General features: G+C 43.7%; 7 protein-coding genes across 13 annotated transcripts; 2 read left to right on the forward strand and 5 right to left on the reverse strand.

Moving 5' to 3' along the window:
* Nucleotides 1-6,967: 6,967 nt before the first annotated feature.
* On the reverse strand, nucleotides 6,968-15,544 carry LOC127595458 (OX-2 membrane glycoprotein-like). Of its 2 annotated transcripts, none has more exons than XM_052056979.1 (5): nucleotides 15,102-15,544; nucleotides 14,946-15,035; nucleotides 10,705-10,743; nucleotides 10,285-10,626; nucleotides 6,968-8,454 (listed from the first exon to the last, which is right to left on the reverse strand). In XM_052056979.1, exons 1-5 carry the CDS (start codon nucleotides 15,139-15,141, stop codon nucleotides 8,339-8,341), a joined length of 627 nt encoding a protein of 208 aa, XP_051912939.1. In that variant the 5' UTR covers nucleotides 15,142-15,544; the 3' UTR covers nucleotides 6,968-8,338. The 2 variants fall into 2 exon arrangements, with proteins under 2 accessions (XP_051912939.1, XP_051912938.1); XM_052056978.1 differs by having other exon boundaries at nucleotides 10,705-10,956; nucleotides 15,102-15,510.
* A 145-nt stretch (nucleotides 15,545-15,689) lies between these two features.
* gemin8 (gem (nuclear organelle) associated protein 8) lies at nucleotides 15,690-19,937 on the forward strand. Of its 2 annotated transcripts, XM_052056993.1 has the most exons (5): nucleotides 15,690-15,855; nucleotides 15,985-16,039; nucleotides 17,315-17,389; nucleotides 18,432-18,741; nucleotides 19,496-19,937. In XM_052056993.1, exons 2-5 carry the CDS (start codon nucleotides 16,037-16,039, stop codon nucleotides 19,753-19,755), a joined length of 648 nt encoding a protein of 215 aa, XP_051912953.1. In that variant the 5' UTR covers nucleotides 15,690-15,855; nucleotides 15,985-16,036; the 3' UTR covers nucleotides 19,756-19,937. The 2 variants fall into 2 exon arrangements, with proteins under 2 accessions (XP_051912953.1, XP_051912954.1); XM_052056994.1 differs by lacking the exon at nucleotides 17,315-17,389 and having other exon boundaries at nucleotides 15,691-15,855.
* Nucleotides 19,938-29,862: 9,925 nt separating this feature from the next.
* Nucleotides 29,863-47,466, forward strand: LOC127595453 (neuronal membrane glycoprotein M6-b-like). Of its 2 annotated transcripts, XM_052056972.1 has the most exons (8): nucleotides 29,863-30,082; nucleotides 34,142-34,189; nucleotides 42,947-43,133; nucleotides 43,217-43,376; nucleotides 44,199-44,367; nucleotides 44,868-44,941; nucleotides 45,026-45,091; nucleotides 47,015-47,466. In XM_052056972.1, the coding sequence occupies exons 1-8, from the start codon at nucleotides 30,013-30,015 to the stop codon at nucleotides 47,165-47,167; spliced, it is 927 nt and encodes a 308-aa protein (XP_051912932.1). In that variant the 5' UTR covers nucleotides 29,863-30,012; the 3' UTR covers nucleotides 47,168-47,466. The 2 variants fall into 2 exon arrangements, with proteins under 2 accessions (XP_051912932.1, XP_051912933.1); XM_052056973.1 differs by lacking the exon at nucleotides 34,142-34,189 and having other exon boundaries at nucleotides 29,870-30,082.
* Nucleotides 47,467-54,043: 6,577 nt separating this feature from the next.
* LOC127595467 (ras-related protein Rab-9A-like) lies at nucleotides 54,044-57,484 on the reverse strand. The gene is made up of 2 exons (XM_052056995.1): nucleotides 57,170-57,484; nucleotides 54,044-55,162 (listed from the first exon to the last, which is right to left on the reverse strand). Exon 2 carries the CDS (start codon nucleotides 55,151-55,153, stop codon nucleotides 54,512-54,514), a length of 642 nt encoding a protein of 213 aa, XP_051912955.1. The 5' UTR covers nucleotides 55,154-55,162; nucleotides 57,170-57,484; the 3' UTR covers nucleotides 54,044-54,511.
* An 882-nt stretch (nucleotides 57,485-58,366) lies between these two features.
* LOC127596275 (transcription elongation factor A protein 1) lies at nucleotides 58,367-67,723 on the reverse strand. The gene is made up of 5 exons (XM_052058562.1): nucleotides 67,547-67,723; nucleotides 67,111-67,330; nucleotides 65,163-65,294; nucleotides 59,920-60,137; nucleotides 58,367-59,776 (listed from the first exon to the last, which is right to left on the reverse strand). The coding sequence occupies exons 1-5, from the start codon at nucleotides 67,721-67,723 to the stop codon at nucleotides 59,156-59,158; spliced, it is 1,368 nt and encodes a 455-aa protein (XP_051914522.1). The 3' UTR covers nucleotides 58,367-59,155.
* A 20,452-nt stretch (nucleotides 67,724-88,175) lies between these two features.
* Nucleotides 88,176-100,141, reverse strand: LOC127595479 (thymosin beta-12). 3 transcript variants are annotated; one of them, XM_052057015.1, is made up of 3 exons: nucleotides 100,138-100,141; nucleotides 89,117-89,226; nucleotides 88,176-89,007 (listed from the first exon to the last, which is right to left on the reverse strand). In XM_052057015.1, the coding sequence occupies exons 2-3, from the start codon at nucleotides 89,214-89,216 to the stop codon at nucleotides 88,973-88,975; spliced, it is 135 nt and encodes a 44-aa protein (XP_051912975.1). In that variant the 5' UTR covers nucleotides 89,217-89,226; nucleotides 100,138-100,141; the 3' UTR covers nucleotides 88,176-88,972. The 3 variants fall into 3 exon arrangements, with proteins under 3 accessions (XP_051912975.1, XP_051912973.1, XP_051912974.1); XM_052057013.1 differs by lacking the exon at nucleotides 100,138-100,141 and adding an exon at nucleotides 90,158-90,319; XM_052057014.1 differs by lacking the exon at nucleotides 100,138-100,141 and adding an exon at nucleotides 90,158-90,242 and having other exon boundaries at nucleotides 89,117-89,253.
* LOC127595452 (ribose-phosphate pyrophosphokinase 2) lies at nucleotides 91,669-101,034 on the reverse strand. 2 transcript variants are annotated; one of them, XM_052056971.1, is made up of 8 exons: nucleotides 100,738-101,034; nucleotides 96,767-96,950; nucleotides 96,050-96,148; nucleotides 95,696-95,820; nucleotides 93,775-93,948; nucleotides 93,544-93,703; nucleotides 92,209-92,315; nucleotides 91,669-92,163 (listed from the first exon to the last, which is right to left on the reverse strand). In XM_052056971.1, exons 1-7 carry the CDS (start codon nucleotides 100,857-100,859, stop codon nucleotides 92,223-92,225), a joined length of 957 nt encoding a protein of 318 aa, XP_051912931.1. In that variant the 5' UTR covers nucleotides 100,860-101,034; the 3' UTR covers nucleotides 91,669-92,163; nucleotides 92,209-92,222. The 2 variants fall into 2 exon arrangements, with proteins under 2 accessions (XP_051912931.1, XP_051912930.1); XM_052056970.1 differs by having other exon boundaries at nucleotides 91,669-92,315.
* Between the last annotated feature and the right edge of the window lie 1,351 nt (nucleotides 101,035-102,385).

The following is a 102,385-nucleotide window of genomic DNA, read 5'->3' on the forward strand; positions in this document are numbered from 1 at the left end:
AAGTCAAGGGCCCAGATCTGACCTGCCACATTATTTTATGTGGCCCGTGAAAGCAAATCAAACATGGCAACATCCATGATGATTGCTAAAATATATACCAACATTTAAAATTCTCATATGTAATAAATAAAAGAGACACTGTAAGCATTTTGTTGTGATTTTTCATTTGCAATTTCCCTTGCTGTTTGCAAGAACTTTTTGTTACCCTCATTCTTATCATGGTAATTTTGTTACCAGCGTTTTATGTTGTACTTTATTGGTCGTGTGACCTTATTTTGTAACTAAAGCATTTTTATACTACAATTTCTTTTGGTATACGTTTGAGGGATCCGCTCCTATTCCGGATTAGTCAGGCACCCAAATCGGCTGAAAGTAGACGTCTCATACGCAGCGAAGTTATTTGGCAGGCCTCTTGCAGATATGAGCGGCAATTCAGCTGAATCTGCCACCGAAAGTGGTGTCAGTGAAGTTCTTAATCGCGTCTGGAACGCTCTTAACGTTGCAAGACGAGAATTGTCGGTGCAGATGGACGACAATAATCTATTGCGAGCCACAAGAAGCACTTTTCGGAGACGAAGAAGCGCACGCCCGACGGCAGGTAGGCTAACTTTGACAAATCTTATTGGCTCTATAAATGTTGCTATTGCATGAGTTTCAATCAATGTTATGAATAATACGATAAAAATGAAATAGTTTGGGCCATATGCCTTTTATTTGTTTGTTTATTGAAAATAAAACATACACAGTAATAATTTGACAGAAAATAAGGTAGATAAAAAAGTAAAAAGAAAGAAATCAGTCTTCATTCAACACAGTTATTATGTTCAAGGGAGTAGGATGAAGTAAAAAAATTATCTGGTCCTACCCCGTTATGTGTTTAAATCTACTAAATCATTTTTATATCAATCAGAAAAGAAAAAGTAAGAAGAAGTCTCCATGAAGGCTCATACCTTACCCTTAACCGTGATATTTTTACAACTTTTTGTTTGTATTGGTATTTCCAATTAACTTAATGTTATCGTCATGGATAAAACGGTGGGTAAGGGTATAAGTGACCTCAAACGTAGGAACAGTACATACCCTTGTGCTTTTATTGTAAAAATTATGCTCATATGTTTGATATTTCTTTTTTTCTGGGAGATGGGTATTTATTTTGCAGGGATCCCAAGTCATGATCTGCAAGGGACAAACTCCTCCAAGTGTTATGCACAACTTTCATGGAGTCTCGCAGAGTTTAATAATTACATCTGTCAAAGCTTCCCATCAGTTAGCCTAAATGTTTTTGGATTTCATCTCGCAGTTCACTTGTCATTTGTCACATCTAACAGCAATTCCGATGCAAGTTCTCAGTCTTTGCCCTTCAATGCCATAGATTTGTCCTCATCGATGAACAATGATGGAAGCTCAGCAAGCAGAGGCTTGGACTCTTGTCAAGTAAGTATTTGTCCACAATGTTGTAGTTTATATTTAATAATTCAGACTGGAGGCAATTGTGAGCTAAATGGTTACAATTTGAGATTAAAAGGCACCCTCTCGGTGTTCACGTCAAAAAAGACAGCTGGATGTAAGTCTAACTCTTTCCAACAGGAGCCAAGTTTAGAGTCAAGTTTGGATTCTGCACAGCGGCTCAAAGCAGGGACCCCAGAGGTATATCCCCACATGGAGATTATAGATAAACTGTCATATGTTCTGAAAATATGACTGCAGACATGTTCATGTTTTCAAATTATAACATGCACCATTTGTACTTTTGAAGGTATTTTACAGAGTGACACGCTTGGAATCAATGAACAGGTATTTTGTAGGTTTAGAAACATGTACCATATGTGACACGGAATTCTATTCAATTTCTGTTCTGTCCTCAGCATTGTGCTGTGCCCTGTATATTGACAGATAGTTCAACAGCCCTTTCTTATTAACACTCTGGAGAAAGTTTTGTCCGTTATGAAGGTTTGAACATAAGAAGCTTTTTCTCCAGCAAAACTCTATGGAAAATACAGAAAGCAAATAAATGATTTGTCACTTTTACTCTACGGACACCAATGTGAATGAATAAGAAATTAAGGAGATCCACGTGCATGAATTAAATCACAATACATCTGTAGATAAATCAAAATGCAGTACATCTATGATGCAAATGGTTTGAGAGTCTGGAGTTCCAGTATGTAATTATGATTTGGGTAATCTGATTTTTAGGACTCGTGTGGATGACTTTTTTATTGATGATTCTGAAGAAGAGAGGTCAGATGATGACCTCATGGCAGTTGCTTATGAAAATGACAGTCCTCCATCAGTAAGTTAGAGCTCTTATAAACATAACATAGGCCAAAATGTTTTTGTTTTTTTTCCAGGAGTTGTTTATGACACTGCATTTTAAATATTCATAAGTGGAAATAATGTGTTGCCTCTCTCTGCCATTGTTTTGCCATTCAATTCTAATATACTGTTCTTTTAATATACATTAGGAAGAAGTGGATCTTGCCACTATTTTGAGGAATTTTCATGAGGATCACATTTCTGGCAATCTGGTATCCACCATCTGTATCAGAAGGAGTAAGCTTCTGGAGAGTGCCATTAAAGCAATCTCCATAGTGACTTTCTGTTGGATGCAGTCACCACACAGAGTTTGTAGGAGAAGATGCAGATGATATGGGGGGACCACAGCGGGAGTTTTTCAGGTATGAATGCCGGTTTTAATTTTCCATTTTCAACACAGGGGTGCTGGAGCTTATCCCTGCTGTCTTCAGGCGCAATGCGCACAGCACCCTAAACTGGTTGCCAGCCAGTTGACTGCTCCAAATTGTAAGCAGGTGCGAATGGTTGTTCGTCTTAGTGTAGCTTGCGATTGGTTGACGACCAGTTCAGGGTGTACATCGCCTACCGCACAAAGACAGCTAGGATGAGCTCCAGCACGCCTGCAAAGCAATTCATAAGATGAATGAATGGCTGAAAGAAACCCTTTTCTTTTAACTTTTATCCTAGACTCCTGATGATAGAGGTACAGACCTCCCTCGGAATTTTTGAAGGAAAGGCTGGCCAGGTCTTTCTTACTTATGACCAAACGGCTCTAGACCAGCAAAAATATTTGAAAGGTGGCAACCTTATCGCTTGGTCAATTGCTCATGGTGGTCCATGCATTAAGGCCCTGGATCCTTGCCTCTTCCAGTTGATGTGCGGCCAGGAGCCAACACTGGAGCAGTTTGACTGGCATGTGCTGCCTGACCCAGATGTGCAAAGCAAAGTCAAAAGGGTACATCATGATTGTCATTTAAAGATGTATTTGTAAAGAGTCAAACTGCTACCAGTTTATTTCTATGAAAAGAAAGTTCAGTCTGTGACTCGGCTGCATTGTTCCCACTCCTGTCTCTAAGATTCAACAGTGCAAGACAAATGAGGACCTGATAGCACTCCAACGTGACTTGGGGGACTGGATTTCCGAGTGCGGCATCCCAGGAATATTTAGTGCCAAAGTTGAAGACATGCCAAAAATCTATGCGTATGTTGTCAAGCATTACATCTATCTCAGGTAAAAACATGCAAAGGAAAGAAACATTTCAACTTTTAACTGCTACGAAATAGTGTCACTGAGGTTATGTAAATATGTAGATTTCAATCAGACCCTGCCTTGACTAACGTATATTTTGAAATGTTAGTTTTGAATCAACAACAAATCGTGATGGACAAATGAATCTTCATGAAGTAATTATTTTTTTGACTCCTCTATATGGCACTCACGATCTAAATGTAGCCCCAGATTGGTTTGTGTGCGCCTATTAGGTAGTTCCGCACTCAAACCAATCAGGAACTACATAAAGATGCAGTGTAAATATGTTAAATTTCCACTGCACTAGTGTTTATCTTCAAATCAAGAGTGCCATCTAGAAGAGTAAAAAATTATCACGAATGCTTACTTTTTCCAACATTTCCGGTTTTGCAGAATCAGCAATACTAGTGTTTCTAATTCTCAGGACCAAAATAATGTTGCTCTTACAAATGACAGAGGTCCGAGCTGAATATCAGTTAGAAATGTGTTTCTCATTGCTGAAACAAGAGACAGATGAAATTAAATCATGAAAAGGTGTGCGTATAGGCAGGGTATATGTTGCCCATTTGGAATCCATTTCAGCTCTGTTATCTGGGACGGAGATTCCCCCACCCCTGTTTTTCCCCCCCTTTTCCTTGTCTGAATGGGTGGTTTCAAACCCTTTGAGACTGCTGTGATTATGGGCTATACTGTTTTAACCAACTTCACTCGACTCACATTATCATCATGTCTCTGCCAATCTGCATTTTAAAAAAGGTTTGTTTTTTCTACCATGTTGTTACCTTATTTTCCAAACTGTATGATGGTAAAGGGATTTAAAAAATATTGCATCAGAAAAAAAATGCAATTCCATCTATTTAGCCTAATCATGGTGCAATTGAGTTCCTTTATTTCTATGGGAGAATGTGGTTTGATATCCGTTTTAAATCATTCTTTTTAATGTGAGGAAAATGGTTTTAAAAATCATTTTTTCACTTTTTTAAACGTAAAAACTGAACTACCAAGTATGATGTCCTGGGATTACATCTCTCAGCGTCAGGGGCCACATTCGCAGAGGAATTACTAGGATGTGCAGTGTCTTCTCAAAACATCTCTCAGTACTAGCGTGTAATGTTGTTGTATGTAACTAACCTTGTGTGCTGGTTGTTCCTCCGATCCAGAGCAGAAGAGTTAGAAGCAGGGAAAGTCCAAACATGTCTATTTGCAGGAAGCTCACCAACTCCAAAATGTTTTCCACCGCACCAGATGATATTCATCGCATTACAGCCATCAGAGTGCAGCTCTCACTCATTCACTTCAACATAAGAGCCGGCCCATAAGGTATCAGGCACTCGGAGCAGTTCCCTTTCCTCGCACCAGCACAATTGCCTGTCAACAAAGGGCTGGAATAAACAAAGTAATGTAAAAGTCGCTTATTTTGATTTTTTTCTAAAGCTTTCTGAATGAAAAACACTGAATGAATCAACACTATTTGAATTTATTTTATTGGTGGTTGCACTTTATTGCTCTTGCACGACACATCTAGCATATTTTTATGTCTCTTTGAAGCAAAATGACATTTTAAAACAAATGCAGAGTACACTTGGAATTACTTTTATTATGACACTTACCTTTTGCCTTGCAAATCCGGGAGAGAAAACAGGTCTTTCAAGTGCTTGTAACAAGAATGCTTGTCGACACAGGCTTGAAATTCATCCGTATTGCAAGAATTAAACTATCGATCAAATTTTCCGCTCCATTTATACGTCCTATGCTTTTCTTTTGGCCACGCAAACAAGTCTTTACTTGAATGTGAACTGCACCCAGGCATTTCGCCGAATAACTCAGTAAAAATGGCAAAGAGCAGTTAACGGAGCAATCAAGTTAACGGAGCAACCAACAATGCAGTAAATGGCGGGCTGGCACTCGGCATTCTGTAAATGACGTCACTGGCATGGAGATTGCCGAACAAGAGCATTTTCGTTGTTATGGGTTTAACTATGAATATGGGTGGGTTATGTAAAAAAACAAAAAAACAACAACGATGAATCTGGGTGGGTTACGTAAACAAAAAAAAAACTACCGAAATTATGCTTGAAATAGTTTTACCTCGAAGCATTACTCTAAAGATGATTGGCCAAATTCACTCACTCTTGACCTTCATTGAAAAATCCTTTAGTCTCATCTGCGAGGCGTTTTGGAACAATTAGATTTGAGTATGGACATCCTGCATATCTTGCAAATTCGATAAAAGGCCATCAAAGATGAAGAAAATAAAACTCTACAACTGGCATACATGGCAGGCTGGCAATGGAATCCCACCAGATCAGCACACACCGAATGTAGAGTAGGTATACAAACGATCAACATTATTAGAACATTTTGTATAGCCTCCAAAAATCTAATTTTGGTTGGGCTGAGCTCTCTGTCACACCGTTTCCTACCAGAGTAAATGTAAACTCTCCAAAGGTGGACAAAAAATACATGAATAGCAATGACTGGGTAAATACTGTTGGTGAACATTTGTTGGTAGCACGAGTTTTTCTTAAAAAGCTGTGGATAAACCCTCAGACACAGAAATTGAGACATAAAGTGCTAATAAAACTCACCCAGGGTCAAAATGCTGATATTAGTGAATCTCGGTAACGTGTGCCTTGCATCATTGCTGATCTGAATGTGGAGTCGGAAACGCCATGACTGCTTCCATGGAGTCGCGAGTAAAGCGTGATGAAGGATACCCAAAGCGTCCTACAGCGCTTGATTCAAACGAGGAAAAGTGCGAGCCCTCGTGGCCATTTTCTGTTCTTGCAGTCAAGTCCGGCTGGTTCTTTCACTTATTCCAGGGGTGCCCATTAGGTAGATCCTGATCTACAGGTAGATCTAAGACAGGTCCCAAGTAGATCAGAGGAGTGTCGAGGAGAAAAAGAACAAACAACCATTTGTGTGTCTTTGTACATGTTAGTAATATATTTTTTGTGTTAATATACACTGCACACTAATCAGTCTCATTTTCACTAAAAAAATATTTAAAAAATAAAATAAAGCAGGTAAATCTTAAATGTGTGTGTGTGTGTGTGTGTGTGTGTGTGTGTGTGTGTGTGTGTGTGTGTGTGTGTGTGTGTGTGTGTGTGTGTGCGCGCGTGCCGGTAAGGGTAGATCCCGTGAGGTTAGTTGATCAAAAAGTAGATCTTCGATCCAAAAAGTTTGGGCACCCCTGACTTATTCAAACACAATACAATACAATACAATACATGCTGATTTATATAGCGCTTTCACAACAGCGGCAGCTGTAACAAAGCGTTTAACAAAACAGTTAACATATAGTAAAATAATAAACACAACACTTAACATAAAACACGGACAGTCATGCAGTTCTAACCACTTTTCCATCACACGCTTTGTTGTTTGAAGCAGTTTGAGATGAAAGAGGAGAGATTCAAAGAGTCGGATCCATCAACACGTTTTATCTTGACTCAAAGAATTGTCAACATGTTTTAGTTGAACAAGTTACAGAAAAAAATAGGATCACAGCCAAAGAAGGCATTGCATTGAATTTGCAGGGGGGGAAAAACACACCATTAACAGCATAAAATCAGTGCGAAGGTGAAGAGGAACTGTTAATATAAATAATCATATCATAACAACAATGTTCAGTGTACACAAAATTATTTACAGAGGTTCAAAAGTGAAAATAAGCAAAATCTGTTATTATAAACATAAATTATAAACATTCGATCTGTCCGCAAATAACCTGCATGTGCTCTCCGACTTCTGTAAAGTGCAACTACAAAGCCCCACTAGAGGGCACAAAAAGGACACTTTCGAGCTTATAACTCCTGACGGAGATCATAACGCCTCAAGTACCTCCCCTTCCATCTCATAGAGTAATGAAAAAAACTCAAAAGCCTGAAGATTTCTATTTCCTTCCGGCCAAAGAAAAACAACACGCGGGAATTCCTTCAAAAATCAAACATGAATCTGTGGAAAAAGGAAAATAAGGTCGGCAGGTTGAAATTAGGTGCTAAGTTGGGGCACTTCTGCCAATCGCCTTCAATACGTATAGTATGTCCCGTTGTCGCTGCATGTTGCCAGGGGTCATGGTTGAGATGACAAACTAAACAGTTCGTCTGAAAATATTGTGCCTGAGAGGAAGAGGAAACAAAACCAGGAACTTTACCAATACGAGTTAGTCAGGATGTTCTCTTTTTTAATTACACTGAAAAGCCCCTGAAAATATGAAATCTCTTCCAAATGTGACTAAACACAAAGATGTGTTGTCAACAACCCTTACAAATCAAGTTCTTCTCTTTGCTCAAGAATGCTGTGGGCACGCCCCATTCGCTTGTCGTCTGTCAAACAAATAGCGCTACATGTAGCATCTTTACTTTGCTTAAAAATCTCTGTGTTTGCGCTGTCAAAATATATGTGATTATAGCCTATGGTTGCTGGAACATATCTGACAGAGTCATCACAGGGCCTTTCGACGCTTGACAACAAGGCATGCTAAAGCTGCCACACCACAGTACTATTCGAAGGCAAGATGCTGTTTCGGGATATAATTACCGGTATAGCTAGCTAGCTCACAGCAGGTTGCAACTGCGCCCGGTAACTGCTGATACATCAATTAGTACCATTTGCAGAGAAATCTGTTTGTTTTCCCTTGAATGTAATACTGTACTTAGCTACTCACAGGTCAAACGTCAGAGTGAAGACAGAAACGCAATAGTGGTGAAAGATCTTAGTATTAATCACGTTTCAGCTAAACAACGTCATATTACAATATTCACATACTATTTCTGAGAGAACTGCTATAACTCACCTTTTCAGTGCTTTTACAATGATGATTACCGGTACTAGGGCCATTCCAAAAGCAGCAGCAACAGCAACCACAATGACCAAAAGAGACTGTCCGGGTTTTGACACTCCTCCACCTGGTTTAAAAATATAAACAAACAAAAAAAAAACCACACACTTCAAGCGGTGTTCATATTAGCGTTGACCACAGCACATTCTATTGCAAGACATGAAGACTAAGTACATAGACCGAAGATGAAGAAAAAGGAATATTAAGCTGTTGAAAAAAAATAGTAAGTATCATAACATTTGTATCATAACATACATTTTATACTATTCAGATGTAAATACCTGGGTGGGGGGAAAAAAACTTCTTATTCATCTTCTGACGTCAAATGATTTCAGTTTCAGTTGACAAGAAAAAAAATATTGGCTCCCCTCTTCTCATATTTCGTTATTGAGTGCATATACTGCCTTTTGATGTTGGGCCTATTACGTGTAGACCAGGAGTCAGACAAGCAAGATTAAAATTATTTCACTTTAACCCGGAGGCCTGACAGTAGATGAGTTCAAGTGTATCACGTGAGGTCAATACTCAAACTTCAATCCACTGACTTATCATGTTTGATAATGACTATTTGTCAACAGCTGAGCAATGTGAAAGTGAAACTGGCTCAGAGTTGCACTTTCATTATGATCCCAATTACTGGCATTGGATCATTACAGGTATGCGTGATGATGGAGTAAATAGTTTCAGGAATTGAAATCCACTGACTGATAAGTAGAAACGGATAGATTAGATATGCACTAAATGCCAGCCTTACATCATGAAAATACAACAATCACACAACCTGTGCACATCGGCTGTAATTTTGAACTACAGTGAAAGCAATATGGTACATGATCGGTGCCCATCATTAAAAAAGTAAATATATTACTGATAGCGACAAGTAGAGTAATGCGGAAGTTACGCTCAAAACATTCATTGAGAGAGGAAAGGTTAGCACAGTCCTACTAATGGTGATGGATTGTTTCGTATTTGCCTCCGTGTTGTCACTGCCTAGCATTGATGTAATGTACAGTAATTTGCAGTGGTTAGGGTGCAATTTGGGTGTCGGCGCATGTCAATGGTTTCATGTCACCAGCAATGTGTAAACATAATGACGGGTGTCACTTTTGTGTCATTAGAAATAATTGTCAAGTGGAACCTGGCTTTTCGTGATGAAACCACTCCAGGAAGTCGTACCAAAACCGAACGAGAGGCATTATTTCCCCATAGAAAATAATGTAAATCCAACTAAACCATTCCAGACACCCATCCATCCATCCGTCCCTCTATTTTCGAATATGCTTATCCCCATGAAGTTTGCGGGCATGCTGGAGTTCAATGCAACAACAATTCAATGCAAAAACAACTCCCCTGGTCTGTTTGGCAACATCGGCATAACACATTCTAGAACATAATTTCATGCTACTAAGTTTGAAGGCCATACTTTTTTGCAGGATGTGTTACGCCAATGTTGCCCACACGTTTCCGAGCATATCAGTTGTTAAAAAGATGTAAAATACATGCACCGTGGAATATGTTTTGCGGTCAGTGGAACCCTGTTTACGCAACTTACAAAATGCTTCAGACGAACATACGGGATGATCCTCACTCCAGGAAAAGGCAATCTGACTCTATTCGCAAGCATGTGTGTGGTATGGTGCATTGATTCCACAAAATGAATGGCTCAGTCACACGTTTTCATATGAAATGATAGTGGGCGTACAAAAACTGGAACAAAATGTAAACAAAAAAGTTGTTGAAACCAGAATCTTACGAAAACTAGGATGGACGAAAACTGAGGTTCCACTGAAATGTAAATCATCAGTCTTTATCTTTTTTTTTTTTTAACGGATAGAGGCATTCATTGGATGCGGGCACTTGAACATTTAGGTTATCCAAGCCTTAACAAAGTGCATACCAGTCTCTCTGTCTTCCACCATCTTCTCCTGGCCAGCATCCCAGGAAAAGGTGACCCTTTTCATCCTTTCGCCCCGACTGCCGCTCTGCACCACACATTCTGCATGTCCGTCCCAACTCTCGGTCAAGTGCAACGTGACATTCTGACTCCTGGTGAAGGTGCCGTCGCGGTTGGCTACTGTGGTGGGCGTCATCTGGTGCAAAACGGTGGAATTTGGCGAGAAGCGCCAGCGGATGGTTGGTGCTGGTTTCCCGGTGGCGGAGCAGCTGAACACAACTGTTGCTGTTCCATCCGCAAGCTCGATTTCAGGATTGTATACCTTAGCTTTCAACTCAGATATTCCTACAAAATTGGGCGAGTCACACTGGTCAAACAATGAATTTCACATGTGAAGTAATCTTCTCAGACGATTAGTTTTACCTTGCACGGTGAGGCATTTCTGCTTTCTTTTGGAGTCTCCTGGGTACACATTGAAGATGCAAATGTAACAACACTCATCCGCCCATGTGACGTTCTTTAGGATGAGGGACACTGAGCTGAGGGATGTCTCATTGAGAATCACCTTTCCCTGGTACAGCTCATTGATGTGCTGGCCAGACAGCTCACTGTAGGACCCGAGATTCTCAACGGGATTATCCCGTAGACGCTTCTGCCACGTGATCTGGTGAACATCTGAGGCGAGGCCAATAAGAGTTTAGGGGAACGCCTCGCAGATCAAACACATGAGCTGACTGAAGCTGTGTCGAAAGTAAAAAAGAGTGTGGCAAAAAACATTTTCAACAATAACATGACTGAATGATGTGGCGAATGCTGAGCTGGGTTTGGTCTCCTCGCCCATTTTCATTGCTCCTAGGCTTGGGCAGGCTGTGCAATTGATTGTTGTGGTGCATCTTATTTCGGTTGTCCCCTTTGAGTGATTGCCCAAATTTCTCTGTGGCTAAACCCATGACTACACATTTTTGAAATACTGGATAGACCGGACCTTGTATCGGTCTGTCGTGGTGAAGAAGGAGCTGAGCCAAAGGGCGAAGCTCTCAATTTACCGGTCGATCTACGTTCCAACCCTCATCTATGGTCACGAGCTATGGGTCGTGACCGAAAGAACGAGATCCCGGATACAAGCGGCCGAAATGAGTGTGTCCGGGCTCTCCCTTAGAGATAAGGTGAGAAGCTCGGTCATCCGGGAGGGGCTCAGAGTCGAGCCGCTTCTCCTCCACATCGGGAGGAGCCAGATGAGGTGGCTTGGGCTACTGATTAGGATGCCTCCTGAACCCCTCCCTGGTGAGGTGTTCTGGGCATGTCCCACAGGGAGGAGGCCCCGAGGAAGACCCAGGACACGCTGGAGAGACTATGTCACCCAGCGGGCCTGGGAACGCCTCGGGATCTCCTGGGGAGAGCTCGAAGAAGTAGCTATGGAGAGGGAAGTCTGGGCGTCCCCGCTAAAGCTGTTGCCCCCGCGACCCGGCCCCGGATATGCGGTAGAAGATAGATGGATGGATGGATGGATGGATGGATGGATGGTTCAAAGCATATGTTTATCAATGCTAATCAGCAAAAGTTTTTTAAAAAGCCTATATGAATAGTTTAAAGCAGGGGTGCCCAAACTTTTTGGATCGAAGATCTACTTTTCGATCAACTAACCTCCCGGGATCTACCCTTACCGGTGCGCGCACGCGCAGCCCCCCCCCCCACACACACACACGCGCGCGCGCACGCCATGATGAGAAACAGCCTGAAACGGAGGCATGCGACGCCCTTTTGCAGCCTGTTAACCATCGTAGCTCACACGTACCGTTTTAAAGTGCTTCCCTGGGCCCTCCGAGATTCCTATTCTTTGCTCGTGCCCTCGGTGAATTGTACACGAAGCAAACTCTGAATGAGAATCTTGACGATAAAAGATAGAGCGCAACAGCTCTGATCACAAGCTGCAATTGCAAACTGCTGAGCGCCAACAACTTCCGTTGACGTAATTACACGCCACCGTAAATGTAAGATTTACCGGCTTTATTTTATTTAACAAAAAAAAAAGATTTCGTGAAAATGAGACTGATAAGATGTTTAGGGTGCAGTGTATATTAACACAAAAAATATATTACTAACATGTACAAAGACACACAAATGGTTGGTTTTTTTTCTTCTCGACACTCCTCGGATCTACTTGGGACCTGTCTTAGATCTACCTGTAGATCAGGATCTACCTAATGGGCACCCGTGGTTTAAAGCATAAATATAGCACAAATTGTGTTCCCCAAACGTTTTAATATAATTTCAAATCGATGTTACAACATTAAAAACAAAATTACAGATTAATAGATGTTTTGATTTCGGGACCCCCCCCCCCCCCCCCCGCCACAAGAATGTGTTTACATGCAGCGAAGATTTTTCCTAACTTCCACTAAAAAGGCAGGCAAAACTTGGCTCCTCCCCAAAAATTCAAAGCTTATATCACTCAGTCAAACTGCATTACTTCAACATAAGGGGTGTTCACACAGCACACATTTGCTCCGGCGCTGCACCGATGTAGTTTGTTGTGATATATTTTGCACCGCAGCAAATTGTGTGGAGCGTTTACATGTACAAAGCCGCCGAGCGTGTCAGCACCGGCACAGCGCCGGTGCAGCCCCACTTGCGTTCACACGGCAGTTTCTGCAGCGGAGCAAAACGACAGAAAACAAATGAGCTGTCGTGTTGGTCCTTTTTAAAACGTATACACAACTCAAGCGACTACTGGACGGGCACGTCCTTCTCCTTCTCGGTCTCCGTGCCTTCTGCTCGAGAGTGACCGCCCCCGAAAACGTAAATCAACATGACTTCAATAACACTCAGAAAAGTAAACACATAATGGCGCCAAACAGAAAATCAAGAGAGGAAATCACAAAATAAATTATATAGGGGCCGGGGGATTGTAAACACACAACAAAGGAACAGACTACCGTATTTTCACGACTATAAGGCGCCATTAAAAGTCTTAAATTTTCTCCAAAATGGACAGGACGCCTTATGGTGCGGAGCGTCCTTTATATGCGCTGAGTTCCAAAATCTGACTGACAGCCGACACGCAGTTTATATAGAGAAAAGGCGGAAGTGACTGTGGCCAGGAATGCGGAAAAGAAGTCGGCCAATCAGGGAAGGGTGGGCGTGTATATATACATATATGGAGAGGGAGAGAGAGAGCGAGGGGGAGAGAGAGGACAGGCAAGCTAGTCCGCCAATGGTGATGGGTGGGCGTGTAAGTGGACGCCTCAAGCCAGTACCAACACTTGTATAGAGTGTGGCAATGTGCATTGTTGCAAAACAACTCCGGTTTTGGTTTCTAAGAACCCCTGAAAATAAATTCGACAAAAAGACACGCCTACGAAGCTCAGTTCAAAATTAAAGCCACCGGTTATGCTTTTGGCATGCGTGCCCATCTCACAGCAGCGGTGAAAAAAACAAGTCAAGCAAATGAACTCTGAGCTTGCCGTTATTCCCGGAGGGTTGACTGAAGAACTCCAACCGCTGGACATTGGCATCAACCGGGCGTTCAAAGTAAAGTTGCAAACGGTATGGGAACAATGGATGATCGGTGGCAAACACAACTTTACAAAGAGTGAGAGGCAGCACTTGGCGAGTTACGCCACAATACGCAACAACGAGAGGGAACGCGGCGTTTTTGATGGATTACGGTACTTGCACAATTGTTCAATTCTTTCTACACACAGACGCGCTGCCACCATGTTTCGCTCTGTTCTTTACTTTCAAATGTGGGAAAGCTTCACACGAGAGAAATGTTGACTTTGCTGTTGCTACTCCTTCTTTCCACTCGGCAATGCGTAGCAACTCACACTAGCATGTGCTGCATTCAATGACAACTGAGATGTGCAGTCCTCTGCTTCTGATACAGAGGATGAGGACTTTGATGGATTTCTGGGTGATGATTGATCGATAAACGTGAGAACATTGTACGATGGCTAAATAAAATACACCCGAACTCAGTTCTGCTTTCGTTGCCTTTTTAAAAACGTGTTTTTATCTTATCTATATGTCTTGGCATGCTACCGTATGCTGCAAGCTAACGTGTTAGAGTGCGCGCATGCATGCCGTATGTTTAAGCTGGCGTATGTTTTACCACTGTAAAACTGCGGCCATTAGTACGATGCGTCCTGTGTATGTGTAAAATACAGAAATGTCACCCATTAATGAGACTGTGGCCATTAGTACGATGCGTCGAATAGTCGTGAAAATACGGTACACTAACAACTCAGAGACAGTCCAGTCTCGTACAAAAGGAAAGATGTTACCAGCCAAGTCTTGTGTCGTTATTAAACAAACACATGACGGAAGTCCGACAGAGCACGAAAGCAACGCATTTTCGCCGTACGTACGCTTCACAAGCATTTGCTCTGGAGCAAATTTAACCCAGTTGCGTTACAAAATTTACATCAGTGCTGCTTCCCAAACGAGCATTTGCTCCGGAGCAAATTTTTAAACCACCTCCCTGAGGTGGATCAAATTTGGTCCGGTGTAAGCCTTTTTCTGGGGCTACGCCGGGGCAAATTTGCACGTGTGAATGCTCTACTGGAGCAGCCCCGGCTAGCACCGGACCAAATCTTGCCGTTTGAACACCCCTATACTTCCTTGACAACAATCCAGCTGTGTTTAGGGACTCGTTTGTAACATACCCTTCTGGTTCTGAAGCTCACACTTGTAGTATGCATCTTTGCCATACTCCACTGTTGTGTCCCCCAAACTGGTTATATGCGGACTGGAAACTGGAAAACAAAGCAACGCCGGTGTTAGTTGCAGTAAAACTGCCCTTGTGCACAAAGCCAACTCACCTTTCAGAAGCAAGTACGTGAGAAACAACTGCCGCCACATCTTTCTACAGAGAAGGGTGCGACCGTTTCGGTTCCGTTTCGTTTTGTAGTTAATTACTCAAAGCGAAAGCAAAAGTAAATCTAATGCCCTGCTTACTGGCAGTAATTTAGTACATCACACAGAATACACACACGGCCAATGCATGACAGTGCCATGTTACTGTTTAATTCCCGCACATTTAACGAGCCAAAGCATGACCCAGATAATTGGTCAAAACGTACCTCTCAGCTCTCAAATGCTTCTGTTCCGCTCTCACCTGTCCATTATTTAACTTCCATCGAAATGAACCATGTTTGGAATACCGTATCTTGTGTTACAAACATAGACGACAACAAACTAACGCATTGCAGACTTCCTCTCTGAAGTAATAAATACTGGATACGGCTTTTTAAGTGTAACGACTATTCAGATTTGCTCTGCGTGTTCAACTCGTACCAGATGGTCCCGTTGAAAGCATTGGACATGATAGACCACCGTAATTCAAAGCGTTTCGAACGTTTCCATAATGTTGATGTTCACTTAACAACCACTAAATGGCGCTTATGAGCCATCGGAGGCTTAGCAAAGGCTGCTGGGAAATGTTGTCATACGGAGAGTCAAAAGTCGAACTCAAAACAGATTGTGAAATCGGAAATCTTCAGCAAAACGTACCATCTGCATTTTGTATGATCCAAGACATCAGGCGAAAGTCGGCGTGTTATTTGGAGTTCAAAAGTATGTGCGTCTTTGTTTGGAAATGCTAGTGTCCGTTGCTAACAAATCGCCTGGTCGTCTTTCTGGTACTGTACCGGCAAGCATGCTAACCTGCTCTTGGCGGCTTGTGCTTGTTCATATTATTTTCAGATTCTCCATCTGCTGACTTGCAGTGGATGTTATCAGACACTGAAGAGCGCACATGGTAAGTGGCTTCGCGAACCAGAGGCTTCTCGAAAGGGTTATAACCGTCGATTCGGAAGTTTATGAACAAATACATGGTTACCGTCTCAAATTTGACTACTCCCCAAAGAGCTAAATAACCAAAATGCCAAACTTTTGCTTGCGGTGAAACACAATGAGAGGCAAGCATAACAAGCCGGATAATTACACGTGCAGTGCAAAACTGATCTACAGTGCAAAAATAATCAGTAACACATACTTCATTACAGAACGTTTTTTTCCACAGAGCGAGCGTAAAGCGATCAATTGCATTCATCATGTCGTCTTTGTTGACATTTTTTAGATTTCTTGTATTCAGACAAATGTTGGCTCGTCAACAGAAATTCCCTTTGCTAGCTAACAGTTTTGTCTGACACTGCAGCCTTCATCAAGAGTTGTCAGATTTTACCACACCGCGCACATTATAGAGATGCTGAATATAAAATAGACATTGAAACTTATTATATGATATGATGAATATACGGGGCCATTACCGGTCAGGTCGAATTTATTGATACAGCCATTGATCACCGAAAAGTGAGCACAGTTGACAAATATTAACAACATCCCATATTTGGTTCTGAAAGAGCCACGTTGTGCTAAAAAAAATGTTGGACGCTGCATACTGAAGATAACAAGGACATCGGCTGCTGTTTTTAGGGATGTCACACCAGGAAGTGGTGACAGCTCTAACAAAGGCTGAAGCAGGCATTTTTCTTTTCCCAAAGACAAGAAATCTATTAAACTTATTCAACTGCTCTTTTGATATTAAAGCCTTTCAAAATTAAGTGAGGGTAATTCATGTACACATACTAAGTTGAGTGAATAAAAAACTGAAATTAAAGTTTAATGCATGAAAATCTGCTCATTATATAATTGCAGAATTAGGCTGGCAGAGACTGCAAAAGCACTCACCTTGTAAGAAGAAATGCAGACAAAAAGAAAAATTCGAAGTACTGATTCATTTCCCTCACTTGTACAAGTAAAAAAGTACACACTGAAATGGATTTCAGTACAATAATAAAATTTAATGTTTGCTTGATCTCAGTTGTATTGTAACGCGCAAGGTAGTGTTCGCTTTGTCTTTATGCTTTTAAAATGTGTCCCTTCAGCTAAGCCAAAGTTAAGAACTTATTGACAAAAAATGCTATGTTAAATTGAAAAGTAAATTCTCCTTACCTGTATGTATTTTTTCAAATGAGATGTAAGCACCTTGAATGCCAGAAGGGGATGTTTTTTTTGTTCGTTTGTTTTTTAGGGGGGGACTGGCACAATATGTATCATTCTCGGAGCCATGTTCTTCATCAAGTACAACTTTATTGTCAAATGTGCAGTATGTGCAACATAGATTAAATTTCTTTCCTCTCAGTCAACAATACATCAAAAGAACAGTTAACATAAAAATGACACAATAATACAACACAAGACACAGACAGGCGTGCAATCTTAACCACTTTTCCTGCATACACTTTGTTGTTTGAAGCAGTTATAGATGAAAGAGGAGCAAATCAAAGTGTCCTCTTCACCAGTGGTGGATCAAAGACGTCATGCTGAAAATGTGTACACATCTGCTACAAGCTAAATTTGAAAGCAACAAGAAGCTGTGGCGTCCATTAACGAAAAGAGATTGCCTCTCATCTCTTGTGTCATGTATACCCGCTTCAATTCCAAGCCGGGACTCCCAGTTTCACATACGAATTGTCATTTCGCGCTGACGCTCCTTTCTTCTCATCGTCGACCCCTCAAGCCATGCATCCATCCAGCCACAGACTGTCCAACAGCACCGACGTTTCAGCTGAACAAAGCGGGGCTGTGAAAATGCTGCCCATTACAGGCGCAAAACACACAAGCGCCCCGGGGCTGTCCAGCAATGACAGTCAAATAGCGACGACATTCCTCCCAATCAAAATCAGTGCTGGTACACGCGTCCTACCGAGAAGGCGCAACCACCAAGCACAGATTCTTCTTCTTTGACTAATGTCGTGGCCAGAAATGCTGAAAGCAATCCACATCAGGTCCACACGACGTAACGACAACACCATGTGACAAAACAAAAGACAAAAACACCCAAAAAAAACGCAAGACTCTTGAAGAGCACTCGCCGACGGCTGCCTAGTGCCTACTCTGGCGCCATCTTGGGGGGGGGGGGGGAATGTTGTCTTTGTGTGTGTGTGTGTGACAAAATAAGGAGTGGAAAGTACAGATATCAATTTTCAAATGTAGGGACTACATAAGTGCTGAAGTCAAGTTCAGATACCTGCAAAATCCACTTCAGTTACAAAGTATTTATACGTTGTTACCTCCTGCCTCTCTAGGCTCGCAAATGCTGGTCAACTTGTGCGTGGTGCTGACCTCACATTTCTTCTCCTTGGCAGGAGGACGCAAGTGCTCAAATGTCCTGGTTTTCCAGCCCTGTGTACAGTCGATACTGGCAGCATTACCAGCAGGCAATGGCCTGGCACCAGAGGCACAAGCGAGCCTACCAGAAGGCCTTAGAGGCTGCTTACGGCCCCATCTACCACCGCCAGAGAAAGCGCTACGCAGACTGGCATGCATGGGAAAGTGAAGGAGAAGAAGGGGCGAGTAGCTCGGACACTCAGATCGAATGCGACGTCAGTAACATGGAAATTAGTGAGGAGCTTCGGCAGTATTTTGCCCAGACAGAGAAACATAGAGAGGAATTAAGTAAGTGCATGTGTAATCTGGATAACAATTCACAGATTTGTGTTTACACTGTACAGTGGGACTTCAAGTTACAAATTTCATTGGTGCGTTGAGCTTGTTTGTAACTTGAGACATTCATAAATCAAGGTAATATTTCCTATTGAAATGTATGAGAATGGAATCGATCCTTTCCAGCCGTAAAACGGAGTTCTATTTAAATGACTACTAGATGGCAAACAAACTTAAGTCTTACAACATCAGTAGGCCCAATCAGATTTTTGTGGATTTGGAATAATATGCAGGAAAAATATAGTATCTCAATAATATAAAAATTTTGAGTGGATTTTTCTGGGAGAAAAAAAAAGTATGAAATTAGTTTTCGGGCTTATTTCATGTTAAACAAGTTTGTGCTGTATACTGCAAAAAAAAATACAGGAAGTGGTTATTTTGTAGTTTCCTTAAACTCTTTTGTTGTTGACTTAGGATAGTGGATCTTTAATACATGCATTGAAAAATGTATGTATCAAAAATGAAAAGCACATATTGCACGCCCGTGACCCTCGTAAGGTTGAGCGATTCGGATTATGAATGGATGTATTTATGTACATGAAATCAGATCTTCTTGATTTTAATATAGATTATTGCTTGAGAAGATAACCTTTGAAAAAATAATTGAAGTGGAGAACAAAATGTCTTTCACCAATCGTCGGCAAGTCTGGAACATAACTAGTGCAGCAAACATCGTTTCACCGTATTTATCCTGCTGTTTCCACAGGGAGGCAGCAACAACTAGATGCCGAGCAACAGGACAGCTACATCCCAGCAGATCAGGACCTGCGTGACACCTCACGGCAAGCCAGTGTGGCCCCGCCCTCTGAGCGGCCAGGTGAGAGGCGTGGGGCCGAGATGAAGAAGCTGTATGGTGAGGATGCAGCCAAGATCTTGGCCATGGAGGCGGCGATGCAGCTCACTTTTGACAGAAACTGTGACCTGAAGCAACCCAAGTACTGGCCCGTCATCCCCCTCAAACTTTAGCATTCAGTCTTTGGAGGCTTTTATTTATTTGATATATTAAAAGTGGAACAACTAGAGTTTCTCAAAAATGAAGTTGGGACACTTCCCATTTCAAGGTAAGCAATAATCCATGTTTGAAAACGTTGCAGCTTTTAGTCAAAACTTTGAATTGTGTTTCCAATAAAGTCATGTTTGGATACAAATTTGTGATCGTTCGTTCACTTTGCGACTTTTGTCATGTTATCCTACTGGAGGTCTAACTCAAGTGCCAACTAAAATACATGATAAAGTAACCAAAACAGTCTCTGAATAATTAAGAAAAGCACTGCAGAAATTGGGGTTATTATTAGAAGTGCCCAGAGCAAATGTTATTTTCTTTGGTCCAATTGGCTGTGACATAAGCGATATGGATAATGGATGGATGATATACAGCGTGGAACATACAGTAGTTAAGAGACATTGGCCAGGTATGAATATTTGTCCATTAAAAAAAAAAAAAAAGAGACAAGCACTGTACGGTGGCAATGAGCTCAATTTAACAAATCATCAAAAAAAAAAAGAAAAGCGGCTTCAAGCTGTTTAATGCCACTCTCATTTGAAGTTCCTATGAAACCTAATTTAAAACGATAATTCAAAACAATGTTGTATTAAGAAAAGCCTGCTAGCATAATCCTAACATAGCATAGAAAATGCCACTCAGATGCTAACAGTATCAATTGTCAAGGGTTTCAAATCCTTGAAGCAACGGATATTTGATCGCAAATGTTGGAGTAACACTTGAACAAATACTGTCATGATACGTACTAAAATATATTATTTATCCTCCTTGAAAAATGGCTAATGCGGCATTTACGGAAGAAAAAGTACTATTCTTCTTTTGTGTCTGAAAAACTGTATTACACTGCCTCCCAGTGGCCAAAGTGGGCACACTAAAATGAGCTGCACAATAAATTGAATTGCAGCATTTAATTGTGAAAATGTAATCATTCACATCCTATTTAATTGTTGTTGGTATTCTGTGTTTTTTAAAGCAGAATATCCGAGAATGCTATTTTTCCTTATTTAAAAAAATGCCTTTTGGTGGTGGTGGGGCTGGAATGAATACATGTCTTTTCCAATTGTTTCAGGAGAAAAAGTTGATAAGCAGATTCAAAGAAGCAATAAACTGCAGTTTAAAGTGGTATGTGTGGTTGCAAAATTCATTCATTCATTCATTCATCTTCCGAGCCGCTTGATCCTCACTAGGGTCGCGGGGGGTGCTGGAGCCTATCCCAGCTGTCTTCGGGCAGTAGGCGGAGGACACCCTGAATCGGTTGCCAGTCAATCGCAGGGCACACAGAAACGAACAACCATTCGCACTCACACTCACACCTAGGGACAATTTAGATGTTATATAAAAAACTTTATTAATAATTATGTTTATTTAACACTGATGCACAGCCAATAACCCTTTTAGACTATCTGAACTGTAACAAAATAAAAAATAGCAATTTTACTGACAATTAAAAAAAGGCAGAAAAAGGTGAGCCAGATGGAAACACGCTGATTATGAAAGCATCGTTACAACTACTCGCGCGACATCATTAATAAGATTATTTTTTTTCGCTTTAAATTTGAATCTGTTCTCAAGAATAGTAATACTCCTCTACTTTTAACACAACTGTAGGTGATTTTTTTCCCCAAAATATTTGGCGCCCCCTGGAGGCTATGGCTCTTACCATTTGCCTATATTCCCGATTGGGCAAACCGGCTAGCTGTCCCACTTTCCAAAATTTGTCGTCCAATAGATTACGTTACCTCCACCCACACCCACATCATACAACCGGCGGTCTTCAATTTTATGTTTATTTTCATGCCACATTTTTCAGACCCTTTGGATGTGCACAGAAGGAAAATGGGAAAGTGAAAAAAATGTGAGTCTTAAAAAAAGTAAACGCACTAGAAATCAGATCATTTTCAGACTATACTCTCACTTTGTGTGTGTGTGTGTGTGTGTGTGTGTGCGCGCGCGCTGCATTACACTTTGTCACTTTGCGTTGGCTGTTGGAAGCTTTGCACATTTGTGCACGTTGCACGTAATGCGCCTTGCTTGACTATTGTGCATCTCTGTTAATCAGTTTAAAGGATTAAAGGAAAAGAAACCCCACTCATTCTGCTCGCTTTCACTCACCGTTTCAATAAACCTGTATGTTTACTTTCTTTATAATCACGGTTTGGAAAATATGATGGTCAAATTTTGTTCATCACTGAGCACGCATGCGCACAATTACGCTCTCTTTGTGAACTAGATTGCACAATTTGTCACATACCACTAGCCAGGACTTTAAAGCAATCAAAATTATGAGAGCCACGAGCTCTGAAGAGAAGAATTATTATTTCAATTCCATACAATCGCTGCCTTCCAACTCTTTCAGTGTGACATTGATTCTGTGAATATTTTGACACTTTGGCCCATGCACTCGCCATACAACAAGAAGATGCCGTGTTTGCACGCACCGAAGCCACAGCTCCTTGTGTGAGACTTGATGTTGATTGGATTTCCAGTGAATCTGCTTGCTTGGCTTTGGATTAGACGAGCTGTGTGAGTTTAAAGCACACAGCATAATTTTTATTGTTGCGTGAGGACTTATTTCGCTTCACCCTAGAAAAGCACAAACTCTGTCTTTGTCTGACTTTGATAACATCTGGTTTTAATAATGCAACCAGACTTTTTGCGGCCTTCAAAAGTGAAGGGTGGCCTGGAAGTTAGCCAAGAAGTAGCCAACAGGATTTTTTTTTTTGCAATGGGCCTTCTCCTCCAGGAGGACCTTCAATTTTTTTTTTTGCAGTTCATCATTTGACCTGTTTGTTCAGCTAAATTCTATTTTGACACTATCCCTGTTACCATCCTAACCCTTTCTTGCATTACCCTCATTCTATCCATTCTCATCCCTTTTGACCAACCTTTGTGAATTCACCCTTTGTGCTCTTGGCAGCACGTACCTATACTGCATCCTCTCTTGAGGAATGGCGGTGCCGCACTGAAGCTGTAAAACGTATGCTGAACCCGACAGGCACTGAGCAGGAATAATAAGCGGAAACTGGAATCAAAATGTTGCCTTTTAAAGTCTGTGTAAAGTAAAAATAAATATGTGTTGTAAATTTGACACAAAACCACCCTGCCAAATTTGATTGTTTACAAAACCAATACATGTTCGATCCATAAAAATATATCCGCTTAAAGCCGTCTGTGGCTGGAATATACTGTATTGCACCAGGTCATCGCAAGGTTTTTTCACACAATTGTTCACTACTACATAGTTCTCACTCAGTTTTTAGAAATTGTCTTCAAACGTGTATGACGTGTTAAGAATAGGCTCTTTGAATTTACGTTACTGGGTCTAAATTCTGAGCCAATCGAAGCTGCAAGTGCATTTTGTGGTAAATTTGGAAAGAGTTGTGCTATGTAACCTCAATACTTGCCAGTTGCATAGGTCGCTCATCTTTTATTATTATTATTATTATTATTTGTCTTGCATGCGAGCAAATGTAGGCTCAGCCCGACGGCTACTCTGCCGTGTTGGAATTAGTGGTCGTCGAGAGTACCTGTTGCCATGGCGACTTAGCAAAGCTCTAAACTCTGAGGCGGGCGTCAGATCATGTGCAAGGAGTTGTGGATCGGAGAGCCCACGCAGGCAGGCAAACAGATATGAATGTGGATGACACACTGTTGCCCAGTTTAACACAAAATTCTCAAATCTACGGTGGTATTGGCACAAAAAGGAGTCATGCACTATTTTGCTTAATAAGAGCTACAGTACCGGTATATTAGAGAAGAGTGATTATGTTGAAGGAGGTGCACAGTCGCCTACATCATTCTCAATGGGTGAGTTTGCAGGTTATCTGTATCAACGCACTTTGTGCGTGCCAATGTCATGCACGGACCCCGCTGGCTCTATTTCTGCTTTGACCACTCTGATTTTAACGCAAATGAAGGGAGACGCATCGATTGGCCTGAAGTTGGTTACGTTCCATCTCACAACGGTGTCTGGATTCTCAAAGGACATAAATCTCATTGGCAGTGAAATAGTTAATAAATTGAAACACATGAGCACGTTTGTGTGGGAGGTACAGTAGGTCACATGTGCACAAACCCTGCCTCATATGACATAAGCAACGGTGCAAGCATGTGCGCGCGCTTGTGTGTGTGTGTGTGTGTAGGTGTGTGTGTCATGGATGGATTGTGCGTGGGATGACAGCATAACAACATGTGGAGCAGACTGCAGACCAAATCTGGGCCAGTGGGATTAATGGCTCGTCAGATAAATTGCGAGATGGAGAGATTGGTCCAGCGAAGGGGATGTGTGTGACTGTGTGTATATGAACGTCGGTAAGTGTGAGTAGTTTAAGGTCACCACGCCGACGGAAGTCAGGTATCGTCAATAAAAGAAGAGAGACATTGCAATCGCTATTTTGAATTTGCAGTAATGCAGGCAAGTGCACAAATGATGACAGTGCATGATCGTATCATCATGGACGAGTTTGCTTCAATTTACACGCCAGTCTTCAACTGGTCCTTTACAACAGCACCTTTCCAAATAAACAATGGCATCTTTAGATTGTGTATGTTGGGGATGGATTATCCTAGTCAGGGATGAGAGTGAAACGTCTCCTTGGCGACTAAAAACTGAGTGTGTGAGTGGGAGGGGGCGAAACTGGGTCATCACCAACACGGCAGATTAAAAGCCCTGATCGCGATGTACACACATATACCACTGAACACACACACACACACACACACACACACACACACACACACACACGCACACACACACCCACGCGCATACACACACACACCCAAGCGTACACACGCACACACAGAAGTCCATCCATCCATTTTCTAATCCGCTTATCCTCACAAGGGTCGCGGGCATGCTGGAGCCTATCCCAGCTGTCTTCGGGCAGTAGGCAGGGTACACCCTGAACTTGTCATGTTTTTTTGTTTGTGACCAATAGGTGGCGCTGTAAAGCTCCTCCTGCAGCTGCACACCTGTTGGTCATTGTGTGATTATTGCTATAAAGCAGGGGTGCCCATTAGGTAGATCCTGATCTACCGGTAGATCTAAGACAGGTCCCAAGTAGATCCGAGGAGTGTCGAGAAGAAAAAAAACAAACAACCATTTGTGTGTCTTTGTACATGTTAGTGATATAATTTTTGTGTTAATATACTCTGCACACTAATCATCTTATCAGTCTCATTTTCACTAAAAAAATATTTAAAAAATAAAATAAAGCAGGTAAATCTTAAATTTACGGTGGCGCGTGATTACGTCACCGGAAGTTGTTAGCGCTCAGCAGTTTGCAATTGCAGCTTGTGATCAGAGCTTTTCGTGTACAATTCACAGAGGGCACGAGCAAAGAATAGGAATTTAAGAGGGCCCAGGGAAGCACTTTAAAATGGTACGTGTGAGCTACCATAGTTAACAGGCTGCAAAAGTGCGTCGCATGCCTCAGTTTCAGGCTGTTTCTCATCATGGCGTGTGTGTGTGTGTGTGTGTGTGTGTATGTGTGCGTGTGTGCGCGTGCGCGCGCCGGTAAGGGTAGATCCCAGGAGGTTAGTTGATCGAAAAGTAGATCTTCGATCCAAAAAGTTTGGGCACCCCTGCTATAAAGGGACTCCCTGCATGACCACTCAGTGTCGGGTCATTGTTTGTTTGCTCCTGACGCGTTTCGGTTTCATGTTTGTTTCTAGCTTATGTTTTGTTCATGTCTCGTTCATGTTTCGCTCTTGTTCTCGATCATGTTCTCGCTCATGCTGCGTCACAGTTTTTTTTTTTTTTTTTGCTTCAGTCATGTTTTTGGTTTGTTACTTTGGATTTTTGCTGTCTTCATGTCTGAGTTCTGGATTTAGTTTTTCTCTTTGTTTAAAATACAATTCGTCAGGTGCACACTGGTCCACCCTCTCGCCTGCTTTTTTGGGGTCCACCACCACGAACGTGACAGAACCGGTTGCCAGCCAAATGCAGGGCACACATAGACGCAGTAATTATGCATGTGTGTCATATTTGCGTCAACAACTGAATTCCCATATTGCAAATTTTCACATACAAAACAAACACAAACATCTTGAAGGGTGCACAATGCAGAAAGAAGATCGCAGTGCGCAACCTTTGGGATGAGTGTGTGAAGCTTCCCAGTCAGAAGAGATGCAAAATGGCCTTAATTGTTGTGTCGGGAAGACAATTCAAAAGGTCATTTGGACGCTTGATGTCAACATGCGGCAAGCTGTTCACAGCGGACGGCTCGCTATCACGTTCTCGTCCCACATTCACAGTTCATTGTGCAAAGCTTGACAATGCACCGGTTCCCTTGTCAGTGTCTCCGTGCCCCTCTGGGACGCCAAAACAGAAGAAAGAGCGTTACTGATATTTCTTTAACGCGGCCTCTCTTCATCTCTCCCGTTTTTTAATTTGCTTTCCGTCTCCTGGCGGAATCACGCCCCTCACAACTGACACAGCATCGCTTGGAGAGTCCAACCACTGCAGATCATTGGCAGTGTGGACTGTCTCCATGGCAACAGCAGAGAACATATTCCGGAGCTCAGATGGCCCGATGAGATGAGACCACAGACTGTTGCGGAATCGGCTGCGAGCGACAATTTGAGGGGGTATGGATTCTGGAAACAGGTGTCCTGGTTTCCGTCTGCATCCTTCACGTGAACCCAAAGACAGAGCTGCTCGTTGCTTTGAAAGGTTCTCATTTCTGTGCCACGCTAAATGTGGGCTGACAGCCGACATTCACTTGAAATGGAGAGTTGCAGGGGTGTCCCAAAGTTTGTTCACAAAGATGCAAGTGCAGTCCTTACGTGAACGCTTTCGGAATCCATGTCAAATATTCAAATAGCATTTTTCAATCCTCATACATAATGTACAATGTTCCCCACGATATTGCAGGTTTTTAAGCAACCGTTTTTTTAAGGTTTATGTTGTTGTTGTTGTTGTTTTTTTTAAGAGTTGTGTGCTTTAATTGTAGTACTATGTTGTGACTTAACATGCTGGATATAGCAATGGTGGGAGAAGGCAGAGAATTCCAGTAGTAGTCGTTCCCACAGAGCAGAGACGTATGCCTGTGAGTATTGTATGCTCTCTTTATGTGTTACTGCTCCTTGTCTATTGAAATCGCAGTTATTTGAAAGCTTAAAGTTGCTGTAATATTTACGCTCATTTCTGTTAGTCCATCTACAGCAGGGTTGTCAAACTCATTGTAGTCCTGGGCCACATTATAGTTACCGTATCCCTTGGAGAGCCATTATGGCTGTGAAACCATATAAAGAAGTAAAAAATAATGGTTGATTTAATTACAGTATTGTTGAAATTATTGTAATGAGGAGTTTCGCAACAAGAAAATGCTTACAACATCTCTCTTATTTATTGCATTTGAGAAGTTGAAATGTTGGTACAGATCTTAGCAATCAAAGCTGACATGTTTGATTTGCTTTCACGGGACACAAAAAAAAAATGATGTGGAGGGTCAGATCTGGCCCGGGCACCTTGGGTTTGACACCTGTGATCTCGAGCATTGAACATTATGGGCCCTATTTTCATGCTCTGCACAAGTCGAGCACAAAGTGCAGTTTAACTGCGCACATTGGTGGGGGTTTCTTTCATCTGGTACATTTAGCACAGGTAGAATAGGGTTTTAGCGGGCCTTTGTGCACTGTTGTGGGACGGAACACAACCGAATCCCGGCCAATCGAGACTCCAGGCCTGACTTGTGTGAAAATCAGGGTGATTGAAGCATAAATAGACCCAGTGGGGTCAGTGCATGACATTGGCACACGCCAATTGTGTTGATAACAAATAAAATCACTGCATTGGCTCACCGTGTGCATTAGGATTGAATGTAAAGTACTTTTATTCGTTTTTAAATGTCTTCACGGTCTCGGAGGATCTTATTTATCTGACCTGCTTTTATCCCATCAACCGTTGTGTATCCTGCGGTCCTCTGGCACTGGCCTTTTAATTATTCCCAGGGTGAGGACCAAAACACATGGTGAGGCTGCATTCAGCCATTTTGGTCCCCGGCTATGGCATAGCCTGCCAGAGAAAGTCAGGTCTGCAGAGACTTCTGACGTTTTTAAGAGGAGGTTTAAGGTATATCTTTTTAGCTTGGCTTTTGAATAACGTATTTCTATAATTATTTTCATTTCAGCCTTTTACATTTATTGATCATTTTTTATTTTCAAGAGCCAGTATTTCCTCATCGGGGGCCTCCACGCTGGGAGGTATGGTTCTTGTCCCTCAGCGTGGCTCAGCTCGCTTTGGGTGCTTTTTTTTCCTCGTATATGGTTTCTCTGTGCCTTGTCATGTCTTCCTTAATTTCGGGATGATGAGGGTTTGTGTGCAAGTTTTGTGTGAGTGTGTGTGTGTGTGTGTGTGTGTGTGTGTGTGTGCGTGCGTGTGTGTGTGTGTGTGTGAGCCTAGGCATGCTTGTAGGTATATATACAGTATTTGTGGATGTTGAGCGGAGGGGCGCGGGGTCCTCTTTTTCTGTTATAAATTTGAAATGTTTTAACTGCACAGCTCCTTGAGTTGCATTTTTTATGAATGAAAAGTGAAAATCTAAATAGACTTTGAATGATAAACTTTAAGGTCGCTCCTTGGGAATGACGTAGACTGCTGTGCAATTGCTGTCCAATTGAAGACCGCTTTGCAGCTATGACTGTGCGTCAGCGTGTGAACCCCCCCCCCCGCCAGCACTTCAATATCATCACTCTTTCATAATATACTGCAGTCCTCATTAAGCAAAATTGCGTGACTCCTTTTTGTGCCGATACCACCCTTAATTTGAGCATTTTGTGTTTCTGTAAACTGGTTGACAGAAACCAAAGACAGGAAGAAACGTATCTGATCTTCATCTGAGCGGCCCGTCTGAGGATTGTTGGAAAATAATGCGAGACGAAATTCATCCCTCAAACTCAGGAACTGCCATTGCGTGCATCTGAGTTATCTCACCTTGTTCTATATTTACTGTATTGCATAATGTGGTAATCATAGGAGATTACAAGCAGATATAATTATAATTTACATTGAGGAAATAGAATCCGTTCAGGCCTGCTGATAAAACATATTCTGAGATTGCAATGAGCCCCCCCCCCCTAATAAAAGCGCATAAACATTTGAGCGCTTGCTTACAAGACACTCAGTGCGAGTAGATAAACAGTTCTTTGTTTATGCATGCAGATCCGGTTTCAGGGTCGCTCACACGTCAAACACTCATTGTGAGCAATGACCCTCTTTGACTTGGCCACATGTGGCGCACAGTGGGTGTTGGTTTCAGCCCCATGGCTACATGCACACACTAAATGTCATGTTGTCATGTGAGCCATTGTGGTGTCTGATACTTGTCGGTGTTTTTAGGTACATGATAATTACTGGGGGTTGAGATGGTGGTGGTGGTGGTGGGGGGGGGGGGGGGTCCTCTGGACTGGTTTGCCTGAAACGGGGCCACGTGAGGGACTGAACTAAAGCCTTAAGAGGATTCAGGACAGATGGTGTCCCATTGTTTCAGAATACCTTTATTATTATTGGAAAATGGGGCAAATTATGGAATTACGGACCACCCTCCATATCAGCATTCTTTGAGGTAAACAAAGTTGGTCCTCTTGAGTTAAGGGTTTACCACAGGATGATCTGATTGTTCAATCGTGACATCAGTTCATCACAGTTTAACCAAAGCTCTTCTACGCCCCAATTTAAACTCCGCTGAAAGCACAAGATTTACTTGTCTCACTTCCCTCCCTGATTTTCTGTCTCATCTCACCAGATGGAGAGGGGGCAGCTATGCTCTGCGTGTGTTCGTGTGAGTGAGTGTGCACTTGTGTAGATGGCTGCAAATATTTACAGCTCTTGCACATTTGGCCATCACGTTGTGCAGATACCCCCCCCCCCCCCCCCCCGCAATAACTGCATTGAATGAAAGGTGAAGAAATCTTGAAGAGACTACAATTTGGCACGAGCTATCCACCTAACCTGGCATTTGCACGTGCAAAGTATAGCGAAAGAGCGAGAGGTTGTGCGCAAGCGTTCAGAAGCGCTGGGGGGGAGGGGATAGAGGTAGGGCGGGGGGCTCGGGACAGAGAGAGAGAGAGAGAGAGAGAGAGAGAGAGAGAGAGAGAGAGAGAGAGAGAGAGCGAGCGAGAGACGCGCGAGCATCAAGTCCCCATTCCACGAACCACCAACCATCCTTTTACTCTAAGCCCCCCAGTGCCACTATAGGAGACCCTAAAGCTCCATAATAATGGATGGAACAAAGCCGGCCATGGACTCCAACGCGGAGGAGACTCAAGATGAAGGGCAGGAAAGCAAAGGTAGGCTTCATTTCCTGTTGCCGTTTGCGCCTCGTTCATTTTTATTTTGTATTTTTGGAGCGGTTTGCGCCAACCTTAATTCTGTTTCACCGGCTTGGCTTACCGCTTCAAACAATAGCCGTGCTATTATTCTACCTTCCCAAGGGAAACAAAGCACCACCTAGCCCGTCGTGCAGATTTGGTGTTACTGCGCGCCTTAAATGGAAGACATCCTTCTGACTTACACGGTAGTATTTAGAGCGCTCGACCCGTGCGCGTGCACGGCTCACGTTTTTACCTGAGACCCGCTCATCATCATGTGCGTCGATCGGGAACTCAGTGTTGTGAGGAAAGCATCGTTTTAGGGTTTTTGCTTCTTCGTCTGTCAGCATGGATCTGCCAGCAAGGAAGCTGCAGAAAGGTTCGCGCACTTGACGCAGAGGCACGGTCCGAGGACATCACACACAGGAGCATCACTATTCAGGCTCCACGTAAAAAGCTTCCTAAAAAGGGCGTAAAGCTGAATCACACTGCGTTTGGGTGCGTGTGCGTGTGTGTGTGTGTGTGTGCGTGTGTGCGTATGTGTGCGTGTGTGCGTGTGTGTGTGTGCGTGTGTGTGTGTGTGTGTGTGTGTGTGTGTGTGTGTGTGTGTCAGGAGGGGGTGGGGGGGTGAATTGAATTGAATCTAAATGACGTCAAATTGTTGCTGCTTTTCCCTGTTTGTGTGACTGGCGAACGTGTGTCACAGTGCAGAGTGCTTTTTTATTTTCCATCACACTTTCATGTGCAGATTATGCACAAACACAACGAAATCTTAAAGAGAACTTGGAGAGGTAATCTGACTGTACAAAGTGTAATTAAATTACTTTCAATATGGTGGTATTTGTGTGTTGCGGGTGTGCCTTTCAGGGGCGTGGCCTAGCCTTGGTTGGTTCGTCTACGTGTGAGCATCTGGGTGTTCGTTGAAGCCGACACCAGCTCCTTGGAAGTGTTCTCATTTTGTATTTGTGTGTTTGACTCTTTCTCCTGTCGAATAAATGGCTGAGTTCATCGGCCCCTGCGGCTCTTCCTGCCCACACGTCAGGGCATTAGTTTCTTTTCATTCATTTTTTTTCTGAAGCTAGACCTCAAATTCACGTCTGTTAAGTTGAACCTTGGCCATGTAGTGTAAATAAGTCTGCCCGTCACTACATGTCCCTACGATAGATTCATAGATTGATCGATAAATCCATCCATTCATCCATTTTCCGATCCACTTCATCCTCACAAGGGTCGCGAGGGTGGTGGAGCCTATCCCAGCTGTTTTCGGGCAGTAGGCAGGGGACACCCTGAACCAGTTGCCAGAAAATCGCAATGATGAATAAATAAACACATAATTTTGCATGTCTCATAAGTGAGGGTAAGTGGTTAATTTCTGCACTGTTTGTATGATCTTTTTTGTTCTGTTGCGTTAAAAAGTGGCCTTTCAAATTTGACTGCCAGGCAATAACCACAATTTTTGCTATTTGCATGCCTGAGACACAAGCATGGACTCTTGGCCAGTCACAGTGTCTCTTCCCAGTGATGCTGATGTAAATTGGAGACGCCCCTCTACTCTGATGGTTTAAGAAGCGATTACATCACTCCCTCCAGAGGCGCGCCGCTACACATGCGGCTCTACTGGGAACCCATCGGGCAACATCAGCTGGGCGAGAACATCAGCTGAAGACCCTGCTTCCCTCTCCGAGGATAGTGGAGAACCAGGGTGGCCATGTTCACAATCAGTAGTTAACCCTGCGAATCCTTTAATCGGCAGTTAAGGCGAGTGATCCTCAAGTAGCTCCAGGTGTGATGCTGCACAAGTGAATCTACCGACACTGGTTCACCGAAATAGATTGCAGGGCGGCGTATTTGTGTAATCATTTGTGTGCGCGCCTTTTGACATCTGGAATGTGACCATGAGCTTATCGCATCCGATAAGATGCTGAAGATTTACAGTGAGGGGCCAAACGACGAGAGTGCTCGAATAAGAAGCTTGTGTTGCCGGGTGCCAGCCGCTTTGGCTCAAAAGTTGCATGGCATGGTATTAAGGTATACGGCTCAGGATCAAACCATGGAGGCGCAGATTGTTAACTCTCGGGCTGTCACGTTCTGCTCGAGGGGAAAAAGTCGCTCCGAGCAGAACAATGAATTAAATAAGTTGGATCCCAGGTAAAGCAGACAAGAGAGAGTATTGTCACAAATAAGGTGTCTTTAATGACAGAACGAAAAAACAACAGAAAGAGCCCGACAGGGAAAAACGGTAACGGAAAACGCTGATCAAATAAGGATCAGGAAATTAACAGAAAACGCTCGCGGCTAAAACAAACGCGAGGAGATAATCGCGCAGGTGGTAATAGTAGGAAATGCGAAATAGCGAAAGTCGAAATAAGTGGGCACAAAGTATAGGCCGTAAGGCAAGTATGCAACGAGGCAAATAGCAATAGCGAAAATAGAGTACGAGAGAGTAATGGCTCGGCGTGGAGTTCTCCGGCAGTGAGATGACTGCCGGAGTCTCTAAATAAAGGGGGGTAATCAGCCCGAAATTACGGGCAGGTGTGCCGATGGCGGAGGAGAAAACCCGCCACCTGCTGGCGGACACGCGACGTGACACGGGCCTGACCAATGTGGATTTTACGAGGCCGATACGATTTCGATATTTGACAGAAGATCATCGATATACAGGTGTAATGAATAGAATAACTCTACAGTCAAACAATATAAACTGAACACACTCGCAAGGAGCATGGAGAAGATGTTCACATTGGAAGCAGCGCAGTCAGAACTCCTCATGTCACCTACTACGCCAAGCCCCTTAAAAGCAGACATTCAACACAGGTTACCTATTGATTACACTTCATAAAACCTGTTTATTTTTTCACATGATCTTGTATTATTTTTTTGGAATATTGGTTTTACATTGTACACTACAGAGCTATTTTTCGAAATGAAAAACTTTTAACAAGCGAGCAATATTGTTGTTTTCCCGATGACACATATCACAAATGAAAAACATGGAGAACATTACGTTGGCTACGACGCTGGAAAAAATGGTGTGTTGAATTCACTCAATTTTGTTTTGTCAAGTTGCGTAATCATCTGGATCCAGGTAAATATTATTATTATTTTTTTGACTATACATCTAGTTAAAAAAATTATCTAGACTTCAACAACCTTTTTCCTCAATGTAGATGGGGGTGGATGGAGGGGTACTGACAGATATCTAACCTATCAGGGCAGGCTTCACAGGGGCCGCCCAACACTGAAAAAAGTTTTTGTTGAATATACACAATTTAATTTCATCAAGTGGTTGCATGAAACAAAATCATCTGGATCTAGGAACATTTTTAAGCAGTCTAAACATCTACTTTTTGGTTGCACTGAAACATTTTGTGTCAGTGCAACATACTTGCGGCCCTAAAAGTGTTCCCGTTTTTCCTCCGAGATCCAAGCATAGGTTTCAGCTCACCCAATCATTTTGTTTGGTTGCTTCCTATAAGCATGCTGTTTGAAGATCCTCTGAGGATGGTCCGCTTCCTCTCTCTGACGTTCAGTTTGAAAGCTTTGCGTTTGATGAGATAAAGCAAAAACCTCCTTGAAGCCTCTGTCAAGCTGCACCTTCCTAGTGTGTTACGTAAAGCAGCGCCTCCTCGCTGCCCTCACTTTCGATGCTCAGATGTGGTGGAGATGATGTCATTGTCTGGAGGGGTGCAAAATGCTGCAAAGGGAGGTGAAGAAAGTCTCGGGTTTTTTTTCAACAAAGATTGTGTAAAGAAAAGGATCAGCAATCTGAGAATTCATGCAACCACTGTGACCATCAAGAAAAATATGAGATTAACTTTCTGACTGCCAGAACGGGGAAAAAGGTCCTTGATTGAAAAGGTCAGCTATGGTTTGATGGCCATCTGTCAGATGCTGGGGCTGACATTTGGTTTGTGTTGCTGATAATGATGGAATCCTCTTCAACCCTTCTGCCTCCTCTTCATCCACGAATGATTTGTGGCAAAAATGTTTGTCAGCTCCACGATTGATTTTTGGCATTTGTGTTGTGTCTTTCGTTAGCCTGGAAACCACAAAAATTCCCCATCTACTCTGAAGAAACACTTACAGGTAAAGTGTAAAGAAAAGCCAATTCATCCATTTTTGTTCATATGTTCAAATCAGCAAAGCTAGGGGAATATCTTGGAATGCATAAGAGCCAGAGTTAACAAAAGAGACAAAATACATCTTCCGAACCGCTTGATCCTCATTAGGGTCGCGGGGGTGCTGGAGCCTATCCCAGCTGTCTTCGGGCAGTAGGCGGGGGACACCCTGAATCGGTTGCCAGCCAATCACAGGGCACACAGAGACGAACAACCATCCGCGCTCACACTCACACCTAGGGACAATTTAGAGTGTTCAATCAGCCTGCCCCGCATGTTTTTGGAATGTGGGAGGAAACCAGAGCACCCGGAGAAAATCCGCGCAGGCCCGGGGAGAACATGCAAACTCCACACAGGGAGCCCGGAGCTAGAATCGAACCCGGTACCTCTGCACTGTGAAGCCGACGTACTAACCACTGGACTACCGGGCCGCCCCTTTTCAAAACATATAGCTGTTATTTTTTTTATTCATTTGTTAGACTGATCACAAAACACTGGACAAACCACATGCCTTGATTTTAAGTGTTGCGGCACGAATGCCAGTTTTCAACACCTGTTTTCTGATTTCCGTCATGTGACGGTGCAAGCTGAGCATCAGTATAGAATGCATAGAACATATTGTAAAGACATTTTTTGGCTTGACTTCCCCTTTAACCATTTTTTGTCCCTGCCAAACATCTTAGGATTACTCTTCAAGCTCAAAGTTTCGGGAGGCAAATTCCAGAGTCTGGCTCCTTTGCAGGGGCCTGGAGGGGTCATCCACAGTGGTGGTTTGGTGACCTGTGGTTTGAATCACACAATTCTTGTCTAAAGGTCATTGATTTTGATGAAGGATTTATGTTAGCTGAGAACCAACTCATGGATAAGATGAGGGGAGATCATTTAAGAACAGAAGAAGTGAGCTGGTCCTGATGTTAGCGGGTCAATAAGGCAACAAATGATATTAATTGGGAAAGTTTGCAAGCAAGATTTGGATGTAGACTCACTTCACCAATCCCCCAAGTGTATGATCAAAGTGCGTTGTCATTATAATGTCAGCCAGACTGCATGCCAACATTAATATCAATGACTACTTTTTTCTTTTTTTTTCTTTTCTACCCCCCCCCCCCAGCCCCCCTGCAAATTTCCCCATTGTGGGACAAATAAAGGGTATCTTATCTTATCTCATCTTTTCTTATCTTATCTTACTTAGAGGTTGTCTGGCCGTAAACTAGCAGTACTAGCAATACGAAGATTGAACGAGCCCTGGAAACAAGACAATGCTAGCCACTGTTGCTAAGCTGATAGCATGAGTCATTCTCAATGTTTCTATAACACTCTATAACACATGTTAGTGGTCAGAATTTCATTTTTTTAAAAACATAAAATCAATTCAAAGTCAAAAGGAGGTGGTAGATGTACCCGTCGAGCAGGAATGTTGCTAACTTTGGGTTGCTTAAATATTTTAATAATAAAATATTTAAGCCTAATAAAAGTGACCATACTACAATGTCAAAATCCAAACCATAGATTCATTCATTCATCTTCCGAGCCCCTTGATCCTCACTAGGGTCGCGGGGGGTGCTGGAGCCTATCCCAGCTGTCTTCGGGCAGCAGGCGGGGGACACCCTGAATTGGTTGCCAGCCAATCACAGCCAAACCATAGAATGAAATGCAAAATATTTCTTCTTGACAATGAATTCCAATCGAAGCTGTATGGCCTACATTAAAAATGGCAAGCGTCCAAATCAGTCACAGTGTCTTTATAATTGTAGACTGCACCATAAAGCACGTCCTCCTTTCAGTGCTCGTCCCACACACACGAGCAACCTTCACCTACTGTATCCTCCTCTGAGCCTGGAGCAACATGTGAGGTCATGGAAGCACGTGAAAGCCATCACACAGCGAAGGAGGGGCTCGTGCGTTCCTCATTTGAAGTCATTTGCCCAAAGCATGCTGTCAGCCTCCATCTGGATATGTGTGCGTCTGTGTGTGAGTGTTGTGCTTTCATTTGTTTACGTGCCAATGACCAGGAGTGGTTGAAAAGGGAAAAAGCTCTATTTTTACACTCATGCAGTGCGTGGCACAACATTGTGTTCACATTCACCCTACTCATCTGCCGCGTGGTCGTATTTAGAAGGACATGCTTGCTCAGGACACGAGCTTTGCGGCCATATTTGAGTCTGCCTTCAAATTTGCACATAATGGACAGCAGTAATATTGGGCACAGTTTGGTGCCAGTCTGCAGTGTGATATGAATAGCAGCATGACAGGTTGGCACAGCAGGCCTTGTTCTCAAGTGACGTCAGCCTGCTCTGGCCCTCCTCCCACAGATCACCCACAGATTCTGAATCTCCTCCTCAGTGGTGACCGATGGCGATTAGTATTTGTCATCAATTAGTGATGTCCACGGAAATTCATCTATCTCAGTCAATATTCGGCAATCCTCAAAGAACGAAAGTCAATTTCCCTAATCGCATCACAAGGCGGCCACTGACTTCTTCAACATCGCAGAGAGAGCGGCAAGTTTGTTGCGTAATTGCTGAGCCATTCGCTTGGTTGGCGCAGCACAACTTGTGGCCAGAGGGGCCATTTTGAATTTTGGTGGAAGACTAAAGCTTATATCGTACACTCTGCTCTAGCCTACCCGACGGCATGATTTCTGAACACAGGACGAAAAGACAAAAGACACGAGTGCCGATGCCTCGCGTGCTGCATCCCTGCATCAAGCCATATAAAAAGCTCCTTGAATGTTTCAACGAGCTGACTGACTGTGATTGAGTGAGTGAGTAAGTGACAGATACAGAAAGAGCAAGAAAGAGAATGACGGAGAGAGAGAGAGCGCAACAACAGCGGTTACCAACCTCAGTGCAATACTGTACACAGTCCAACCTCGTTACACGGTACCTCGATGGACATAACGAGTCTGTATGTGACAACGGTAGTTTGTTGTAACCATGTCCAATAAAATGGCTGCCAACTACAATGTATAATACAGTATGACCATTTATAGATGTAAAAACATGAACATGTAAAACAGTATAAACACATCTATTACAAATACGTGTATACAGTAAGAAGAAAAGATGATTTTTATAAGGCATGAAAGAAACAACTCTAGCATTCCTACTTCATCTCTGAAAACATGCAGTCAGCAAGTGAAAAGTGCCTTCTCCGGTTCAGGACGTGCCGCGTCCCGAAGCCGTTTACGATCATCTTTCAATCTGTTGACTTCGAATTCTGCCATGATTTTGTTGCCATTCCAGTGTGTGTCTGTGTGTGTGCGTGTGTGTGTGATTTTCAAACAGGTTTTAGCAATATTGTGCAATAGTGACACACCCTAATAATTTTGGTCACGCTGTGTTATAAAATTTCCATGTTTTCACTTTTATTTCTTCCACAAGAATAGCTTACTCGCATCCTTTCCTCTGGATTCTTTCGTTATCCTTTGTCTGCATCCCGCTCATCATCACAGCAATCTGGGTTCTTATTTAGAATAACTTCTCAAGGCTAACCCTGAGCCGGCCCTCTCCTTGATGCTACCAAGAGCACTGAGGTAAAATACGACGCAGCACACTGACACCGACATAGTCACATATTGTCTCAGCCAGCGAGGCACTCTTAGTGCAGCGTGGGCTACTGGTCATATTTCACGCGGAGGGGGCAGGGCAGGGCGAACAGAGAGGTGGCAGGATGCAGCGAGGTGTAACACAGGACCAATGGTTTGACCTCAGAGTGTCACCTCAATTCACTTCTAATGAATAGTCCATTGATTTCCATTAGGCTCGACCACTCTGGCCTGTCTGTTTCCTATTAGCGGGCTTTTAAAACCACTTGCACGGGCAGACCAGGATAGCGTGAGTGTGTTCAAAAGAAGCCTGGGAGTTGTTGCTGTAAAGCCTTTAGAGACAACGCATCTCAGCAGAACGAAAAAGTTTAGACTTGCTTTCATGTGGTTTGTATTATAGACTCCAAGTGGTCTTGAATTAAGTGGTGATTAGGCTACCTCGAAGAAGGATTATCCCAAAGTGCTCTTTATATTCTGACTGTGGTGTAAGACTCCCAGATAAGATTGGACCTTAAATGAAGGATGGTGTGTCAGTGTGCAACCCCTGCGGTGACCAATGCGTTGACCCCTAATAACCTCCCCCAGGAGCCAGCCTGTTTCTGGCTGAGGGGTTTCAGTTTGGCCAATCCAGCATTTTTCCCTCCACCATCCCATCAGCCCACTTCTTCATTATCATTAATGGGATTTGGATCTATTATGCAACAAACCTCTTCACCCGTTATGCAACGTAGAATCTTCATCATGAGGAGCATACTTTGAAGGGGAGCATCTTAACTCTATGACTTAATCTTGCAGCGAATTACACGTTTTGCTTTTTTTTTCTCCTGAGCAGCTAAAATCATACAGTGAAGCGGGTGCCAGCCAATCACGGGTTTCTGGTGTTAAACCCGCTAGCCGTGTCAATATTAGGTTAGTTTGGTATTTAACACAGCTTCTCCATCTTTTTTTTTTTATCATGTCCTCATGACAATGATACTTGTCAGAAATGTAGTTTATTTGTCACCATGGAGGTGACGATTACTGAATCAGGAGTGATTCTGCAACACGTTTAGATGCACTAGGAGCGAGCCGAAGCTTCTGCGCCAGCTAGCTACTGTGGCGTACATAACACAGAGATTCCTTCGACCTGCGACTAACTGCAGTCGGTGACGTCAGCCCAGCAAAGCTTTTTGGCAACGTCTCATTGGTTCTTCTTCACCGGTTGATTCTCAATTTTGCTATTCAATGTGTTTGATGTGGTGCAAAATGCAAATTTGGCCTCGCAAACTGCGATGTGAAACCACTCATTTCGAGCCTTAAAGGGTAGGAACACAGAGGCTCATTCAGTAAAGACATTTTCCTTGCACTTTTTGTCAATCTTCATTGGGCCAAGGCATGCTTTATATTCATTTTTTTTCATGGCACAACACTAAGATGTCACAGGGTGGCTGCAAAGGTTAATTACTTTGCTAGCCTTGCCTCTTTTGAAAGAGCTGAAGTTGTTCTGCCTGTCACATTATGTCGCTGCCACAGATGGATGGGCAAAACTACATTATTTGTGATAATATTTCAGGACCACTTCAGTGAACGTAGATTAAATATCTCTCAAATGTTCCACGGCGGTGATTGGGAATCACTTATCTGCAACATACAGTCATCCCATATTGTGGTTGAAGAATGTGTTTGAAAGTTACGTTTTAATACATTTAAATGTGTTCATACCATGTGGGAGGAGTATTTTGTCGCTTCAACTAGAAATAAAAAAAATCAATGTTCTCTCTTTTGAAAAAGGGAACAAACAGAAACACTGAAACCTCAAGCATTTACGATGCATTGGCTAGCCGCTTAAAGTCGAAATTCCAACATGCAAGGTTGGGGTAAATTTCTTCTTGACATTTTTCATTATTTTCCCCATGAATAATACATATGGCAAATCGTGTGCACATCCAAATCGGAATTGTTTTGCCAGATAAACTACAACGAATTTCCCTCCCCTCTGTGAAGGCAAAAATCAATTTGCTCTTTTAAAGCCATCAATAATGACCACAGTTCCACGGGAGTGTAAAATGGCGGGTCGATGGAAACCTCTCCAAGGATGGTTTTGGGTTCAAAATAAAATCATGCCTTTGCTGTGGTTTTGCAGGATGTCTGTTTATTTGGTGTGTGCCGCAAACCAATCTCCAAGTGAGATGAACTCAGTCTGTGTGTGTGGATTGTTCATTCTGTGGAAGAGCTGTCATTAGCTGTCTGAGTCAATTGATAGGGGTCTGTGATAAAAGCCGACAGGGGCTTTTTAGCTCGGGCTCGTGTTGAGTGTGAATCTCGTGCCCTCACTGGATGAGGATGATCTGTCATGGATCATCAAGCGAGTGTTTCACTTTGAGGTTTTGCACTTCCGGAGCAGAGAACATCTCATTTCTGCAATAGTGCAGGTACGTATTTTCAAAGGCATCCACCCGTAATATGCGCCGATAAGGTGTGAATGATTTTTGGGGAGACCGATGGCAATTCCGATATTTGGCAGAATAAAATTCCAGCAACTAATTAGTCATCCAATGAATTTGAAATGTAAATAATGAATAAAATAACTTGTTTTTTGGTCACCACCACTACAGATTTTAATTACAGGCAAAACTTAACTTTGCAAAACTGCAATATGAGAATTTTTATCTTGGTCTTAAGTTATGAAGAGTCCAATCAAAAAAAGGTGTGGCGATCACTGGCTTTTACAAAAGAGCTAAAATCAGTCGATTACCGTAATCGGTTGACCCCTGCTCATTAGTGTTTTCCTTGGATACCTCAATTCATCAAACTCTCGAACATGCAAAAAACTAATGATGCATTGAGGATGCCAAATAGAGCAGGTCGCCATGGAAACACAGCACAAAAGACACTGTCTTTTATCCTATTTTTCCTGCCTGACAAACTTCCTGCTTTGCTAAAGAATCTATTTTTAACAATTCGTTATATAAGACTCCCCCCACCTTCCACTGTTGCTCTTGATTCTCTTGACTGTTGATGTTCATACGCGGAGGAAAACCGCGTGATGATTCTGGAGCGTACAGGTCCATCCCAGCATTTCAGAGGGAGAACACTCAAGTGCTGCTTTGTGGCTGCCCTAGAAAAGATCTCTGCTTTACAATCATTTATTTAGCACCAGGACATGACTTATTCATGCCATCTGGTCATAAGAAATGGTGGGGGGGGGGGGGGTATTTTTGGAGATGTTTCTTTCAAGACAAGAGCGAAGAGGTGGCATGGTTGTGCACTGGGGGGCTGTTAACATTAAACATCTGAAAAAAAAAAAAGATTCATCTGTTCGAGCCTCCAGCAATATAGCGCTATATCATATTTTGTTTTATAAACACATAATAAATAACTGAATGAAATAAATAAAGGATGAAAACAGTACCTCATGGTTAATTTATTGTGATTCCTGATGTGCGCAACTTGGCCATCACAGGACAGCATAAAACAGCCATGCAGAATCAAACAATTCAGTTTTAACAAGGATTGAAAGTGATTCTGTAAACTGCACTATTATAAATCATTTTTTAAGAGGATAATTGTTTGTCTATGTGTTGCAGCAAAACACATAGACATGTGTGTTCAATCGTCTGCTGCTAAAAGCATGTTATGTAGCTGGTGTTGGTTAACCTGTCTATGGTGTTTCCCGTGATTTCTTAGCATTAAGCTAACGGTATTGGAACGTTTATACTGTGCAATACCGCAGCAACCCGCAATACTTGAATACTGTAGTCGCACGTGAGCATCTACCTGACGTAGATATCTTTTTGCATTTATAAGGCTCGTACTGCCACAGAACTTAAATACTCTGTTGTGGAAATTGTAGCAACGCGAAGAAAGCGACAATTTCTCACGTTCGCACTCAGACAGAGTGTGTCATTTTCTTTATTAGCACCAACAGCAGCAAAACTCCCCGCGCCAACCGAGACCCGCCGAAAGTCGGTTTCCATAGAAACCAGCAGATAAACATGGCGGTCCTTAAAGGGACTGCAATTATTATTATATTACCAAATCGTGAACTCTCTGACACGCATATGTAACATTGCATTCACACGTTTGCAGTTGGTGGTGAATTATATATATAGAAGTCACTACACAGTCCTTTATTTAAAAACAATTATGCACAATGACAAGACCCCCCTTTTTCCTTCTGATTTTTTTCTTCATTCAAATTACCGGTAGCTTTTTTTTAATGTTATGTTTTGTATAAGTGAAGGAAGAGTAGCAAAGTAAGGCATTCATCGCTGAATGTGATGTTTTTAACATTGTGTTGTTATTAGGGCTGTCAAGCAATTAATCACAGTTTTCCGTTTTTGATTGCGATTAATCGCCCTTTTCTACTACCAAGCTTGCCACACATATGTTTACTTGAGTATAATCTTGGAATTGATGCAAAACCATCGAAGAAAAAGTTCTGCATATTTAGATTTCATTGATCCTTGAATATAGTTCTTCTTCTGTGACAAACAACTGTTAAACAAAATGATGAAAACGGACTCAGCTTTACAGGAATTGTCCTGATAGTGTTCTCATATAGAACAATTCTCAAAATGTCTCAGTTTCCCATTTACAGTTTTTTGGCCTACATTATACCCATGTGTTTGAACACTAAGCAAGTAAACATTTTTCACGAGTAATTTTATGGTTTTATTGTCTGCAGTGCATGATTTACATGATTTATGATCGGCGTTGTTTCCCATAATCCCACGGGGTATTATTCACTTCTGCATTTAGCCTACAAATGCGTTTATTTGGGAGTAGATTCGAACATACTCGCGAGTACGGTCAAACTTATTTGCCTGTCAAAATATCTTTATTCCACATTAGCAGCTCCACACTTCCACATAAATCAGACATGTCCAGCTCCGGGCCTGGAGGGCCACTGTCCTGCCTGTTTTCCAGCTCTCCCGACTGCAGCACATCTGATTCTGATGATCAGCTCATCAGCCAGCTCTGAAGCAGCATTAGAACGATCCTGATGATTTGAATCAGGTGTGTTGCTCCTGGGTGAGCTGCAAAACAGGCAGGACAGCGGCCCTTGAGGACCGACTTTGGACACCCCTGATATAAATCTTAGCAAAACTTAAACAATCATGACGATTTCCACCCATTCAAGCTTATCAAGCTTTTGAAATAGTACCCGTTATAACCCTGCACTGCTGCCTCCTGAAGGATGCTTCGAGTGCTGCATCAAGTGTCTGGGCGGGGTGCCCTACGCTTCCCTGGTGGCCACCATCCTCTGCTTCTCCGGCGTGGCCCTGTTCTGTGGCTGCGGCCACGTAGCGCTCACCGGCACCCTGACCATGCTGGAGAACCACTTCTCTAGGATCACCAGCGACCACGCCAACCTCACCATGGTGTAAGTTCTGGACCTTCATCAGCACTTCGGAAAGTTTAACTGTTGCTCCACTTGAACCCTTTCTCGTGTTTCCATGTGGCCAGAATTCAGATCTTTCAGTACATCATCTATGGCATTGCCTCCTTCTTCTTTGTCTACGCCATCATCCTGCTGGGTGAGGGCTTCTACACCACTAGCGCCATCAAGAAGGAGCTGCAGAGTGACTTCAAGACCACCGTGTGCGGACGCTGTATCACCGCCTTTGTATGTCTCGCTCACATTCACAGTCACACACTCACTCCCAAGTGTGGATAGTTCTACACTTGTGCACACTTGAGCCCTTGGGGATAAAACTGGCACAGTTTGTCCTTTCTAGCCTGATTACACTGATTGCTGCAGATGTCCAAGTTGTGCTCGAACTGTTAGCCTTTAAACAGTGGTGAGCCAACATGGCCAGCAAAGCCTTCACTGTCAATTCTGTCAGAAACACCAACCTACATTTACAACCCAAATTGTAGTCATGTATTATTCCAGAGAGTGGGTTTTCTCCGGGTATTCTGGTTTCCTCCCACGTTACCAAAAATGTGTGGCAGGTTAATGGAACCCTCTAAATCGTCTCGCGGTGTCCCTCACACAGCCGGCTAGCTGGACCACAATAACAGTAGCATTTTCTGCCCTCTGACTGGCTGAGAGCAATCCAAGTTGGACTGGCAAAACGCGTCTTATAGCAATCTACACACATGAATACATTTATTAAGAATCTTTGGTGAATATGATTTATTTGATAAATATTGAATATTGATCCTGAATTGTTCCAGCTGATGTATATGGCACGGTTGTGTGCGATTTTGCATCGTTTTGATGGTTTCTATAATTGGGGCATGATAGTGGTGATATTAAGAGGTAGGATGAAGTCAGATAGTTCCCCACCTGAAGGCCTAGATAGCAAATGGAGCACCTGCCACTGGCCTTTAAGGGGTAAGTTTTTAGTTTTTTTTTTATCCCCCTGCCCCCTCCCCTAACGCACCTCCTCAACTCTGATAACGAGAGTAGTCATGGAGCCTCATTTCTTTTTACTCTTTTCAGTTCATGTTCCTGACCTACATCCTCGCCCTAGCCTTCCTTGCCATCTTTGGCTTCACAGCCATTCCGGTGTTCCTCTTTTTCAACATGTGGAACACCTGTGCCGCCATGAGGTCCCCGGACTCCAATATCACCTCGCCCGACTCCATCTGTGTGGATGTCAGGCAGTATGGTAGGTGGCACCAACGCCATTTAGTGAATATAACATCACCTCTGGTAATTTAATCACAACTGTGAAGCCAGAAATGAATCTAGAAGGAAGAAAATCGTTATTAGGGTATATTCAATCCAGCTTTGTCCTTTATTAAATTTTATTTCATTTTTACTCTACAACATTATTGTCTGTGACACCCAGTTGCCTTTCAATTCTAATAGCTATGCAAAATACATTGAGATTATAGAAATCCTTATTGGATTTGGTTGCAAATCCACTCTGTCTTCATCCCGCTGTGTGTTTGACGGCCCAGTGTACTGTATGTGACCCACATGTAAGGCACAGCTGGCTCGCCTCCCAAGTGGGACACAGATCACATTGGAGTCACAGGCAGCCGCGCTCTTCATTGGCTGCATAACTGGATTGCCATGCACTTGATTTTAATCGGTGTTATAATTTTGGGGATTAGCGAAGAAAAGGAAACCATTTTTGCCTGATTCAAGGTTTTGATTCCACAGGTATCATTCCCTGGAATGCAACACCAGGAAAAGCTTGTGGTGCTACTCTGGGAGATATTTGTAACACCAGTGAGGTGAGATGTTGTTAAGCAGGACATTTCTTCTGGTTTGGATTATTTTTTTTCTTCCACTAACCTGAAATCTGTTTTGGATTGCAGTTCTACCTGTCCTACCACCTCTACATTGTTGCGTTTGCCGGTGCTGGAGCGACTGTCATAGCACTGGTGAGCCCCTCTCGGTCTCTTAATGTGCATGGTGCAATTATCTGTTTCCATAGCAACCCTGCCTCTCTCTCGCTCAGCGCGTAAAGCCGCAGAATTAAATTCTCCCCAGCTGCCCACCCCTGGGCATGTGTGTGCAGAGGGTCACTGTTTCTGTTTTAAGATCGGATGAGGGCCCGTTTGTTTCCCCGTCATTCAAAGTGAGACTTTGTATGTAACATACACAGACCTTCTTTGGGATATAATTGGCCAGTGTTGACCCAGTTTCACAGGCAATCTGTGACTGCGATGCAAATCTCTGCAGCCTCAATTTCAGTTGTTCTCAAACCGGGGTCCGTGAACCATAACTTGGGGGTCCTTGTAAACCTCTTATCAATAAATTTCTACTTTTTTTTCAATAATCAGAGATGCAGGAATGCTTTACGGGAAGTTTTTTTTTTTTTGCACAAATTCCGAATCTGCCCTTGTCGCACATCAGAGTTAGGTTCAGCAACAGGTGATTTTTGTTTCTCTGAAACATCACAGCTATAAATTACATCGCATGGTAAAATCTGTAATCTGCTCGCTTTTTATAAGTTAAACTTGAAAACAAAAAGAAAAAAAAGAAAATATCTCAAAAACCTGATGTGCTAGAAAAAGGGTCGAGATTTTTTAAAATGTGGGTCCAGAATAAAATTAGGGACACATCAAGCCATCTCTGATTAGAAATGGCTGTTGACCAGTTTAAATATTTTGAAAAGTGTAGCCCGAGATATGGGGACACTCTTGTCCCTACACCCCTGCCCGGCGCCTCAGGTCTGTGGACCAGTCTTTGCTAGACGTACCAAGAACTAAACTGAGGCTCAGAGGGGATGGAGCCTTTTCTGTTGCTGGTCCATCTCTCTGGAATGACCTCCCACTGAACATTCGGCAAGCCTCCTCGCTGCCCATCTTTAAAGCCCTCCTCAAAACTCACTTGTATTCTTTGGCGTTTGACTCAGCATGACTTAGATTTGCTCTTGATTTTACTGCTTGGTGCTTTCTACCGCCTTATTACTTATTACTTATTACTGATTCGTCTTACTGTTTATTGTATATGTTAAATTGCTCCATGTACAGCACTTTGTATGCAGCGATGGCTGTTTGAAAGTGCTCTATAAATACTGTTGACTTGACTTGACTTGACTTGATGGTTCCTATGTTGAGTTGCACAGGTGAAGCAAGACCACCCGTGTAAAATATTTGCAGCTCCGAAGCGCATTGGCAATGTGCAGCATGATTGACTTCATGATTGCCTACTCATACACAAAACAAATTGAAAATGAATCTACTCGTGTTGTTTGTTTCACAGCTGGAATCGAAGTCGACAGCCGCTTATTTTTCTTTTACTTTGAAATACTTGTAAATAGTTGTGTAATAGTAATAGAGTGATCAGTCTTCACGTGGTAGTTACGCTCCTCATTTGGGGTTCGGATTATGATTTGGGTTTTTTTTCGGCGGGTGGGTGGTCCAATTTTGGAGACTTGTGATTTCAAAACTAGTAATCCATCAATTAGTCATGTGTCCATATTTAAAATACGATGAGACGATTCAACATTTCTTTTGTTTCACCGTCATAACGGCCTTCTGAGGGAAGCCATAATTACAAAATTGCAAAACTTTGTTGGACATCCCTGCTGTAAGTGGTAACCGGACCCAAAAGGTTTGAGAACCCCATTAATTAATCCTAATTCTGAGCGGAATTCAAATGTGTAGAGCTAAAACCACATCAGATCGATGATCGTTTTATCAAACTTGGTGCTTGGCACAAAAAAATCCTGATTTGGAAAGTCTAATTACTAACAACGTACAGGTAGGTCGCCAAATTCAGCTTTTAAATGTGGAATCGTCCACCGCCTGCAAACACTGCAAAGGGTCCATGCCAAGAGTTTCCTTGTCTTTCCTCAGCTTCACTACCTGATGATTTTGTCAGCCAACTGGGCCTACCTGAAGAATGTCGTCTCCACGCACGACTATCAGGACATCAAGACTAAGGATGACCAAGACCTGGAGGCAGAGGCACGCTCCAAGGAGGGCCAGAACTCGTCCTCCTACTCATAAGCATCAGCGACCCGGCTTCCTCCAGCACGTCCCATTTCTCTCCCCACCCCTCACACCTTAAACCACCACCCCACCCACCGTAGGACCCATCAGGCTCCTTCATGAAAAAAATCAAATAAAATAACAACAGCAACAACAACAAAAAACACCCTAGTTGCAGTCAAAAACCCCACCATCTCCTGAGTCTCTCTGCTCTTCCCTTCCGCCATGTGGGTGGAGTGGGCGCGTTTTCCCACCAGAAGGGAACAGGATTGAGGGTCAGGAGGAAGAGCAAACGCCCACGCCGCCCCCTCCGCCCCCTCCGCCCCAAAAAAAGCTTCTCCATGGGAGAGCTCGTCTGTCAGGCTTGAGCTCACATACAGTCCATGGGTTTTACGAAGCATCTCCTGGTCGTTGGGTTGCGTCTCGTCCGAGTGGCCCGACTGATGTCCTTGCTCGCACCCCCAGCCAGCACATCCTCTCGACGCACGGCCGAAATAAACATTGTTTACCGTCGGCGCCTGCCACGTGGAAGCCAGACGGTAATCAACTTCCTCTATTCTTTTTTTTTTGTTGATGTTTTATATACACATATATATGAATATGAATATATTGTGTGAATGTGTGCGAATGTTGTTGTTTTTTAATACTATTGGAAAACGCCAGGTACTCTTAAGATCTTCTTGTGTTTTTGCCATTCTTTTTTGCTTTTCATTTGACTCTACATTGATGACTCTTTATTGTTGATGTTCGAAATATTGTTATTGTACAAACGAGAAAAAATATAGACTGTCCCCTTTGCAAATCAACCCATTGTAAGGCTGTATTAGCAGACATGAGTCGGCATTTTGGGAAACGCTTACCTGCGCTTCAATGCACTGAGCAAGGATTTTAATGCTCAATCATTCAGACCAAAGCGAACAGCTGTAGTCGCTTAAAAATTGATTTTTGTGGTGTGTTTCATGCTCCAAACCAAAACAATCAATCACTCAAATACAGAGATACTGTAATAATCAACTTAACAATAATGCCTACTTTCAAATGGTCTAAATCGGGGTGCCCAAATGTTTTTGACCGAAGATGTACTTTTCGATTAACCAACCACCCGCGATCGACCCGTTACCGCCGAGCCCTTGCGATGGACTTGAGACCAGTCAGCGAGCTACCGGCCGGTCCCGATTGACGTAATGGGCACCTTTGGTCTAAGTAGTCATTTGCTCAGCTCAAACACTGGGACAAAGTTTGTCTCCAACATGATCTCCAAATTGTGTTCTGACTTAAAAATTAATCATGTAGTTGCATTTGACTTTGTTTGCGACGTTCGATGTATAGCTGAGCTCCCTGCGCTCCAGATGGATCATCTTTGCAAGTAAACGTTTCCCAAAAGGTTGACGGAACCTTGACACCTCAGCTATCAAAATCTTTTCGATTCCAAACTCCAAACTGTCTAACGCGGTGTTTCCCAATCTTTCTTGAGCCAAGGCATATATGTCAGAAATAAAACCTACAGCCCACGACCAAATAAAAGAAATCCTTAAAAAAATAAAATGACTGCACTGGTTAATTAAAGACCAGCCATTTAGCGGAAAAGCAATTCATTATTCTGCCCATCTCTATGTGTTGCTGGTGTCGCTAGATTGAGAAAAAAATGATTTACATTATTTGTAGGACATCCATCCAGCCATCCAGCCATCCATCATCTACCGCTTATCCAGGGCCGGGTCGCGGGGGCAACAGCTTTAGCAGGGAAGCCCAGACTTCCCTCTCCCTAGCTACTTCGTCCAGCTCTCCCCGGGGGATCCCGAGTCGTTCCCAGGCAAGCTGGGTGACATAGTCTCTCCAGCGTGTCCTGGGTCTTCCTCGGGGTCTCCTCCCGGTGGGGCATGACCGGAACACCTCACCGGGGAGGCGCTCAGGAGGCATCCGAATCAGATGCCCAAGCCACCTCATCTTGCTCCTCTCGATATGGAGGAGAAGCGGCTCGACTCTGAGCCCCTCCCGGATGACCGAGCTTCTCACCTTATCTCTAATGGAGAGCCCGGACACCCTGCGGAGAAAACTCATTTCGGCCGCTTGTAACCGGAATCTCGTTCTTTCGGTCACGACCCATAGCTCGTGACCATAGATGAGGGTTGGAACGTAGATCGACCGGTAAATTGAGAGCTTCGCCCTTTGGCTCAGCTCCTTCTTCACCACGACAGACCGATACAACGTCCGCATCACAGCAGATGCTGCACCAATCCGCCTGTCGATCTCCCGCTCCCTTCTGCCCCCACTCGTGAACAAGACCCCAAGATACTTGAACTCCTCCACTTGGGGCAAGATCTCTTCCCCGACCCTGAGGGGGCACTCCACCCTTTTTCGACTGAGGACCATGGTTTCAGATTTGGAGGTGCTGATTTTCATCCCAACCGCTTCACACTCGGCTGCGAAACGCTCCAGTGAGAGTTGGAGAGCCCTGTTTGAAGGAGCCAACAGCACCACATCATCTGCAAAAAGCAGGGATGCAATACTGAGGCCACCAAAACGGACCCCCTCAACGCTTCGGCTGCGCCTAGAGATTCTGTCCATAAAGGTTATGAACAGAATCGGCGACAAAGGGCAGCCTTGGCGGAGTCCTACACCCAGTGGAAACGATTCCGACTTACTGCCGGCAATGCGAACCAAACTCTGACATCGGTGGTATAGTGACCGAACAGCCCGTATCAGGGGGTTCGGTAACACATACCCTCGAAGCACCCCCCACAGAACTCCCTGAGGGACACGGTCAGACGCCTTCTCCAAGTCCACAAAACACATGTAGACTGGTTGGGCGAATTCCCACATACCCTTGAGGACCCTGCTAAGGGTGGAGAGCTGGTCCACTGTTCCACGGCCGGGACGAAAACCACACTGCTCCTCCTCAATCTGAGGCTCGACTTCCTGACGGACCCTCCTCTCCAGCACCCCTGAATAGACCTTACCAGGGAGGCTGAGGAGTGTGATCCCTCTGTAGTTGGAACACACCCTCCGGTCCCCCTTTTTAAAGAGAGGGACTACCACCCCGGTCTGCCAATCCAGAGGCACTCTCCCTGTTGACCACGCGATGTTGCGAGCCTTGAGGAACTCCGGGCGGATCACATCCACCCCTGGGGCCTTGCCACCGAGGAGCTTTTTAACCACATCGGTGACTTCAGCCACAGAGATAGGAGAGCTCACCTCAGAGTCCTCGGGCTCTGCTTCCTCCAAGGAAGACGTGTTGGTGGGGTTGAGGAGGTCTTTGAAGTACTCTGCCCACCGGTTCACAACGTCCCGAGTCGAAGTCAGCAGCGCCCCATCCCCACTGTACACAGTGTTAGTGGTGCACTGCTTCCCCTTCCTGAGACGTCGTATGATGGACCAGAATTTCCTCGAAGCCGTCCGGAAGTCGGCTTCCATGGCCTCACCAAACTCTTCCCATGCTCGGGTTTTTGCCTCGGCGACCACCGAAGCTGCGTTCCGCTTGGGCAGTCGATACCCGTCAGCTGCCTCTGGGGTCCCACAGGCCATAAAGGCTCGATAGGACTCCTTCTTCAACTTGACAGCATCCCTTACTGCTGGTGTCCACCAGCGAGTACGGGGGTTGCCGCCACGACAGGCACTAACCACCTTACGGCCACAACTCAGATTGGCCGCCTCAACAATAGAGGCACGGAACATGGTCCACTCGGGCTCAATGTCCCCCGCCTCCCCCGGAATATGGGAAAAGCTCTGTCGAAGGTGGGAGTTGAAACTCCTTCTGACAGGGGATTCCACCAGACGCTCCCAACAAACCCTCACAATACGTTTGGGTCTGCCAGGACGGACCGGCATCTTCCCCCACCATCGGAGCCTACTCACCACCAGGTGGTGATCAGTTGACAGCTCCGCCCCTCTCTTCACCCGAGTGTCCAGAACACGCGGCCGCAAATCCGATGATACAACTACAAAGTCGATCATCGAACTGCGGCCTAGGGTGTCCTGTTGCCAAGTGCACATATGGACACCCTTATGTTTGAACAAGGTGTTTGTTATGGACAATCCGTGGCGAGCACAGAAGTCCAATAACAAGACGCCACTCGAGTTCTGATCGGGGGGGGCCGTTCCTCCCAATCACGCCCCTCCTGTCATTGCCCACGTGAGCATTGAAGTCCCCCAGCAGAACAAGGGAGTCCCCAGCAGGAGTACTCTCCAGCACACCCTCCAAGGACTCCAAAAAGGGTGGGTATGCTGAGCTGCTGTTTGGTGCATATGCACAAACAACAGTCAGGACCCGTCCACCCACCCGAAGGCGGAGGGAGGCAACCCTCTCGTCTACCGGTGTGAACCCCAATGTACAGGCACTGAGCCGGGGGGCAATGAGTATGCCCAAACCTGCTCTGCGACTCTTACCGTGAGCAACTCCAGAGTGGAAGAGAGTCCAGCCCCTCTCGAGAGAACTGGTACCAGAACCCAGGCTGTGTGTGGAGGCAAGTCCGACTATATCAAGTCGGAAATTCTCTGCCTCACACACCATCTCGGGCTCCTTCCCTGCCAGAGAGGTGACATTCCATGTCCCAAGAGCTAGCTTCTGCAGCCGAGGATCGGACCGCCAGGGTCCCCGCCTTTGGCTGCCGCCCAGCTCACATTGCACCCGACCCCTTTGGCCCCTCTCATGGGTGGTGAGCCCATGGGAAGGGGGACCCACGTTGCCACTTCGGGCTGTGCCCGGCCGGGCCCCATGGGTGTAGGCCCGGCCACCAGGCGCTTGCCAACGAGCCCCACCTCCAGGCCTGGCTCCAGAGTGGGGCCCCGGTGACCCGCGTCCGGGCAAGAGAAACCTTGGTCCATTTATTGTATTCATCATAAGGGTTTATGAGCCGTGCTTTGTCTGGCCCCTCACCTAGAACCTGTTTGCCATCGGTGCCCCTGCCAGGGGCATAAAGCCCCAGACAACTTAGCTCCTAGGATCATTGGGACACGCAAACCCCTCCACCACGGTAAGGTGACGGCTCACGGAGGAAAAGTAATTCATTATTCTGCCCGTCTCTATGTGTTGCTGGTGTCGCTAGATGGAGAAAAAAAATGATTTACATTTTTTGTAGGACATTAGAGTGAAAATGAATAGTTCCCATCGGTTGGGAATCACCGATTTAAAGCACTTACTGAAAGGATACACATTTTACAATGACTTCCTTTTGAGAAAAAGTCCCAGCTGTAAATACTTTTATCAACCCAAAAGATTCAAATCAACTCAACGACAACGCAATCCGTTTTTTTATCCATGATATTTATTATTTTTTTTCCAAACATATACGTTCCCTTAGTGTGTTTACTAGATCCGCGCTTGACATTACAGTTTTAAAACTACATCTTCAATAATTTTGTTGTGTGAGGGATACAGTGCAGCCGTGACACGATGGATTGAGGTTCTTGTGATTCTAAACATTGAAAAAAATGTGAAAGAATTCATCAGTTTTGAGTTTTAGGCAGCTGAGTTTTTCTTCTTATTCTGTATTGATTTTCAATCTTCTTTTTCCTTTTTTTTTTTTTAATGAGCAGCCAAAAGAGTGACTCGTCAGTGCACTGGAGTGGCTTTTTTTCTTCTCTTTATTCTGTCTTTCTTTAAGCCTCTCAGATGAACCACAGACTGTTTTTGGATGTTTACACTCTGAACAAAACAAGTCAGGAATTTTCATACATTGTTTCATAATCATCAACTTTACTGTAAAATTGATGAGCGATGCTTAGTCAACCCTAAAAAGAAATAAGGAAAAATACAAATTGATGAAATGAAGCATGTCAGTATTGTCCACGTGTGCAGCTGTCTATTCTGTATTGGAAAAAAAAGGACTTTATCGCCAGGTGTGCTATGTTTGATAAATATACGTCCTCTGCCGCCAGGTGGATGTAAAGGAAAACTTCAATTTCCAATCAGACAATTCATGTCAGGGTGTTGTTGTTTCATTGTTATTTGCATGAAGGAGACATGACTGTCTTTGCAGTTTTTTTCAGGTGACGTGTAGTCAATTGTATGACAACTTTGGTAGGCGGTGTTTTTCCCGACTTCCTCTGCACCCCTACCCTTTGCCCCTTTTATAAAAAAGAAAAAGAAAAAATATCCATTGTACTTTGATGGCAATGTAGTCTATGTAGGTGTTTCCTTATGCTTTTTATTTTAAGTTGGAAATAGTTTTATGACTGCTATACAGTGATGATTTTTGTAACCTTCTCTAGTAAAACCGGTATTTTTATTATCGTGTCACCGTTGTCTCCTGCCTCTTTCTTGTCTTTAATGTTCTTTCTCATGAATGTGTCACACAAATTTTACATTAAGTCACACCCTTGCATTAAATCGGTTCATGGATTTGATTCACATGAATTCGCATGACTTCTTTCCATATACATCCATACATTATATTGACCTAGTTTTTCTTAATTTTATGACGAAACACATGAATAGTCATACAGTCATCCATACACTGGTGTACACCCTGGACTAGTTCCCTGCCAACTGCAGAGCAAATATGGACAAACAAGCATTTTCAGTAGATAGGAGTAGAACTTAATTCTCAATCAAAACATTCCTGATAACTAAAGTCCAAACACCTTTTTAAATAGGAGCTCCTGTTTTAAATGTTATTAATATCTCTCTCTCTCTGTGTATAGACAGATACAGTGATCCCTCACCATTTCACGGTTCGTTTATCGCAGCTTCAGTGCATCTTCAAACATATTCATATTTTTTTTTCATATACATGGAGTACAGTACTGTATAAGTTGCTCGCTGTTGTTTTGCAGCTTCTCGCGGTCTGTTTGTGGACTTTTTGCTGACTTAAAAATTTTTTGCTTATTTTCATTTATCGCGGGTGGTTTTGGTCCCCATTAACCGCGATAAACGAGGGATTACTGTATAGATATGTCTATCTATCTATCTACCCTTGCCATATTCACGAGCATCAAGCACTGTTTTGATGCACGGTGATTTCATCCAAGAGACCCAATGCTGCTATCTGCTGGACATAGTGTGTGTGTGTGTGTGTGTGTGTGTGTGTGTGTGTGTGTGTGTGTTTTAAATGTCCCAGCTCAATGATCAAAGCAGAGTTGGAGACTTTTCTCTGTCCATTCACTTAAGGTTTCAATTGTAGTTGGTTGCGAAAGACAGGCCGCTGCTGTCGCTGCATGACGATTCATGAGCATTTTTAATAGTGCGAGTACAGACGTACAGTATTGGTGCATCCTTTCTCAAAATCAAATTTTATTCAGGGCCCTATGGAGGAATGGACCGGACCTGACGGTACCAACCTCTATAGTTCATAACTTGCTACAGCTATTATGGATAGGGAGGAGGGAAGAGGAAGGGATAGGATACCCAAAGGCGAGACCACTTCAGCAGCAGCTGGAATCAGAGCCTCTCTTTGTACTCAGGTCCACCGTGTTGTTGTGGATGAGGTGGACGCGGTTGTCCAGCGTGAGGATTCGACGAATTGCCTCTTCAAAGGCAGATGCCACATTAGTAGCATCCTTGGCGCTGGTCTCAAAGTAGGCCAGTCCTCCATTGTCACGGCACCACTGCTGCGCATCCTCCCTCGACACCTGCCGCTTGTCCACATCCAGTTTGTTGCCCAGCACAACAAAGGGGAACATGTTGGGCTCCTTGAGGTCAGCGTAGTAGATGAACTCTTTCTTCCAGTTGCCAAGGTTGAGGAAGCTTTGCGCATCATCCACGCTGAAAGTGAGCAGGCAGCAGTCGGAGCCGCGGTAGAAGGGTGTGCGCAGGCTCCGGAAGCGCTCCTGGCCTGCCGTGTCCCAGATCTGGAGGCTGATACTTTGGCCGTCCACCTCTAGTTTCTTGTTGAGAAACTCCACCCCGATCGTGTGGAAGAGGTTTGAATCAAATTTGTTGGTAACAAAGCGGTTCATGAGGGACGACTTCCCCACACCGCCGTCGCCCAATAAAATGACCTTGAACAGAGATGACTTGGGGTCCATAGCTTGAGTGTGGCCGGTCTTCAGGTGGTCAGCAGGCATTTATAGCCACTGTTGAAGCAAAAGATCACATTATCATATGTTGCCAATGCCGATCGAAACATCCATCCATTCAACCATGCATTTTCTAATCCGCTTGTCCTCAGAAGGGTCACAGGGCGTGCTGGAGCCTATCCCAGCTGTCTCCGGGCAACCCTGAATCAGTTGCCAGCCAATCGCGGGACACAGAGAGACGAACAACCATCCGCGCTCACACTCACACCTAGGGACAATTTAGAGTGTTCAATCAGCCTGCCACGCATGTTTTTGGAACGTGGGAGGAAACCGGAGCACCCGGAGAAAACCCACGCAGGCCTGGGGAGAACAAGCAAACTCCACACAGGGAGGCCGCAGCTGGAATCGAACCTGGTACCTCTGCGCTGTGAAGCCGACGTGCTAACCACTGGAATACCGGTCCCGATCGAAACAGTCACACCAAAAGTAAAATTAAAAAAGACTGTTGGTTTCCTACCCCGCTCGCTGGGTAGCCGTTCATTTGGAGAAAGGTGGGTTATATTCACCCAAGAATCGAGATTAGATTTGGATGAGCTGAAGAGCCAAAGCCGGTTGCCATTTTTGATGCAATTTGGTTATGCTGATGGTTGATGTTTGCAGACTGAGTTGACCCAGAAGTTTGGGTAGAAGATTCATTTTGAACGATTTGTGCTGAGGTTGAAGTAAATTTATTTAACATTACATTCTTAGAAAAGGTGATCACAACACTGACTGTGGACTGGGGCCTCAGGATCCAAATTCTGCTGACGCCCAGCAACAGTTGGTCTGAACCATGGATAAAAATGGGTGGTTTCGTTGAGCTGGGCAATTCATCAAAATGTAATCGCAATTTTGATTTTGGCTTTTCTCAATCTTAAAAATAATATCATAGAAGAAAAACGATTAATGTGCTGAACAGTGGAATGTGCGCATGCATTGTGAAAGTGTGTTGACGTTATGTTATTCTGCCCTCCCTGAGCGTGCTTTAAACCACAGATGGAGTATACTGTAAAACTAAACCGCACAATAAAAAGAATCTCACACACACACATTTAAATACAGGACACATGGCACACACTGATTTTAAACAACACTAAAGCTAATGCGTGGGTTCTCTCTGTGTACTCCGGTTTCCTCCCACATTACAAAAATATGTATGGCAGGCTAATGGAACACTCTAAATTGTCCGTAGGTGCGACTGTGAGTGTGAACGGGTGTTTGTCTATATGTGACCTGCGACTGGCTTGCAACCAGTTTAGGATCTACCCTGCCTAACAGCCCGAAGACAGCTGGGTTGGGTTCCAGCATGACCGCGACCCTCGTGAGGATTAGTAGCTCAGATAATGAGTGGATGGATGTATTTGAGATGCCATCCTATTGCTGAAAGTTAGCAGCCTAGAGCGGCAGACCTTTGAACACCAGACTGCTGCTGTCACATGTGTCCTTGGGGCAAAATGCTGGCATACCCGTGACTTATTTTTTTGCTAAGCTAAAAACAAACACTTCCGTACACAAATATTTTCCCTCTTTTATGAATTTACATAGCGATGGTAACTGTGAAGAAAAAAAATAACGTTATCGTTTTTTGCCACATGTTTTGGCTTGATTTTTTTTTTTGGCTGATCAAATTTAAACACGTTCGCATTGCTTAGGCATATGGTTAAAATTCCAAAGATTAGTTTATTTACATGAAACCAGACTTATTGAACAAACGATTCCAGACGAGTTTGCTTAAGGAGGCCGACTAAGTAGTGACAGGTAAGACAGGTAACCTACCTGACAACTTCAAGTGAAATATGGAGTATTTGTACTATCTTATAGTAGCAGTGACTTTGTACTTGAATCGTTACTTCCCATCACTACGCATCATATTTTTAAAATTTTTATTTTACTTTTTCTTTAAATTTGGTCGCATGCAAATACATCAGCAAATGGGTTTAAATTCCTATTTTGAGAGAAAATGTCGTCATGCTGCGGTTCCACCTCAACGTCGGAAGTGGGACATGTCTGATAATGGACCCCTACCTTCTCCGTTGACTTGCTCCATTCAGCCGACCGGGGAACTTGTGCGGGAGGTCGGCAGCACGACGTTGGGTGCCTGTCTCAACTCTGAGGTCGCTCATATGTGCCCCACATCTGGGTCACGCCTCCACTCGTCATGTGCAAGTTTCCACACTTTGTTTTGCACAGTGGGGGAAAAAATAAGCCCTTTGTATGCATCTCACATGCGCATTGGCTGTGAAGTATCATTAGATTTGCTAACCATGGATACGGCGAGAAATAGAATCATTCATGCATTTCTGATTTTAATGACTTCTTTCCCGGTTAAATGCATTTCTGCTTTAGTACAAAAATGTGTACTATAATAGTAGTCGTTTGTAAACAAATGTATCCAGGTCATATTCAAACTAAGGCAGGGCTAGGCCCCTCGATTAATTTTTGATATAGGCTTCAGCACCCCAGGACGCCCACGACCAGGGCTGGGGGCGAGCGGGGGCCTGGCCCCCTCGAATAAATGTTGTGCCCGCCCCAAAATATTTTTTCTTTCATCTATATTTATTCACTCATGCCCCTCTCCTGTGATCCACATCTTACTGTCTTCATGTCTTGCTCGCCCAGTGGCGGTTCTGGATCAATTTCACTGAAGGGGTTGGGTCCAGGGGTTAAGATGGGGGGGGGGGGGGCACATTCAACCCAGGGCTAAAAAGACAAGATTCGAAATCTTATTTGACTTTTTATTTCTTCAAACTTTGAAATTGTAGTCATAACATTACAGTGATGAGAAAAAACAGTATTAGGAGGGCTAAAATGTCTGCAAGCGTAACAATACGCTGTGTCCATCTGTTGAGAATATTCAAGCCAGAGGATGATATGGTACCAGCCTGCCGGGGGACAATAATTGCAAATACCTGTACACTGAAGCTAGATCTTTTACATGCATATAATTATCAATTTTTTAAAGGGCAATGTCTTATGTATTCATCCTTCCATCCATTTTCCGAACCACTTAATCCTCACTAGGGTCAGAGCATCAGCCTTCTGCTGGCTTGCTGTGAGGGATAGCTGTTTGGAGCGAGTGGAGACCCAACTTCCAATCACCCTTCAGTATCGGGCAGTTTCAGGTTTTTAACAACAGGAAACTGCAAATGGACTTTGTTAAACTTGCTCATCGTGTTGTGTGAAGTGACATACAGTACTTCATTGCTAAAAACATAACAAGAGTTAATCGTTTTCTTGAAAATCTTTATTTGTTCAGTCAACAACAACAAACAAAACCATGATAAAAGGTGCTGGAGCACAATGCCCCCTCTACATTTGTGGCTGCCCGCTAATACATGCCTGTCTAGACCCGCCCTGACCCGCTACCCTCGTGCGGATAAGCTGCTTTGATAATGGATGGATGGATTTCAAAGTCCACAGAGTTAAAAAAAAAAAAAGAAAGAAAGAAAGAGCCTCACAAGGACAACAGAATCCATGAACATGTCACATTGGCAGGACCTCAGGCTGTTTCACTTTGAAAGATTCACATGCTAGGCAATTTCCTCGGAGGGTCATGTGCCTGATAACACGTGATGCTATGGTAATGCCGCCAGCGTTTTATTTTTTTCAAAACATCTTGAAATATTTGTGCACATCAGGCGGCATGGCGCACTCGTGGTTAGGACATCAGCCTCACAGTTCTGAGCTCCCAGGTTTGACTCATGCTGTGTTGTGTGGGACTTTGTGCGGGTTTTCTTTGGGGATGTGGACTTCCCCCGGCACACGATTGGGTAATTGAAAACGCAAATCAAGGGGTGTGTTGAAGTTTTGTGCTCAAGAGCCACATTTTATTTTTAAAATGAAAAGACGGTGGTGCACTGTCCACAAAGTTCCTCAAGATTTGTGCTACGTTCAAAGAATAACCATCACGTTGAGATTTGATATTCCATGTGGACATGACTAAAATGAGATTGGTCAGACAAAGTGTTGACAACAGTTTATCTGTAAAAGAAGCTGGAACAACAACAAAAATCACAGGCATACCCATCCGCTGTGGTACCACTGCTGCCCACAGCTGCTGCATGTCACAAAGGTCATTGCCTGGTCATCAGGGCTTCCACGCCGCACCCACGCTGGCAGGAAGAGTGCCCCGCGGTTCACCTGTGTCACCCTGCAGTCTGAACTGCCACAGCGCTCGCAGTGGAGTCGCCGCGTCTCAGTCCCCTCGACCCTGAGAGGAAGCTGCCGCTCGCTGACTCCACGAGACGAGTATTCTGCCCTCATTTGCTGGAGCTCGGCGCAGGCCATCTCTTCCACTGACATGCGGGCGAAGGCCTCCGGCGTCAGGGACCCACTCATCAGGCCCAGGTGCAGATGTCCGTTTTTAGGATTCTTCAAGTTGGCTACTTTACTTCTCACACAGGCTTTGTATTTGACTTGATTGCATTTGTGGATGCGGCGGATGTGCTGCTCAACCTGTGTGGCCAGCACCGTGGCCTTGTCCATGTCGTGCGGTTCAGGGCGGAGTGAGGAGACGAGGAGCTGAACACATTTGGATCTCAGAGAGGCGGTGGCGTCATCCGAGGGATCCTCCCCAGCCAATGAAGAGTAAGAGGCCTCTTGCTCAGCAGGAGCACAACTCAAGTTTCCTGCCATTCAGTGGCGGGAAGTAACAAAGTACTACTTTGTTAATACTATAGTAATACTTTGTTAATGTACTGCAGTAGACATTTCAGGTATCTGCATTTCACATGACTGATGAAAGTTTTAGTTTTTCTTCTCGAGTCTTTTTCTTAGACATAAATCTGCACTTCTGGTAAGTACAGAGATTGAGTACTTTTCCAACCCTGGGGAATTCTATTCATGAGAAGCCTCTGCCATCCTGCCTGCTTTACACCTCCATCAGAGTTGCTTTCAAGGAGCCTGTAGAGAATTTTGGTGATATCCGCGTTCTCAAGGCGCTCCCCTGCGGTGACGTCACACCTGTTAAGATCACTGAGACAGTCAGTATGTCATTATAAGTTTGGGTCTGTGAGCAATTTCTCAGTGTGCTGAATCATGGACTTGGGCATATTTGCACAACTGCATACATTTGAACATTAGCACTTGATTTGTACACACTGAAAATCCTGAACTGAAAGGTGTATATTCTGCATTTTTCCCCTCTAGTTATTGCAGTTTGCACCAGGGCGTGGTGTTCATCAGGAATTTCGGGACAATGTCCTGATTTTCCAAAAGGACTGGTAAATTTCTGGGCCAGTCCGGGTGCATCACTGCTCTTAAACAAATAATATATGGACATCAAAGCCGAGGTATGCCTTTATTTTGTAGTTGTTGCCGGCAGCGTGTTGAGCCGCAACGTCTGACTTTAAGATACCGGATATCCTTTATTTGTCCTATTTGATTCATCTTCCATTGTAGTCGTTAAATGGGCAAGAACTACCGATTTGAAGGCCCTGGGCAAATTAAACAGACATGGTCACACGTTAAGTCTGAAATTGAATAGATTCCATCCAAGAGAAACATTATGGAAGTAAGATTAAGAGAATAGACTGTTGGGATTATATTAAAACAATTTCAAAGGACAAATGTTGGCAAATAAGATGTAACTGTGGGTCAGTGTTTTAAAAATAAGGATTTTGTGTGCATATGTGCATTTAGACGTGTTTGTGTGTGCGACTACCTGAACTCCTTCGCGCATATAGCAGAAGTCAACAAAACGTGTTATGTCCGCACGGTAGCAGCCATGTTGAATACGAATGAGCGCTGCATAAATTGGCCGCAAGGTGGTGATGTCGACCATCCAAGAAAACCGGAAATCGACTAGCTCAGATTCTTCTTCCTCTCTAAGCTTCGATTGGCTAATAGCCTTTAAGGACAATTACTGCCATCTACTGGCGTGTAAAGGATGAATCACGCCATACACAGTTCAAATCATCCATCTATCCATCAATTTTCTTCCGCTTATCCGGGGCAGGGTCGGGTCAGGATAAATAATATAATACAAATAAAATTGTCAAATTGATGTTACCAAATCGATTGATACTTTTCCTCAAAGTTTGCTTACGGGTACTTTATACAAGACTGCATGCTTGTCTCGCAACTACAAAGTATACGAGTCTCTCAGACAGTTAATTTTCACAGCAGAAACCAGGAAGAGGTGATTGTGTGGCCCCTCCGGGGATTAATCCAGTGTTTAATAAAGGGAAACTATAACCATTAAAATAATGAAATGCAAATAATTTTAATGTCAAATTCTGCTGTCACAATTGAACAGTGGTTGCAAATTGAGAGGTGTATATATATATATAAATGGATGATAAAATAATGTGAACAGTGTTTAGTCCAGATCGTAACATGCATAATAGTGATTGTAAATATGTAATATTTGTGACGCTATTGCACCACAAAGGCATCCCATATGTTCAATATAAGTGAATCAAGGTTTTTGGTTAAATCAGCCCCAGAGTGAAATGCTCTCTCCAGATGTTTTTGTAACGCATACAATGAAGATCACATGAGCTATTATGTAACCTGAAGTATGACATCACCGTCCACATTTTACATTAGGAGGAAGGTCTTTGGATTTATGCAGAAAAGGCCCCTGAGGGGAAACTGGCGGCATGTCTCTTCATTAAATATGCTCCAAGCTGCAGCTTTTAAAAACCCACACTGAAGCTTTCTGCTGCAGTAATAGTAAACTGTTCTCCCCTAATGCAAGCACTCTAATAGATACAGGAATATTCGTAGGTCTGTCTCCTGGTTGATCTGAAGAAGGCAGTTTGTGGAGGGTCACTTATGAAAGGCGGAGCCACCATTAAGCCTTTCGTGAGGACACAGGTCAAGACGAAAAACGTTCATCCATAAAGCAGCACAAAGACTCACCTCCACGTGGCCTCCCTATTGGTGACTGGAATTCTGCTCGGATCTTATCAAATAATTTCACTGCAGGCCCTTGAGCGTTTCTGCTGTGTGGGAATGGAATTTTACCAGCTTGCGGCCTGCCATAACGGTCTGGCTCCAAAAGGCGGCGCTCTCTGTACTGTTGTGCTCTGCTTTTGGAGTCCTCCTGTAGCATTTCCTGTTCGTGTCGTACCCACCCCTTGAGCAGACTCGTCACAGAGAGAGAGAGAGAGAGAGAGAGAGAGAGAGAGAGAGAGAGAGAGAGAGAGACAATTACAAAAAAGACATAAAAGTAGAAGTCCTGACTCAACTCTCTCCCTTACGTAGAAGTAAGCAAGTACAGACTCTCAAATGTATTTGTTTCTAAATACATCGTACATGTTCGCAGATCATTGCTGGTGCTGATGAGCTCGGACCAGGGATGGGCAACTTAAATGTTGGAGGGGGCCGCAATTTTTCATCAGTGCTACTGGGGGCGACATTGGACCACACATTCCCTAACTGACTGTATGACAATTTTTTTGATAATAAATTCAATTCCAAGCATGTATAAACCCAACAGCAAAGGGTTTGAGGCAAAACCCAAAATTACCACATACTGTATTTTTTCTTCCAGTGGAAAGGGCTCGCTTTCATAAAAACTACCATTCAAGGATGGCACAAACTGCTGAACAAGAAACCAACATTAAGTGCTAGAACTCTTTTTTTGTTTTGTTTTGATTTTTTCACAAAAAAAACAGAGCTGTCAGTTTAGAGCCTTTTTATTGCCATTAATTTAAATGAATTTTAACGGGATAAAAATTCCTTCTCGCGAGATTAACTGGCACGTCATAAGCGGATGTTACGTTGCTCTATAAATACACCAGAAACAAAACAACAAGCGCGCTGCAGAAGTCCACGCCCATGTCTGTTTTGCCAGCCACGGCAGGCGAGACACCGGAGACGGATACTTAAAGAGTTTATCAATGGAAAGTTTACTTATAAAAAGTTGCCAGATTGCTCCACTGACAAGACCCAAGTTACCTGTATTATACAGGTATACGATGTATGCCACTGACACGATTGTTACTTGTTGGAACTATTTTGTGTGGAAGGTTACAGTGTTCCGTGTCCATATAAATAGAGCGGGTGGAGCTTCTCTGTGTTCGTCTGACAATGACGGTGCGCAGCAACGGTATGACCTTGCGAAAATAAAACACCTCTAGTGTTGTCATGAACCAAGTGTAGCCATCTGAAATTATGTCTACACAAAATCGTAGAGAGACTTCAGCACAAGAAGGACCAACAGAATCAACATAGCATGACTGCTGTGTTCAAAGCAAACTTGAGAAAAACAAAGTATGCAATCATGGCTTAAATCCACTATAGGCTGAGTTCTAGTTTACCTTAGATGTGCACTTTATAATGTTGTATTGCTCTGTTTTGACTCCATAATTAGAACTGCATGACTGTCCGTGTTTTATGTTATGTGTTGTGTTTATTATTTTACTTTATGTTAACTGTTTTGTTAAGCGCTTTGTTACAGCTGCCGCTGTTGTGAGAGCACTATATAAATCAGCATGTATTGTATTGTATAAAAAGAGCTGTTAAAGCAGCTGTTGTGTGACAAAATATTGTTTTCACTGTTGTTGATGGACAGTAATTTTGTGTGAGAGATGATGTGTGAACAACTGCTCCAAGTGAAAACTATTGATGTAAAATTTAAAATCGAAATTGTTCATCCATCCATCCATTTTCCGAACCGCTTGATCCTCACTAGGGTCGCGGGGGGTGCTGGAGCCTATCCCAGCCGTCTTCGGGCAGTAAGCAGGGGACACCCTGAATCAGCTGCCAGCCAATCGCAGGGCACACAGAGACAAACAACCATCCACGCCCACATTCACACGAGGGACAATTTAGAGCGCCCAATCAGCCTGCCATGCATGTTTTTGGAATGCGGGAGGGAACCGGAGCACCCGGAGAAAACCCACACAGGCCCAGGGAGAACATGTAAACTCCACACAGGGAGGCCGGAGCTGGAATCGAACCCGGTACCTCTGCACTGTGAAGCCGACGTGCTAAACACTGGACTACCGGGCCGCCCATCGAAATTGTTAATTTAGTAAATATTTCCATTTTACACATAGAAAACTCAAGATTCCATGTTGATAAGAGCATTAAAATGGGGAAAAATAGGACAAAAAATATAAAAGGAAATTCAGAAATGATAAAAAAAATGCGTCAGTAATCACAATTAATTTTTAGTGAATTTGAGTTAATTATGACAGTTGCATTTTTAATTAGATTAAATATTTTAGTCGTTTTGACAGCTCTAAAAAAACAAATTAAAAGATTGGGTTGATTCTCCTGTTCCAATGGGTTGCCTCTCTCGCTTCATATTAGTACACTTTAGCGCACACTCTCATTCCTCTCCATACCTTCTCCAGGACCCATTTGGCTTCACGTTGTGCGAAAGGGGTGAAAAGTCCAACAGTTTCGATACACAGTACTTTGCTCAATAAAAATGGGGCTATTGTAAACATGCTGTAGTTTGCGCCAAACAATGTCACAGCTAAAAACGTTGTAAGCAGTCCATAGCGGGTTGACGTAATGAACATTAAATGACATGAATAGGCTGGGGAGTGCAAATGGATGAGAAAGCTGGCGGAGCTGTTTTAACAGGCTGTCCACTCAAAGGCGCCATCTTTGAACCTCTCATGATGTGAAAAAAATTAGACAACTTGAAGACACACACACACATTTCTAGCTGTCCATCATGTCTGATGATGGCACTTGCTCCAAGGGAGGGGAGGATGGGTTGGGTGGGGGGTGGGGGGGGTCAGCGACTCTGTCGCTGTCGCTGGTGCCACTTCTCGACCGATCCTTGAGCCGCAGACTCGACCACAGATGGAGCAAAGGAAACCGGATACCAGGGGGGTATCAGCTGCCCGCTGATGTCGTTGAATGCGTTTCTCGGTTCGTCTGGCTTGGTTAATTTGGTGTATTTGAGAGATTGCAGTGGCACAAGTGATCTGCCAGGTTGGTCTGTTGAGTGCAAGTGTTTCAAGCTGCGTGGGGTTGACGTTGGCTCGCTTTAGGAGGTCCCTGCTGTAGTCCTTGAAGCGTTGCTTTTGCCCCCCAGCAGAACGCTTTGCACCTCTCAGTTGGCCATAGAAGACCTGGCGGGGCAGGCGGTTGTCTGGCATGCGAATGGTGTGTCCGATCCACCAAAGATGTTTCTTCGCCACGGCCGCTTCCATGCAGATGGAATTGGTGCTTTTGAGGATGTCTGTATGGGGAATTCGATCTTCCCAGGACAGGCCGAGGATCTTTTGCAAGCAGCGGATGTGGAAGGCTTCCAAGGTAGTAATGTGCCGGCGATATGGAGTCCATGACTCTGACCCGTAGCGCAGAGTGGAGAGACATACTGCATTATACACAGCAATCTTGGTACGGGTCTTCAGGTTTCGGTTTTCAAAGACCCTGCTGTGTAGGCGACCAAAGGATGATGATGCTTTATTAATACGGGTGTGGACTTCAGTGTCAAGGGAACAATTTGACGATAAAGTGGAGCCAAGGTAGGTGAAATGGTTCACTACTTTTAGTGGAATGCCATTAATGCGAAAGGTGGGGGATGTGGAAGTTGGGGTAGTGAGTTGGAACATGACCTCAGTTTTTCTTAATATTAATCTGAAGACCAAAGGATTGGTACAGATTGGAAATGGTGTCCAGGGCGTGCTGCATAGAGTTTGAACTGTGAGCTAGTATAGTGCAGTCATCAGCATACTGAAGCTCACAGATCTGACAGATTTTTGTCTTTGTGTGAGCCTGGAGCCGTCTGATGTTGAAGAGGCTTCCGTCTAGGCGGTACTCCATATGGACACCGTCTTCATGTCCCATGCCACGGTGGAAGAGGCACGTAATGGCAGAAAGGAGGCTGTTGAAAAGCACTGGAGCCAAGACGCAACCCTGCTTCACCCCAACTTTCACCTTGAAGAGCTCTGACTGGAGTCCTCCAATGAGCACTCTGGCTTGCATCCCATCATGCAGCTGCTGGAGGATGCTGAGAAACTTGGGTGGCACCCCAAGTTTGGAGAGGTGTTTCCAGAGCAACTCACGGTTAATGGTGTCAAAGGCTTTGCTGAGATCGATGAAGGCTATGTACAGGTCCTTGTGATGTTCTCTGCTTTTCTCCATTAGCTGTCTTAAAACAAAGATCATGTCAATGGTGGATCTAGTCTTCCGGTAGCCACACTGAGTTTTTGGAAGCACACTTTCTGAGATGTGCTTGACCAGCCTGCTGAGCATGATTTTGGCCAAGATCTTTCCTGCGGTGGAGAGGAGAGAGATTCCTCGGCTATTCCCACAGGCTGCTCTGTCCCCTTTCTGCTTATAAATAACAACAATGTTAGCATCCTTCCAATCCTGCGGGACAGTCCCATATTCCCAGATGTTTTGAATCAGGAGGTGCAGTCGGCGCGTGAGGAGATAACCTCCGTGTTTGAAAACCTCTGCAGGGATGCCATCAGGACCAGCGCTTTTGTTGTTCTTTAGGCCCGCAATGGCTTGCTGGGTTTCAGAATAGGATGGTGGGATGTCGAGGCTCATGATTGTTGGCAGGTCTGGAAGATTGTCCAGAATGTGTGGGTTGACAGGGTTGGTATGGTTGAGAAGATTTTCAAAGTGGTTTGCCCAACGGGCAAGGATCTCATGGTGGTCCTTGAGGAGTGCAGAGCCATCTGCTGATCGGACTGGAGCAATTGCCCGCTTCTTGGGACCATACAGTGCTTTGATGGCATTGTAGAAGCCCTGGGTGTTGTTACAGTCTGCCAGGTTTTGGATCTCATTTGCCTTCTGTACCCACCAGGTGTCCTCCATGATACGGAGTGCTCGCTGGGTCGCTGTTCTAACTGCCGAAAAGGTGGCTTTACGGGTGAGAGATGTAGGGCAGGACAGGAGAGCTTTATGGGCCTCATGCTTTGCTTTCAGAAGTGTATGTATCTCGGTTGAGTTGCAGTCAAACCAATCCTGGTGGCGCCTCCTTGACTGGCCAAGCACCTCCGAAGCTGTGCTCTGGATAGCCTGTTGCAGAGCTTTTCAGTCACCTGTTTCCTCCGGGATCTTGTCAAGGTTTTCAGCAAGGAGTCGCCGGAGGTTGGCTCTGGTGGTGGGGTTGTTCAATGCTGCACAGTTGAGCCTTTTGTTGGGAGCTGTCCTTGGATGACGGGGTTGAATGTTCATGAGGAGTTTGGATCTGACCATGAGATGGTCAGTCCAACACTCAGCTCCGCGCATGACACGGGTGATGAGGACATCCCGTATGTCCTTTTGACGGACAATCACATAGTCCAGGAGATGCCAGTGTTTGGAGCGGGGGTGCTGCCAGGTGGTCTTAAACCTGTTCTTCATTTGGAAAATGGTGTTAGTGATGACCAACTGATGTTCTGCACAGAGGGAGAGGAGCCGAAGGCCGTTGTTGTTCATTTTTCCCACTCCATGCTGGCCAATAACTTTGCTCCATACCAGGTGTTCCGTGCCCACCCTAGCATTGAAATCTCCCATGACTATGAGCTTGTCCGTAGCCGGTGTTTGCTGCAGGATGGTGTCCAGAGCTCTGTAGAAATCCTCCTTTATATTTTGCTCGGCATTCAGAGTTGGTGCATAGGCACTGATGAGTGTGGCAAAGCGTTCCTTTGCCAGGGGAATGCGCCATGTCATCAGTCTTTCATTGATGCCGGTGGGGGATTCTGGGATGCGCTTCAACAGTTGGGACTTCACAGCAAAGCCAACTCCATGATTTCGACGAGTGCCTTCGGGGACTCCTTTCCAGAAAAAGGTATACCCTGCACCAACTTCTGTCAGGGAGTCCTCTCCATGTATTCTGGTCTCGCTGAGAGCTGCGATACCGATGTTATACCTCGCGAGCTCTGTGGCCACAAGTGCTGTCCTCCGGTGGGGCCTGTCAGGAGTTTCAGCCAGGTCCAGCAGTGTGCGGACGTTCCACGAAGCTATGCATAGATTTTTTCTATTTAGTTTATTATCCTTTCGACCGCAAGGGGGATGCTCCGACGATTGAGGTTTACCGTCCGGAGTGTGGAGAGCAGACAATTTTTAGACCATTTTTTCTAGGTCCCTGCCCATCACAGGGGTGAGCAGTGTGGAGCTGCTCAGTCACAATGGAAGCTGCCGAAGAGATGCGCTGCTCCATCCCGCAATGTCAACGACCATCACTCCATCGCCGCCTGTGTGCATGGTTTGGCTAGGCACTCCCAGCCACATCCTTGGCCTGTGCCCACCGCCATTCCACATCGCCACAGGACTTTGGGGGATTAGGGGGATGCAGGGTGGCGGATTGGGTGTGGGGTTGGGGCAAGAAGCTTGCGCAAAGGTTCGGATTAAGGTGAGGGTGTGGGTGCACAGTCCTCACTCCCACCATCTTCACTCCTGCCAGGTGGTTTCCGGTGGCATGAGGGTACCCATGACGACCTTCTCCTGGCAAGAGTTGCAGGGGGCTGCCGGTAGTCCGGTCTGTTGGACTCCGCCTACGCCTGCCCCCAGGTGCCGGTTTGGGATCACTCTTTGTCTGGCCTCTACCCTTCGACCTGTTCGGCTTGGGTGACCCTGCCAGGAGTGCGGGAATCCTGCCGACATAGCTCTAGGGGCCATGGAGACTCGCAAAGTGCCTCACCACGATAAGGTGGTGATCCCATCGAGGCACACACACACACACACACACACACACACACACATGCAACCTTATACACATTCCGAGTGCGAATAGGTAGCCATAATGACTGATGATGCTGTTCAACAGAGGAAAGCATTGTCATTTCAGTGAGTGCAAACGTTGAAGCTGAGCCTAATGTCATTTGACATGCGTGTTTGTGTGTGTGTGTGTGTGTGTGTGTGTGTGTGTGTGCGTGTGCGTGTGTGTCGCCGCTCGCCCACTCATCACCGAGGCACAGACACCATGACCTTGAGTGTGATCCCACATGACGGAAGGAACTCTTTTTCCTGTATTTCGGCCCTGAAGGTTGATCTGTTTAGACTGACGCCCCTGTCGTGTTTCGTTGGTTCCCACTTTGAGGGTGTGATTGGCTCGACATTGTCATGGTCACGCCACAGCCCCACGGCCAGGAAGCAACTTAACACGCACACATGCCACAAGCACTAGTGGCTGTTGAAGATTGAGTTGGAGCAGACCAGATGTTGGCTGATGGTGCAAAATGCGAAGATGTGGCGGAGCGACAGAGCGTTGTTTAGTTGTTGAATTTCTTCCTATAAAAATAGCTATTGACTTAACCAGATCTAAAGTTCTCTCAATAATTCTGCCCCCACCCCCACCCAGTTTGTGTTTTGCCACAAAACTGCATATGAAAACATATGCTCGTCAAATTCATCAAAAATATGTTTAAAAAATCAACATTATTTGATGATTTTTCTCTGTTTTGTATAATTAAACAAAGAGTAAAAGACAGATAATGGAAAAAAGGTCAGATGTTATGCCTGCACTTCCTAAATTTATTGGTGTATTCACTGTTTCATGAAGTGAATGCACTCCACATCAAAGCAAGCCAGAGAGTTTTCTGATTTGAGGACAGCATTGACTTCAAGCCAAACACGGCGCAGTTGTTTAATGTATGCCCTCATACGAAGTTGTAAACTGCAGTGAACACACACAGTTAATCATTTACCTTTCTCTAAGCAATGAAGGTGCTTTAGTGTGTCGGGCTGCCCCCACTGACCATGCAGCTTGGTTGTGTGACCTGTTTCAAATCTCCTTCTGTCTTCAGCCGCTTCCACTCTGGTCATTTCCGCTGTATGATTACGTTTGAATTCCAGACATCAAAGATTTCAAATTCCTTGAACCTGCAATGTGAGACGACGTGTTTAAGACTATGAGGTGGCATAATTATTCACACTCTGTACTTAATTAGAAGTACAGATACAATAAAAAGACTACTAAATATAGAAGTATTGATAATTAAACATTAAAAAAGGAAACCTGGCAAATGGACTTAACATAGTTCCCCACCACTGTCTCACATTTACGTCACTGGCTACTCATCATTGCCAGCTCTGCAAATCAGAGTGCTAAGTGACAAGAAATAAAAATGCAAGCAAGGATGGCAGAAGCAGGATGGGGAGATTTAATGTGAGATTGCATCCGCTCCTAATGTTGATGCACGTCCTTGCAAATTCCATCTTGGTCATGTGGCAAACCATCAGGAGCAGACTGAAAAAGTAAAAGAAGAAGTACAGTAATATCCTTCTCAGTTGTTGCAATATTGAGCTGATAGCAGCCTTATTTCAAAGTAGCGGGTACTTCTGAAGGCTGCCGATACCAGTCAGTGATACTGAACGCAAAAAGAAAAATCCTCCTCACCAGTATTTGACTACACTGCGGCAGTTTGGCACCTCGTCGAATGATTATGTGTGCGAAAGAAAGGGTCTTTTTTTCACAATGACCTGATTTTGTACCAACAGAAAAGTACTTGTGGTCTTTTTGCACAGATTGAAGTCTATTGGCGGCGATGCGGCATACCACTTTCTGACCGACGACACAGGACGGGATGATGGTTGGATGCCTGATCCTGAAGTCAAGAGGAAGCACCTGGCAGAAGGGCCACGTCGCGCTCCTTGCAGCTTGCACATCAGCTGTTGAATTCCCATTTTGGGGCATTTGCTGCACTTCGAAACACGAGCGGCTCCTCACGTTTCACTGTATGCTGACAGTGAGCGCAGTGCGACGCATGGCAGCTGTGGCCAGGGGTGAAACCAGCATGGAGGGTCACGAGCGCTCTGCTGGTGTTATGTAACTGCAACTGTATGAAAGAAAAGAAAGAGAGAATGATGTCATGTGTTTAGTTTTTCATGTCATTGCATTTGGTTTCGGTCAAATTTGACCTATTTATTGGCAAGAACAATACCTCAAATGTCACTTATTCACACTGAAATGTGATTTGAAAATGTGGAAATATTTCAAGCTGTCATTCTTCTGTAGGCTTGGTCCAAGGTTTGCATACACTTTGACTGTTTTGGGTCAAATACTGGCATCCATCCATTGCTCAAAGCATGATAACATGGTCATCTAGAGGCTATTTGTTAACCGGTATCTTTACGTGCACAGGCCAAGATCTGAATCCCAAACATCAGAATTATGAGGCAGAGTTGCAAACCACCCAAACCCCATACTGCCATCCTACTAAACAAGCAACAGTAAACACAACAGACACTTCTTGTCTATGCTGCGCTTGCGGTTAGTCAGAAATAGCCGCCCCGCTGTTATCAAGCTCAGGTCACACTTCCTGTCTTTCTGCCACTTCAGCTTGCGCCGGAGAATTCTGGGTAAAGTCTGGAGGTAGTACCACCCCCCCACCCACACCCCCAATCACTCAGGAAGGCAATGCTAGCACTTCCTCCTTGGCAAGGGATGCATGCAAAGTGGAGATGCAGGAGGTCAGATTTTGCTCCAAGTGATCTGTGATCTCCTGCTTTGCCGTATTTTTTTAACAGTGTACATGTAGTACTTACTGCAGGGATGAGCAACTTAAATGCTGGAGGGCGCCACGAATTTTCATCAGTTCTCCTGGGGGGTGGGGGGGGGGCAAATAAGACCACGCACTTCCTAATCAGATATATGGCAAAAATAGTATCTTAAATGTGGAGAAAATGCATGCACACAATGTAATACTTTTTGACAATACATTTTCCAATACTTCTATGCGGGCGGCCCGGTGGTCCAGTGGTTAGCACATCACGCCCAAGCCTGTGTGGATTTTCTCCGGGTACTCCGGTTTCCTCCCACATTCCAGAAACATTCGTGGCAGGTTCATGGAACACTCTGAATTGTCTGTGAGTGTGAGCGTGGATGGTTGTTCGTTTGTGTGTGCGCCGCGATTGGTTGGCAACCGGTTCAGGGTGTCCCCCGCCTACTGCCTGAAGACAGTTGCGATAGGCTCCAGCACCCCCGCGACCCTTGTGAGGAGAAAGTGGATCGGAAAATGGATGGATGTATACTTCTATTTTAAGATCCACTAACCAAACCCAACAAAGGCTTTGAAGCAACAACAAAATAATAAAATTACCATCCATCCATCCATGGCACAAAACTACTGAACAAAACCAACATTATGTATGTATGTATGTAACATTTAGGGCAGTACAAGTCCCAGTGTCTGACAGGTCTTCCATCTAGTGGTGATTTCTGGTATTACAATTTAAAACTCCAGTTGATATTTGCATATTTGTTGTTTGGCACCAGCAGATTTGCATACATTTTCAGATTTTAGAGTTATGCCCCGTTTTTTGGATTTTTAAAAATTTAACTTCCCTAGTTAACTGCAAGCATGTTTTGGGGCTGTTAGCCAATAAAAAAACCCCAAAGCAGATTGTTAATTGGCTGCCTGCCAACAGCTCTCAAAACACTGCATCAGCATGAAAGAATGGTTCACACACACATGGTGTGCTCTGAAAAATATTGTAATAAAGCTGTGATATTAATTAAGTGTTAAAAGGAGCAGTTTGGCTCCGTCCTCGCCACAGCAAACAACCCTCCCATATTCCTGAAACAATGACGACTGCACCAAAATGAGGGATTCTTGAGCTCAGGACCAAACAGCAAAGGGTGAAAAAAACCCAAACATCTCAATGTGGTAACATGGCGTCCTTGTCGTGGGCAGCTTATCTGTCAGGTTACAGTGCAACAGAGGAAGGGACAGCCCACATTCTTTAGCACTGACCTCATGCAGGAACACGATGATGCAGTCTTCAAAACCCCAAAAAGGGTACATGTGCAATTGCACTTTCAGCTCTCTCTCTCTCTCTTTCTCTCTCTCATTCTCATTATTATTTATTTTTTTAACAGAAAAACAAATAGCTTGCAGCCCAGCATGTAGTGTTCATGAATATGTCGAAGGAACCCCCCGAGGAGAGCTCATGCACCTGCCATGGTTCATTCATCAAATCCCCAGCCTGCACGCATGCACACACCAAGAATAACCAACAAAGGCGTCTAATGAGCAGGAATGTCCACAGATCAGTTGGACAGCTGCCACAGCGGGTGGGGACCTCCTGGTGGTACCCTCACAAAGATTCCCCCACTTCACTTCAAAGCCCCAACAGTGGCCAGACTCGCATTTTCCAGTGGTGGCATATAACAAAGAACATTTTTATTGTACTGCTCTAGATGACATAACTTCAATATTTGTTGCTTTAATGACTTTTTAATTTTTCTTAGGTAATTGTACTTTCCACTCCTTACTTTGTCAAAGTAGGCTTGTTAATTTTTCAACCTCCACTGATGACATCATGGAATAAATGGAGAGGGAAAAGTCAACCACAGTTGAGATTTTCGTTGACTGATAAATTGAAAGTTGGTGACTGATAAGGGACGACTGGGAACACTAACAATGATGTCAGAGAAGCGAGAAAAAATTTCAAATTCAAAATTGGGTATCAATTGTGCCAATCAATAAACGACACGCTTCTGGTCTTCAGAAATTCTGTCTCATTCCACCACCCCCCCCCCTCCACCCCCACACACACATATATGGGGAAATAAATAAAACATTTGAGTTGTTATCCTTGCTAATTTAGCATATTCATCACAAAAAGAAAAAAGCTAATACTAACTAGCTTGTTTCCCTTTAACTTTGTACAGACTGCAGAGTTTTTTTTCTTCTGTTGTGCCAAGTTATCAAAACATGTATTATTCTCAATGCCTCAATGGCCTTTTTTGCAAGGATTCTTTGATGAATACTGAGGCCTAAAGTGATCCATTGCAAGTGCATCTTAGGTCAGCCTAAAAACACAAATTTCTCAATTATCTGGAATTTTAAAAAAAAACAAAAAACATACAGCTAAGGTGTAGTTCTTCAGCTGTAACCATTTGCTGATTTTTCATTTTTTTATTCGTCAACTCACAATGTTAGCAAAGCTTTGGGAACACATTGTTCGGTTAACATAAAAATTTGAGCTCCATTTACAAGGTATCAAAATGGTTAAAATTCATTTTTAATTTTGTACTTAAAGTCTACACTTTTTTTTCCTACCAAAGATATTGTTTTTTCTTTTTTTTTAAACACAGTTTTACTTAAGTACAGTGTATAGGTACTTTAAGTGCCCTGCTTTCTCTTAACAGCACCGTCATTGTGGCAAGTGTATCTGCCTACCGAATGTACAGTACACATGACGTGCTTGCTGACCTAAGTGGAGCAGGAGCAATTGACTGAATCCCATTTGTTGCGGTGGCCTGGCTCTGATATCTGAGGAATGCACAACAGCAGACATTGGCTCATGTCAGGAATGTTCACAATTTCAGCTTGGTCCACCTCCTGTGTGTGTGTGTGTGTGTGTGTGTGTGTGTGTGTGTGTGTGTGTGTGTGTGTGTGTGTGCGTGCGGGCGTGTGTGCGGGTGTGCGTGCGCGAGATTTTGAGGACACTACTGTATTGCCGAAAAACAGAGGGAAAAGTGTGTGTCTGCTTCTGGTTGGATGCAGGGATTACATAAAGCGACACCTGATTGGCTCCTTTTAAGCATGACAGCATGGCGCATCCTGGTGGATTATGGGTAATAATATTGGGAGGCTGCAGTGAGGACGGGCTGTCTGTTTTTCAGCCTCCATGGTCTCCATCGATATGAATACTCTTGCTAAATATCGCAGCCCAGCTTCTGATATACAACTAAGCTGTGTTTGTGTAACCAACTTCAACATGAACGCCCTTCAGGGAAAATATGATTTGGGGTTATTTTCATGAGAAAGATTGTTGTATATTGACTACACAAGCCCAGCCCTGACACGACAGGTTAGAGTTTCCTCAGTGGAGCCAAAACACAACAAATTTATGAGCTTGTTGAAAGAAGAGGGCCTTGGCATTTTTTTTTTCAGTTATCTTAAATGATGTCAGCTATCAATGGCACATGCCTGGTGAAACACAAGCTGTGAGTGAGGCCAAACCATCTCCCTTGAGTCCGAGGCACATGCACTGATTGGCGCATTTCTGGCTCAGCCATCGATTCCCGGAGCCATCTGCCACATTGTGGCTCAGAAGTTAGTTTCCGTGACAACGCAGTGTCGAGAAATGACACATTTTATTTAAGTCTGCGATCTGTTCTCGGATGTTACGTCCACTCGCAGTCTCTGTTAGGGAAAGCGATTTTGACTGCCCGTTCTCCAGTTCCCATGAAAACAGCAGTCTTGTCTGCAAGGGGTTTTCTTTTTCATCTGACCTTTTTGCTCATGCTTTAACCCTGAGCTTTCAATTCCTTCGGGTGGTAATAATAACAATAAGAATAATACATTTGATTTGAAAGCGCTTTTCACAGTACTCAGACATGTCACAAAAAGAATTAAGAAATGCAGGCTAAAATAATAGAGTTCAAAGCAAAAATATACCCACATTTTGAAACACACAAATGTCAGAAAAGAAAAACAAAGCGAGAAATGAGTAACAAAGATGAAAAGATGTTAAAAACATTGCGGAGCAGGTCAGTTTTGAGTAATGCTTTTAAGGATTGGAGGTCAGTACAGTTGCAAATGTGTTGAGGGTTTCCGAGGGTGGGGGCATAGACGGAGAAGGCTCGGTCCTCCCAGGTTTTGTGGTTGTTCACGAGGATGGTGAGGAGGTTTGCATTTGAAAGAGGTAGCAGGGGGACTGATTGTGAAGGGCTTTATAGGTGAGAAGGAGAAGTTTAAGTCAAGTCAAGTCAACAAGTCAAGTCAACAGTATTTATAGAGCACTTTCAAACAGCCATCGCTGCATACAAAGTGCTGTACATGGAGCGATTTGACATACACAATAAACAGTAAGACGAATCGGTAATAAAGGCGGTGGAAAGCACCAAGCAGTAAAACCAATAGCAAATCTAAGTCATGCTGAGTCAAACGCCAAAGAATACAAGTGAGTTTTGAGGAGGGCTTTAAAGATGGGCAGCGAGGAGGCTTGCCGAATGTTCAGTGGGAGGTCATTCCAGAGAGATGGACCAGCAACAGAAAAGGCTCGATCCCCTCTGAGCCTCAGTTTAGTTCTTGGTACGTCTAGCAAAGACTGGTCCACAGACCTGAGGCGCCGGGCAGGGGTGTAGGGGCGTATGAGCTCAGAGAGGTAAGGTGGCGCGAGATTATTCAGAGATTTGAAAACAAAGAGGAGGATCTTAAAAATAATTCTAAAATGAATGGGGAGCCAGTGAAGGGATGCCAAAGTAGGAGTTATATGCTCCCTCTTACGAGTACCAGTCAAGAGGCGAGCAGCGGCATTCTGTACCAGCTGAAGGCGCTTGATGGAGGACTGGCTGACTCCAAAGTACAGGGCGTTTAAATTGATAATGTGCTGGGGAACAAGTGGGGAACCAGTGGAGGTTTCTAAGAACGGGGCTGATGTGGTCACGGGAGCAGGCGGCGGCATTCTGGATGTCCTGTAATTTATTGAGGAGTTTGGAGGTTGCACCGTAGAGGATGCTATTGCAGTCATCACGTGGGTGAGGGTTTGGGTGATGTGTTTGAATGACTGAGTGAGTGAGTTGGATACAGTGTTGATTTTAAACTCTGTTTTATGATCTGAGGCCACCCCACAACCTCGGCCAATGAAACAGTGTGCTTTAGCCCGCAGACATTCACATGCCATGCCAGCTGTAAGTGTGTCGCGCGCACACGTGTGCGCAGACACACTCGTGCACACACACACGCACGCACACGCTAAAACTGATGTGCTTTTATCCTGCATAAAAGGGCCTATATGAGGTACTGTAGAGCTCTTTGTTCTATTGTGTGTCGACATACTGGAGCCATCCAGTCAAAATAAATAATGGGCATCAGATCAAGGCTCGGAAGTTTCTGTACCTAAAATTTAGCAGATTAGACTCACGGATACTTCCTGGAAAAGTAGGCTGAGAGAACTGTGATCTTTTTTTATGTGTTTCAAAATATTTTTTACTTTTATAGCAATTGTGACATTCTGATTCTGTAACAATACAGTGCTCCCCTTGCTATATCGATTTTCATTCGGCCTTTACTCGATGAATAGAAAAAAAATCCCCAAAACACAACGACGTATGTAGAAGCTGCTTTAAGAAAGACCCATTAGCTTAATGCTAACATAGAATGGAAAATTAAATGGACATGCTAAAAATCATCAGCAATAATCGTGGTTTTACAAGCCTTTCGGGAACAGATACTTGAACACAAATGGTGGACCAACACATTGATTATTGCATAGTTGACTTGTCTTACACGCATCTCAGAAATCGAAATGAATGGATGGATGTTACCATTCAATTCCCATATTGTACAGAAGCCAAGGCGTGGTCTTTTCATTTGAAATGTACAAACTGCAAAATAATCCAGGCTACATGTTCTCGATTGGCCGGCACAGGCTTGCGAGACTGCTGCCGTTTATTTTTATTATTTTTTTTGCTTTCAGTAAAGTGACGTGTGTGTGTGTGTGTGGCCAGGATGGGAGTCAGTGTCACATAAATAATGCTAATTCCAAGCTTAAATTCTTACAAGAGCAGGAAGCAAGCAACAACAACTAAAAGATGGCCTTGAGATTGCTAAATTAACCCATCTATGTGAGAACTTCTCAGTTGTATACTATAAAGACTGGTCTAATTTGACTACCCACATATATATATATATATACACAGACCCAGCACCGGCCAGACAGGACCTTCACAACAATGTAAAGTATCTCCATTGTATTAACATCTTAGTCACAGCAGACTAATCTGTCTGTGTTTGAACATTAGAGTGTGTTATGACTACGGTACTATAGTAGTCGTGTGCATCTTCTAAGACCCTGTTTTGTTTCATTTATCTTGCTTTTTTTTTGTCTGAGGCCAGTCAGTGAAATCAATTAATAACATTTATTTTACAGTGACTGTAATTGTATTGTGCACTTTATTTTCTGTGGATATAATGGCACTATGGACCATATAGAGCTCTGGAAAAACAAAAAAGATCAGGGGGAAAAAAACTGGATCATTTTTTTGTCTTTCAGTCGATGCTTTCCTGCAAATAAATCCTCACAATGACAATATTTGTGAGTGAAGTTGTGCACAGGATTCCAAACAAAAATGTATTTCACTCAAACATGCACTGCAACTGTAAATTGCAAAACTGAAATCAGAGTAGTTTTTCAGGTAGAACGCATACATTTCAGCTTGAGAATTTTTACCGCCAGGTATTACACATGGGCATTTACAGCACTTCTGAAACTGTTACACTGACAGAACAACACTCATTTGCTCTCAGCGACATGCATTAGCACATCCCTCCTACTAAAACCAACATGGAAAACACCACCAGTTTTTTTCTTGAGCTCTACAGTGACATCGATTCACAAATCCATTTTGCAGCGTTGTCCTGTCAACGAGCCATTTGATTCTCTTCTAATGGCTCCGGCTTGACTATAAGCTTGTGCGTCTGGCGGATGGAGGAATGCACTTTACAAACATCAGCCCATTGTTTCCCCATCGGATGCACATACAACAATGTGGGGAAACTTGTGCTTGGACTCCACCAACTATCTAATCTCATCACCTTGTTAGTCTGATGGAATGTAAATCGCTTCAGGCCACATCCCTTCTGCCCGGTTTCGACACATTCTCCATTTGACGGATTTCTCCATTGTGAGACTAATCAAGGTTTTCTTATCTTTTGTTATTCATGAAGAGCAGGACATCAACATTGAGATCAATTTTTTAATAAGTGCTTTCGGCCATTATCTACTAAAAAGCTAACCTACTCGCTGTTTAATGCGAAAGTATTGCTCTGGTAGAAATTGAAGTGAGGAGAGAAGCCATTTTGTGGCATCCAAAAGCAATAATAATGCTGTTTAGGGGTGGGACATCAATAACTTGAGTACTTCAGCTACTCGCGGCAAGACTTGGCCCAGATCCTCTGCGAATACCCGTGGAACACTATCCAATGTTTACAGGTGAATTACATTTGATATATTGTCTCAAACTGTTGATGTACTTTTGGCATAACTTGCTCTTCTCAGACCGTAAAATTCACAAGCCATACATTTTACCAAGATTACCCACTTCGATGCCTTTCTGTGACTCCTCCAGTATCTTCTGTATCATTTTTGCAACCTGCTGTTGAGGCTCTCATCTCAGTGGTCACTTCCTTTCAGGAATATCCTGTTTGATCGTTTCTTAGGTGCCGTCTTGGTCTCAGAATGTCAGAATGTGAATAGCATGACGAAGGGCACTCTTAAAATACCAAATCTAATTCAACCAGGAAATGTATTGGCCTATATGTGGCTCGTAACCCTGTTGCAAATGTTGCTGTTTGTCCAAAAACTACTGACACAGTAAACAGTGGGATATTGAAACGTTTCCAGAAAGTCAAATGAAGTTCACCTTTAGTGGTCATAGTACATTTTGGCTTCGTCCTGAAATTTCAACCATTGTGTGAATGGTGTCTGTCCAATTACCTCTTGTTGGAGCATGTGCATATATGACATGGTGACATGCCTCCCAGTGCACATACCAAGTTGTCATACACCGATAAGACAAAGAAAGCGAGGAGGGCGTGCTGTGTCAAGCATCACGCTTCTAATGATGAGGAAGGAATCTCAAAATCAATTTTGAGGAACACAGTCGCGTCACTGTCAGAACCGCTGCCACTTCTCTTTGCATCCAAAAAAAGAAGCACAACAGCGGCTCAAATTCGAGGAAGCTATGCATGCAAAGTGAACTGAGAACATGCTGCTCCTCTACATATCCATTTTCTTTGATGTCAAGCTAAAGACCAGCAATACACCAAGGAGACCGTTTGCAGGACCGGCGACTGGAATGGAAACAAAACATTGGGAATTTGGCCTCAGTTAAAAGCCAAAGGTATCAAAACACTTTGAAGCAAATCAGGACCACACAGGACCACGCAGAAACACACTGGAGCTGTGTGACGCAAGAGTTTAGGGGATTTGTGATGGAAAGAGAGCAATTGTTTCAGGGAACTTGCCGTGCTGACCTTTGAGACAGAGAAGCGGGTAGAACGAGGGGGTGTGGATTCTTTTTTGGGATAGTCACAACCATTCTTTTGTAAGCGGTCAACTTTCTCCAGCTTCTCCTCTGCCATAATTCTAACAAGAGGGTCAAAAAACGGTCATATCGATGTGGAGTGTGGACAAATGCCTGTTGATTCCCTATATTGTGATTTAATGGAGTTTTTATTTTCTTTACACCCGACCGCCATCGCTAGTTCACCTCTTTGGTTTGAAAAATGGCAGGAATTCTCAAGTCCCTACCCGGCGGACATTCCCTTCCCTCACACATCAGATATCCCGCCTACGTACAGCAAAGTCCGAGCAACATCCGAATGTTGATGCATTGCGTAAGAAGTGGGATGAAACCCCCCTTTGCTAACATAAACAGAGCCTTTATTCCTGAGGCTTGTATTACTCATCCACGTCACGATTTGCTTCACTTTAAGTGGTACACCGAACGATTGCTGTGGGACAAGTAATAATGTTTGACTGACATTTAGCTGAGAAAGAAAAAAAATTTGGATTTGGGGTTTTTTGTTGTTGTTGTTTTTTCATCTCTACTTTGTACCTGGTCATCAAACAAAAATCGCTTACAAAGGCAAACTACAGGAGAACAACGAGTATACACAAATGAAATACCAAACTCCAATAACGTGAAACCAAAGATCAAGATCGCCAAAAAGGAATAGTGAAAATACAAAGTTCTACGAGAAAATGAGAGCTACTCTGAAAGGAAGCTATCGAGAGATCTAAAATACAACACTTGAAGCACAACACCAAGCAAGGTCAATAGAGGGCTCCGTCCTTTTAGCAATTACCCACAATGCACTACCGGCGGCCATATTGGAGGGCTGTCTTGTTTAGAACAGCCTAGAATCTGAAGCCTAGAATCTGAAAGACTTGGCAGGACTTGATGGGGAAACATGGAACAGGTGCGGCTGCTGGAAGGAAACGGCCGTCACTCCAGCTGGAACTGAACCACAATCAAAACAGGCAGAAAATGACATCCATGAGTCGGCCTGTGCACACTCATTACATTCGTTCTTCTCACAGCAGCCGTCTTGGCGCCATGCCCGTGCTGGTGTACAAAATGGCGCGCTGGAACAATTGTGGCGTGGGGGACTCCTTCGCCAGATTTCCAAGACAAAGATGCCGTGTTGAAGCCGAACCTCTCCTTCAGTCCAATTTGAATTGGGATGCTGCAGATGGAGGGGCGGCGAGGGAATGTCGGCACACGTCAGCCTGAACCCTTTATATATGCTGGGGAGTGTGGGTGGGGGGGCGCTCAGTGTACAAAAAGACACAGAGACCGTCTGTCTTCAGTTGCAAAAAAAGCGGGGCATTCAGGCATGTGCGACTCTTTTCACCAAGTGACAGTTGAAATCTTTTCAGCCTTTGTCCCGACTTGTGACTAGTTGTGAATTTATCATAAGCGCAACAAAGCGTGAATGCTTCGTGTTGCCACATTGCTGTGACCTCTTCCCATTTGGACTCTTTTCCACTGGCCACTGCCTGCAAAGCTCTGCGATTCATTCATATAAACTTCAGGATAAGCTGTGAGCAACATCACTTTTGATAATCCCATGAAGGAAATTTGGCCAAGAAGAGGCAAAACTTTCAACCCTAAAAGAGGAAGCGGCATTATTTACTTCTACAGCTGCAGAAATAGTCCTGCAGTTTTTGTTCCTGGCAGGGAGCAATGAAGCTCAAATGCTTCGCCACTGCATGGGCTTAACCCTGGAGAACCCAAGAACCCTTTTCGTCTTTGGAAAATGATGAATTATACATGAAATGACTGCTATATGTTCACTGAACACCAAAATACATGTTTTTTTTCAAAAATGTAATGCTTTAATCCTAATTTACGATTAGGGCCAAATTTGAACCTTTGGGATTTAAGGGTAGCATTTGAGTAGCGAATTTATAGTGGCCAAATTTGACCCGTGGGTTCTCCAGGGTTAAATTGCTTTTTGTCAGGTATCTGCATCAGTTTTTCTGATGACTTTTTACTTCATTCTCTCTTCATTTTAAAACACATACTTCTACTTGTATGTCCAAATTAGCTAATTACGTTTTTCATTATGACAGAAAGAGATCCTAAAATCTAGAGTTGCCCGAAACCCATACGGCTTAACTTGCTGTAACTCATTGTTGCGATGAATACTCAAGTGTGTGCGCAGCAATGTGAACTTGAGACTTCCATTTCTGTCTGGTTATCTTTACTATTTGGGTGATGCCATAGAGTCCTGTGAGTCACAGATTCACAAGTAACGTAACACTGATTCATTGGAATGAATAAATAACTTGACCCGGAACATGTGGGGCTATAAAAATTCCACTTCAGCTTTCTTTTTGTACTAATTCAGGGGTCAGCGACACAAAAGAGTGAAAGAGTGAGGACAAAAAAAATGTCTGGAGCCCCAAAAAATAAAAAGCTTTCTATAAAACTTACAATGAAGGAAACACATGCTGTATGTATGTAGGAGACCGGACCGTCTCAGAATTGTTTGTGATTCATTCCTTTGTTGTGTGTTTACAAACACCCCCATAGAATTTATTTTCTGATTTCCCCGCTTGATTTTTTGCTTTGGTGCATTGTTTTCGCTTTTCTTAGTGTCATTGAAGTGATCATGAATTTCCCTTTTTCAGAGGCTGTCTTTGAACGCCTCTCGAGTTGAACGAGAAAAGAGAAGGCACGGAGTCGGACGCAGACGTGCCTGTGTTTGTCGAGACTGTTAGAATCATAAATAAAGTGTACGTTTTAAAAACCCAACACCACAGCTCTCCTTTTTCGGAGCGACAGCATGCATCTATATCTATTTGAGCTACAGTATATTAGCCTACTATCAAAATATTTTTCCATTTTCAAACATTTTTTATGAAGCTCCAGGGAGCCACTAGATGTCGCTAAAGAGCCACGTGTTACCTACCCCCGTACTAATTGAATGAACACACTGTGATTGGCTGGGAGCTAGTTCAGGGTGTCTCCCGCCTACTGCCCGAAGACAGCTGGGATAGGCACCAGCACACCCGCGACCCTTGTGAGGATAAGTGCATCAGTAAATGGAACAACACATTAATTAACATGCGCCAAATGCTTTTTATCATTTTAGTCCGGTTACAATGGTAAACTTGTCCATTTGTTGTCATGGAGATAGCATATTCGATTAAATGGGAGTCGCGGAAACGTTCTGCTCCTTCACCAAGAAGTGAAACGCGTGACATTTGAAAAATGTACAACTAATTCTGAAACTTGTTAAGAATGTGCTGTCCTGAAACAGCATCAGAGGAAGTCCAGCCAAACTTCTCCTTTTGAACAAAGAAAACACGTGAAAAGGCTTTTGATCATCTAAAAATGTTACCGGTGTAAATGCAGTGGCAGCCCCTATATTTGGTACTACTTCAATAGGGTCTCACTTGACTTCATCCACTTTTCACGATACAATGGTAGAAATCATCAATACCATACAGACAGTGCCATATCGATCTACTGGAGCAGTTCCCAATCAACATATATCTAAATAGCTGGTTCGCCGCCCTCCGGGCGGCTCGTCAGCTAGTTCCTGCGGAAGGCTGGTAAGGTGGGCCTTCGGCCCACAAAAGTGTTGTTGCTTGGTTCAACTTTTTGTTCATCTTCATTGCTTATCGCGAAAATAAAGAGATGTTTAGCTCTACTAAATAACTAACAATTTCATTGCAATGCTTGTGGGTAGACAACATTTTTTCACTAAGATGCCCGCGCGATCGTAGGGAGCCACTGCCTGAGCGGCGCAGTGAAGTAGGTACGTTTTGAAAAGGGACAGACGGAAGGACAGACCGCGTGCGGGACGACGCGCAATATATATATAGATAACATGAAAACATAATAAAGTAGAGACTCTTCTCTTTCAATGTGTCAAAATAACAGCATGAATAAAAGTTACAGAATAAAGTAAAATAACACAAAGTGTAGTCACTGATGACGTAGTGCTTTCACTTCCTCTTCGAAGATTAGTGTAGATGAATGGTATCTGTCATTTATCTGGTATGGTATCTAATTTTATTTTCTAATTAAAGTGGAACCCCTGTTACTGTTAGTGTAATTAATAAATGTCAGATTTTCATGTTTAGTACTTTGTATGCAGCTCTGGCTGTTTGTAAAGTGATCTATAATAAAGCTCTGAATTGATGAACCCGTCCCAGAGATTCTGACTTAAACCGAATCGTACGCAAGACGGTCTGTACGGCAATATCAAGACAAGTTGGCCAAGATTTGCGTAACATCTTACCAAAAGCCAGGCCTTCAAAATAAAATTCATTCACCGCTCTATTCAGAAAACCCTGGGGGACTTATTGACAAAAATTAGAGCACTCCCATTTGCCATTCAGACCTTTCTGCATCACATTGAGAAGTTTACCACCCCGCCTTCTCTGATCCTCGCCTGTCTGCCGGTACCTTCTGTGATGCTGCTGTTCGCTGTCAAACCGGCAATCAACTGGTGGCCAATGATAGCTAATCTTCTGCTAATATGGTCCCTAAGGGTCACGGTGTTTGGACAGCATCTTTTCAGCTTGTGGTTATTTCAGCTCGACAGAAGAAAATGTCCAACAAGGGTTCACTGTACTCCACATCCTATTAGGCATGATAACATTTGTGTTTTGACAAAGTGGGAAATGGGAGGGTTGTCAACAACCCTATTGAGTTCCCTCAGACAAAACAACATGGGGGCCAGGATACAGAATCTGTTGTGATGTCCTTGACTATCAAGTCAAACACAGCCCCCCCCACCCCCCACCCCCATCCCATTACAGTAATCCTGTAAATCAGGGGTGTCAAACTAACTTTTGTCTTGGGCCACATTGTTGTTTTGGTTTCCCTATGAGGGTCGTCATGACTGTGAAACCAAATAAATGTATGATTGCCTCATATTATACATGCACAACAATTTGATGAATGACAATTTTTGAAATAACAGGCCAGGAAAAAGAGTTTGTTCAAAGACTATTTCATTTCTTTTAAATGGGGGATTGTTAACAGAAAAAAATATATCTCAACATTTTTGAAAGTAAAGACAATTTGCAATTTTGATATTTTCGTAAGGAACTTAAAGTCAATACCGATATGCTTTCTTGGGCCACATAAAATGATGTGGCGGGCCGGATCTGGACCCCGGGCCTTGAATTTCACCCCCGTGGGGCTGATCAAAAGATGACTCATTTAAGTAGAGGGGTAAGACTGCGTCCAATGTGTGCATTTTACATCACAACATTGCACAATGATGCTTTTGAGCATCCGTGTGAGTTCCATGGCATACACTTCAAACACAGAGAGTGATTAAATCAGGAGCCATATGGGGTGAGGCTATGGTGAAGGGGATGTAACTAGAAACATTCCCCTAATCTATTGCATTTTCATCTATTAACATGAATTGATAAACGGTTAAAAAAAAACATCCTGCAACCTATGAAAAAAAAAAGTTTGAATCTCCACGTATCTCCATCAGACTTTCGTTCTTTTGACCAAATTGTGTAATTGGTAAAAGTAAATTTACAACTGCTTCGAGCTTGATCCTCACACAGAGCTTCTGAACTGCGTTGTGTTGTGCACTGAACATCCGCCGATTCACTATTCAGGAATTCACCGATGCCTGTTTTCCTCTTTAGGGTCTCGACACTACAAAAGAGCCCAGGCCAATAGGGAAGCGGTAATTGGTGATAGGGAACTAAGTTGAAGTGACACATCTCACCAAAGAGACCAACATTTTTGTTTTTTGGGGAGGAGCTAAATTTAGCCTGGGTTGTGGGTTAGTCTTTGCTGCATGTATATGGGAAATCTTCGGTGCATTTTAAAAAATCTAATCATCTGTAATCCACTCCCTATTCATATTGAATGTCGTTTAGCTCAATGTTACCTGGGGTGCACAAGAGGAGCAGTACACTTTACAAGTTGGCAGCGCGTTTTAAGAATCAGTATGATTCTGCAATTAGAGGACTGTTCAACAAGCATTTGCGTAGTAAAAATGTCAATCACGCAGAGTCAAATTTAAGAGCGTCTGTCTAGGGAAAAAAAATTAACATTAGCACAGCAGCTTTGGTTACCGGTACTGTAATTGTATCAACATGACAGCTTTGATCGCGGTGTAATCCTCTCTGACATCTTTGACAACAAGTTTGCTCACTGGCGTTTGTTTAGAACTTGTCATTTTATCTGCCCGAGCCAGCAGGAAACCCCATTCGGGCAGGAAACTTCCATAATGACGCAAACAAAATTTATTTCTGCAGCTGGACATTTTGTCATTTTGTTTGGTACGTCGCAGGCGCATGCTGATTCTTTCGCACGGCCAAATGCTGCTACTGGAGGGGGCGGGGTTGCCATGGTGACGGACAGCAGAATCAGTCTGTGTCTTCCCGCCCGCAAGTGATCGAGACGTTATCGACTGCGAAAAACCCCAAAGATCACTGTATAAGGCCCTGGAGTGACTGTAATGGACAGTTTTTTTTTTGGGGGGGGGGGTTGTGATGTTTGGGCTGCTCTGAACATGAACATGACAATGCAGATTTAACCTCAAACAGTATTGCATGTTACAATCACCCGAGTGCAAATGGAATAAGCATAAAAACAGATGGCGGGAATATAATATGTCATCAATACCGGGGAAATAACTACACCCAAGACAACTGAGCCGCATGTGCTGCATTTGTAATCTCTTGAGTATTTGAACCAACGATGGCGGCAGCTGAACCGTCTTGCCAGGGAGACAAAGATGTGACTCAGCAACAGCTGTTGCCATGGGTTACCAGGCAGTGCTACCTGCAAAAGGCTTGTTGCTCACATGACTTGTGTTGCTATATGAGGGGTACTCAAATTTCCGGGATCAAGGGATCCCCTCAGAGATATAAGAAAAGTAGTCGGCATTAAAATGCTCTGTCAAGTATAATTTATCCAAAATATTACCGTAATTCTGTAAATGGGTGAGAGGAAATAGTAGTGCACGGCAAAAAAATGACACCTGGTCAGTCGCTGAGAGGTTCTTTGTCGGAGGAGGTGGTTTCTTCTTTAAAAAAAAAAATGCCAACTCCATCTTTTACTGGCCCAAAGCTCAGAGAAATAAGTGCTTTTGTTTGTTTGATTTATTAGCTCGCATAAGTACGTATACTGTTTGTTTGTTCTTTTCAAAATTGATTAGAGAGAATTCTCTAATTGATAGACAAAATTGATAGACTACCACGCTATGGCTTGCGGAACCCGACTTTGAGAACCACTGAGCTAAGGCCTCTGTGGTGCCATACACGCAAGATGGAAGACGATAATCTGACCAAGCCTCGGCCTGGCAGCCCACTTATCCCCCCCTCCAGCTCCCCTGCCGCCCCCTCCTTTCCCTCCTAAATGCAGATTAATACCTTATTAAGAGAAACTGATTTAACACCAATCCACTTACACCAGCAAGGAGGATGACAGCAGACGAAGAAAACCTCGCAAGCTTAACAGTGTTTGCGTTCACCTAGCCGGGACCGCGCTTTCCCCGACGTTGTTCCCCCCCAAACGATGGGGTGCAGCGATAACCGGGTTCGGCTAATAATACATGATTGGCTGCCAACGCCATGCTAATGACATTAAGGCTTTGCCGGCAGTGGCTAATTTTGGACAAAGGGCAGTTTAGGAGGCGGAGCAAATCTCCTGCTGAGGCTACACCTTGTACTCTAGGTCACGCCGTCTCATAAGCCACTGCAGCGATTCACGCTGAGCATGGTTTTGGAATGTGGGAGGCAAAAACAGGACAACCCCATGCAGGAAGACCAGACATATCATATACACTTACACAACAATCTGACTAGTTTTGAAGACCGACGTCTGAGCCTGAGAAAAACAATTGGCCAATGATTAAAATGAATTTGACGATCCCTACTCTCGAACTAATCATTGCCATATAAATGACCAAAATATAACAGATTTTATTGCAACCGTAACATTTTATATCACTGTCCTGCAAAATCAAAGTTAGCCTACTCTGGTTTTCAGTGGCATGAAAGATGAGGTCGATGCCCGGGTTTTGTTTTCAATGATACATTTATGAACATGGATGCTTGCATAGGAACCCTGCCGGCAACCAGTCCGAGGCCTCACTGAAGGCTGCTGATGAGAATAAAAGGATTGCGTTGTGCCATGTTGCTTGCAAACAACTTCAGATCACACGTCTTAGTAACAAATCTTTTTTTATTACATTTCATGGTTTTCCATTCTTTGCAATGGATTGTGGCGGAATATTGTGACTTTACAAAAAAAAAAAAAACTTTAATGATCGATCTTAAAACACATGGACTCTGTTGACTTTTTTTTTATGCTGACACAAAATCATGAATCACTTCCGAGGAAACGCCTGACATTTTAAACACAAAGTCCATTTGTTTCCAGAACTAGTTGAAATCCATTGTTTTTCATCCTGTGAGCATACAAAAGAAATAAAAACATACATAAAACAGTATCGTTTTTGGGGGGTTGTCGCCATTAAGAGCGTGCAAAGAAAGTCGTGCATTTCCGAAAATTAGAAAGACGACACAACAACAAGCGCGGAAAAGCTTGACGCCTTAGCTTTGGCGCAAAAAGCAGCATTGTGGGAAATTGGGTGGTGAGGACGGGGACAGTGACGCACTTCTTGGCATGCAGGCCCTTCCTCGCCCCTTCATCCCCTCCGCTTCAGAGCTATGGTGGATCCACTTGCAGGATCCTGTACCACCACCACCTCCTCCTCCTCCACTCTCCCACTCTTCTCCATTCTCAAGATGGCGGCGCATTGTATCGAACCAAGGCATCGTCCCGTCCGCGCGATCGGCTTTGTCGGTTATCGTTGTGGTTTTGTCGTTTCGGTTACAAAGTTATACAGCTAGAAGAAGTGACTGATGAAAACAAGGCAATGCGGAAGGAAGGGAGGAAGAAGGGAAGGAGTGGGGGTGTGTCGGGGGATGGGAGGGGGACTCGGGGCATGGCGAGGGGCTTCACGACGTCGTCGCCGCCTTCTCCTGTTCGATGGCTACAGGGAGGGAAGACAAAACGCCGGGTCACATTTGTGCAATAGCAAGACACATTTGATAGATCTATAGATAGATATTTTGGGAATACAGATCCATGGGCTGGCTTACTTTCTTTTGTTGGCAGGACGTTCTTCTCCTTGGTCTCCGTCTTCTTCAGCTTGTTCTTATCAAAGCTGGTCACCTCTGAGATGTCTGGTTTGTCGCTCATCTTTGCAGGTTTGGTTTGGTTTGGTTTGGTTTGTTTTCTGCAAGATCACAAAAGTACTTCTTCAATTTAAAAAAAAACAAAAAAAGAGGAAAAATTTGTTCCCAAAAGTGCAGATAGTCGTCTTAATAATTCCTGGAAGTCTCGATGTGGTAGTGGGTGGTGGTGGGGGGGGGCTGAGAATATGGACCCTCTCCTGACTACGAAGTCTGGGCGTTGGCCATATGTAATTACACAGATTACTTTTGCTGCTTGAGGGCTCGAGCGCCTTCGTTCTTTTGTTCACCCTGCGACTGTGGCCGTCGTGATTTGACTGGCATCCAAGCAGCCATCTCACACGGGGACGTTAGAATGAAGTCCGCTAATTTACATAACAATAGCGCGCCGCCGTGCAGCCTCCCAGAAGGAAAACAAAGGAGACGCAGACGATGACAAAATTCTAATAAAAACATTCCTTGACCGGGCACTGTATAAATATTCTATATTTTTGTTCCTGGTCATGGCCAATTCCACGATGGAGCACCCTCACCCACCACCTCCTCCTCCCATGCAGCTCAATGTAAAGGAACCACCGCCCGGGTCCAGTTGGTCATTCCAGCTCAAATCAATCGTCGTGTGCAACACATTTGAGGCCAGTCCATTCCCCCCCGTAGACGCCCGTGGGTAGCAACAGTGCGTTAATGGGGCGTGGGGTCACGTTTGTAACAAAGGGAAATACACTCTTGAGCGTGCACATGGGTGCGCTGGTCGGACAAAGGGCGCGTGCGCGCACGCTTGGATCAAATCATCAGATGCTCCTCTTAACCACATTATGTGATTCCACATGCTTCCACTGGCGTAACGGCATTATCAATGCAACAATAAAACTGCCTTGGGGCTGTGAAACCAAATGGAGAGGGAGAGAAAGGCTGACAAGGATAGGTGATGATTCGGATGGAGCTTACCGATGAGTCGTCTGTTGAGGACAAGTTGTTGAGAGGTTCTGCTCAACCGCGTCGCGAAAGAAAAAGGCGAGACTCGGCCCAACGCAAGCTCACATATAGTCACAAATATGCTAATGACGGCTGACATCACGACCATAAAGTCCAGAGTGGCTCCCCCTGCTGGCAAGGCCCATAAACGGCACTTTCGAGTTAAGAGGCGCGATCGTTGAAAAAGGGAAAAAGCGATCCACGTCCAAATACTTAATGTTTGTTTGTTTTCCACGCTTTATTTAACATATTTACGCTGTTATTTCATACGAATGTGGCCTCACGTTCGCGTTTGAGGGGACGTCATAAACGTGTATGAGGCGCCCTCTTGGGGTGAGAGAACATACTGAAACATTTTTGTCATCCATTTATTCATTCGTTCATTCATTTTCCGAATCACTTGATCCTCACCAGGGTCGGGTGGGCTGCTGGAGTCTATCCCAGCTGTTTTCGGGCAGGAGGCGGGGGACACCCTAAACCGGTTGCCAGCCAATCTCGGCACACAGAAAAGAACAACCATTCGCGCCCACACACCTAGGGACAAGTTTTTGAGTGTTCAATCAGCCTGCCATGCGTGTTTTTGGAATGTAGGAGGAAGCCTGAGGACCCTGAGAAAACTCACGCAGGCACGAGGAGAACATGCAAACTCCACACTGGAAGGCGCGAGATGGACTGTGAAGTCAACATGCTAACCACTCGACTACCGGGCCACCCTTCATCCATTTAGTAACGTTTTAATCTCACGGCACATCAGACAAACAAAACAATCACAAAACGTTTAGCGTGTTCGACTTTCAGGTTGAATCCAAACTGCATGATAACCTTTGCAGGTAAACTTGCTGTGACCTGCTTTAAACTTTTAAATCCACGTGATTGTTCAATTTCTCTACTTGATGTTTTCTGGCATGGGCTGAATGGCAAAATTCGGGATACACTCTCGACTGGGCACCAATCAACCGCAGGACACATTAGCTTACACGACTGGGGTGTGTCATGAAGAGGCAAACTGCAACCTTGACTTGAAATTCTCACGCATGACCTTTGAACCGTGAGGCAGACTTGCAAAACACCGCCCCCGAATAACTTTAGCCTCTCAGCAGAATTGTCCTGACTCTACGGTCATTCTCGGTGGAGTCCTCACCACTTTAAACAGTCACACAAGACCAAGCCTGTCCTCAAATGACACTTTTCATCTTTTAAGTACGTACTAGATAGTCATTTTATAGTAGCGATGTCAAGTCAAGTCAAGTCAACAGTATTTATAGAGCACTTTCAAACAGCCATCGCTGCATACAAAGTGCTGTACATGGAGCGATTTAACATATACAATAAACAGTAAGACGAATCAGTAATAAGTAATAAGTAATAAGGCGGTAGAAAGCACCAAGCAGTAAAACCAATAGCAAATCTAAGTCATGCTGAGTCAAACGCCAAAGTACCATGTGTACCATGATGAAGAAATACTTGGACAAGGTAGACAAGAACATGTTTGGAAAGCTATTGCCATAGTTTTATTGTCAAAATATGCTGCTTGACTTACAATACAAAAAAACAACAACAACAAAGACAACCCATTGAAGGTACAAAATTCCCGTGTCATGGCTTGAATCATGTTTCAAGCCATCACTGGATTGATGATACAGATTCCATGAGCTTTTTTTTTTTGAGTATTTTAATACAAGCGTATTAAAATAAAAGCGGGTTGTCAGACTGTAACTTTGTGATTTTTAGCAACAACTGATGTGAATACCTGATGGTAAAAGTTTGTGTGACCAAATTATTCCGTTAAAAATTCTTTTTAAGTAAATGAGTGAAAGTGGAATGCTTCATTTAAAGTTAAGTTCAGGACATGACAGGTTCATTAATCGGAGCTAAGGTGGGCGTGGGGTCTCTCTCCATCACTTGGATGGGAAGATTCAAAGAGGATGTGCGGGCGAGACTAAAACCACCTGCGCTTAGGAGCCTTTGGGTAAAAGATGCCGTGGTTGGTGGAGAGGACAAAAGGGGCAAAGCGGACCCCACCCCTTCCCACTCTCCATTACAAGGGGACGTGGCTGAAGAGGTAGGACACGGATTCACCGTTGTGGGTTCTTCTGATGGCCTCTGCCAGGATCATGGAAATGTCAATGACCTACCACATAGGACAGACGCATTGTCAATACATGCAATATTTGAAAACCAAGAAGAGGAATTTAATTATCAGAAGGTAAAAGATAACAATTGTGTCTTTCATTATGCACGTTATTTTTTTTCATACAGTGAATCCCCATTCATTGCAAGGAAGCAACTATAAAGTAAAATCCGATTAAAAAAAAAAATCTGCTATATGCCCCCCCACCCAGAATAGCACAGTAACATTTTAGATGTACTCATTTCAATTGAGGGGCAATCCTACATCTTAGTTAAAACACATACAGTAAAAGGCCAAGTTGAAAAGTTGAAGTTTTTATGCTTTCTAAAGTGGACCGAGATATCACCAGATGGCACCAAAAGCCAAATGGGAGCTTAATAAATGGTGTCAGGAAAGTATGAAGTGAAACATCGAAACAGATCCTTTGTGTGTTCAGAACGGGCTAAGTTTCGCCTGGGTTGTTAGTGCAAATTGAGTCTTTGCCGTATGGATGTTTTTGCTCAGCAGAGTAGCTCCTAAAAAGCTTGCGGTCATTATTACTTGTCATTGAGATTTTTTTTTTTGCAACAACACACTGGAATATACAGTTGTCATTGCTGGACAACAATAAAGTACACTTTACGATGATGTCAAATCACTGGCACAACTGTCCTGTGAGACAAAAGTGACAATTGAAGCCAGTCACCACGTTCACAAAGTGAACTTGGAACATGTCATTCTATTGGAATGAAGACACTTCTTCAATGTGGCGTTCTTTTTCTTCCGTTGAGTCACACAACATAAGCGTCCCCCAATACGAAGAAGTAATTTTGCCGCCTTATTAGTGTTGAATAAAAAGTGAGAGACAGAAGCGGTAATTTTCAAGATAAAATTGTCTGTGGATACAAGGAAATGATCAAATTACAATTACAAATAAAGTGGAATCTTTCCTTTGCAGCCTGCCCAGGCCAAATGTTCGATGGCCGAGTGCTTGGGAGAGCCTTGCCCAGTTACACTTTAGTACCTACAGTGGTAAAAAGTCAGCTACCTGCTCAAATGCCATGTTTCTGAAATATTAAAAAATGACACCAAGATAAATCATTTCAAAACTAAAGTCCAACTCTTCCGGTAAGTTTTATCCTGACATTTTTGAACAGGGGTGCAAAATGATTTCCAAGGCCTTTGTACACCATGGTACACTCACCAAATGTAAAGTCAGATTGTGTTGGCGTATGATGTCGAAAGGCACCTGTATTTTTGGGCACGCCTTCATCTTCTCCTCCTGCGGGATAGTGTTGGTCACCACCACCGCCTCAAATGGTGCGTTGTTGATGCGCGAGATGGCGGGACCCGAGAAAATGCCATGGGTGAGGATGGCATAGACTTTGATGGCGCCTGCGTCGATCAACCTAAAGCGCGAGAGAGAGAATGTCAAAACTAACCGACACTCAAAGAAAAACTGCACAGTGGCGACACCGACTTGTCAGCAGCATGGCAGATGGTACCGCAGGTGTCAGCCATGTCGTCCACCAGGATGGCTACGCGGTCCTTGACGTCCCCTACAAGCACCATGCGGTCCACTTCGTTGGCTTTCTTTCGCTCTTTGTGGATGAGGGCGAAGTCCACGTTCAGTCGATCCGCAATGGAGGTCACGCTGCACGAACATAGCGAGTCACATCTCACGGCCAGTCGTCAAAACCGGAGACCACGGTAACGCGCCGCGAAATGTGTAATTCTCTCTCTTTGGTTGTTTAGATTGACATGGGGATGCAGCTAACTCGTGGGAACAAATCAAGCTTCATGAAGCAATTGTGATCATTTTTAACTACTCTCGATGGCACTCTCGGATTAAAGACAAAGAAAAGTCTATCTTTGAAGAGCGGGCATGTGGTGGAATTTTAAAAAAAACATACTTCATTTTCTCATCACTACAACTAACTACGGTAACTCTACTACTAAACTGCATCTAACATTGTGACAATATTTATCTTCACAACGTCGCAATGAATAAAGATTATTCATATACAGCGGCAAATAGTGAGAATCGCACTTGGTGCATGGTAAATAAATTCAATGTGAAAACTCACACGAGGGCCCTTTCATTTTTATATGCACAACCCATGGGAAAAGTTTAGACACCCGGACTCTTTTGTGTTCTGTAAAATTGGCCCAGATTTCACACTAAGTCCATCTGGGTGGAAATATGATTACACTTTTATTTCAGCATACGGCCATGCAAAAAAAAAATTATGAGAATTCCACATTTTCTTCGATTGTTCGTTTTCATTTTTGGTGCCACTAAAAGTGCATCAAGTGGCTTACTGACATAAAAGAAAACAGAACGCCTAGAAGCATCATTTTTGGCTGTACAATGGCATCACTATTGATGGAAGAACTTGCAGGACGATTTTGGTAGAAAGCATTTGTAAAATGTCTGGATCAGCTCTTTAATTCAACTCTCTTGGGAGCCGTTTTTGATGTCACTAATGTAGTGGTCCAAACAAATGTATCTGGTTATACTGTATTAGGCATTTAAACTCGCAAGTAACTGAAGAAACAAAGGTGGTCTCTTTTTTTTCCCCATGGCTGTATTTACTATTGAATCATTTGGTGATAGGCCCTCCTACTGAAAATTATTCGGATAATGAATACACAAGAGAAAATATTACATTTCACTTCATGATGAACAACTTTTTGGTTTTCATTTTTCATTATCCCCCTTAGATTTAAACCATGCATAGCAGCAAACTGTACTTTCTTCTCTGGAAACATCGGTGAAATTTTGGTCAAAGTGACGTCAGAACCAGAGTAGCCATTTTGCTAGCTAAAACAGCACATTTGAGTCAGCCTCGTTTGTTAAAAATGTATCAGTAGGAAATGTAACCGTGTCAGGCTGTCATTTTTATTGATTGAATTCATTTGAAAAGTAATCAGATGGTTCTTGCTAGCCTAGTCGCTTAGCAGCAAGCTGCTCGTCGCTAACAGGGGGAACAGGCGCAATTCTACAATATCAGTGTCCCGTAATCAGAGTGAAGTCTGCGGCCACGCCACCACGTGTTGCCACAACCTCAAAATAAACGTGTACCAAGAGACCGATGTCTGTATATTCCTGCATTTTCATAGATTTTATTGTGAAGTTGGCCTGCTCACCACGTTGGTGGCATGTTACCGTCTGGCAGAGTCTTGCTATGGCTGGCTTGACTGTCTTCCCAAACATGCGTGCAAAATAAACAGGTACCTAAGGCAGAATTGAATTTTGTTGAGACAGAATTGAATTTTGTTGAGACAGAATTGAATTTTGTTGGCGCCGGGGAGATCAAGGTAATTTTTTTACAATGTGCAATGTAAGCCTCGGCTTACACGAAGAGACCACAGAAGCTTATCATTGTGAAGTATCTTACCGCTTTGCACCCCCAGCGTCAGGTGACACAATGATGCAGTTTTTCCATTCTGGGATATTTTCCCGTATCCACTGCAGGACAGCCGGCTCTGCATATAGATTGTCCACAGCAATGTCGAAAAAGCCCTTTGGGGACAAAGTGAGTAGTGATGTCATTTGAGGGTTGACATCGTCTAATTTTAAAAAATCATCTGTAGTTCAAGCACATTTGCCCTACTACACTTGAAGGTCATTTTTCATAGTTGAGCTGTGACCTTACAAAACAATACCTGTAAAAGTTAAATGAACAACTGGATAGACATAAAATCTATTATTGACCGTACTTGTATATACACTGTGGGCGCCGTGGACCCACCTGAATTTGGGAGGCGTGGAGATCCATTGTGATGATGTGGTCGGCGCCAGCCACGGACAACATGTTTGCCACCAGCTTGGCTGATATGGGCGCTCGGCTCTAGGACAGGCATGCGGCACAATCACAATACAACTCAGTGTGTGTGTGTGTGTGTGTGTGTGTGGGGGGGGGGGGGGGGGATTCAGATATATAGCATACACGCATGCTGCACATTGAATTTTTACCTCTCTTTAAACTTGAACTGTGGGTTTTGTTGCCAAAACACTGAAGTAGGTGTGGGCGATCCTGAGCTGTCAGCTCACAAAGGCTCACTCTGAGGTAGGGCTGAATGATTTTGAAAAATAATCTCACTGCAATGTCAATTTTAATTTGATTCAACTACCGTATTCAGCACTACTCTGAAATGAATGACACTCCAGTTGTCTAGTGACCTCTACATTAAACAGTGATTCCCAACCACTGTACACGGGGGACGTTATTGTGTCGCGATAGATCGTTATTTGTGTTGTGGCTAATTATTTAATTTCACTTAACATGTTCAAAATTGTTATTTATTTATTTGTGCCTTGGTTCATCTATCAATGCAAAACTATTCAATGGCCAATCAAGGTTGGGAAATACCGCATTAAATCAAAGAGTGATGTTTTTGTACCGCGTCGTAAATTGTGCACTGAGGGAGAAAAAGGACAAACTATCCCAATGAAAATCTCCGTCTACCTTGTCCTTTTTGTCCTGCCGGGCGTAAGGGAAACAGGGGATGACTGCGGTGACTCGGGATGATGAGGCAATTTTGCAGGCGTTGATCATAATTAAAAGCTCCATGAGGTTGTCGTTAATCTCGCCACACCCGCTCTGCACGATGTACACGTCCTCACCGCGCACACTCTCCCCAATCTCCACGCTGTTGGTTCAACAAGAGAGGGAAATGGCATAAATAGTTTTTTCTTTGACCCTCGCACCCCCATCCCAACACTTACTCTAAAAGAAGGGCAAGTCTTCATACAATGTGTTATCAATATAGATTAGAAGTAACACAAGGTCACTTTGTACAAAAAAGAAGGAAGCATTGCATTTGTCCTTAGACTTTCCACCGCATTCAAACTGCACCATTAATCATCATTTGCATTATGTCCGGTGATGCTTGCGCTGCAGAGAGTGAGAGAAAACCAGCTGGACGGATACAGTACTTGAACACGTCCAGGCCATGTCCCTGTGCAGCACACACCAGTACGGTACAGTGAAGGCAGCAGGAGCAGCAAGTATGCGTATGAAACATTCTTGTTTGGGACATGGGACTCATTCCTACTTGGCCTCAGCCATGTGATCACTGACACTGGATAATTTTCACGCTCACGTGCTGAAATTTAACAGTTTCCATAGAATCCATGTACAAATGGTTTACTTCATGATCATGAACATGATCTGATTAAATCTATTTGCAATTTTGCAACGGCAGAAAAAGTCCAATCATGTTGTCACACAAAACAATCACCGCTGTTACTATAGTGCAGACCTTGACCAGTAAAGGTCAGCCGGTGAAAGCTTGTGTGGGAGCTGTGAGAAGAAGTGTAAAGTTCTCAAATTTCTCACCTCCTTCAGTTTGAGGGGAGTGAGAAAAAACATTGTTTTGAAATGCCTGTCGCCCAAACAGCTGAGTTCCCAAGTTGAAAACTGTGGACTCACAAATAGTATCACCAGTTCCCAAATATGACATCAGGATAACCCCTTTGTTGTTTTATTGTGGGACATAAAGTACAAATAATTTTGTCGGTGTACTTCAGAAGGCTTTTCAGGTATCTGTAGTTTAGTTGAGAAATTTTATTTTTCAGAAAATGTTTCACAAGGCTCTAGACCATTGGTTCTTAACCTTGTTAGAGGTACCGAACCAGCCAGTTCATATGCACGTTCACCGAACCCTTTATTATAAATTCAAGACATTAAAATTATTATATTTATAAATAACTACATATATTAAAAACAGAAAAAGTCAATTTACATGGCCTAAGTATATATATATATATATATATATACTTAGGCCATATATATATATATTATTATTTTTTTAATTGTATGACACACTATCACGACAATCACCGTGACTATTGAGTGAACTAAATTTCCCGCAGCACTGATTGGACAAGCAATGTCATGTGATCATCTGCAGCCAGTGATGGCCAAGCAGGCATGTCATAACTAACTGACATGTTGAGTCGGTACGTCTTAACCTCTGTGGCAGAGGCTCCTAGGGTTTGATCGAACCCAGGTTAAGAACCACTGCTCTCGACTATCTTTTTGGGCGGGTGTGCCCAACTTTTTTTCTTGGGTGCACAAGCACACAAAGTGTGGTGCATCCTAAATGTTCTACTGCATCACATTCAACACTGCAGTTTTATTAAAAAAAAAATTACTACATGTGTTTTTGGGTGATATTGACTGGGAAATGATTAACTAACAATCGGGTCATCATAAAGTTCTTTATTAGAATGACAATACCACAAAACTGCTAACTCACCGTTACCTAAAAGTATTGCCACTTGAAGTGTGTTCAGAAGTTGTCAATCGTTCCTATCATCTTTTCACCCAAAGCTATTTTCGCTCTATATCGAGTGGATGAAGGTCACACACCGAGGCCTGTGACGACATTTTTTAGAACAATACATTGTCCCGAAAATTATCCTGATAAACGATATTGTTTGCTTTGTTTTTTAGACGCTGCTAATATTATGCCAAAGCTTCTAAAATCAAGTACATCTTTTTTTAAAGAGCAAATAACTTAATTCAAGAATATTGAACATTGGTATTGAAATGTCGAACAAAAAAAATAAGACTCTGGCTTTGTTTGCTAAAATTGCATTTAACGGTCAATCTGTGTCATTTCATCAAATTTCTGAAAATCTTCCCACCTGGCCGTCACACAATTCTTTGGAAGGAAAAAGAAAAGAGTACCAAGATACACTTGTGTATTGGATAAAATAAAAAATATTAGGTATCCGCTTTCAATAGATTTCTCATAAAAATCATCAAATGAAGTGTAATTTTGATGGTTTTTGGCATCATACTCCTAAAAGCCATTTTGAAACAGCCATATCTGGAAAACTGTCTCACCTGTAGCCTTCAAATTTTCTACAGTGTATATCTGTTACTAACAGCCTCTAGAAATGGAATGTCAGGGGAGGAGAGGGGATTCATTTTTTCTCCTTACTTTGTGAAAACAATGTTACTTTTTCAATTACCACAGATGATTACACGACGTAAATAGACTGGTCAAGTCAAACGCAGTTAAAGATCTTGATTGACACCAATATATTAGTTAATAGAGTAACAGGTTATTATTCCTGACATTTTAACATCTAACTGCATTTTTTTTTTCTGACAGCCTTACCACACATTTCACTTAAATGCAGTCTGTAACAAAAGCGCTAAAACAATTAAGTTAAGAACAAGAACTGGAGTGATAAATGATCACACAATTAGTTACTTATTTTACTCTGAACTCTGTTTTAACAAAATTGAGGCGCGTTATTTTTTGGAGACTGCGATCTCTCAGAAATAAAAGTACAGTATAGCTGAGAGGGTGCCGTTACAACACTGATTAAGGCGCACAAATCAAGTACATGTGATTCAACCAAGCCTGCATGTTATGCATTAACCACTGTACCAAAATTGTAAATGTTAACGGTTTGCTTTACTTTTAGGTTCGACTGACACTTAAGTCACATTACTGACCCTCAAGTTTCAAATAGCGTTTACTGTCCAAAACTATGAAATTAGTTCCTCAACACATTAAAAATGCCTCTTCTTTACATGTTTTTAAATTACTTCTTAAAACGACAAATTTGTCATAATTTATTCTCATTCATTGTCGTTACTTTTTAATTCTATTGATTTTAAGATTGTGTGTCATTTAATTCTGTGAATTCAAACATCTTTGCGTTTCATATCAGTTTTTTGTATGTATCCTGTTGGGCAGCATTTCGATGCACCGTGCCTGGTTTTAACGTCATTAACTAATAAATATGGATTGGATCAGAATGAATCCAACTTGTTATTGTTATCCAATGTGGAAATCAAACTGACACTATTTAATGCGATGAGTCAAAACTTTTTTTCTGTTAAGTTAGTTGTAGCCAACGACTAGCTAGCTACTCTTAAGTGGCGCGAATAAATACTTTCCATCCCGTTACAACTCGCTGCCGGCACACTTTTAAATAAAATAAAGAAAAAAACGGTCGCACTTAAGGTTGTTTCGCAACATTATGTCAATAGTCAATTTAATTTGGCGAAGATTTTGGCCCAACATTTGAACATTTGTGCCTCCATATTGGAACGACAAACGGCTAGCTACCATGATTATCAAGCACACGCACGCTGGATGCTACTTTATTCAACACAAGCACGGGAGTGTATTTAACGTAAACCCTGACGGTGGAATTTAAAAGTAATGTAGTACATTACTCCAGTAATGTAACTGGAGTAATTCACACGAGCGAACGAAAGGGAAAAGGCGTGTCCGATAATGGGTGTAATTACCTTAGCATTCTAGCCTGATGTGTTTACATGAGGCTAGTTAGTCACGTGTAGACTGTAGTAAACTATTGTTAGCTTCGAGCTAACGTTCTGAGAAGGAAAATCGAGGCCGCTATAACCACTCTACTTCACGTTGTCAGAGAACCCACGAAAATGCTCACCATGTCTCCTGGTTGCTGAACTTCTTGGTTATCACTTTGCCCAGATCCAGTCCCAGCCGATCGGCCACTTTCTGGGACAGGTCGTGGTGAGAGCTCCCGCTGAACAGGACGATGTTCGGCATGTTGCAAAAAGCGGTGCGAGAAAGAAGAATGTTGCAGCAGGTCTCCCCGCCGAAATAACAGCGAAATTATGAGTTTCTGCTAATGTTGCATTGCAGTGCGGCACAGTAGCAACATCGAATGTCGTCGGCAGAGAAGGGGAAGGTCTCGCATGGGTGGTGAATGCATACTGGAAGGAAGTAGTGATGTGTCGTTCGCGAACGATCCGGCTCCCAGAGCCGGCTCTTTGAAGTGAACGATGGGAGCCGGCTCCCACCTCATTGGGAGCCGGCTCCTCATTGGGAGCCGGCTCCTCAATGGGAGCCGGCTCCTCAATGGGAGCCGGAACGGGAGGGTTATAGTGATGTGTCGTTCGTGAACGAGCCGGCTCTTAGAGCCGCCTTTTTTGTTTCTCCAGTTGTTTCCCCCCCCCCCCCCCCCCCTTCGGTTAAAGCCGCACGTGATTGGTCAAGATCTGCGGTAGACGGGGGAGGGGGGGGCGTTCACACACACACACGCGCGCACACACACACACACGCACACGCACACACGCACACACGCACACGCACACACACGCGCACACACACGCACACGCTACAGTTTAGAGAGGGGGGAGGGGTTAGAGGAGAAGAAACAGCAGCGCGCGAACGAGAGAGACGAGGAGACGACAGAGCTAGTTAGCAAAAAAAAGAACACGGTGGAAAGCGAAAAGGTGAGAAATGGATAGAAAACGCAGTGAAATTTGGACTCATTTCAATGTTATTGATAGTTCAAAGGCAGCGTGTAGACTCTCAAAGTTAAAATATCCCATAAATCAGGCTCCACAAATAACCTGCACAGGCACATAAGAAAAGTCCACCCATCAGTACAATTGCGAGAGAAAAGACAAGCAAGGGAACCAGATGTTAATGAAGGTGCTAGTGTGTCTTCAACTGTTGCTGCTGCTCCAATGTCACAACAACTGCCTAGAAGTACAACCCAGAGCTCTATCCTGTGCAAGGGTCTTCAGAAAGTGACAGCTGAGCATCAGACCAGCGTAACCACAGGGAAAGTGAAAGAGTTAGTGGATGCTCTCTGTGCATCCATGGACAGAAAATTCCACAGAATGGAATGGAACACTGTTCTGTCAGAAACCACCATTCTTGACCCAAGATTCAAGAAGCTGGCCTTCACTGACAATAGAGCGGCTGATGAAGCTCTTCAAAGAATAACTGCAGCAGCAGCAAGAGCCAGCCAGACAACTGCACTGCCAGGAGGCGAAGAGGGAGAAGAGGGAGCAGAGCAACAACAAGAAGAGCCACAAGCATCTGCTGTTTGGAGGTTCTTTGAAGAACGAGTAACTGGAAGCACTACAAGACAGAATCCTTCATCAGATGCAATTCTGGAAGTGAGATCCTATCTTGAGGAGCCCCTTTTCCCGAGAAGTGCAGACCCTTTGAGCTGGTGGGAGGCCAAGGATTCACTGTACCCACGTCTTACACATGTGATGACACGGAGGATGTGTGTTGTCGCAACATCTGTGCCCTCAGAAAGAATCTTTTCCAAAACA

This window comes from Hippocampus zosterae, chromosome 2 (genome assembly GCF_025434085.1).
Source record: "Hippocampus zosterae strain Florida chromosome 2, ASM2543408v3, whole genome shotgun sequence".
NCBI lineage: Eukaryota > Metazoa > Chordata > Actinopteri > Syngnathiformes > Syngnathidae > Hippocampus > Hippocampus zosterae.

Excerpts from the sequence above, each read along its gene's own strand:
- gemin8 (XM_052056993.1), top strand. Across the intron at positions 17,390-18,431 it reads ACTTTATTGTCAAATGTGCA|GAGGACGCAAGTGCTCAAAT; the intron begins GTATGTGCAACA and ends TCTCCTTGGCAG. Across the intron at positions 18,742-19,495 it reads GAAACATAGAGAGGAATTAA|GGAGGCAGCAACAACTAGAT; the intron begins GTAAGTGCATGT and ends CTGTTTCCACAG.
- LOC127595452 (XM_052056971.1), bottom strand. The coding sequence starts at position 100,859 with ATGCCGAACATCGTCCTGTTCAGCGGGAGCTCTCACCACGACCTGTCC. Across the intron at positions 96,149-96,766 it reads GGCAGGACAAAAAGGACAAG|AGCCGAGCGCCCATATCAGC; the intron begins GTAGACGGAGAT and ends TGCCTGTCCTAG. Across the intron at positions 92,316-93,543 it reads AGGCGTGCCCAAAAATACAG|GTCATTGACATTTCCATGAT; the intron begins GTGCCTTTCGAC and ends CCTATGTGGTAG.
- LOC127595467 (XM_052056995.1), bottom strand. The coding sequence starts at position 55,153 with ATGCCTGCTGACCACCTGAAGACCGGCCACACTCAAGCTATGGACCCC.
- LOC127595453 (XM_052056972.1), top strand. The coding sequence starts at position 30,013 with ATGGATGGAACAAAGCCGGCCATGGACTCCAACGCGGAGGAGACTCAA. Across the intron at positions 30,083-34,141 it reads TGAAGGGCAGGAAAGCAAAG|CCTGGAAACCACAAAAATTC; the intron begins GTAGGCTTCATT and ends GTCTTTCGTTAG. Across the intron at positions 43,134-43,216 it reads CACGCCAACCTCACCATGGT|AATTCAGATCTTTCAGTACA; the intron begins GTAAGTTCTGGA and ends CCATGTGGCCAG.
- LOC127595479 (XM_052057015.1), bottom strand. The coding sequence starts at position 89,216 with ATGAGCGACAAACCAGACATCTCAGAGGTGACCAGCTTTGATAAGAAC. Across the intron at positions 89,008-89,116 it reads CGTCCTGCCAACAAAAGAAA|CCATCGAACAGGAGAAGGCG; the intron begins GTAAGCCAGCCC and ends CCCTCCCTGTAG.
- LOC127595458 (XM_052056978.1), bottom strand. The coding sequence starts at position 15,141 with ATGTGGCGGCAGTTGTTTCTCACGTACTTGCTTCTGAAAG. Across the intron at positions 15,036-15,101 it reads CACGTACTTGCTTCTGAAAG|TTTCCAGTCCGCATATAACC; the intron begins GTGAGTTGGCTT and ends TTTGTTTTCCAG. Across the intron at positions 8,455-10,284 it reads GGTGGAAGACAGAGAGACTG|GTGGAGGAGTGTCAAAACCC; the intron begins GTATGCACTTTG and ends TTTTTAAACCAG.
- LOC127596275 (XM_052058562.1), bottom strand. The coding sequence starts at position 67,723 with ATGACATGGCGCATTCCCCTGGCAAAGGAACGCTTTGCCACACTCATC. Across the intron at positions 67,331-67,546 it reads TGGGAGATTTCAATGCTAGG|GACATACGGGATGTCCTCAT; the intron begins GTGGGCACGGAA and ends GTCCGTCAAAAG. Across the intron at positions 60,138-65,162 it reads CTTCTATGGCCAACTGAGAG|GACATACTGACTGTCTCAGT; the intron begins GTGCAAAGCGTT and ends CAAACTTATAAT.